Here is a 144179-nt window from a genome sequence, read left to right on the forward strand (position 1 = left end):
AGCATACGAAGGGACAGATCTGATATGTGAAGATCAGATTCAAGCTAAGTATTGTACTTATGATTTAGAGGAGAATATATAATCTGACCCGTGGGTCTTTCATGCTGGGTTTTTCCTCCTTGGAGGTTTTCCCAGGGTATGCTTGTTTGTCTACTGTTTTATTTCTAATTTTACTGAATGTTGGCTTATTAAAATACTGCAAATCTGATTACAATCTAGGGCATAATCAATTATATAAATCTAATTAACATACCTAGGGTATAAAATTACAGTCCCAAGTGGAGTTTGTGGATGACTTGGTGTTTTGACCTATTGATGGGTCTTTGATATTTGGTACGTTGTATTTTGGGGAGGTGGTTCCCTGGTTGTAGCCCCATATGGTTTAGGCCAGGTTTGAAACCCGATCTTTTCTAAATAAAATAACATTTACCGACCCAAAAAAAGGAAGGCAAGTAACGAGAGGCTCTATATAGTGGTTGAAGGCAGTGGCTATGAGGGGGATTATTTGCACCTCCCCCAATTCCCATGTCGGTCCTTCTATCGGGTACAACAATCAGTAGCACTGTCAAAAGCTCATCTGCTTCGCATAGAACGTGTGTATTTGCCCTACAGCTTCATGCCTATATCAAAGTTGTTAAATTTATTTTTTATTTATTTTTAATAATTATTTATTTATTATATATGTTTTTTTAAAACTAAGTTATGTTAAATTTTTGTAATTAAGTCAGGTTAAATTTAAAATTTTTAAATAAGTTACAATTTTAACATAAATTATAATTTTTATAAAATTTAAATTAATGTATATATATGTTAAATTATGTAATTAAGTTATATTTTAATTTTTTGTAACTAAATTATGTTATATATAATGTGTTTAAAAAATATTATGTTAAAATCACTTATGTATGTTAAATTATATGTGCATGTGTGTAAAATATATAAATAACGTAGTTACAATTATGATTTTGATATATGTGATTTTAACATATATATATAAAAAAAAAAAAAAGCAAAAATATATATATAAATTTTAAAGTAAAAATGTAATATATAAATTTATATATGTTTAAAATTTTAGAACATTTTTTTCTTTTTATAAATATAATTTTTATTTATTATATTTTTATGTTACTTTATATAATTTTGACATATAATTTATTTACTATAGCATATATAAATAAATTATTCTATATATAATTTTAACATAAATAAGATTACATATTTACTTTAGCACATATAAGTAAATTATTTTATATAATTTCAACATATATAAAGTAAAATATTTTACTAATGTAACTTAAAATGAATTATATAAAGAAAAATAATATATGTTAAAATCATTATATAAATAATAATATTTTTTTTTTATATAATTCATTTTAAGTTACATTAGTAAAATATTTTACTTTATATATCACATTGTGTATGAGTTTTTTGCATCAACTTTTCTGATCACACTCATCTTGATGATGGATCATAGAGTGTGATCCGAAAAGTTGATGCTAAAAAGTCATACACAATCTAATCTGAAACAATCAAGATAACTTTATATATGATAAAATTATCTATAAAATAATTTATTTATATATGTTATAGTAAATTAATTATATGTTAAAATTATATAAAATAACATAAAAATATAATAAATAAAAAATTAAAACAAATTATTTAATGCCCTAAAAACTTTAATTTATAATTTTCATATATATATAATTATCTTATGTTAAAATTGTAACTTATTTCAAATTTAAAAAATTTAAATTTAACCTAACTTAATTACAAAAATTTTAACATAACATAGTTTTAAAAAATAACATATATAATGAATAAAAAATTATAAAATAAATAAATAAATTTAACATAACTATGCGGTAGGCAGGTAGCCGTAGGGCAAATACACACGTTCTGCGGAAAGTGGACGAGCTTTTGACAGTGCTGCTGACTGGCGTACCCGTTAGAAGGACCAGCATGGGAATGTGGGGAGGTGCAAATAATCCCCTCCATGGCTAGCGCCATGGTTGAAGGTTAACATTAATAGCAGGTAAGAAGGTAGGAAGCGTGAATACAAATATTGCCGGCTATAAATCAAGTTGCCAATTCACTTCGGTAGCTCTTTGGTTGTTGCATGCTCTTCTAGTTGGCTACCTGTAGGTCTCATAAGTTGTTTGGATGTTATTAAAATTAAAGCATTCATTTCATTTCATGTAATGGCGGATGTTCATGATATCAGCCATGTGATATGGTGACGTGGTAGCCAATGCCCACGTTAAATGACCCTATTGATAGCGATAATTGATGATAAAAAATTATAACCCATTTTTAGGTTTCCATTAGGTTAATTAGTGGGGCCACATGTAAGTCAAATTGTCAAGACAGCAGTAGACAAGCTAGCTAATATGCTATGGACAAATAGATTGAGCCACTTCTATGAGAAACATGACACAAAAAACTAATCCAACGTCACTGGAATTTGGGAATAACAATTTAGAGCAAGCTACCACTAGCTCATAAACAAGTAAAAATGAGAATGGATGCTTCTATAGCACTTTTAGATTTGTCAAAGTTGTAAAAAGTGCAAGAATGTTTGAGGGCTAAGAATGAGTGAAATCACTTGTTATGATGTTATTATTTGTATAAGCTGACATCGCGTTGGGATAACATACCACTAACTCATAAACGAGTAAAAAAGAGTGTGGATGTTTCCATAGCACTTTTAGATTTGTCAAAGTTGTAAAAAGTGCAAGAATGTTTGAGGGCTAAGAATGAGTGAAATCACACTTGTTATGATGTTATTATTTGTATAAGCTAACAAACAAAATAGCAACTAAAATTATCAATTGAAGAAACCATATATGGTGGTTGACCACTTTTCTGGTTCTCATGGCCCTCGAGCTTTTGCCTGGTCCAAGCCTCTTTACCCTTCTCGGCTCCATGCTCTAAATCACAACTCTCTTGAAGGTCGTCTTCACCCTTCTCGGCCTCATGCTTTTGAAGGTCATCCTCACCGCTCTCTTTCCAAGTTACAAAGAATTTTGAAGTTTCCCCACTTAAATCAGATAAATGAGGGTAATCTTGCTTCTTGGGCGAACAAGGTTGCAACTATAGCGAATCGAATCCCTCTCCAGTATCCTCGTAACATCTAACTACATAAACGGCTTGTTGGAGCAAATAGGGCATCTCAGTTCAATATTCGAACTCGCTCAAGTGATCATCGAGGGAATGCAGAGCTTCCGGGCTTTGCCTCTTTAGCAAAGATTGGCTATTCTTTTTCTTCGACAGATAGAGGCCCAACTAAAAACTCTTTCAATGTCCCTAAAGGAAACCAAGGTTTGGGAAGCCTCAGAATGAACGGTAAGAGCTTTTCATTTTCTTCTAATGCCAAAGACTCCTCATATTCCTCCTTAAATAGGCCTAATGGGAAACAAGATCTGGGAGGTTTCAGAAAGAATGGCAAGAAGGTGGGCTGGAAGGACCTTCCCCTTCCATCAACATCAGCTTTAAAGCCAACTCAGCCAAGGCTGACTGGAAGAAGAAAGGTCCTGCCAGTAAGCTCTTTGTGTTGCCTTCAGATGCTATGAATCGTAATTTAGGACGTCTAAAGGAGAATGCTCTTTTTGCAACATGGTGTGGGCTCGAAGGGGAACACCAGGACATCATAAATTAGTGGCTCTCTTCGTTTCCTGGTATGATTTCGGTTCACCCTTTGCGAAATGATTATTTCCTAATTGAATGCATAGACTCCTCGCTTAGAGACACAATCTTGAATGGTAGTCCCTTGTTATATTGTGGTTCGACCTTTCACCTCTTTGAATGGAAGCCCTGCTTTGATCCTATGAATAATAGGATAAAAAAATCTTCGGTTTGGCTATCCCTAGTTGGTCTCCCCTTCGAATTTGGTGCGTTGAAGCCCTTCTAAAGATTGGTGATGCCTTGGGCTACTTAATAGGCATTGAAGAGGATTTCCTCAACAAAAAAACAGGGGATATTGCCAACATATATGTCGAAATAAACCTTGAGCTGGGTTTTTATGGAGAACTGGATATTGTCTCAAACGTGGGCAGATGGAAACAGAAAGACAGTAGGCGTTCAGAATTTATCTTGGGCAAATGTATTCTCAGAAACCAACTTTTAAATGGTAACTCTACGCAAGGATCAAGGGGTTCGGTCCTTCGGTTAGCTGATCATTCTCGTCCTTCAACTCTGCAACACAATCACCATCAAGATCAAACTGCTCCAGTTGTTTCCCCTCTACTGACCAGGTTGTTGTGAACCAGACTCTGCACTAGCACCTTAATAAGGACCTTCAGGCTCCCACAAGTCCATTGTTAGATGGTTCTCCTCATCTGGAGCCTACTAGAGAAATCCCAAAAGATGTTCATCCTCTACGCTCCCTGGTCAACATCTCGTCCTTTCCCCAAAGGCAAAATTGAAGGATAGAAACCTTTCCAAGAAATGTTATACCTCAAGGATTCCCCCTTTAAACCGGGGTGCATTTAATGTTTTTATTTCCAGGTCGAGGAAAGCATCCAAAAAAAGGAATCGAGCGAGAAGGTTTCAGGTGGGAGAGAATTCTTCTTTGGTCATCTCTTCCAAGGATAAGGATGTAACTTTATCTAATCTTATTTTTGAAGAAGAAACTCTAAAGAAAGATATTATTCAGAAGATGAATGAAGCTAATGATCCGTTTTCTGATGACTTCATGGATTCCAAGGAATCGCCTATTCCTTCCCCTAGCAAGTCTTAGAACCCCTTTTCAGTTCCCTCCTTTTGTGATTCCCAGCTGAAGAGAAATGTTATTTGTTGAAAAATGGTGTCTCAACCTTGCATTTCTATGAGGTTACTATTTATAGTAAGTTTTCATTTGAGCATGAAATGGTGCAAAATTCTCCCTGAAGCTTCTGTTTGGCTAGATATGCATTCTGGTAAAGTTACGTCGCAAGCTCGCAACTAGTTTTAAAGATATTAATTTTTTTCGTTTTGGAGGGGTCCAATGAAAGGTTTAAATTTGATTTTGAGGACTTTAGAGGCCCCAAAATGCCTACAATGTGGACGTAAATGGCGTAGAATTTTACAAGGCAATAGAGCACTTCACGAGCCTTCTGGCCCTTAAACGGTTCGTCAATAGGACACACAATTCTCAAGTTATGGTCTCCGAAAGTTTGTACTCTGAAATAGGAAATATAAAACACACCGGACACATAAATGAGCTGTAAAAAGGGAGGTACACGTCATAGGGCATCTAGAAGGGAGATAAGGTCAGCTACACCTTATTGGGTGGTTTTAGCCAATGATTTTGTAATACCGTTTGACGGTTTCTTGTATTGTATCTCCTATATATGAGGTGCGTGAGATAGAGGTTGTGCAAGAGTCTTATAGCTATTGAGTTGCCTCTGAATCTCTGATTAGTGGTACTCCTACGAAGAGCTTGTTCTGCAAGTATATTGTAACCTGTTTTGATTGTGAAATAATATATTGGGCAGCTTTTGGAGTGTGGGGTTTTTCTCCCGAAAGGGTTTTCCCCACATAAATCATTGTGTTATGATTTGAATGTTATTATATCTATTTATGTTTTATGTAATAGTTGTTACAATCTATAAAAAAAATTGCATTACCCACATCTCAAGATTAGTGTAGGAAGTTGTTCTGCTACTTAACTTCCTTACACTATTAATCTCTCCTCAGAGTCTCCAACTCTATTGTTGGATTCTCCTCATTTGCATATTCCCTGCCTTGGATCAAACTTAGATACAAATCCTCAGAAGTTTTTTGCAGAATATCTTAATGAGGATGAGGACTCGAACCAAGTGATGGAGACTCCTCTTGCAACCTTATACTCAAAAATTAAAGAAAATAGAAAGTTGGGCATCAAACAATTGGTGGACGATAAACTATTGCCTGAGTACGGGTTTCTTTCCCCTAAAAGAGGTGGGAAGACTTGCACAGAGAAACTTCTAAGGGACGGAGAATCAGAGGGTCAAGTAAAAATTACTGATCTATGGAAAGTAGGGAAGGGATCCCCCCTTCCTGAACATCAATGAAAATGATTTTGTGGAATGTCAGGGGTCTTAATGCCCCTAACAAGAGACACTTTGTAAGAGGAAGAGTCCTTTTGACCAATGCTGAAATCTTCATGCTACAGGTAACTAAACTAGATTGTCTCCAAGCAGAATCCTTTGGAGCGGAAATTGGCCACCATTTCTCCGCCAGCCAACAAGTGGCAGTATCTGCAGAAGGCTTGTCGAGGGGTTTGTTGATAATCTGGGAACCGTCAGCTGTCCAAATTGAGGGAATTGCTTCTAACAGAAATTGGCTACTCATGAGAATTCTCCATCTTCTCTCCAATACTTCTTTCCTACTGATTAATGTTTACGGACCAGCATCTCTTGCCTTCAGACGTGCTTAATGGTTAGATCTGAATGGTCTGTTATCCCTTATCCATGGCCATTTCATTATTATCGGAGGGGATTTCAATGCTATCAGAAGTTCTAAGGACAAAAGAGGAGGCATCGTTAGACTTGGCAGATCTCAGCAGGATTCTAATAGTTGGATTGATAGAAATGGTCTTATTGAGATAGAGTCTGGGGATAATGTCTTCACTTGTAACAATAGAAGACGAGGTTTTAGCAACATTGCAGAAAAAATAGACATATTTTTCTGAATGGGAGACCTTTCCTCCTTTTCCTTCGTCCTTGATTGCTCTCTTCTCCCCTGTTCAGGCTCAAATCATTTTCCTCTTCTCCTCTCCTTGCAGGGTGCTCCAAATCTCTCTAAACTGCCATTTAGATTTGAAAACATGTGGATGAAGGATGCTAGATTTTTAAGTCTTATTGAAAAATGGTGGAATGAAGTAAGCTTTGAAGGTTCCAAGCTTTTTTGTCTTTGTGTCCAAGCTTAAATATGTCAAAAGACAGTTGTTATAATGGAATGCAATGCATTATAAGAATATCTTTGTTGTCAAAAAGAAGATAGAGGATCAGCTGGAGATTCTGAATGATAGAGTAATAAACGAGGGTATGACTCAAGTCCTTTTCCAAGAAAAAAAACATTTGTTGGCTGAATATGAAGATATTTTATCTACAGAGGATATCTTATGGAAACAAAAATCTAGAGAAAAATAGCTCCAGGCTGGTGATAGGAACATAAAATTCTTTCATAATGTCACCCGCATCCGTAGAGGCTTAAATAGAATTTCAAGGTTGGACAGCCAAGGAAATGATTCCACTGATGATCCAAAGATCATTAAAACTGAGATCGTCAACTTCTTTTCCAAGTTGCTTAACAATGAAGAAGGTTCAAATCTTATAGAGCAAAGGAAGTTGTTATCTTTCATTCCTAAAGTGATCTCAGAGCATCAAAATAAAATTCTCAATCAGAGTTTCTCTCTGGAAGCAATGAGTATAGTCCTAAATCAACTCCCCTCTGATAGCTTTAGGCCCATATGGCTTTCCAACAGGTTTATTCAAAAAGTGCTAGGAGATCCTTGGTTCAGATTTAGTGGAAGCATTAGAATTTTCTAGGAAATAGGGCAATCTTTTAAAAGAGATCGATAATACCTTCATAGTTCTTATTCCCAAGAAAGAAAAAGCTTTCAGATTAGAGGACTTCAAACCTATTTCCCTTTGCAATTCCATCTACAAAATTCTTTCTAAAGTGATGACGAATAGGTTGAAACCTTTAGTGAAATCTATTATTTCAGAGGAGCAAACAGGCTTTGTCCTGGGTCGCTCAATCTTAAATGGGGTTATTGTGGCCCAAGAGACAATTCATACTCTCGAAAACACGAAGAAGCCAGGTATGATAGTGCAATTAGACATTTTTAAGGCTTATGATAATGTGGATTGATTTTTTTATGTAAAATTATGCAAGCTTTCGGGTTCAATAGACAATGGATTAATTGGATCTTTGAATGCATATCCACACCAAGATTTTATATCCTTGTTAATGGGAAACCAGAGGGATTGTTTTCATCCTCTAAGGGTATTCGCCCAGGGGACCCATTTTCTCATTTTCTCTTCATTACTATGGTAGAAGCTCTTGGAAGAGCAATAAAATCAAGGCATACCGGCAAAAATTTGGAAGTTATCAAGATAACCACAAATTTTGTTGATGCGCATCAACAATTTGTTGATGACAACCTCCTACTTGGCGCAACAAGATCCAAGGAAGTTGCCTAGTTTTAAGAACTACTTGAGTCGTATGGGAAAGCTTCAGGTTAGGTGGTTAACAAGGCAAAATCAGAAATTTATTTCTTCTCTACTCCAGTATTTGTGGAAAACAGGATCTTAAAAATCTTTAATTGCAAAAAGGGATCTCTACCTTGCATATACCTTGGGATCCCAATAGATAAGGGTTTGAGGAGCTCCAAACTTTGGGACCCCCTTAAGCTTAAACTAGATAAGAAAGCCAATTCATGGAAAGGAAAATGGCTATCTTGGGCGAGTAGATTGATTATGCTCCAAGTTGTCTTCTCTGCTCTCCCCATCTACCTTATGTCCCTTCGAGCCCTTTCAAAGGGCATGAATTCTTTCATCATTCAGAAGATGAGAAATTTTTTTTGGCAGAACTCGAATGAAAGGCACAAAATTGCTTTGATAGCATGGGACAAAATTTGTAAACCTAAGTCTTCAGGGGGCTTGGGAGTTCATAGTCTTCAGTTTCAGAATAAGGCCTTAGGAGCAAAACTAGCCTAGAAGATGCTTACCGATCCAAGCAATAGATGGGTAAGAATGATGCTTACTAAATATGTTGTAGCAAGAGACCCCATTAACTTCTTGAGAGCTTCTAGTCACCCGAAAGGTTCTCAGACCTGGAATTTTATTCTCAAATGCAGGTATCTTATAGCAGATTATGTTTCTTGGGATGTTTGAGATGGCTTATCTTGTCTCTTCTGGGAGGATTCTTGGGGTGGATTTTTTAGCATAGATAACTCAATAACAATTCCAACAACAAGGGAATGGTTAAGACTTCATTGGGGGCTTCATATCAAGGATTATGTAGAATTTTCAAGGGATAACTCCTTTCTGGGATGGGGTTAGAAAAAATTGGAAGGTCTTCCCCTTCCCTTAAATGAGCTAAACCTTCTCTATGGCCTCCTTAAGGAAAGGCATTTGGTTTTCAGAAATGGAATCGACACTTTGATTTGGTCTGCTGCTAAATCTGGCCAATACTTTGTTAAAATAGGATATAATGTTCTCGCAAACCAAGTGAATTCTGAAGACCAACAAATGCCTCACAAGCTTTTTCTGGAATAACAGAACTATCCCTAAGACTGGTATTTTTGCTTGGCTGGCAGTCAAGAAAAAGATCCTCACGACAGAGAGATTCAAGAAAATGGGTTTTGAGGGCCCCTCTAGGTGCATTCTCTATAAAGCACGTGAGGAATATGTAGACCATCTCCTCCTTGCTTGTCCCTTTTCTACAAAATATTAGAGGTGGCTATGTGCTAAGCTAGGTTGGATAACAGCTCTACCAAATGACATTGTTTCCCTATTCTCAAGCTGGCCAATCAGACCAAAAGATGGCATTTTAAGTTTGCTCCCTCTTCTCTAGTATGGGAGGTATGGAAGGAGCGGAACAGGGGAATAATTGATGGCAAAGCAAGGAGTGTTGACTCAGTCTTGTCCTCTCTTGAAGCAGCCATTGTTGAAAACATTAATAACAGACTTGCCCTTTCAACCAACTTGGACAAGAACTTTACATCATGGGACGTCACAATGAGGTTTTCATGGAATGGAATCGAAATTCCCCCCTTCTTGAGGAAGAAATCAGGCGACAAAGCAAATGCAGTTTAGGCTCCTCCCCAGTATGGTTGGTTCAAACTGAATTTTGGTGGAGCTTCTAAAGGTAATACAGGAGCTTTTGGTATTGGATGTGTAGTCAGAGATCATAGTGGAAAAGTGGTGGGAAAGATGGTTGAAACTATCCCTTCGGATACAAACAATGTAGCAAAATTTAAAGCTCTTCTCTATGGCATGTCAGTGTTCTAACAGTGACATCAGAAATTTTGCAATTGAGGGGGACTCTGCCATTGTTATAAATGCAATTAAAACGGCTCATTCTACTGATTGAAAGTTGCAAGCTCTTCTAGAAAGAATCCTAGCGCTGCTACCTTCTTTTAACAACTACACCTGCAATCACATATTCAGATAGCCAAACACGTACACACATGATTTGTCCAAGTTGGCTTCGACTGGTACTTCCTTAAGTTGGTGGGCGCCTGAATTCAGCATCAATTCCCTAAGGAATCAAGAAGAGGGTGGTCAAATTTAGGCAATTTGTATTTCTAAAATAGTCGTTCTAAATCTAGGGTTTTTGCCTAGTAGGGCCACATTTGAATTCAAATGAAAAGATGCGTTTAATTGTCAACAGTCTTCTTTTCTCTCACCAAGCAAGTTTGATAAGTAATTGTGATTTTGAGTTTGTGGGCCCTTCATCCTACTATATGTTGAATAGGACTAGATAACTATGGCCTCCACTAAGGCAGCTGTTTTGGAAACCTTCAATCTTCAAGTCATGCCACGTCATAAATGACCATTTCTTGATCGGGGAGTAGTAGATGAGTAATAATTTTCTCTTTTTTGGTGACATGCTTAGAAATGCAAATGAGGTCAACAAATGCGTCAAATCTTCAAGGAGGTGGAAAAGTGCATTGCATTCGCTGGCCGAGCCCAATGGTGATGTGTTGGCAACGTTCTGAAAGCCCGAATAATTAATGCTATAATGTTGGAAGCTATCCCTTTCGCCACCTCTTCTCTGGGCTTAACAACTCTAGGCACTTTGCATTAATGACCCTGGAAAAGCACAAGAATGTCAGAAGAATTTTAAAAGAAAGTAAAACTAAGTCTTGTCCTTGCATTTGCGCTTGTACGTCTTGAAGGTGAAGGTTTTCTGCTCAAATTGCAAAGAAGACTTTCATGGGTTAGCCTTAATATGGAGGAAGCCCTGTTCGATTTCATTATTAGAAAGCATCCCGAGCCAATTTTCTGTTTTGGGGTGGTTACGCCCATCTCTCTCTCCTGCAACTGTCGTCGAGTCTCTTTCCATGAGATTTCCAACCTAAGGCTCAAAAGGCTTCTTTGGAATTCTAAATTTTCAATCATTTTGGCGATTGAGCTAATCCTAGGCTCTGGTTTTCTGAGCAAGGTAGAGTATCCTAAGAATAATTCCAATATATCCTCAAGATTTGTTGCTAGACTGCCAATATTCCAAGGAGAAATTGCAAGCTCTAAACACAAATCTTTTTGACCAAAATGTTTTTGTGGGATTGGATATTGTCCTTAATCATGCCATTATTGGCACAAGAATGCCTCGCCCAGGTGACCTGATATTATTTTTGATCTCGGGTGAGACCATTAACTATTACCCCTTTTTATTGGGCTTAAAAAGCCCTGCTCTCGGGCGTCATAGGGTGTATATGACAATGGCAACTAAGTTTTTAAAATGGAGATTTTTGGGGGATGAAGTGGACAATGCAGAGAAAGAAGATGAATTCCTTGACTTTGCCTGGCTAAACAGCCTTATCCCTCCAATATTGGAATGGAATGTGAGGGTTGCTGATGGTCGAAGAGCTGTGAATGTAAAGGGTCGTGGCCGTGGAAATCATCCAATGCATAACAAGGGTCGTGGCTGTCCAAGAGGCAAGGGTCGTGCTCGGGCAAAGGTTCTGGTTTAGGGCTGCTTGAATTCCAAGCAATACAGATATGATTTTTGTTAAAAATTTGTCTCTATTTATGTTTGTAGATACATCTAGACTCTAATTTTTTGCTCTATTGGAATCAGTTCTAGACTTTGAAGGCTGAATGTCAGTTTTTTTCAGTTTAAAACTTTACAATTCTTCACTAATGGAAGAATTTGGATAACTAGGGTTACAGGCCCAATTTTTTTGAATTATGTTCAAACAATATATATAAATGATTATAAATATTAATATAATCCAATGGCTTTGCCATTTACCATTAAAATAAAATAAAATAAATAAAATAAAATAAAAAATAAATAAAGAAAAAGAGAAAGAAAAGAAATGGATTGAAACACATTAGCAAAATAAAAGGATCAATGATTAAAAGTAAGGACATGTTTAAAATCTGCATGTGCATGAGTTTGCGAGTGAAACAAAAAGGTTCCGACTAAAAAAAAGCACAAGGATTAAAATAACGATAAAGTGACAACACTAATCATTGAAAGATAGTCATGAAGCAAGCAAACATGTGCATAAAAAAATGATGGCATAATGTACAAGTGTCCATTGATTATATGGATATGTATTCATTATAACTAGTGCAAACAACTTACCTCAAATTAAAGGACTAATTACTAGGAGTTATAGGTGAAATGCAAGTTCTTAAATATATGGAAAACAAAACTTCCAAAATGTCAACACACAAATACTTATGTTGGAAACACCATATCTTGAAGAAAAAGATCTAAAAAAATGTCATAATTTGAAAGTTGGCCGAGTAGATTTGTAGGCTTGCCCCTGAATACAATTAATCTTTGAAACACAAAAAAAATGAAAATATGCCTTTTTTTGTAGGTGAAAAGCAAGTTAATATATGCATGGAAAAAAATCTCTAGAAATGTCAACGCAGACAAGACAGCTTCTTTCCACAAATACTTGTATTAAAAACACACTAATTATCAAGGAGAGAACTAAAAGACATCATACTCTACATTCTAATTCCCGAAGTGCCTACAGTGATTGGTAGGCTTGTCTCTTGGCACAATTGGAAAAAAAACTAAAAACTTCATGACTTCCCCTTTGCTGATTATGAAAATGGAAGCTCCCGCACGTGACCTTCATAAATGATAGCATTACACATTTTTAATTATCCAATTCAATCAATATAAATATCAAGGTCTATAAAAAAATGTTTATCTAAATCAAACTTGACTATCTCCCCTGTTATGGCTTTGTGAGATCACAATAGCTGAAGTACGAACATTATTCTCACACACATTGCATGTTATTTACTTCCCACTTGGATGTGCTGAGTCTGCATCGAGTTCAACTCTACAAATCTCTTGTAAACAAAACTCTATCATATTCAAATAAGCTCGATTTTTTTAGCAATGTCATCACAGAATCCCAATAGTTTTACTGTGGCATCACCTTTGTATGCATCTTGAATTACTTCTCTAGAAAATGTAAACCTGGTGATTTATTATATTTATAACTTAATTTGATATAAAGGTTACAATTTGGAACCATCACAATCAGTGGTCAACAAACTGGTAAGCAAGCAAGCCCCATTTTCATACTTCACTCTTTTGATTGGTAACTATTTTATTTTCATACTTCACTCTTTTGATTGGTAACTATTTTTCCTTACCCTTATCATGTAGTTATTATATGGTTCAGTCCAGCTCACATTCTACGTAACTCTAAAACAAAGATGCATCATGTCGAATAAATCATTTATAGAATAGACATGAACTCATATACATGAATCAATGCAGATGATGCTCCATCAAGGGCAAATCTTGAATTAAAACAATGGAAAAGAATAACCAATAGAGATGTAAATAATTCGGCTGAAATTCCTTTCCCGCTATGAGAAACTCAATTGGTACTTGAATAAGGGGCTGTTCTCTGATTCTTTCGAAAACAATCACCAGTAAACTAATGCTAATCCTTCATTGTGGACCAAGAATGCTATATGGACAACTTAATCCATGTTTATAAGGATATTGGCCATTTAATTTTGTTATTTGGTCTACATCTTTGATTTTGATTTTGGGCATTATCAGTTGGACGATACAGAAGGCAACGCCAAGCCATTCCAATAATCACCCAGGCTTTGCCTGTGTTTTTAAAATCAATATACCCCCTCTTCAAATTTTTATATGCCTCATATCAGGTTCCAATTAAACCTTTGTAACGAGCATAACTCATTATCAATGAGAACATTGCGGCACAAAAAATCCCTGTAAGAAGAACCACCTGTTTGGACAAGCATATCAAACATAGTACCAATTGGTTAATGGTTATTTAACATAAAACAAGCTGTCTCGGGCCATAAATGTGGCAATGGCTTTTGAAAAAAAAAAGCTCAAGACAAAAAAGTTTCAGGTCTCCTTACCCATTTGAACATATATCCATGATTGTTGTTCCATGGATATGGAATATTCACTCCAAAAATTCCAGCCACCAACGAGTAAATAGAAACCACAACTGTTGCTGAACTTAGCACCAATTCTAGCTGGAAAATAAAATTCAGAAAGAATAAAAAGGAGCACAATTCTCTCTGTAAATGAAAATCAAAACAATTTAAGTAGCCAATAAGCTAGTCCTCATATAGTAGTACTACATGTATTTCATTAAACTGTGTCACTCACAATCATTTAGTCTTTAGTAAAATCTAGAGATATTTGCTCATTAGGAAAATTCATCCTTCAAACATTTCATGACAAACATGATCTTACTGAGCGATTGGAAAACATAAAATTAGCCAGCAATTGTCAGTGTTAAGCAGAAGGTAATGATGCGAACAAAAGAGAGAATAAGAAAATTTAATGTTTACTTAAAGAAAAGAAAAGAACAAAAATATGGAAGAAATCAAATCAAAATACACACATGCAAATATTAATTTATTATTATGTGAAAATATGAAATAAATTTTCAAGAAAATAGTATCAAATGTAAGGGATAAAGAGAACCTTCTTTTACCAATCTTGTATCGACTATAATTTAAAGTTGCCCATAGTTATGCATACAACTTGGAGAACAAGTATTTATCCTTCAAATTTAAAATCCAAATGTTGCCTTGACATGATAATTAATACAAGACTGATAAAATAAGAAGGCATGTCAACTAAAGATAAGGAAAACCCACTTATTGAGTTTGAAGTTTGAACTATTCAGCAGGGAAGCAAAAAGAAAGTATGATCAATAGCGCCAACATGAAATTAACAAAATAGTATTGTCAAGATCTCGAGAACTACCTGGATGAGCTGATTACGATGATTGTCAAGCTGCAAAACAAGAATAGAATGCACTGGTCACTATCATCTTCTAAACTCTATAGCTTGTAAATATGACTTATCTATGGTTATCAACGAAAATTATTCCCAAAATCAGATAAATACCTGAATATTGATGTAGTCTTCTGTGTCATCTATATACTCACGGAGCTGCAAATGACAGAGCCATTTAGTTTTCAGGTCATATACAATACATAAAATAATTACATGTGCCCTTGCATACAAATATGTTGATAAATGATATACAATTGTACTTGATTAAGCCTTCTCCTTAGGATCCTGGAATAACTTGAGGAAATATTAAATAGGTTTCAGTATCCATCTTTAAGGTTTTCTCATTGCATAGTTTCAAGTCACACAGGTGTAGGAGTTCTCCATTGCTTGCATTCCTCTTCACTGTTACAACCCAGTCACTACTCTCAACACTATAGAGCCTTTCATCCAAAAAGTCAGGACACACTGAATACTGTAGATATTTCACAAATACTAAGGAAAAAGAAAGGTTTTATAAAGAAAAGGTATGTATCAATGAGAAAGAACAAATTGAAATAAATAATGGAAGCGAAGGAAACTAGAACAGAGTAAAGAAAACAAAATGGTAAAATTGGGCATTAAAATGATGAAGAAATAACTGATTATGAAAAAAAACCAATTGAACCTTTCTACATAAGGAGATTCCAAAGAGATACAAGATTTTCATCCAAGGTGGAACTTTCAACAAAGAAAGAGTGGAGCCAGGTACACAACATCAGCAGGCGCAAAAGGACAAACTTTTTCAGTGAAAGGAACAAAGAAACTTCCATTGGTGGCAAGGTTTCAAACAAACGCCACATTAATAACCAAAGAAAAGTGCCAGGATACCTAAACACTAATGGTGGCCATGGAGAGGTTATATGAGACAACCTCAATCTACAACCTATGTAAAAGACCCTTCTATTAATATGAAGTCTGTTGACAAAATCAAGAAATGTATAAACTGGAGAATTACATTATGTTCCTCTCGAAAAGTCAACTATAGATAGCATGTTCTTGAAAATTTGAAATCCTTTCATAATCAACGTGTTATTTTCATCATAACCATGGCCATGATCATATTTATTGAATCATCTGCAAAAAATAAATTCTACTCATACCTAGTCAGATTATATTCTTCCCATCTTGACAACAGCCTACCAGTGCATCTATATGCTGCACAATTGAAGCGCAAAACACAATTTCTAGTTGAGATTACTACAAACACATCCTAACTCACAAAGCTACTGTCAAGAAATCCAGAAGTAGTTGTCTTAAAGGCAATTATTCCTTTTGGACTGTCTTTTGCCAGAGTTCCCAAAAACCATTCCATGAGTGCAAGCCTATGGACCACTGTCACAAAAGCATTGTAGCTTTATGACATGGAAAGAGTAATTTAGTCCTGAATGGGGTGTTATGCTTCATCAAAATTTTCACACAGATTAACTAGAATACCTCTTAGATATCTACAAAGAAAGGTAACAATTACATCTTACATCATTCCACACAAAAAGTTTTCCTATTCGGCTCTTTTATACCCTCTGAATTGGAAGCTAAGCTCTCCCCTCTGAGAGTTAAAATGGCCACATTGGTAATAAAATATTAAATGTCGGGTATTGTCCAGATGAAGGGAGAGTGCATGACCCTATTACCAAAATTAAGCAGTTGGTGAGCCAAAACTGTTTTAATTCTTCAGTTGTGAATCTGATCAATGTTGAGCAATGGAAAGGTGAGGCAGAAGGAAAAAAGAAGGAAACTAAAGAGCAAAATCAGCTAAGCTCATTGAAGTCGGTTAAATTCAGCTTAAGGATAACAGCATTTTAACTATGCAGCATGACACGGCTCCATAGAAACTGCATAGAAACAGTTGACAAATATAACAGGGACGGTGAGGAAATTTAAAAGAGATTCCTTCACTAATGGATTTGGAAATCGTACACTTGACTTTGCTTGCAATGTTTTCCTATTCCTATTACTATATCAAGTTTATGGGATAGGGACATGATGACACATTTCTAGGACAGATTGTTTGGGAGGCCATTTTTTGGGGGACGGCAGGAACAACTATTAAAAAATTGTGAAGTTTTAAAAATAAAATAAATTTCAAATATTTATATGATATAATAGATAAGGCATTCACCATATACATTATAGAACCTTATTACATAAAATTTGTGATGTCCCCAATTTTTAAGGTGACAAATTAATTAAATTGATTTTTATTAAGTTGTCAAAAATAAATAAATGTTCAAACGACAACTTAATATTAATTAACTTAATTAAATAACAATAAAATATTATTATAAGGTCACTTCAAAATTAAGTTCTCCATCAGCCTAATCTTCTAGATATCCCCTGGAGGACTTTATAAGGAGGTCATAGGGTTGTCGCAAGGGCATGCTTATGAAATTGATTGACGCCTTATGATTTCTAGAGACAGAAACCTTTAGGAGTTGATAGGAGAGCTAGATGAAAACCTGGTTCTTCAAGGGGGGCGGATCCATGACAGAGTCTACATCTGTGCCAAATTTGTGAAGTCTCCAATGGAGACAAATTTGTTTCTTCAATAGAAAATGTTAATGCTGTGGAGATTCCAAATTTAATATTTGATGCAGACCCTTAGTAATGGCTGCTATGTATTGGTAAATAATCAATATTCCACGGGGTCCCCCCCCCCCTTTTTGGGCACGTCTTGGAGACAGGGATGTCTTCGGGACGTGGGGACGGGGAAACGTCTCCCCGTCTCTCGAGAAATGTGCAAACGTCTCTCAAGGGACGGGGAGACGCCCAGACGTCTCCTGTCACGCCCACGTAAATGTAGTCTTTAAAAATTTTGGGCGGTTAAGGGGTAACCCTAATTGGACGCGGGCCCCACCCTTTCCCCCAAAACAACACAAAATGATGTTTTTTGTTGATTTCACTCTCATTTTCAAAGACTGATTTTTTTTCCAGCAAGCTGAAGAGGAAAAACTTGTAGAAGACTGATTGAAGGAGTGAGAAAAGTGATTGCAAGTGTGATAGGAGCGAGAAGAAGCAAGAAGAAGAGGAGGAAGAAGATTCTACTGCATTTTGGAGAGATTTTTCAAGCACAAGGTAGTGTTTTTCTTGTTTTTTTTGGTTTTATTTTCTGATTTTCAATGTCATTTTTGGTTCTTTGTTTGTTTAGCTTTAAATTTTAATTTTTTTTTCTATTCATCTCAAAATGAGATTTGATGTTGAATCTTGAGGGCAAAATGATGAAAGATTTGATGTTGAATCTAGAGGGTCATTCATCATTTCGCCCTCAAGATTCGACATCAAATCTCATTTTGAGATGAATAGGAAAAAAAAAACAAATTGTTAAACTAGGCTGATTTTATTTTTCTTTTGTGAAATGCGGTGTCAATTTCACAATGAGCTCCCAAGGCATGAGTGAGGATGAGATGGAAATCCATTCTCATAGTGAGAATGATTCAGAATTTGAACCTGAAAATGAGGGGGGTGACCATGGGGCTGATCCTGGAGCCCAATCTAGTTCTATGGCGAGTGCACCAGCTAGTACAGGTTGCCCTTCAGAGTTGTTGGCACCGTATGCTTAGGGTCCTTTTGATCCTAAGTCTCCTCACAAACAATTTGCTTCAAGTATATCAATACAAGGCACATCACATTCAAGTGGGGGAACAAAGAAGTGGTAGTGCAACATTTGTGACACTGAATGGTCTGGTAGCATTAGTTGGGTGAATGCACACTTTCTCTTTTGGAGAGGAAAAGGTGTGAGACATTGTAAGTTTTTGGAGGAGGCTAAAAATATACAGTACAGAATTGGGTTTAACAAGCTTTGGGGGGTTCCATATGACACAAATATTTCAATGCCTACTACTTTGTCTGCTAGGGCAGCCCTTCAACACAGCCAGAATCCGCCACATACTTCTCATGCTTCGCAGACATGAGGAATGATGTTTGGATCTGTTGATATTAATTAGGGAAGGGCGGATTCATATTGCCTTGGGCAACATTGGAATCCACCCAAAAAGGGGCTGGCCCCTTTTCCCTCCAACGTGGCCCTATCCCCCACGCTTCATCAAATAAACATTCAACGTGTTGTCCAATAGGGCCGACCCTATTAACAAAGGTAGTTAAAAGGAAATAATTAAAAGATTAATTATTTGGGAATTAATTATTTGGGAAGCCGACCTAGTTAAGGGGTTCGCTCCATATAAATAAAGATTAAGATTCATTTGTTATTCAATCAAGCAATCATTAGCTCTCTCATCCTATGCAAAATTTCATATGTCTACATAGTGCGAACTTCAGTCAACTTCAAGCAGCAACCTCATTCACCATTTGAAGATGCGAAATTCACCTTAGGGTACTTGGCAACATTCAGGGTATGCACAGCAAACTGATTGGAGGTTGCACATCAAACTGATTGGAGGTCTACCAGCCATTCATATCCAGCGAACTACTAATTGAAGGACTGTCAACTTAAGGTCATACACAACATAATTCTTAGAAACCTACAATCTGGAGAAGGGAGTAGCAGTATCTATTCTGCATATGACAGCAAGTGAATGTGAATGTTGAAGACACCTCCTGGACAGCAACATCTGAATCTGCAAATACAAGAGATAAGTGTTGTAATGATTACATAACTATAATCCATAATCAGATCTAAGGATCTTTTCTAGCTGGGTTTTTCCTCCTAGGAGGTTTTCCCAAGGTAATTGTGTCTTGCTCTCAATTTGTTCATTTCTATATTGTCATTTTCTTTTAGTTAAACTAACTAATTAGAAACTAAGTCTAAATTCTAAGTTATATCAATCTGAAAGTGTTAAAAATAACAGGATCTGCATCCACTTCCACTTCTAGTGCCACCAGAGCAGGGAAACGTAGGTTGCAGACACCACAGAGTAACCCCATTGCTGATATGTTTACTGTGCAGCTAAGAGATGAGATAGATGAATCCATTGGCAAGTTCTTTGCCAATGGCATTCCATTTCATTTTACACGGTCTCCTTATTATAGGGAGATGATGGCTATGGTGGCGAAGGGAGGACCATCTTATGTGCCACCAGGGGAGACGAAAATGAGGACCTTGATCTTGGATAAATGCTATTCCAAGATAAATATTTTGATGGAGAAGATGAAGGCATGTTGTGTGGCATTGGGGTGCAGCATAGTTATGGATGGGTGGACGGACCAAAGAAACAAGACTCGAGACTCGGCACGAACTCGACAACGCTAACCCGACTCAGGACTCGGCAAAAAATCGACAGGACTTAGCAAAAACTCGGGACAACTTGGCAAAAAAAACCAATTTCTAGTGATTTTTGCCTAGAGCGAGCCCTGGAGAGTCATGAGTCCTTGAGACTCGGCTAGGGTCACTCGGCTCGGGACTCGTCCTGGAACTATGGGACGGACATTAGCCATCATCCACTCATCAACATCATAGTCACATGTGTAGAGGGCCCATACTTCCTTAGAGCAATTGATTATACAGGGCATCGTAAAGATGTTGATTCCCAATTTCAGGTCCTCAGAGAGGCTACTGAGGAGGTTGGGCCACAAAATGTGGTCCAAGTAGTGACAGATGCAGCCCATGTGTGTAGAGCAGCAGGGAGACTCATTGAGGCAGCCTATAGACACATTTGGTGGACCCCATGTTGTGCGCATGCCATGAACAATGCACTCAAGGACATGGGGAAGATTGACTGGATTAGAGGAGTGGTCACCGATGCGAGAGATGTGCAAATGTTTATCTGCAACCACCACACTTCACATGCATTCTTCAGGACCATCGCGAAGGAGTTCTTGAAACCAGTTGAGACCAGATATGCATCCTATTTCATTCTCTTGGAGAGAATGATTGAGGCATTGCAACTCATGGTTATGACTAATGAGTGGAATCGGTGGGCTAAGGCCAAGACAGAGCAAGGGAGAAGGGTGAAGGAGATAGTGAAGAGTGATGTGTTTTGGACTGATGCGAAATACATTGTCTCCATCATTTCTCCAGTATTCCAGGTGATCAGATATGGGGATGGGGATGCACCTAACCTTGGAGAGGTGTATGAGTGCATTGACTCTATGCTTGACCGGATGAGGGTTGTTGTGCGAGTGAAGGACCCCTCTCTAGCATTCTACAATGAGCAAATTTGGCCTATCATTCAGCGTAGATGGGACAAGTTGAACACTCCTTCGCATATGGCTGCCTTTGCCTTGAATCCTAAGTGGTACAAGGCTAGACAGGGTAGAGTGATACCGATTCAGGATGATGAGGTGAAGGCAGGTTTCTTTAGGTGTAGAGAAGATGTTTGATTCCAGAGATGCCGGCACAATTCGCACTGAGTGGGAAAGACTTGCCACTCTTAGAGGTTATTCAGATGCGGCAAAGATGGATATAGAAACTATGGCACAGGAGGACCCACTTTTGTGGTGGAATTGTCATGGCCCGAAATCTTTGACCACCACTCTAGCCATCAATCTGCTATCCCAGGTTTCCAGTTCTTCAGCTGCTAAGAGGAACTGGTCTACATATAGCTTCATCCACTCTCTTAAGAGGAACAAACTTACCTCTAAGAGAGCAGAGAAGCTTGTGGCTGTACACAGTGCTTTGTGTCTCATGGACCGCAAGACACTTATGTACAAGGAGAGTCCAGTGGCACGATGGGATGTAGAGTCAGAGGAGCCTTCACAGATTGATGAGGATGATCCTACCACTTCAGAGCCAGGGCTAGTTGGTGTGAGCTTGAGGGATCTTGATCTTCAGGAGTCCAGCAATTCTAGTGAGGAGGAGTTCGCAGATGATTAGAGGCCTCCATTAGCTACATTTTGAGTTTTGTCATTTTGTCTTTGACTCTAGTCTCTTTTGTAATGCTATTGCTATTAGTATTTGTATTTGGCTACTCATTGTAATGATGAATCATGTAATCATCTTTATTATTATAGACTTTGCAATGGCATCAAATATTCATATTTTCCTTTTTCGATATAATAGAAATCTCCAATTTGACAATTTCATTTGTCAAATTTTATTTAGCAATTAGCAATTAGCATTGAAGAAATCTTGGTATTTAGATTTAATATTTCAAATTTCCTATAGTTTCATTTGAAATGTAATTCTTATACTGGTATATTGTCATACATCTTTTCAAAACTAGTTTTTCAAGTACTATATGTATATGCATAACTATGTGCATGAATGAGTATGTGCTCTAATTCCTCTCAGATGCAAATGAACTAGCAACTTATTAAGACAAAATAAGAGTTGGAAGTTACAAATTTTTAAAATTAAAATATATATAGAACTTAGAAGATTAAAAAAATTATTAAACTTGCGATAAAATTTTGATCGCAAGAAGTTGTAGGTGTGTGAATGTTTGTTCGTGAAAGTACCACCAACTATGAGCATCAAACCTTATACTTGTCCCAAAGAGCATCAAGACTGATGTCACTAGAGGATGCAAAATCCTTGAACTCAACCCTCACTACATCTTGTATGTCACAATCAATGAAGCATCTGCAAAGTGTTGCCTTGTACCCTTGGATAACTTCAAAATTCCTAAAAGGCACAACTCTAGTTGTCAAAGACAGGAGCTCAGCACTATAATATTTGGGACTCTATGCAAAGGCAATATGGAGCCAAGTAGCCATTTTCTTCCATCTCTCCTCAATGATTTTGTGTAGTTGTTTGAAGAAATTTTCTTCAGAATCTCACTCTTTCACATTTATTTAGACTTTCATCTTCTAAAACATCAAGTCGATGCCATCATATATCTCACCCAAACAAAGCCTATCCATGTCAATAAAACGAATCATGCTCAATATGGGCTCAATGAAACTAAGGAGATACTCACACAATCCCATCAAAAGTCATCTAGGATCATTTGCTGCCCTTGTATTCCTAAATCGCCTCAATATGGACCAATTTGGGTTGATGATCATGTTAGAAAGTGCCTCACGAACCTTCACAAGTCATCTCAACAGAATTGTATTGGGGACAATATGAACCTTAGTAATCTGTTTAAAAATCAAAATTAAAAAAAATCCAAAAATTAAAATTAAAAAGTTTACTAAAGTGAAACATATTTATTATTTAACTTATCTTCAATAGCTCCAATTTCAAGAATGTTCTAAATATGCCTTGTGACATATGGTGGTTGGTGACAAACATTTGGATCTCTTCGGCCTCAACATACACCTATTTAATCCAATCAATTTTAGTGCTAATTTTTTTGTAGCATAAGATTGAGAAAGTGGGCAGCACCAAGTGTCCAAAAATGTGTGAATAACACTTCTTAGCCAATAACCCAACCACTCACAATTTTTGGCATCATCTATTATAACTTGCACAACAATTTGAGTGCCCATTTCCTCAATGGATTGACAAAATATGTTAGAAAATAATTACACAATCCATCACCTCCCCTTCACAATCCACTACTCTCAAAACATTGCCCCTTAAGGGGACATTACAATAACATTGATCAATGATCGATTCTTTGCATCTTTCCATCCATCAACAACAATGGACACTCCTATTTCAACCCACGAATCACTTATGAGCTTGAAAGACTTCTCCACAGATTTCAACTCTTTTTCCAATAAGGTGCTATGCACTTTCTCATAACCTAGGCCCTTGTACCCTTCTGTCATTAATTACTTTCATAAATTTGATACCAATAATGGTGAGTAAACTACATTAAATGCCAATCCATTTTCAAATCGACGCATCTCACTATGTGTTGATCAGCAATTTCTTGAGAATCGTTATGAAATGTCATTTCCAATTGTCCCTTTGATCTCTTATGTGTATAGGCCACAGGTTGTTCTTCAAGTGTGGACAAAAATTGGTGGCTCTCTATAGGTTGAAAATGAGAAAGCAATGGAGGGGGCTTCATCCCTCGAGATTCTTTCTTTAGCAAAGGATGATTTGATTTACCGCCTATTACTTGATCTATATTTTCTTGCTCTTCAATATATGTCAAGACTTGTGGTTTAGGAATGTGTAAGCTCAAATATCTAACTTTAAATTCACCACAAATCCAAACATAACTGGAAACCGCTATACCATTTGAAAATATTTCCAAGGGGGAGAGTTTGGATCCGTTTTGAAGCAAGGTCATCTCACGAAGCTAGAACCAATTGCCATTGTAATAGCTAATTCAAGTTCAATAAACAACACATTCAAAGAATTGAACAAATGAAAACAAAAATATATAAAATAAAACTTAATAGTTAATTCATTTTTTAAAATTTAGCATGTGTTATACATAACTAGAATAATGAAAATAAAACAAAGACTTCAAATCAAAACAAAAGAGTTCATTTGTTAAAAAAATGTGTTAAAAATTTTTTTTTTTTAAAAACTTAAAAAGTGTTAATGCATTAGTAGCTTCTACAAGATAAGACTCTCCTAACTCATTAATCTCCTCTATTTTGTTATTAGTTTACTCATTCATGCTTTATGTTTATCAGACTATAACATTGGTCATAATGATGATATTGATATTGGATAATGATAGATTAGATTGACGACCTGCTTAACTATGTTAAGCGTCAATCTAAATGCTATCGGGCTATTAACCCGATAGCATATTAATGTCGATTCATATCAGCATTAATATGCTATCGGGGTATTAACCCGATGGCATATAATGCTAACAGCTATTGTTATTGTTTACGTTATATCAATCCATTATTATATGCTTTGATACCGATTCATTATCGGGTATGTTTTATATCTGTAACAATTAGCAAATGATACCGATTCATGATCGGATATGTTCATAAGCACTGTTACCATTAACAATGATACCGATTCATTATCAGGCATGTTTATAAGCATTGTTATCATTAAATGATACTGATTCATTATCGGGTATGTTTATAGCACCGATTAGTTATGGATCGGTTGATGTTAGTAAGGGTCACGACCAAGTGACATCAAGGTGCCACTTGATCGTGGCCATCCTACTATTTATACATCATTCCAATCAAAGGAGCTGACATTGAAATCGATACATGTTCATCCTCCTTACCTGCAATAAAAGAAAGATAGCAATATTAGTGTCATAGGCATAATATCAAAATTAAAATACACCATCCTGCATATAACTTGTCCATTAAATTGGAAATTACAATACATTTACAAAAAGCCTATCTCTTTTGAAGAAATCTTCCTCTCAGATCTCCTTGACAAGAAATGAGCTCTTGCAAATGTGTAGGAATAGCAAAACAACCAGCTTGAAACATTGAACGATTAATCTTCAACCCTATTTGTGCAGTGGAAAGCAAAAAAAAATTCAACATTAAAAGATAATATTTTTTGTTTTCATTTACAATATGAAAAATGATTGCTTTTGCCTTCATTTTACCCAAGAGAGACTTGCAAGCATTTAGCAAGACCTTGCTTGGACTTGCAAGCATGCCAAATCCAGACCAAACGAGACCAGGACCCTCATTCTACAGGGACCAAACTAGTAACATAGCCAAAAACCTATATTACAATTTGCATCACGAATAGACAATGATGAGGGAAAAAATCAACAGGGAATAAAGTATGGTTGTCATTGTGAATCAAAAGACTATATGGACAAATATACTAGAATTTATTCTCATCTTTTGTGAATAAGTCGATAAGGCGTAAAAGGTTGTGAGGCTATAGCTCCAGCTAAGAATGCTGAGGTAACTAGATTGCATATCGAGGGGGAAGCAAGAAAGAAGGGAATTCCATTGGAGAGTATGTAGCCTAGTGTGTCATTGCCTATAAGAACCCTAGATGTTGGAATTCAAAGAGAAGAAAGAAGGGAATTCCATTTAAGAGTATGTATCCTAGTGTGTCATTGCCTATAAGAACCCTAAATGTTGGTATTCAAAGAGGAGTACTTCTACCAAGGGAAAGAAAATTTACCAAGTCTTCTATTGCTAAGTTTATTTATTCTCATAGCATACCATTTCATGTGGTACATTCTCCTTATTTTAAACAAATGTTCAAAGCTATGATAGTTGATGGGGTCCCTCACCTATTCCACCAAGAGAACATAAACTATGCATCACCCTCTTTGGTAGAAAATATTCTAAGTTGAGTGTGTTAATAAAAGAAATAAGACAAACTATCTTCGGACATGTAATGCTGCCGTTAAAACACTTCGTTGATGAAGCGGCCACCAAGGTTCAAATCCTTGCTTGGCCTTTGTGCTCGCAAGGCCTTGTGCCTTTGTTGAGCCATTGTGCTCGCGGATTTGAACAAGTGAAGTGTGGGGATGAGGTCCCCCGTTTGTGGCCTCACTGGTTCATAGCTCCAAGTCAAAAGCGTTTACCCCTTAAATAAATAAATAAAAAGAAATAAGACAAACTTGGATAAGGGATGGTTGCTCCATCATCATTGATTGTGTGGACCAATATCAACATTGGCTGCTCATCAATATTATTGTCACAAGTTCAATTGGCTCTTATTTTCTTAAAGCTATTTATTGTTCAAGGAAGAGGAAGGATGCAAACTTCTAATTTCAAATTTTGAAATATGTCATAGAAATGGGTTGGAGCCTCTAATGTTATAAAAGTGATGACCAATTCAGCTTGTGTGTATAGGTTAGTTAGCTTGATCATGGAGAATGCTTACAAGCACATCTATTGGATCCCATGTTGTGTTCATGCATTAAACAATGCATTGAAGGACACTAGGAAGGAGTGAAGACAATGGTGTTAAAGGCTAGAGATTTACAAATGTTCATTTGCAACATTCACACTTCACTTGCTTTGTTTAGGATTTCTTCGAAAAAGAAAATCCTCGAGCTCATGGATATATGTCAACTACCTCATTTTGTTAGAGAGGATAGTTGAGGTCCATGAGGCTTTACAATTAATGGTGGTTAATTTGACCATACCTAAAGGAAAAAAAGTGGAACAAAAATTTTCTAATGATGATTGATGTTCCACAATGAGGTAAGAAATGGTTGGTTTCATTATTGATTTTTTTAAAAGTTAATTTATTAATGTTTCTAACTAGTAAATTATTTTAATTCTTTATAACAGCATTCACTCTATCACTAGGGTCTTAAATTCTTAATCTTTTTTGAAATTTTAAGTTTTATAACTTGTTTGCATTTGCAAATATGTTTGCTCCTTCATTGAGCCTATTGTGCAAATCATAAAATGCTAATATAGACTCTCCTAGCCTTGGAGAGATTTTCATGAGACCTTTGATAGCATGCTTAAGCAGATGAAGCAAGCCATTTATATCACGGATCTTACTTTGGGATTTTATGAAGAGCATCTTAGGCCCATTACGATGTGACAGTCGAACACTATGAACACCCCACTTCATATGGCAGTCTATGCTCTAAATCCAAAATGGTATGCAGCTATGCTTGGAATGGTGCCTCAAAATCATGATGAAGAAGAGGTGTAAGATGGGATAATGTAGGCCCTTTGAAAAAAATTTAATAATGAAAAATCTTCTTTACTTCACACATAGTGACTTGCATTTGTCAATCTTTTTGGTCCAAACTTCAACAAACCAGAGGTGAGGATGGATAGAGCTTATAGCTCAAACCATGTGTCATGGCAGGGATGCACCAAAGTTGAGGATACTTGCCACTCGCCACTCACCACAGGTTGCCAATTCCTTTGCATTGGTCCACATATAGCTTCATCCAATCAATGAAAAGAAGCAACCTTACCGCTAGATGATCAGAGAAAATGGTGGCCGTAAATAGTGCCTTGTGGCTACAAAATTGACAAACCCTCGAGTATCGTCAAAGTCCAACCACATGTTGGGATGTTGATCTCGAAGATGCTATATAAATTATAAGGAGGCACAAGAATCGGTTGAAGTTCCATTGCTTGAGATGGCCTCTTATAGTGTTAGTGACTCAAAATCGAACTCCAATTTTGATGCAAACCCACCAAATGCAAATGTTGATTAGGGATAGCTATATATTTTTTATATTATTGTCATTTTGTAGTTGAAACTTTGCAGCCTTTGAGAATTTTGCTGCAATTCTTATATAGTATATATGCACGTTGACAATGAAAGAATTTAAATTTTGTTAATTTATTGGATTCTATAATGTCTATGATAAATGCTTTATCAATGTTATCATATGAATATTTGAAATTTCTTTATATTTTTTAGAATTTTCTTCTTTTTTAGTAGCAACTCTCTATCGTCCCCTAAAAAATGGCAAAAAAATTCCCACACCAAACACACATCCCCTCATCCCTTACCATCTTTCACTTTGAAACTTGGGGGAGCATAGACATGCAATTTTTTCATGATTTCATTGCTTTTATAGTTTGAAATATAAAGTTTGGAGCATGGTAACCCTTCCTTTAGGTCTTTTGTATTGTATTCAAAATTACTATCATACTATAATAGTATGGCCAATATAAGCAAAATTCAAAATTGTTTATGAGCTTCCACTACAGCCTAGAATAATAACTAATTAGACCCTATAGCATCAGTAGTGCATTCTTTCAATTCACAATTTAAAATGTATCCAAATGAAATGTCCGAATCCATTTTTAGGGCATACCCTTGACTAGAGAGATCATGGAATCTTCCAAGCTCTTTATGACATATCCTTTACAAATATCTCATGAAAAAGTAGAGATGTAGCGTTGGCATCCATCTAGAATTTATGTTCTAAAGCCACCTCATAGCATATAAAAAACCCTTGAATACCAATCTTGACCTACTAATCTAAATTCCTAAGCATTCTTTGTTGTATTATATATTTATTCCAAGTGTTCTTTAGATTTCTGGCTATTTTTGAGTGGGGATGACTGGCCATCCCTAGGATGGTTAGGGGCATTGTTGACATCCCTGGCTCTCCTAGAGACAGCCAAATATCCTCAAATCTATGTTACCAGGTTCATTTGTTTTGGTCCACACACCCAACTGGGTTCACCAGGGGTTTGCCTGGGTACGCCCTGGGTACATACCCAGGCATTTAGGTTCGCCAAGTACGAACCAGGGCGTATCCAAAGGTGCTGAGTGCCAAAACATAATAAAAACAGACAGTTTTAACCTTTTTTTGCATCCAAAAACCCTAAAATGTCCCTAAAAGCACCCCTTCTATCGATGGAAATTCCTCACGCATTGATCAATGATGAAGTAGCATACTATTTAATGTATTAAGTTTTATAATTCTGTATATTTCTTTAAATTTTTGCATATAATATATATTACATACATATATAATGATATATATGTGTGTGTGTGTAACACATATTATATGCACACACACACACATATATAGATGTGCAAACGAACCCGACCTGTGAACCCAAAGGGCAAAACATTTTACACAAACCTGCGAACTGGGTTTGCATGCCTGAACCCGAACTGGTAACTTAGTCTCAAATTGCTGCAGCATTCCCAAGACATTTATGAGTAGAGATGAGGGTTAGGGGTTGAAAAGGGGACGTTTATGAGGTTTCTTGGTGCAGGTATGCCTGCAAAAGGGTAGGGGATGTGTCCCAGGTAAAATAGGTTATAACAACAAAAGGGAGAGCATATCATCAGAATGATTAATTATGGAGGGTGTTGAGTTGATTTTTGACTTGACATGGTATGATTGTACATTAGCTAGATACTCTAAAATAGGAAATCAGATAAGAATATCAAATCATGATTCTCATTGGAAAAATTTGCACTAAATAGCAGAATTGTAGATCAATAATATTTATAATTTATTTATTAATTATGCTTCCTAATAGCAAAACTCGAGTAATCAAGACAAAAATGTCTTATTCTTCATGAATGCATTGTTAATTTCTCCATATGTTCAGGAATGCCACTGATTCAAAAATTAGGTCTATTTGAGGATTCCAAGTTAAGAGTAGTCGTCTAGCTTTGTTTGCTATGCTAGGTAATTAATTATATGCATTTATATTTCAAATAGTTCTTACACTTGGGTTGTCATGAAGATTAATTTGAGCACTTTATCAAACTACTACACTGATATAGCTACTGTTAACTTGTTTAGTGGTCTACAGCATTATAGCTTGTTTCAACAAGTCAACAATTCTTGAAGGTGCTTGCCTCTTTGTAAAGAAATGCATGTCTACACTGATCTTTTTAATGATAAATCAAATGTGGTGCGGAAGTTTTTTTTATTATGTTAAAAAGGGTTTTTGAAAGGGCCTGACCCTTTGACACCCAGACAACAAAATGACAGCAAAACATTAGAAAAAAAACCCAAGGAAAGAGATCTAGAACAGTATCAACAGTGTATATACAATGCTGTAACAGAGCACCAGTGAGTCAACAAGACGAGAGGAACCAAAGATAACAATAAATTCAAAGCCACGGCAGTCTATCACTTGTCCCTAAGGAACTCAAGGTGTTTCTCCACAAATTCCATGTCATGGGCCACAGGTGCCCTCTTCTCCTTCATTCTGCGACTGCATGTCCTCAAAATAGGATCCACCTGCTCCATAGAGGCTTGCAACTTGAGACCATCTTGAAGCATTTTGATGATTGTTTCACAGTTTTGAATGGTTGACCTGCTCAGCTCAGCCACTTTTTTCAGATTGAGCTTGAAGGTGTTGCAGAGATTAATTTGAAAGCTCTTTCAAACATTTAGATCAGTTTTGAGCCGACACTTGGCTTTCTGATGTTTTCAACGTGATTAGTGATCTATAGTATCCAACTTGTTTTGGATTTATGGATATGCTTTCCTCTTCTGAGGAATGTATACATAGTATGTTGCTTGTTTTCTTCCAAGTTCAAGAAAATTGTTTTGTCTCAAGTTGTACTATCTAGATATGCTGGGAGATGTTTCCATGATTGATTGTTTGGGTGGTAGAAATTTAATCCATACAATATGAGTGTTGATAGGATTTATGAGATTTCTATCAAACCCTCCCAATGAGAAGTAGAGTATGGCCAATCAATAAACCTTGACAAAACCTGCTGTTTTTCAATACCCATTGCTCACATTTCAACAGAAATGCTTCTCCCTCAATCAGCTTAGGACTGATTGAATCAAGGGGTAGTCCTCACACTTATCCTTGATATCTCAACTCAAAATTTTCACACGAAGTGTTACAAACCTAGCCAAATCTGCAAAGAGGAACTTTATCGTTTCATCCACTCCTATCCTCAAAGGATCATGAAGCTCCACTTCCCCAAAAACAAAGAAAATGATTGCTAACTTAAGAAGAAAACTCCTCAAAAGGTGTCTTTCTCCATGGATAAAATGGAGACCGTGATTTGACTTCTAAAGGATTAGGACCAGATCTACAAATTCATGGAAACTCATTTGGGACCAAAAATGCCAAAATTATGGGTATAAGAAATCAGCAGCCTTCAAGATCTGTGTCGATCTTAATGATGCTTAAGGGCTACATGGCTAGTTTCCCCTCCAAACAAGAAAGTATAATGTCAAAAACTGCATGCCCTGCGATTTCGACATTACAAATTGAACCTATTTTATCACATGTCCTGTGTTTCTCATGTTTTAGACCATTTTGTAGTATTTTTTTCTAGACCAAATGCCAACATTATTATGTCACTGTGTCTTCTATCCATTTAGTATTTTTGTGTCCTATTTCTTGTGGAAATTAGCACCAGGGTGCTAACATCTGCATGGTGCACTAGAGTCCCCTGACCATACAATCACACAAGCTCCATTTGGCACTCAAGATAGAGGTGTTTCTGATTTTTTTGTTCATAACCAACACCAAACCTAATTCTGTACACCTCCAACGGTAATCCTTGTGATACTCTTTCCAAGTTTAGCATTTTACGCATGTGAGTTTGAATCAGTCTTGGCTCTCACACCATCCATGAATGATTATTGATGCAAAAAGCTTCCATCTCCTTGCAACTTCCAACATCTTCTTGCAATTCGCAGCTTCTCTTGCAAAATGTACAGCATTTCATGATCTTTCTATTGATCTTCAGACCATTGACATAGAGAAATATGTATTCTATTTCTTTATTTTGTGGCATTCTCCTCTAAAAATTTGTAGGATTTTCATTGGCAAAGCTTCCTTGCTTATTGCTAAAGTTTCTAAATTAGAGGATCTCTACGTACATATATTGCAACTCCTACTCACTAGGCTAAGACGCATTCTTTCAAATGTCTTTTTTAGCCAGGTGATATTAACCTTCATCCTCTTGTTGTTTTCCGGCCTTCATCCTCTACAACTTAATAACATACTATCTTAAATATTGTGATAAACATTATTCTCAAGTTCTATCCATACCTACTTTCCCTCTTGTGATAGTTTTTACTTTTACTTTTACTATCACTCTTGATTTGTATACATTTCAAGAGACATATTTATATGTATATCTCTATCTATATTCATATGTATCAGTTTTCATCTTCAGAATCCAGCCTTGTAATTAACAATATGATACTCTCTCTCTTTCTTGTCATTTACATCATTTAATATTGATTTTGCATCTATTAAATGATTACATGGCTATTACAATATACTAAAAAAATTGTTGTAGACTCTTTCCCTATGCAAGTTCTAACAAATAGATTCACTTTCTAACAACTCTAGGCACCAACACAACTTTTGGACTACAACACAAATGCGCTAATGTCTACTATCCATGATTTTGTTGAGCTAACAAACAATATCAATGTCAATTCCCACAACTCTTGTAATAACCCCAATGGATTATATGGACAAGTAACTTTCAGATTTATAGATTTAAACCAGCACTTATAGAACTTGAATTTCCTCACAAATTTTTCAATGATAAAAGGTAACAAGAATTCTCAGAATTTATAAATTTATTTCCTCTTTCCAATGAGGACTGGAATACAACAAAATATGCTGCAACAGTAATCATAAACAGAAGCATGCACGGCAACAATAATAAACTGAAAATACTATATTAAACCACTACAAATACTGAATACAGATTACACAAACTTAACAGCTAGAACCTGCAAAACCATGAAGCACATTCACAACCTCTGGATGAGATTGTCACACAAAACCAAAGGGGTTTCGACTTCCAATCATTTGAAGTGAAAGGGATTTCATCCTTTGATCTTCTACAAATCCTAGAGTTTTTGTCCTCGAATCTGATTGTTTAAACCATAGTTGAATGACTCGGACTTGGCAAAAACTAAACAAGGCCCGAAAATGCAACTCAGCAAAAATTGGGCAAAAACTCGACAACTTAAAAAATTGCTTAAATATCATTAGAAACGCATTTTTTTGCAAAATTCAATGAGGAGGTGCATCCAATGAGTCAATAAATGAGTACATAAAAGAAACAAGATAAATCTAGTTACATTTGATTGATTTAAATGCAAAAATTGGGTACAAGATGGCATCTTCATGTGAAATGCTGATGGCTGATAGTCTAAAACAAAATGAAAATAGCAAATTATTTTTTGTAAAACTAAAAATAATTACTACATCAAAACTAGGAGAGAAGTAGAACTAGAGGGTCTAGTCCTAGAAGTTCATTGTGGCTCCTCCACCTCACCAAAATGAGGTTGAGGATAGCACCCCTCGTAGGGGTCTGAGGGTGAGACAGAGAGAGATGTAGAACTAGAGGGTCTAATCCTAGAAGTTCGTTGTGGCTCCTCCACCTCGCCAAAATGAGGTTGAGGGTAGCACCCCTCATAGGGGTCTGAGGGTGAGATAGAGAGTGAAGTAGAGTGATAGGTCTAGATCTTGGGGGAGAGAAGAGAGAGTGAGATAGACAGTGATAGAAATAGTGGGTAGAGGATGTGTGATAGGGAGAGAGATACGTCTAGAATTCAAAGCAGTTGAAATGAGTGAGATAGAGAGAGTGAGAGAATGTTGATAGGAGCCAACTGATTACTGAAATTTGACAAGTATGAAAATTTATAAGATCTTCTAAAACCTATAATTTGCATTATAACTCTTAGAGATCTGAAACCACTCTCAAACACCAATATATACATGAAATATAACTTAAAGATATACTTAAATGTTATATTTCATTTATATTTTTTATAAAGATAATTATATAATTTTTCATGCATCTGGGGCTCTTTTTTTATGCAGCCGAGTTTTTGTGAAAAAACTTTCCAAAAACTCGGCGAGTTTTTGGAAAAAACTTGGAGAACTTTCCACAAAAAACTCGGCAAGTTTTTTTGCTTAAAAACTCACGGAATACTCTGCAAGTCTTGCATCCATGATTTAAACACATTTCTCAAAACAACGTAAACAAGGGTTTTTGAGAGTAGATTGAATGAATCCTTAAAGGATGCATTTGCTTCTTTAAATAGCTAAGATCAGTGGCTGGAAATAGACACCACACAAAAGAATGGCTCAGATTTGTATCCACTAACCGCATTAATTGTTCACTCCAATCACTACTCAGATTTTAAACTTGAATTTATCTCCGCACATAGGTTGGAGATTCTAAACTTGACTTGTTGCATTTTTCCATAGTTCACAAACCTGCAAACTTTAGAACATTCATAACAATAAATGGACTTTATTTCAAAATTTGTATTGTTACTTCTCATTATCAAAAGTTGCAAAAAAAACTAGGGTGGTTGTTACAGGCCATCCACTATCCCTCGGAGCCAACTGGAAGCATCTAGAGATGTCTCAACTGGAAATCACCTAATTATAAATTAAAAAATAAGAGGGGTGGGGAGCCCACAAAGCTCCCATACTTTCAAAACCCTCAAAATATCTCTTTTATTTAAAACAAGAAAAAACAACAGCAAAATATATTGCAGCAACAGGCAGCCTTGAGATTTAAAAATAATCGGGCCTTTGGTTTGTCATTTGCAAGCTAAAAACCTGAGGTTTCATGAGTGGCAGAGCAGCAGCAGTGAAGGTAGTGAAAATAAAAATATTAACAGGGCCAAACAAAAGTCGGGGTTAATTATGGTGTGGGACTGTTATGGGTGACATGAGACAGCCACATAACCCATTTGAATGCCTATCCATCCTTCTAAGCTCTTATGCAAAGGGCCCATTGTAACTCCCTAAACTTCTTTTGGAATTTGCAACAACTTTAAAAAAAAAGAAAAAAAAAATTCAGGGAAGTAGAGTTTGGTTGTGTTATTTGTGTAACGAATGGTTTTGGAAGACACTACATTCAGCTATCTAGTCACATTTTGGGCATTATGGTACAGTAGGTTAGATTTTGTTAAAAGATAACCATAGCTAAGAAGGTAGAGATATATAGATTGTTTATGGAGGCTGAAGCAAGATCTAAGGGTATGCCAGTAGAGTCCACAAAATCCCCTATGCCATCCATTGTTGCTAATAGTGAGATTTATACAAGAGGAAATAGGACAACTAGTGTGAAGTCAAAGCCAACTGCAAGGATGTTAAATATGCAATCATGGTTAGTGGTAGACTTTTTGATTGCCAGTTTCTATTTGACCATGCCATCCCATTTCATGTGGCACAATCTCCCTATTTCAAATAAATGTTGAAAGTACAAATGTCAATGGTCCCTCATATGCCCCTTGGACAGAATAAACTATGGAGCAGATCCTTGATAAAGAGTTGACTTGTTAAATGAGGATATGAGGAAAACTTCACTAAGAATGGGTGGACCAATATTAGACATTGGCCACTCGTCAATATCACAATCACCTGTGCAACTGGCTCTTATTTTCTCTTAAGCTTATCAATTGTTTAAGCACAAGGATGCCAGCTTTCAGTTTCAGATTTTGGAGGATGAAATAGCAAAGGTTGGGGCTTCAAATGTTGTACAGGTAGTCACCAATTCAGCATGTGTTTGTAAGTTCCCAGCATGAGGGTGGAAGGTACTTACAGACACAATTTTTTGGCCTTGTACCGTGATCATGTGTTGAATAACACATTGAAAGGCATGGCGAAGATAGATTGGGTGAAGAGAGTGGTAACAAAAACAAGATATATGGATATTCATTTGCAACCACCACACCTCGCTCTCTTAAGGACTTTTTCAAAAAAAGGAATTCCTCAAACTTGCATAAACTAGCTATGTCAACTATTTTATTTTGATAAGGGATGCTTGAGATGCAAGAACCTCTCTAGCTAATGATGGTTTATCTAGGGTGAGAAAGATGGCCAAAGGCAAACACAACCAAAGAAAAAAGTGCAAATCAAAAGATTCTTGATGATTATTGGTCCATTGAGACTTAAGAGATTTCTAAATTTATAATTAATTTATTAATGTTTGTAACTTATAAAATATTTTCATTTTTTGCATTAGCATTCACTCTTGTTAATTTGAGTCTTATTCAGTTTTTAATTTATTTTTTGCAAATAAAGTTGCTCCTTTATCTCACCTGATGTGCAGCTTATGCTCTAAATCTCAAATGATATGCACTAGGAGCTAGTATGGTACCTCCTTGTGAGGACAACGAGGTGAAAAAGGATTAATGAAAGCCCTTCCAAAAGATGTATAGCATTGTGGAGGTACTTTGAGCATAGTGGATTGCCTTTGTCAATATTTGGGATCCATTCAACTAACCAAAGGGGAGGACAATTGAGCTACATTAGCTCAATCCAACCCTATTGGATGGTGGACGTGGCATGGTTAGTGTCATGTCCCCTTTTCAAAATTAAATTCTCCAAAGGACTCATGGTCTATTTCTTATTTCGAGATAAAGTTAGGGAAATAATTTAATATGAATTTCGAGTTGTTCAATAACATTATTTATAATTTTGTTAAATAATAACTTATGTACTATTATTATTTTATAAATGTGGGCCTAATGAAATATCTTATTAAAAGAGTTTTCAAACACCTTTTGTAGATAATTCGACAGAAAAAGAAAACTCAAAATTAAAAGGTGCATATAAAACAAGAATTTGGCACTGAAAAAGGCATACATTGTTATTGTTATCAAACCCCTTTTTCAAAGCTTGAGTATTTTGTTCATCTTCAGACTTGAAGTGTAATGTCCCCTATTGGAGTATACCTGATTTTTGCCCAAAAGTAACCATTCCAAAAATACAATTTGTTTACAAATAGTAATCTACAACTAAATCATATAATAGCTATTGAACAAGTAAATGAACAATTAACATTAATGAAATGATGAATAACATCGCCTATTTCGATCTGTTCTATAGTTTCACTTCCAACAATCAACCATACTAGGGATTGGAGGAAAAAGCATGAGAGGGTGCCCGGAAACTGTTCGCCACAACTAAGCTCAAGGGTGTGGAACATCCAACCAAGACAATTTGACCCCTTGGCCCACAAGTGGCAGGATCTCCAGTCCATCCAACTTGGGGTGGTCTACTTGCATCGTGGGAACCAGTCTGCTGCCTCTCCCTAATGTTCCCTAACCAATCTCATGTATGATTGCTTGTGGGAAGATAAATCGATTAGTTTGTTCCCTTATATACTGCTGTGTTGTGACGTTTTCACACATCACCCCATTGCAAATGGGGACCCATGTTTTTTGCTTTTTAGGGTTTGTTTTCTAGGTCTTTTAGGGTTTTGTCAGTTGGCCTTTGCATTATTTCAAGTGCGATTTGAGGACCAAGGCAAAAGCACTCATGTCCCTCTCCAAGGGACCAGGGCGAAAAGGCTTATTTGAGTCATTCTTGGCCTTGTTTGGTCAAATTGAAACATCAAAGGCATGGTGAAGGACGAAATGAACATGATAGAGCATCCAGACTTGATTGAAAACAATGAAATGATGAAGTTTTTGCCTAGAAGGTCAAAAGCGCTCCTGTCCCTCTCTGAAGGACCAGAGCGATTTTCTTTATATGCACAATTTTAGACCTTTCTTGGACATTAACTCTTATTCGTAGCGTGAAGTAAGATGAAATCCTCCCTAGCAAAGGAATTTCGAGATGAAAGTGAGACAATTTGGCTTAGAAGGCAAAAAGTGCTCCTGTCCCTCACTGAAGGACCGGAGCTTGAATTTCAAATTTGCACTGCCTTTGCAAGATTAAAGTGATTTTATGATTTGAAGAGGTTAAGGGAAGCATGTTTTGTCCATTGAATATAATTTAAGTGGTTCACAAAGGAGTAAATCAACCCAAATGACAAAAAGTGCTCCAGTCCCTCACTGAAGGACCATGACGCTTTTTCAAGTTTCTCCTCTTTGTTTGATATTTTATGGCAAAACTTGACTTGGATGGGAAGGACGAATGATGTTTTATGCCTTAGATGCGATTGAAGGTTTAAAAGACAAGGAAATATACCATGAAGGCAAAAAAGTGCTCCTGTCCCTCTCCAAGGGACCAGAGCGATTTTCCAAAAGTGCTCCCATCCCTCTCCAAGGGACCAAAGCGATTTTCCAAAAAGTGTAAATTTCCTGCAAGGCCAAGGCAAGTTTGTGATTGAAATGAATGGAAGAGGACATGATTAGCCCATTGAAGATAATTTGGAAAGCTAGCAAAGGACGGATAGGCTTGAAATTGCAAAAGTGCTCCCGTCCCTCACCAAGGGACCAGGGCGAAAAACATGTTATCTAGCCTTTCTCACCAATTTTGGACAAATTGAGGCCAAGGCGCAAGTTTGAAAAAGTGTTTAAAATGCCTTGAAGTGAAATTGAGATGCGAGAGTTGCAAATTTTGACGACAACTGGCAAAAGTGCTCCCGTCCCTCACCAAGGGACCAGGGCGCAATTTCCAAGTATGCCCATTTACCTTGCATTTTGAAATGATATTTTTATTACCAAGACTCAAGAAGTAGTGAAATGTGATATTCTACGCCTTAAGGGTAATTTGAAGATTAATGTGATCAAGAATTTGCACAAGGACTCAAAAGTGCTCCTGTCCCTCACTGAAGGACCAGGGCGATTTTTATGAAACAACAAATTCCCTCCGAGATTATGCTAAGGCAAAGTTGTGTGAGATGGGAAGGATCTTCTAAAGCATGGTGAACAAAGGTTTGACTTCAAAAAATTAAGAATCCTAGCCTAAAAATGAAAAAGTGCTCCTGTCCCTCTCCAAGGGACCAGAGCGAAGTTATTGGCATTCTTTATTTTTGCCATATCCCAACGTTGACATCCTCCAAATCGCATGAAATGCCAAAATCATCAACTTCGAAATAAAATAAAAAAGAATTAATTAAATTGGCATTTAATAAAGGCCCATAGCATTTAATAAATTAATTTTGAGCCTCAAAAATCGAATTTTTTATTGTTAAGGCATTTAAAATTAATTTTTGTGAAATTAAAATTAAAAATGGAGCACTTAGAGGCTTATTTTTATTTATTTTATCAAGTCGGCCTCTTGTTTTTGCAATTTTATTTATTTTTTGGCCTATTTTTGCCAAGTCGGCCTATGGGGGTAAGGTGGTGAGTGCTCTATATATTGAAGGGGTTTGTTTCACAATTCAAATCATTCATTCATCCCTTCTAAAGTGCAAAAAGGTGGAGATTAAGGAGTGCAAAATTCATTTTGAAGGCTATTGGAGAGGCGTATTTCTTGCTAGTTTGGAAGAAAATTTCCAGATTTTTTTGAAGGTATTTGAAGGCGAATTTCCAGATTTTGGAGAAGCTAATGGAAGGTGGAATTCTTTTCCAAGCTAGAGGAGGCACAATTTGTTCAAGAGATGGCTTTGATCTACATTTTTGCCTAGCGAATTCTCCTATTTTTGCATCATTTCTTAGAGTTAATTTTCAAGGGGAGGTATGGCGAAATCATCTTGACACCATTATTGAAGATTTGAATTTTGAACTTTTATTTTGAAAATTCTAAGTTTGGCATAGTTAATTAGGAAATGATAACTCAAGATTTATTATGAAGTTTCCTAATTAAAATCCTAAATCTTCCTTTTGAATCCTAATTTCTACACTTCAAGATATATTATTAATTGTGAAATGTTGTGTAGGTATCAAGATGGCGACTCCCAAGCTCGAAAGATCTACAAGTCGGAAGGCTCTCCTCAAGGAAAATCAAGCCAGATCAAGGAGGTTCTCATCAAGGACGATCAAGCAAGGACAAGGGCGACCTCTTCCAATCCAGCATTCCAAGGCGAGGTACATCATCATCCTGCAAATAAAGGACACAAGAAGTCAGAGCAAAGGGTTCGTTGAAGAAGCAGATAGTTCCGGATGAATTAATTAAAGCTAACTTCTCAACGTTACCAAATTGAGTATCAACCAAGTGTCAGACGAGTTGGCATCCTAATCATCACTTCTCCAGTCGTAATCATCACTTCTCCAGTCGGATTGGTCCACCTCGGCATGTCCAGATTCAATGTACCTAACTCATGGAAGGTGGCACAAACTCCGATGTACCTACCCCGGCTATCCATTGGTCGATTTTTCCAGAGAGGACATGTGTCCAAGCAATACAATTATTTCATCGGTCAAGCATTAAATGTTATGTAATGGTTGTAACAAACCCTAATTAGGGTTTTCATTGTAAAATCTTGGCCATTGATCTCAAATTGATCTTAGCCATCGAATTGTATTGTGGGCACTATATAAGCCCCGACTCTTCATTTTGTAAAGGCAATAGATAGAATTAAATAGAAGCAGTTAATAGAAGACAGATAGAGAGTAGTTAGAAGGTGATTAGCTAGTTGATAGAATAGCAATTAGAGTAGAGTAGAGAGAGAAGGCAAAGATTGTTGCCAAGATGTTGTTGTAAAAGACTTGTAACTTCATTGAAGAAATGGTGAAATTTATGGGTCGATTCGACAATTTGCATGGTCTCTATACTTCTCATATTTGATTTCATGTTATTAGATGAGTGGAAGAAATGTGCTTGATTGATGGTGAAATTCGTATGTCCATACTACTAGCGGTTTGTTGATTGCAGACTTGCCTTGTGTAGTCAACTGGAATCATTCAGCTTAAGCTTAACTTCAATTGCCGCTTCTTCATTGATATGCATCAACCTGATGGTGTCTATGCCTGCAGTGATGATTTGAACATCATAAAGCTTTCCTTCGAAGATCGCACTAACCTTGTGGAGATGGTCCTACGATGTCAAAACAAGACTTAGTTAGAATTTCATCTAAGATCATTCATTGCTCCTACATTCTTAGTATTAGGATTAGTACCTTTCCTCGCCCTCATCTTTTTTCCTTTTTTCAAGTCTAAGGAGGTAAAATCCTGTGTTCCAGCAATATTCAAAGCAAATCAGACGTTCAGGTCATCAAGTGTAAGTCCCCTTGTGATTCCAGCAAATCACATCATACCACAAAGAGCTTATCAACACGTAGAGATCCTACAACGAAGAACCTTGAAGTCATCCTGATTGATCCTTTTCGCGATATCTTCAGCATTCAGAGGCTTTACTCAAGAGAGGATAAGGTACCCTTGGGTATTTTATTCTGTGTTTGATAGTGTACAAAATACTTTCTGAATTTTTTTCTAATTCTGACCTAACTATTTTGATTTCCTTATTGATATTTGTTCTTATTTCTGCCTTTTATTTTCTATTTTTCTGATTTCCAATCAGATGTTCCTTCTATTTGATTTGATCCTTTCTTGGATCCAATTCAGATCTCAGAATGCTACTTCTCTTCCATTTAATTAATCCTTCATGGGTGGAGTTCCTCATAATTGAGTTCCATCTCCCCTTTTATACCTTTATTCTTGAAGGAGACGCACCCCTTCAACATTGCTACCCTTTGCAAGAGTTACACCTTTTCTTTACTAATTGCTGTCAATAATTTAATTTTAATTTTAATTAATTCGAATGCCTTTATTATCTTGGCACCTTTATATTAATATTGCTGATGATATACTTTAAGGGGCTGCGATCCAAATAAGGTTTGACATGCATATTTTCTCTTGAGGAAATATACGGTGGTTAGAAGAAACTCACCAGGCCTGATAAGATATTATTGCTGATGATATACTTTAAGGGGCTGCGATCCAAATAAGGTTTGACATACATATTTTCTATTGAGAAAATATACGGTGGTTAGAAGAAACTCACCAGGCCTAATAAGATATAATAAAGTCAGACAAAACAGGTTCTTGTGTCAGAAATTGTCTCCTCTAGTATGGGGGTTCCCTTATGAAAGTGTACGGCTGGCAACTCAAGGAAATAATGCACCAATCAATATCAATCTTTCATTTATTATTATTATTATAATTATAACATTTATTTATTTATTTATAATATTTTAATTTATTATTAAATCTCAAAAGAAAGGGACATTACATGAGAACAAAAACTGTTTGGTGCAGAAATCTACAGTATGAAAACCCTCTCAATTTCCAGTTTAAGTGATTGCATTTAGGAGTCACATTTGTGCAGAAAATTGAAGGTTTTCCAGTTTCAATCTGGTGATCAAATAGTTTAGTGATTTTGAAAATCTTACTGAAGATCAAAAGAAAGAGACATTACATGAGGACAAAAACCGTTTGGTGCAGAAATCTAGAGTATGAAAACCCTCTCAATTTCCAGTTCAAGTGATTGCATTTAGGGGTCATGTTTGTGCAGAAGATTGCAGGTTTTCCAGTTTCAATCTGGTGATCAAGTTTAGTGATTTTGAAAATCTTACTGAAGATCAAAAGAAAGAGCTATTATATGAGGACAAAAACCGTTTGGTGCAGAAATCTAGAGTATGATAACCCTCTCAATTTCCAGTTTAAGTGATTGCATTTAGGAGTCACATTTGTGCAGAAGATTGCAGGTTTTCCAGTTTCAATCTGGTGATCAAATAGTTTAGCAATTTTGAAAATCTTACTGAAGATCAGTTTTAGATAATTAGAATATCAATTTGTTTGGTATTGAGTGCTAAATCTTTATTGATATTAAACAGCAAATATTATTTTCAATATTACTCTTGTTTGTACCCTTGCTGTCAGTGACTTTGGGAGCTGCCGATTATAATTGCATTTGATAATTCAGCAACATACCTAGTTGGTGAGGCCATGATATTTGTAGAGAATTGTTTACTCATTCATTTATTCAATTGTTTATTCTAAGTTGGTATTATAGCCTTTTTATGAATGTAATTTCAGCTGATAAAGTATCCGGATTGTGTGATTTTGCTGTTGGCATCAATATTTAATTTAGATGTTTTAAAAAATATATATCAAGGGAATTTCCAATGACTTCTTGTATCAATATTATCAATTTCGAGATGGCCTCAATAAAAGAATGTCATGTGAAGTGTTAATGTAAATGTTATTGTTGTGAATTTTCCGGTGTTCCACAGCCATTGGGGATGGGCAGACAGGGGGACAAAGGGCCTAAGTTTGGGGACGGCAGAGGGGGGGTGGTGCTGATACACGTATAGTACTTGAAAAACTAGTTGTTAAAAGATGTATAATAATTTCATTTCAAATGAAACTATGGCTAATTAGTAAAATTATTAAATAGCAAAATTGCAAATACTAAATACAAAGATTTCTGGGTTTTCTCTCCTCTTCACCTAGGTGGTAAAAAAAATCAGAAAAACAAATGTAACTAAAATCAGTCATTTTAGGGGGTTTTGTAATGCATAGCGGGCATGGATGGGGCCCACATCCAATTAGGGTTCACCACAAACGCTAAAAAAGCATTAAAAATAAGATTTATTTATTTTTTTGCACTTTTTCATGACTTTCGATGGAAAACACCAAGGCATCTCCGAGACACTCGAGAGACACCTGGGCGTCTCAAAGACACCTGGACATTTTGCTCTCTTTGACATTTCCAGTGGTGGCGAGACAGCAGGAAACGTGTCATCGTCCCCACGTCTCTGAGACGTCCCCGCGTCTCTGAGACGTCCCCGTCTTGAAACACGGGGCTCGAGAGGCAGAACGTGTCCCCATGGTTCACTGGAATATTCTTGCTGTCATAAATATTTGGACATTACATACTATGAGAAAATATAAAAAAATATTGCATATTTATCATAAAAAATTTTAAAGGGGGTCATCACAATAAGAATGTAGTATTATTGAATATGCTTGCCACTCACCTCCTTTCATACCTTACCATCTTCTTTATTGCAAAGCAGAACTGATCCACATACAGCTTCATTCAGTTAGTCAAGAGAAATAGGCTTACCTCTTGACAGGCAAAGATATTGGTGGTCATGTAAAGTGCCTTGCAACTTCAGGGTTGACAAGTCCCCAAGTATAAACAAAAATTAGCTTTACAGCGGGAACTTGATCCTAAATATGCCACACAATTTGATGAAGAGGCACAAGAGGGATTAATTGGGGTTTCATTGGATGAGGTGGTCTCATATTGGTAGTAACTTAGATTATACTTTGATTTTAATTCAAGCAAAGATGAGCCAAAAGCATAGCAGTAATAGATCTAGATGTCTACATTGTCATTTTCTTGCACATGCACATGGGTAATGAAAACTCAAATAATTAGACGTTGAAGTTTTGTTAATTTGTAACTCATGAATTCTTAATTCAGCTCTAACGTTTCATAATATAGTTATATAATGAATATGGTGAATGTCTCATATAAATATTTTAAATTTGCTATATTTTAAAATTTTCCCTTTTTTTTGAATTTTCATCTACAATGGTCACCTTAAAAAAGGTCTCTCATTCCTTGCCATCCCAGAACCATTCCCATCCAAAAAATGCAACGCATAGCTTATTTTGGAAAGACTGCTAACATGCAGAGAATCCCCTACAGATGACACTGAATTCCCAGGAAAAATGTCAACAAGTCTTCGTCTGGAAAAAAGCACAAATTCAAAACCCTGTAGCAAACGTTCAGCAAATTGTTGACTGACAAGTTACCAAGAAAAACTGAAAATCAAATGTTGGTTTGTGGATAGGGACAGAAGAAGAATATCTGACAGTTAACCTAGCGAAATGTTGAATTGCGCTATGGGAAAAAGAATACTAACAAATAATATCTCAAGATGTGGCCATATTCTTGCCAAAGAGATGGTGTTCATGTTTGAAACAAAGCCAAATTATAAAATGCAAAGCAACTTGTTTCCTTTTAAAAAAATTTAAAAACTTTCAGTTTTTCCTGGTTTTAAAAAACACAATTCGTGATTTTTTTATGCAATGATGTTTCCGTGATAAACTCAAGAGCTCAGGGTGTATGTTGTGGCTTGACTAATGTTTCCCTTTAGAATTTATGACAGAAAACCTTAATGATATTATCTGAAATATTGATCGAGATTCAACTTATCTGTCCTTTACTTCATTGAAATCTACACGATGCGGGTGAATGACATTCATAGTCACTAATAATTTTAACTTTTAACATGGAAGTGATGATTTCTCAACAGGAAAATATCTATATTATGGGAAATCAAAAATATGTGCATGGTTATACAGCTAAATGGATTGGGAAAGAAACATAAATATTCTTACTTGAATGTTTTAAGAAATTACCAAATTAATTAGGGCATTTTCACATATGTAGCAAATAAAATTAGTTTTTAATGATAAACGATATTCTCAGGATTAGAAACTAAAAGAGTGGTTGTACAAGAAAAATATTTATATACACTTAACTGTGGTCAGCTTGTTCAGTGTGCCATCAACTTGCATGAAATAAGCCTACAATTTAAGATTTATAACACAATTAATTAATCTGACATTTAGATTTTCCTGAAGGTACTGTGAGAAATAATTCAAATGAGAGAATTTAGAAAAACCTCCAACAACATCTCAAGCTCTTCAACGTCATTCTCGTTCCCGTGGATTGTTGTAGCACTTGTCCTGCTAGCTCGGCCAATCCTTGAAGCTATAGTAGGAGAAACTGGAGCCCAGTTGGGAGCAATAGACCCACCAACTGGTGAAGATGACCCAACTAACTTTCTTGATAAGTAAAGGTCAGCCATGTCATCATCATCATCCAAAAGTTGTTCAAGTTCATCTCTTACCTGCAAGAGGAACATCTAATCAATGTTCCCACTAAGAAAAATGGAAACCATTTACCAGAACTCATTTAAATTGTACAAACAACTAAAGTGTAATCACAAGAGAAAATGGAAAAATAAGAGGAAGATGATACAATCAACAAATTAACAAAAGTTACCTATGTCCAATGTGATATTCTCATATTTAGTAAATGACAAACTAATCCCTGCCCTCATAAAAGTAAGGTATAAGATTTCAAGCCAGGATAAGCACAAAATGCACACATCACCAATACATGTACCCCTAGATGAGACCATTCAAAGTGTCTTCCGTTCCTCGACATTCCTTGTCTGATCATTATGTGTCTTCAAAAAGTTTCCATGAATAATGTTATTTTTTAATAAAACACCTTATCTTCACATCTAACTCATCGCTATAAACAAAATAAACAAGAATTCTAAATTGTAAATTGATTAAAAAGACATGTTTTTCTTACTAGACTTTGGGTTTGGGCGATGTAGCATCTGCATCACATCCGAAGTATCTAAATTTTAAACGCAATATATTTGTCCTCAATTTTTCTCAGATTTTCATCATCAATGAAGATTCCCAGATATTTATAAAGTAATACTAGATGTTGCTTCCTCTATTTATCTGACTATTAAATGTTTAAATTTGTCATTTGCAAATACTCTACTAGCATTTCAGGTATTTCCTCCTAGCCAACTCCAGAGAAAAAGATGGTTAGCTATACCACTCTTAAATGGGCTCCAGTACAATTTGGATAACAATCCTTATTCTCTAATCATTTACCTGCTTTTTCAAATATTTTGTCTTAGCCACACCTGCATTAGTTCTTCACATAGTGTGATAAATTGGCCTATTGTGGTGTTCATGTTGGCAATATTAATATGATTGCTTTAGAACTAAGAATATTTTAGCTTCACTTAATTAACAGAGAACTAAAGGATATGCACATCTGTCAAGATTCTGGAAATTTGCGTAAAACAAATGGCAGAAATGGAAATTTCAAAGAAAACATATAAGTTGAAAGCTTCAGCCCTAGAATCTTTTGCACATGATTTATATTCAATAATACATTCAAAGAATGGTAAGAAAGCAAACATAATTGCAGTGGCTGAGACCTTTTGAACACGTGCTGTCAACCTTGTCATAGCACTCTTAAGTTTACGAACACGGTCCAAATTACGACTACTAATCTGCATGTCATGGTGAAAATTTGTATAAGTAAGAATATCCAAGCTTTGCAGAAATAAAGAGAACAATGATACAAATACAGAATTTAGTAATTATAATGTCGGTAAAATACAAGCCGCAACTAACGCTATGCATTCTCCTAAGTCCAAATCAACACAAGTTGTTCCAAATTAATTTAAAGCCACTTTTCAACTGCAGTTAGTACTTAAATACACTTACTAAGAATCAAGGATAGTTTCTAGCAGTTAAGAATAACTCCTATTTTTTATTTTGCATCCAAATGAAATGCACAGATACGACTGTTAGGCTAAGTTGCTGATTCGGGCATGGGTACGGATACAGATATGGATTCAGGTATGGCAAAAACAGATTCCTTGGGTACAGGTACGAGTATGGGTACGTAATAAATTTGAATGACTAATAAAATCATATTAATATACTAATATGTTTGAACATTTAATAAAGTTAACAACTAAACAAAATAAATAATAAAATGTTTTAAAATTTAATTTAAAATATTAGTAATATATAATAATATAAATAATAAATATATTATAAGTTTAATTTAAATATTTTAAAATATTAAATTTTAAAATTGAATAAAAACAAAAGTAAATACCAAATGACTGATTTAGAACATATAGTATTGTTGGTTAACAGATTTATCACCTAACTCTACATTCTCACGCCCACAAAGGTAACAAATGTAACAACAGTTGAACCAGTCTCAAACAACTATCTACTAACAAATTCTCTACTTATTTTACAAGGTAGCAGCTACCTTCATAAGATTTTCGACAAATAATAAACCATTCATAATGATAAAGTTAGAACCAGAAACATAAAACACAGAAATCTGAAACTTAGCAAATCTCACAAGAACAAGATACACAGAATTCTATCCTGGGAAAACCCTCCAACTGAGGGTGAAAAACCCAGCCACACCAAAAATCAACCTTTACTGAAGGAACAAAATTTGAATACAATGCTCTCAAGCAAGATTGTTAACACTTAACAATCAATGGTAGAAGCAGACAATATATCAGAACTGAAAGCTTCTACAAAATATACAGAATAGCAGAAGAAGATACAAAACTCTCATCTTAAGTGATCACATATAATAGACTCTCTCTTGTGAACTTCATACACCAACACAAACAGCAACACACCATTTTAAAGGCAAGGCTTGAAACATCTCTAAGATGGAGGAAAACGAAGGGCCAACACTTCATACATGCAAAACCCAAAGCGGCAGTTACATTGAATGCCGTTACATATTCTGCCACCAACAGGAGCCGAATACACCATCACATTGAACGCTGTTACATTGAATGTCGTTACGTACTCCACCACCGACAGGAAAGCAACAGCAAGGAGATTTTACATCATCGCAGGTATAATGAACTCTGCTGAAGCTATTAACATTAACACATATTTGCTTTTAACCATAAAGCAAACTAAGGAAATGCTTTTAACCAAAAAGCTTCAGAAAGGCATACGTACAGCATGAATCGTACTCTTATTTGAATTTTTCGATCCTAAATAAACCAAAAATCACTACAGAAGTATCATTCACAGATAATGCTTCTGCAGTAACAGAGGTACTTAATCATTCACTTTCCAATATAGATCATTCATCAATAAACCATCCAACACAAACAAAAGGAATTCATACACCACGACTCAAAGATCATGGATATCTGAAACCGCCAGTGTCTTTCTATATTGAAATTAACTGAAAAACAGAAATATAGATAATGCTTCTGCAGTAACAAAGGTACTTAATCATTCACTTTCCAATATAGATCATTCATCAATAAACCATCCAACACAAACAAAAGGAATTCATACACCACGACTCAAAGATCATGGATATCTGAAACCGCCAATGTCTTTCTATATTGAAATTACCTGAAAAACAGAAATATACTTAGTAAAACAGAAGTTTTTGCTCTAATGAGAAAATCAAAGTTTGCCCAAAAGATCCTCAATTAAGTTCAAGTCCAACTATTTAAAGCTTAAAAAGTAACGGTTTCTTGAAGACAACCGTTATTTAAAACTAAGTCTTTTAAAAAAGGCATATGAGCCAATATCAAGAAAAGCAATAAAAACTATAAAATCACAACCCCCCTCCACCTTCAGAATTCACATGCTGCCTCTTGAGCTTTAATTCTCTGCCTGTATTCTCGGTATCTGTTGATGACTCTAGTAATGCTTCTATCCCCCGGTGTGGCTGTGACTTACAACCTTGTCTTCCACTTAGAAAGTGATTTGTCTGTATCAGCCAAGCTTCTGTGTATGCCATCAATTTCAGCTTCAAAGGCTACTGTGTAAGTTTGCAGATGGCTCAGACTCTTGAACACCTTTGGGGAAATGGTTTGAGGATCTTTGATTTCTTTCTGATAAGTCTCTTTGAACTGATCTAGCATTTGATTAAGCTCACGTACATTCTCCTCAAATCCATCCATCAGATCAACCTCCAAAGCATTAAAATTATCTTTGATCTTAACCAGGTCTTCGAAGTACTGCCCCAGTGCTTTATTAATGTCACCTATGTAATCATCATAAATTTTTACTTTCCAATCCAAAGCCTCAAGCCAGGTAGGGTCGATTTCTTTAGGATGCTCCAATTTTTCAATCACCAGCGTAGCATGGCCCATTGAAAGGAGCTCTGCGACCTCTCTTGCAAGCACAAATATACTGCCATGCTCCTTCCGGACTGGTTGTAACTCAACTACCAATTCTTTCCTCTTATTTAGCACAATTACATACAATCTCCTAAACTTGGTGACATAAATGACACCACCTTGATACAATTCATCCATCCACTCGGTGACAGCCTTTGCACAATATCGGGGGCAATCCTACACACTTGAACTTGAGGCTTCCCCTGTGATAGGATTTATAATAGATGAAATGAAATCCTTCAATGACTACACCTGAGCCTATAACTCCAAATTTTCTTTCTTTTGCTCCTTTGCTCTTTTAATTAGTGCATTCATTGAAAAATCAGCATCAAAAACATCTCCTTCCAGGGTAGAAGGTCCCATATCCACATGACTGATTTTGTAATCATTCTCTGTTATTTCACCTTCGTTCATATCCTTTATGGGGTCAGCGATTTCTAACAGTTGATGACCAGACACAGAATCAGAGATGATTCGAGACATCCTCTTCGCCTTCTTGGGCTTGCGGGAACTCTGCAGCAACAAGTCGACTGTATCAACTTCACCAGTGGCAAATGTGGCGGTTTTTCTCTTCTTCTCCACCTCTGTTTTCAGCCAAGATGGAGAAGTTGTTTCAAGTCTTGGGTCTCTATTAGCAGTACTCACAGAAGTATTTTGAACTAGAGAGGAAGGAATTTTCAATAAATCAGAAAAAGGATTATCATTAATTATCTGTTCGTAAATGCCCTCAGGATTATCAGTTTCCTTGGGTCTTTCCCCATCACCACCAAACTGTGATCCTTGGCTGGGCAATTTAGTAGCAAGTTTGTTTGTTGACACCTGGACAAAAGTACCCGAGACAACCACTTGATCTCTGCGAGATGATGACTTCTGACCTTGTGAGGGGTTAACATGTTGCCTCCACTTTTCATTCAACCAATCAGATGTTCTTCTTAACACGGAAGCTATACAGACCATCAAATCCGAGAGCTCACCTTTTGACCAATCAATCCAAGGTGGAGCCTTGTCAACAAGAGTGTGATATTCCAGGTCAAGGATGACCTCACCTTCCACCGCACTATCAGGGATATTAAAAGAAATGCCAAAAGCATGAATTTGTTGCGAAGTGAGTCTCATGAAACTTCTTCTAAACACCTCGGCATCGTTAGAACAGTCTTCCCAAAAATCTTCAATATCTGGCCGGTGCACATATTTCTTGGCTCCATACAAGAAAAGCTTTACTTAGCCTTTGTTGTCAAAACTATCCCTGGTTGGCAAGGAATGAAAGTGAAATTCCTCCAGGGTTTTCTCGACTCCTTTTTGCAGCACTATTTGTTTTACAAGAAAAGTGAGACATTGACAATGGGAAAGGATATCCTTTTTTCCCATATTCAAATATTTGACATTAACCACGGCTATCTACCAACAAACCTCCAAGAATACAATAAAGTCAGCAAGAAAACGGGGCGGCTTTAACAAAGTTTTTTCAAAACCCCCAATTCTGAGATATGTGAATCTATCAAATTGGGTGTAGAAACTTCCAAATTCCATCACAAAGGCAGCGGCCTCATGGGAAATTCGCAGTCCGGGATTTCCTTCTAGTTCCTTAACAAGTCCCATTAGGAAGACATCATTTACTCGAGAAAAGGTTTGCATGCCCACCTACATGGTGAGCTGGGGAAATTTTCTGAAAAATAGGCATACATGCAGAAGGAGGGCATTGCAATTCCAACCCAAGCCAAACAGATTCTCGACTAGCTAGAACATATGCTAAGTATGAACACGTCCTAAAGGCCAGAGACTGCTAAAAACTCCTCAATTGTTCATTTAAGTGGGTAACTAATTATAGAGGCCCAATTGATGGAATTTTGTGGACTGCAAATTACTAGAATGAAATGGCACATCCAAATTTCAAAAGAGTCGGCACGAGCATTTCCCACTACACGATGCAATAAGGCAATAATTTCTGAAATCCCATCCCTAAAATGTATTCTTTTTAGTCTGGAGGGCAATTGAGACTTACCTCCTTTTACGGATTTCAGCCAAGACTTGGCAATGCAGTTTTTGCACCAATCTCCATGAGCTCGGAAATATTATTCACCGGCAAGAATAGACATGTCTTCAGAGGCTTCTTTCTCAGGTTGGCACAGAGCACAGGAAACACTTTCAGAGTCAATGACCTTTCCATCCTCTTTTTGAATTTCTTGTGTCGTTGGGTCATATCTTTTAGAACACGCAACAATTAAGTCAACACAAGGCACGACAGGTGGAAAACCAGCTGCATAGGCTAAACCACTCTGAAAGATTTTATCCCGTAACGGGGTCCTTTCTTTCTGTTCGAGATCTCGCAAGAACTCTCCTAGGTTCAAGTGCTCAATCTCTGTGTCCTTCACTCCCGCCTAATGGTTTGGATCCCGCTCTGCATGGGCTCGAACTAGATAGCTCACTTCATGAAAGCACAAGTGAACAATGAAAGTTGGTTCAAAAAACATTTGCCACCCCGTCGTTGTACCCATATGATGTGACATGCCTTTAATGTTGTATTTATTTTGCCACTTTGAAAACGGTTCCTTCATCCGCGTGTTCCTGCTTACAAGGCATATCAAGGTTAGTTCGTACAACTGACCCAACACGATGGGGGCGCCCCGAAATCTGAGCAAGGCTTCACACGTCGCTCAGTCACGGAGAACGCAAACTTCAAAACTCATAGTCAGGGTTTTCAAGCTTTTGACAACATTCGCACGAGTGACTAAAACACAAGACAAAGAGAAAGGTCGAGCGATCGGGGACTTTTGAAAATCTACAACTTCACGACCACGGTTAGAGAAAGTGAACGATGCTCAACTAACTTCAGAATTACACAAGGACCGCGACTTAACACTTAACTTATTGAGGCGAACAAAGAGAACCTTAGGAAACGGACATGTAGGGAATTAACTAAGTCATGATTTGAATTTTTTAAAAGGGTAACAAGTATAAATAAATAAAAAACAAGACTTCAAAAAATTATTTTTTTTGATAAGCATAAGTTTTTGCAAGCAGAGGCAAGACAGACGACGGAGGCATAGGTGAGAAAATTGATTAAATTAATTTTATTTTTTTAAATTGTGCACACAATCCGCCAAATCCAAGTCAAACCCAGGGCCATACTAGGCTCGGACCCAAACCTGGCCCCACACCTGAGCTCCCAGACCCGTACCTAGTAACAAAGTTGTTACGAGTAGAAAAGAATTGATGTGGAACTCATGCAAATAGCATGCAATGGCATGAATAAGCATTAATAGATGTATATCTTTCATAAATTCATTTGAAAAGGTGTTTTGAAGGAACTAGATGTTGTACTCAGCAAGGGGACTCAAAAAAATATACATAAGACAATCAAGTGTGTATATTGTTGGCACCACATTCAACTACACCCAAATTTGCCCAAGTCCAACTTACTTTTGTGCATCTTGTCTTGTCTAGCGCATTATTGATAACCAATTTGAAAACTTCTCTAGGGGTTCCCTTGGTTGAAATCACATGTTTGTTGTTCCTTGCCATCCTCTATGACATTAAATGTATTGTAGGATGCAAAAAATCCTAAGTCTGGGGTATTCTTGGTCATTTTCTAGCGGTTATGGACTTTTACTCAATGTCCAAGTATTTCCTGTTCATCTAATTTCCACATCTGTTTCCTTTCCAGTATGAAAGATCTGTAGAGTCCTTTTATTTAACATTGTACTCCAAAATGCAAAATGGTTATGTCCACTTCTCCATTGGGTTTTCCATAAGAAATCAACAACAATGTTATTTGGCCTCAAGCATGACTCAAAAAGCCATCAAAGACCTCGAGGATGAATGCAACAAGAGAAAGAGTGAAGTCCACATGCTTCCAGGTACAAGGCTATGTGATGGTGATGCGGGCAACCTTTGTAATTATGGGCAGCTGTGATTTCCTCTTAAGGAAGCTTGAATGCATTGAATAACATATATTAGGATATTTTCATTATTCAAAGGCTGAAAAATATGTTACAAAGCAATAACAAGAGAATAACTATTGTAGATCACTAGCATTTCAATTTCCAGCGAAGTGCTAGGATATTTTGTGTTGTAATGATTTGGGTTTCATCCCAAATGTTTAATGAGATATTGTAATCCCTGAACAACAAGTCAAAAGCGCCAATTTAGCAGTATTTGAATGTCTCCATTTATAGTGTGCATTTCTGGATGTTATTTCTGATTAGTTAGCCAATATGACTATAGAATACTTGCAAAGCTTTTGTAAAGTATCTTTTCAAACTGATTTAAGAAATGTATGAGTTTATTTGTAGATTAAAGTTAGATTCTTTTAATATTCTGCAATTTCATTCATCTTCTCATTTGTATCATTGTATGCATAGAGCCTAGCTTATGCGTAGGATATGAAGGTATAATCTTCAGTGACAGCTTCATTAGGGTGTTACCAAGTGGATTCAATTCATTGCATCCTTTTGTTTTTTAAATCTGAGACTCTATTGCCAAACTAGATATATACACCCATCTACTTTGAGCTCAACATCCCATTAAACCAACACACAAAACAAATCAAATTCAACTTCATTATATTGTGTTGTAATTAGTTTTTATCTACATGTGTGTAACAACATTAGGGGCTATCAAGAACACATCCTTCGACGCTTTGTGTGGTAGTTCATTTGCTATATAAAGGTGCAGAACCTTGCATGTTTCAAACCAGCATACAAATTACAAAATAACCACCTGAATAGAAGTATGCTACATGCTGGGTATGGTTTGTGGCAAGGTATATGTTCATTACATATTACATTTAAAGCAGCACCTTAAGGAAGCCCCCCTTGGTTTAGCAAAGTCAAAAGTCAAAGGTCTTACCCAGCATAGTAAATTGGTCCATTGTTGACAAACTTGATTATATGTTCAAGATCTTTGTCCCAAGTTTGACGCAGCTAGCACTTGAAAATCTGACTTTAAGGATTTGGGACTTCAACTTTGCGCACCAACATATGTAATGAATCAATCATTATGAAGAATGACCTTCTCACCTGAACATAGCTTTTGAAGAGAGGATATGTGCTATTTCTTGCATTTAAGCAAAAGATATCACTTTCTAAACTTTTTACATCTTTAGCAAAAGAAAACAGAATTACCAAAGGCCAAAGTTAAAGGAATCACTTAACAACCTCTACGCACTGGTTTAGCAAGAGCTGAGACCATGTAGAGACATTCACTTCCACAAACACACTACCAATAAAATTATGAATGTCTGATATTGTTACTTATCCGTTAAAGCTTCAGATCACATAACTGTGGATTGCATAGGACATGGTAACTAATTAACTGTTGCATAATATACTGCCCTTAAATACAGCAGTAGTCACAACTAGAGCATTGAATTACATAGAATACTATGCTCAGAGCTTAGAGGCACTAGAACAGCACCTCACTATTAAAACTCACAATAGCTCATAGTTTTCAGATTGCCTCTTAATTTCCATAGATTCATTCATTAAAAATCTTTACTTCAATCAATATGGACCTGTATGATTAACCAAACTCCTCATAATTATGCTGCCACGTTGTCAGGGTTTCCTTATGTATAAGGAACTTCATTGTATTAGTCAATTAACCTTCCAACTTCAAGAAGGTATCCTGTTGGCTGTTGTTGAAGTTCTTAACTGCAAGTTATCGCTGTTCAACAATTAAATTCTCTATTTGATTCAAGGCCTTTTAAGGACTACAACTGGAGCTGCTGAAGCCATTACATTACTTCTTTATGACAAGTATGTTTAATAAGAACCTGTAATAGTATGAGACTGAAAATAAAAGTCTTTCTGGAATGATTTTTAGAAGAGTTATTAATCGCCTGGATCAGATAGTTGCCTTTGGATATCCTTTCTGTACACAAATCTGTTGGCAACAAAATTAACCTTTGTTTTATCATTTTTTGGATTTATCCATATCTGTAGCATATGATTATTATTTAGATAAAAAGGATGATGAACAGTAACTATCATCAACTGAAGGTTGTCAATAGTTATTGCCAGTCCTAAGTGAAATAGTCTGAGATTTGGGTTGTTCCCGCAGTGCAATGGCAATGTTGCAAGCCATGTGGATACGGCGTCTCTTGTTCGAATCTCTTGCAGATCATGTTTGGTTATGGTGATTGTTCGTGTGCCCGGTGAGCTGGTGTTGCGGCAGTTTGTGGTTCCCCTTGCCATGCTTCTTCCCGGTGGAGGTGTTCATGCCATGCTGGTGACATTTGTGATGCACTGATTGTGGCTCCCGCTGGCTCCATCACATGAACCAAAGTCGACCAAGGTGGCCACAGAGATGATGTGGGTAGCGGTAGGCAGTTGGAGTGACAAGGAGGCAGAGCCGAGGAAGGAGGAAAGGAGGTTGATGGTTGGTGGTGGTAGGTGGAGTAATGTGGAGAAATAAGGAGAGAAGTATGGAGTGATAAGGAGTTGTATCTGGAGAGATAAGGTGGCAAGGAGTTCGGAGTGATAAGGTTTCTGGAGAGATAAGGTGCCCCCAGCTGGAGTGATGACAAGGAGCATGGAGTGATAAGTAGATTAAAGAGATAAGTAGATCATGTCATGGAGGTGTTAATACCTCAGAATTGAAATGTAACCACGGGGAGGGGGTCCCCCTTAATGTGGCCCCCACTGGTTCGTAGCTCCAGGCAAAAGCGACTACCGATCAAAAAAAGAAAGTGTGAGATTTACTTGCAACAATAATTGTATTCTGCAGAAGTTGAATATCATTCTTTGCCTTGATTGATTTTTGCAGATTTCATTTCAAATATTTTCCTTACCCTCTTTTAATATTTTACCCACAGCAAAATACAAGGAAAAAAACTTCTAGATATTAAACTATAGATGACTCTCAATACTATCAGAAAAGTGAACTGTTCTCTGGATGAAATTTGGTCACAAATAAAAATCCTGGTGCAAATGGGGTATTTCTGGAAGATCCGGCAATAACTAGACTGGAATGACTGACCTTCTAGGAAGGTTCTAGTTGACCTAGAGGTGCATTACCACATACATAACTCATTAGAGTATGAAAGATGCCAACTAGAATTTGGCACAAATCTGATGTTTTGTTTTCAACTTGAATCTTTGACCAATGAATGCATTGAATTGGTTTTTTTTTAAGAGTTCTGATGATTTTTGCGTTTTAGGGTTTTTGGTTGCTTGATTGACAATGCAGGATGAAATTCAAATGCAAAACATAAACTAATAATTGACTGAAGGTAAATATAAGAATTCTGATTTTTATTGCAGCAAATACTAAACTCAAGAGTTGAACAATTTATAGCATTCAGAGCCAAGACCGGCATACCAAGTGTCCTGAGCTTGCCTGAAAAGGCTTATTTTATTGCCTGAACTGATGAATAGGATGAAACCAGAGCTTCCACAATGTGACAACAGCTCCAATATGTTTTATAGTCCCTAATATGAATTATCAAAAACAAATAATGAAGTTTAATGCACACATAAACTGAATTCCAATTCCTTGCCAGGAGAGACCCTCTAGAAATGGTGAATTTCCCTGAATAATTGCTGGTGTAGCTCCTATCTGCAAAGGAATCTCTGAAAGAATCATCAAACTGCCCTTTTATTTCCTTGACAATGAATTTCCAAGAAACAGCTGATCAAAACCCCTCTAATTTATTTTTTTGAATCTCCACGCTAGCTGAAATGGTACGATCTATCCTAGAATGGTACAGCTTGCATAAATGACCCCCAAATTTGTAAATTTGAACCTCCAACTTGCTCAGATCTGATTTCTCTATATGTCCCTTGTTGTTTCAGTCGTTAACTTCAATAATTTGACCCTCAATGGCCTGATATGAAGCTTCCAAATTGGCACCAAGTGGCTGTAAGTGAATGAGGCTACGTCCAAACACTAAAACATTGAGAGTTTCTGTTCCCAATGGTGATTCCAAGCTGCTATCTGCTGGTTGCAGGCTGCTGTAGAGATAATTTCCAAAAAAAATCACACAATGTCAAAATGAGCCTCCAAGATGCCTTTTTAACATGCCTCAAACCCTAATTCGAATTTGGAGTTAAGGTTGTACTTTTGGTATTATAAAACATGTTAAAATGTTTCTTTTTATTAAAAAAATAACTTCTCCTAAGTGGTTTGACCCATTGAGGGTCTAATTCCTCATTAAAAGTGACCATATTATTAAGTTATAACTTCTAGGAAAATGTGCCAAGGGGCCACTTTATTAATATAAAGTGATTATATTATTTCATTTTATTATTATTTATTTTAGGAAATATTAAATATTTCCCAAATAATCCAAAAGTTGTTCATCTCGACTCCGAATCGAATTCTAACTGAAGCCACCTATCCATGGATGAACTCTGAGTGTTGCAAGCTAACTGGCAGTGATCCCCCTAAAAAGTAGGAAACCTCCTAGAAAGTAGAAAACTATCTCCAAACATCTGGGAATGCTCAAAAGCGAACCAGCTCTACTCCACAGCCCTCCGAGTGGTCAACCAGTCAATTGGTAGTCCTCCCTAAAAAATAGGACCCCTCCCTAAAATTTAGGAGATGGTCTCAAATGATCCAGAATGGTTCCTAGGCACCCCTAAACCAACTCTCAGTCATTCCCTAAAAAATAGGGATCCCTCCTCAAAACTAGGAATTGTCGTTTGAATGTCTGAATTGGCTCACAAAGCCCCCTACAAGGCTCCATGACTCCTGAATGGGTTCCCTCTTCATTCCACTGGCCTACAGGAACCAGATGATAGGCCAATCCTTTCTCAACTGCTTGGCCTAAGGTTTTGTTAGCTTTAGCTTTCATCGAATGTGGTTAGGACAATAGTAAAGACTCATTTCTTAGCTCTCGTTCCTAAGGAGAGGACCCGATGGGCTTAGTAGGATGATGCACTAGCAAGTGATTACGTGGAAATGAAAAGTGGGCTCACGATATTAGCATTTATAAGGATAGCTAGCAGCTAATTATGAATTCATAAAGCAGTCGTTTAATCATCCACTTAAAGTCCTTCCGCACATGCCAAGGTACTCCTTAACGATTGTGCATGCAATCGGATTATTCGCAATCATTAAAGGATATCGATTGCTACTTTATTAGAACAATGTAGAAGCTCATTCTAGCATTCTCAATCCAAACTTTGAGAGCCTGTGAGTCTGTTTAGCTAGTGTAAAATATGGAGTCATCTATTGTTCTACTTCTAGATAACAGTAGGATGATGGCTTTCAGGGGTAGGGTCGAGCATGAAAGGTGGTGTAGGATTTTGAATGAGCTAGATGATTTAGCAAATCGTGTTGTTCAAGAGATAATGGGGGAAGAGTTTATCAATTACGATTATAAATTCAAGGTTAATTGTGACATTTGCCGCAATTCTCTTGGTGATGAAGATTCCTAAAATGGAAGTAGTCCAACTCTGCAAAGAAATCTTTAAAGGAGATTTGTTGAAAGGTCTAGAAATAGCGGTCCAGAATGTTGATGAGAATTTGATGATTCCCTTTCCAGAAGATTATAAGGAAGCTGATCTTGAGGAAGCATGTTGTCAAGAGGAAGTACCGATTAAGCACCCTATTTTGGTGATAAAAGGACAAACAAACCTTTGAGGAGAGGAAGCCTGTCATTGCCCGCAACATAGACTTTCTCCAAAAATGGTTGAGTTTGAAGCCAGCCGTGGGCACTAAGTGGTGCGTGGACTACATGAAGGGAGAAGGATTTGAACCTCCCCAGGAATTCCCAGATATAGAATTTAAAAGGTTTCAACTATTGTCGTTGCCTTGCTACTTTGAAACATGTTTCTAACTTTCTAGCATTATAATTCCTACGTTTCCAACTTCTAACATCAATGAGATGGAACCCAAAGGGAAAAGAAAGACCATGACTTCAACTTCAAACCTAATTATAGACCTGCATAATATGTATGCTCAAGAAGATGAAGATAATGACACCAGAAAATTCTTCGTTGCCAGTGGTAGTCCACTTCATGTTGCTCAATCTCCTTATTACAAGAAGGCATTCACCAAGGAATGCAATGTAGATTGATGCTATATGTCGCCTCTTAGAAAAAACAAATTGAGAACCATCATCCTGAAAAAAGACATTCCAAAATTAATTTGTTAATGGAAAAGAAGGTTTGATGACTGAGCCATAGGTATTCAACCATCATGAATAGGTGGACAAACATTAGCCGCTGCCCCCTAATCAATGTCATTACAACATGTAAAGAGAGCCTTTATTACAGCTTTTGATTGTCCTAGAGAGCAAAACAATACCGAAAACAGTGTCATATTTTGAGGGATGCTATTGAGGATATTGGACCTTCAAATGTAGTGCAAGTGGTTACAAATAAAGCTTTTTTTGTGTATAGCAACAAAGAAGCTGGTTATGCTACTTATAAGCTCATCTACGAGAGCCAATTTGTGCATGTAATAAGCAATGCATTAAAGTACATTAGGAGAAATTGAGTGGATCGAAGAGGTCATGACAAATTCCAAATAGATACAAATGTTTATTTACAAAAATTACACCTCATTAGCATTATTTTGATCCTTTTTGTGGGAATAATTCAACAAACTAGTTGAGACTTGATTTGAATTATACTTCATTATGACACAATGAGTGGACTAGGTCAGCAAAGTCCAAGACAAAACAGAGAGCCAGAGTGAACAAGATCAGAGATTGTTCTTGGTCAGATGTGGACTAGACCCCATCCGTGCATGTAATGAACAATGCACTAAAGGACATTAGGAAAATTGGATTGGTTAAAGAGGTCATGGCAAGTGCCAAGCATGTAGGTGCAAAAGTCTATACACAAAAACCACACTTCATTGGCATTATTTTGACCTTTTTTGAGGAAAGAATTCCTCATACTAGTTGAGACCTGATTTACATCATATTTCATTTTATTGAAGAGAATTATTGAGTAGTAAAAGCCTTTGCAACTGATGATTATGACACAAGAGTGGACTGGATAAGGAGAGTCCAAGATAGAAAAGGGGAAATGGGTGAGCAATATGGTGGTTAGAGATTCTTTTTAGTCAGATGTGACATAATATATCCATTACATCTCATTTTTTAACTGTCATAAGATATAAGGACACTGACACTCCTAACTTTGGGAGATCTATGAGTGTAATGATAGTATGCTTGACCTAATGAAGGCCACAGTTCATGATAGAGACCCCACCTTAACATTTTATCACAACCATGTATTCACTCGATCATCCTTTAAAAATGGCCACATATGAAACATAACCCAAGTGGCTTATAGAGAGGCCTAGGGCAAAGGTGAGGTGGAATGGGTCATTCCTGTCAATGATGAGGAGCTGAAGAAGGCCTTCACGAAGGCCCTCAAGAAATGTATGATGTGGAGAAAGTTGCAATAATTAGAAACATGTGGACCAAATTTGCATAACATAAAAACTACAAAACTTCAGCTAACAGACCCAATATGCTGCAAGAAAAGCTAATACACTGATAGAAATAATTCATAATTGCCATTCGCCTCCTTTAAATTTTTTTAGCTCCTTTCTTGCCAAGGGGATCTTGTAAACATATAGTTGTATCCATCTGGCAAGAGGAGCAAACTTGCCTCTAGAAAAGTGAAAAGGCTTGTTGTACATATTGCAAAACAGATATGTACAAAGAGGTCAAGTGACACAGTGGGATGTAGAGCCCAAGGAGCCAAGGCAAGTTGATGAGGCCAAAGTTGGGTTGGGATTCCATATAGGAGCTAGATGAGTCCGAAAATTTCTCATGGCAAGGATCAATCATGGCATCTCAATCTAATGACGACTTTGATTATCGAATTTGTTGCTATGCATTATTACTTTAGCAGATTGATCTTCGGTGTTCAGTTTGTAACTTCAAACTTGCTGCTAATTATTAATGATTAATGATTTTATGGCAATTCAATTTCAATGTCATGGATCGTCATTGACATAACTAAATTATTATATTGGTTTATTCAATGTTCAATCATGGATGTCACTAAATTTCATATTTCTTTCACTTTTACTATAGTTATTATTTTTAAGTATCTTTTACAATTTATTTTTCAAACATAATTTTTGTTACTTGTATATAATTCTAGTGGCCACCCCACTACCATCCTTAAATTTGGAATATCTTTTGTCATCCTTAAAAATGCAATCCAAAAACTTAGTGAAACATTGATATATGCATGAATGTTCGATACTCTTTGTTTGTGTTTGTCCTATCATTGTACTCTATATACATTGCCTAGAATTATAGGGATGAAGAAAACCAAATGCCAGTCACCCGGAATGTGGCCAGGTCCGGGTGAAAGTGGGGAAGACATCATAACTAGTTACTCAAATGTTAGTTAGATATCCATGGTCATTGAATGTGAACTGCATATAAGTTAGAGTTTTAAACTTAATCATGCTGATAATTAGTTTCTACCAAGAATGCGTAGTGTCTGTCATAGAATTTTTGTATCTACTAACTAAGACCCAAACCTAGGACCTCTCATGAGTATGCTGTGGTGCTTTACCACTAAGCTATCAGCCCCTAAGGAATTTCCTCAGCAGTTTATTAACCTTCTAAAAACTCCCTCAGGCCACCTGGCATAGGTTCACCAAGTCTGGCTTTGATACCATTTTGAAAGTCATGGAACAACTAGGACTTAAACCTTGGTTCCCCCCATCAGCATAACTGGATGTCCTATCACTAAGCTACTAGCCACTTAAAGGTTCTATTTCAACTTAAGTGTGGATTGGTCTGCAAACTCTAATTTCTTTGGATGGCTACCTGTAAACTAAGTATTAAAGTTCACATTGGAACAGCACGTAAAATGAATCTCAAGCTTAAACCCAGTGATAATTTGTTCCCAGCATGAACTCATAGTGTATGTCAGATTTTTTTGTTCTTGGGACTCAAACCTGAGACATCCCATCAGCATGTTCAAGCACTCTACAACTGAGATATCAACCTCTCACATGTTCTATTTTTCCTTAATGTAGATAAGCCTTCTAACCACACCCCTCAAGAAACAGTAACTAAGCTAACTTAGCCTTGATTTGATACTGTTGGACAAGCATAAGGTCAAAACAGGACCCCCCATTATTATACTTAGGGGCTCTATAACTGTACTATTAGTCTATTTGCTGTTGAAAATAATAGCTAGCTCGGATACCTGATTATTGCATTATACATACAAATGTATTATCTCTTATGTAAATCGAATTATCTTGGGCTGGACCCAATCATGTAACGTGGAGGCAATCAATTGTAACTTTGGGCTGGACCCAAACGTGTAACGTGGAGACACTTAATTGTAGCTTTGGGCTGGACCCAAATTTGTAACGTGAAAGGCAATAAATGAAAAAAAATCAATAAATTAGATGCAAGCCGACTTGAGGGTTGGCGCCAAAGATGGGATATAAATATAACAGCAAACAAAGTCATTAAACAATCACATTATCTCATGCAAATGTTATCTGCTCTCCAAGCAGCGATCTCAACTTCACTCAAGCGAACTCATACAAGTCTATTGTGCGAAATCTTTAAGGTTGATTGTGGCGAAGTAGTCAAAGACCCTCATATGAACTTGAGAAGGACTTCTATTGTGCAGATCTGACCTTATACATCTGCTGCTGATCCTCCTATCCATCCGCTGTTGATAAGGGCTGCAAGCTTCATTGATATATTGAACAGCAATCTGAGATAAGTGTATTGCCATGTAATTGCCTACATTTGAGATAATACATATTGTATTTGAGACTGGGTTTTTCACCTCCAAGAGGGAGATTTTCCCAGGGTATTGGTGTCTTTTGTCTTGTGTTTTATTGCTGTTACTGTTCATTCACAGTCTCATTATAATCTAATTGCTTAAATCAACAACTGATTGCTTAAAATTAATATGTCAGATTTTTTTGTTCTTAGGACTCAAACCTGAGACATCCCATCAGCATGTTCAAGCACTCTACAACTGAGATATCAACCTCTCACATGTTCTATTTTTCCTTAATGTGGATAAGCCTTCTAACTAGACCCCTCAAGAAACAGTAACTAACCTAACTTAGCCTGGATTTGATACTGTTGGACAAGCATAAGGTCAAAACAAGACCCCCCATTATTATACTTAGGGGCTCTATAACTGTACTATTGGTCTATTTGCCACTTGGAGGTCCTATTTTAACTTCAAAGCAGATTGACCTTACACCTGTAATTTCTTTGGATGGTAAGTACGTAACTGCACACTGAGAATTACAATTTTCATTGGAACTATTGCAGCTTGTTTGTAATGGAGAAATTGTGAGGTATGTGTTATATGTAGTACAATTATTATCTTCCCTCTCTCCTCAATTGATACCACTCAATTTTGTAAACTATTTGTAATTGATCATTATTCCAAACCTCAAATTGTCCATAAACTTGTCGATAGCAAAGAACTTGATTTATTATCTTATATATGCAATGATTGCATTCCTTCTACTCTTTGTGGACCCTATTTCGTAGTTCCATTTTCAATCAGTTTTTTCCACTCACAATATAAAAAAGGTGAAATAGAATGTTAATATTATATGCTTTGTAGGAAATTCAAGGGACAGAGTGTGAACTGCTTTTCACAACCCTTACATTAATCATGAGTTGTTATTTGTCTCGTCGCCTGAATTTGTTATGGGATGTATAATGTACAATGCATCCATAAAGTATCTTATATCTATAGTCTAATGTATCATCATATATATGATTATAATTTACAAGAACTGTGTCATATATATCAAACTAAAAACTTAAATACAAATACCTGAATGAGATAAAGATGAATTTTAGCATCATTTATCTACATCTTGTTCTCCTGGCTTAAAATTGAATGAACTAGGTTACGATTGAAGATATCTATGTGATTGTTCCTCAAATCAGTATATAGCAAGCATCTTAGAAGAAAAATTGCTTCATTATCTACAACATTATTTAATCTTTATATGTGGGAGGATTCACATGCTAATTTCAGTGTGTAATATAGGCGAAGAAGTTTCAAGTTTTGCAGTCATGATTTTATTGCCCAGTCAGGTAACCTTGTGTAGGTAGGTTAGATGTTTTAGTTTGGATAACTATTCAAAAAACAAAGATAAATAGCTACAAATTAAAAGCTAAATAGGATTTAAGTGATAGTCAAGAATAATCAGACTTTACCAAGATGGCTAAATAGGATTGAACTTTTCAAAAAGACAGATAGTAATATGGACTGTAGAATTATAGAGCTGGAGAAATCTCATTGAAGAATGACGAAGAACCTAAAAATATCTCACGTTTATTAAGACTGTCACTTAAATCCATGTCTTTGTAAACAACTTCATGAATTGAACCACTTTCTTCCTTACTCGTGGCCTCAGTAAATTCTTTAAGCTCCAATGATCACTTTCTCTAATCTGCTTGATAAAGCTAAACAGATTCTGAGAAAGAGAGGTTTCCCATCATAAGCTTCCCATAAGCCCAAATATGAATCAAAAAGGACTAACTGACTCTTTCTTGTCTAAAAACACCTACAATTACTAGGACTTCATCAATATTACCAAGAAAATGGGTCTGAACAACTATTGGTAACCCAATTTAGAACCTGCTATAGCTGATTTAATAGTTAGAATATTAAAGCTGAAAAGAAACAGAAATCTGGAAAATGGCAGGTAATCTGAGACAAATGTATAAATCCAGAGTTGCAATACTGTAAAGTTAGAGCTAATGTAATGCATAAAAACACTGCTATATAAGTGAAGCCTGAAACGGGTGGAGCTACAAGCTGAAGCTTCTGAAAAACTGTTGAAAATAAGGAAATAGAAGGAAACAATAACAGAACAGAAAAGTATTTGCTCTTGTAAGGGGGTGCAAATGCAAAGTCAGATACAATCTAAGGTACTGCCTTGATCTAAAGAGAGTCTTCAAACTTGTGCAAAAGAGCTTTCTTCCGAAACAATTCACTCGTCTGCTAAGGTTTTATTTATGTTGTTTTTCAGTTCAAGCTCTTTTGCCTATTGGACGTGAGATAATTTCTTACAGGCCCATAAAATGGCCCAAATGGATCCGCAGAATTGTTCTCAATGGGCTCACATGGCAGAAATCCTAATGCACCCCACTAACTAAAATATACAATTTTAAATATCATAAACGACACTGAATAAGGTTCATAACAGTTGCAAAGCTTTTCAAGAGAAAGAGAAGTAAGGAAAGTAAGAACCCATTAAAGAATACTACTAGTAGATGTGTAAACATTAGCTTACCTTAGATGTGAGTTCGTCTAAAGCTGGATATGCAGCAGTCTCTAATTCTGTGGTGCGAGCATCCAAAAAACTACAGATAGCCTCTAAAGCCACCTCAAGAGCACGAAATTCAAATGGTGACTCTACAAAACATAATCAGAAACATCTCAGAAATCAGAATGGAAATTAACATGGTATAAAGCCGCGTCAATCAAAACATTGCAAGGCAAAGCCAACAAAGAGATGTTTTACGTTTTATGTATTTGTTGTTTCTGCAATGCATCATTATATGATGGGAATAAAAAATGACCCATAAGCTCAATACAGTTTTCTACAGAATGGAAAAAGTTGAAGAAACAGTACTCATGCCCACCGTCTTCCCCGGCATCTGCGCATTCCTGCTGTACATTTGATTGCTGTCTTCCATCTCCCAGAAGGTCTTCCCTGTGACCGTTGCTTACCTTGGGTAAACGTCTGCACATCTCTTCAAATATTGGAATGACGTACTCATCCCCAGGGTTGCGCAGAAGGACCTGCTTGCACCCATCATCATATTCAACGTGTCATCCTCATTACAACCTAAAACTTACAAAATGCAACAAATGATCCGATTTTGATTCATGCTGGCAACAACTTCAGTAGACACGGTGAAAGCGGCTCGATAACCAAAGCCCAACTAAAATTAAAGCTGCCACCACCATAGCAGGTGATGGAGCTGAGTAAAGAAATGGAATAACTAAAATAGGTCAAAAGGAATGGCATAAGCCTGCACAGTCGTCACAGTCGTAACTCTAGCAACTGAAATATAGAAATGAAATAGCAAAAAGATATGAGGATTAAAAAAGGGCTAGCTCTACAAGCCAACTAAAACTATACAGCATAATATAAGCAGAAAAGGGGTAAATCAAAGGCATACCTCTTCTGCGGTGATAATTGCCTTGATATGCTGCATACCAAGTGAAATTTCAATACATCCATGTCAGAATTAAATATACCCACATCAAAATTCTATAAAACTACAAAAAAAATCAACAAATTCATTCCCAAAATATTAAACAAATCAAAAAGATCATTTTAATTGACCATAAGTACAACGCAAATTGAATAAGATAAGGGTGTTGAGTGACCTCTAAATTGAGAACAATGGCCCGCTCGCGGCCGAGAATAGTAGAGGGGTATGACAAAAGAGGATCGAGAATGCGGAGATCTCTTGCATGGATACGAAGGCGGTGCATTATGGAATACTTGTCCGCATCCAGCAATTTGGTCTCCCCATTGCAGTCCAGAAGAGCCCAGCTTCTCGATGCCACCTTCTTCTTCGCCGCCTGCTGCACATCGCTGGAGACTGAGCCTGAGCCTGCTCCTGCTCCTGCTCCTGCTCCCCTCCCCTTCGCCATTACCATTACACCATATGCCCCGATTCCCACTATTTCTTCCCGCTCTTCACATGTCAATATCTTCACAGATCATGGCAGGACCAAGCAGCTTCTATCAATCAAAAAGAACAATTTGAAGAAGACCCCTCCACTGGAACCCGCAGAAAAACAAGAATTGCAGGAGCAAATTAAAAAAAGGTTTATAATTTCCACCATATCCGTCCCAACCGCAGTTGCTATTAGAAAAGCATATCAATAATAATCATGGTAATTATAAGGGGAGTGGGGGAACTGTTTCTTCGCCGTCTCCGCTTTTCTCCCCACTCTTCCTCCGCTCGCTGTCCTTCACACACTTTTTTATTCGACTAAAAATTGTTTCCAATATTATTATTATATCTTTCTCGTTATCACTCGTATCTCGAACTTATCAAAAGGCTCCGTGTTAAAAGGATGTTTTGGTTGTGTGCTCAGGGGCGGTACCAATGAAAGTTCATAAAGCGACAAACTTAGAAGTTGACACTCTTTTATTACTACTAATTTGACTCTCTTTTTAAATTTCACGCTTAAAATGGACCTTCTAAAGAAAGGATTTTATGTGGGAATTTTAATCATATTAGTTAGAACTTGATTTCTTAATTGATTTAGTACTAATTTGACTTTCTTTTAAAATTTCACGCCTTCTAAAGAAAAGATTTTAAGTGGGAATTTTAATCATGGACTTTATTGTTAATTGATTTTAATTTTTTTATTTTTAAGAATTTTATTTCTATTTCAGTCATTTTTTCATGTTAAATTGTACATTTTTTTAAGTTTAAATTTGTGGATAGTATTTTTTTTCCAAATATCAAATTTCAATAAAGTTTCAATTGATTTTCTTCTAATTAATTGCTATTTGTTATTTCTCACATCAAATCATTCAAATTATGTATCTAGGACAATTTTAGAAGGACACCCTCTCTAAGTCATTTGCATCCAATATCCATCAATCATCTAAGAGATCCATGAATAATTTTTAACAATTTCTATCATCTCGACATGTCACCACATCTATTTATCACAAGGCATCAATCGACCTATGCTTTCTACATCAACACATGGCAAAATCTTAGTTTTTGAAATAATCGTTTCAATGTATGTTGCATTTAATTCCATTTGACACCTATTGTCATTGTAGCCACATCAATGTCATTTTTTTTTATAGGTAATGGGTCGAAGCCAATAAGGTGTACATACCCTACCTCCTTGTGGGATTTGAACTTGTGATCTCTCTTTCAATAGCATAAGTTCTCCACCACTAGGCCAACTCAGGTTGTACCACATCAATGTCATTTTTATTGATGATTGTTGTCTTCCAACTATTTTCAAAATCGTTGAATTAATAATTGGGGCTTGTTCAAGGCTAAGATCCTTGAATAGTAAGCTTCAAGCTATGTTCATCAACACCACTAGGAGTTTCCATTATAAGCAAAGACAACAAGCGGGTCCCTTTGAAAGTACATAGGATTTAAAGCCACACAAGAAGGATGAGTCAACATGTTATGATTGAATTCATAGTTGCAAGAATAAGTTTTACACCCACATTTTTGCATAGTTTCAAAATTCACATAGTTCAATCAAATTCCCCATATTTATTCTTTTTGTTTTGGGTAATAATTGCCTATCATGGTTTTTTTCTATCTCCATTTCCAAGGTCGCATTTTTTTTACGATTTGATTTGTATTTCAAGTTTAGTCAAGTACGTGTTTTTTCACCCAACTCTTTATCTATGATAATTTGGTTATTATTGTTTTACTTTCATTTATTTGCCCCTATATATTTATATAAGGATGTTTTACTTCTTCACATAAAATGTTAAACCTAACATTTTAACCCCTCCAGGATTTTTCCTTAGTTTTTTACCTTTAAATCTATGATTTTTTCCCAAACTAATATTTTTATTTCATTAAGTCATATTTGATTAGGATTTGGATCCACACTCATTTGTGTGAATTAAATAGGGTTTAGGCTTTCATTATGTGTTACCTCTATAATCCTTATCTATCCACCCACAGTTATGCACGTTCATTGATATATCTTTATCAAGGATATCATTTCATCCTTCCTAAGTAAGCTCACTTCCTATATTACCATGCTTTGTAATGATACATATTTTGTGACCTGTGATGGTGAGTTGGTTTATACTTCAACCTTAATGTATATGATATAGACAAGGATCTTAACTCATGTGATATTATAATTAGTGAGTATACTCCATCTCCTGATAGTATATTTTTTTAATATTTATATATTATCATCTACATCAATCTCTTCCATCATCCTATCCTGAGAATCTTAGTGATGTCAATGCATATGTTTCATCTTTAGAAGAGGTTGTTAGTCCTTTTTCTATATATTTGTGTTAATGGCATGTTGATGATATATTAACTGAGGAGCATAACACTAGTTGTTTAACTTCTCATGATGAGGTTGATGGTCTGATGATTTGATTTGTGATGCATGTCCTTTTAGAGAACTAAGGGAAAGGTGTTTAGTGGAAATTAAGATGTTATGTTACATGATAAAACACTTTTATTTTCATATTATGTTTATATCATGATGATAGAATTTTGTGTAAGGTCAAAAATTACCTAATTTGTAACGTTTTCCTTATGTTTATACACTTGATTTAGTGGCCACTCCCTTAGGTGTGTTTAAGATTCATTTGCAACATTGTTATCAGCTCCTTAGAAATGGACTAATTTCCCCCACTAACTTCTTGTTCATTATTACTTTCATCAAATCTAGGATTAAAACCACTAATGTAGGCTTCTTAAATATCATCCAAATAGAAATGGATATTTATCATCATTATAAACATCTTCTTAATGTATTATAACATGGTGTACACCTTGGCCTATTTCCACCCTTATAGAAGGTATTTTCACAAATTGAAATCATGATGCTCTAGTGTAAATTGCATCGCTATCAATACTTTGTTTACATGCAGCTCACAATTCACAAAGGAATCAAGTCTTGACAATAATTCAAATTTAGAAGACTCACACCAAGGAATATTCTATCCAATAACTCAATATGTAAAGATTTTATTGCAAGCGTCATCTTTAGAGATGCAAAATGTCAAGTATAATTACTATGAACACTAAAATATGAGGGAGGACAATAGGAAATAGCATATACAGGAATATTATCCCATGTCAAGCATGCACCTCTAATAGAGTAAAAAGAATGCAAATAATAACAAAAAATAATGAGCTTATTACTACACAAACCTTTCGTGACCTACATGTTGTGCTCCAAGAGATTGGTTGAAGTTTAAATTCAATTGACCAACTATGTAGCATAACCTTGATGCATACAAATGTTCTTCTTGAAAATGACTTGTGAATGAATCAATTTATACATTTTTGATAGGTTGGATGTGGATGAGATTATATATTATGAGATGGATGGATGAGGTTGATCCTCGTGTACGAGAGAATGAAAAGATGACAAGTGTAATCATGTGATCAATGCATATGATTAGGAAAGGGATAAAGAAGGGATAAAGGGTGGAGATTTAATCAAATCTTGGTGAAGGGTGGAAATTGAAAAGGATATTGTGGAGCCTCGTGCACTTGGAGCCATGTGTAAGATTGACCTTATTTATTTTGATCAAAGTGGTGGAGGAAAGTGTAACTAATTAATTAGTTGACTAAATTATTCATTTATTCAACCAATGATGAGGAGGATTTTAGAGGAATTAAATATATTTGATGCATTTAGTTAATTTATGGGAGAATATTATGGAAATCATTGGCTTGATTAAATAAATGATTTATTCAACTAAGTTTGGAAATTTAGAAGAGATTCTAAATAAGTTTAATTAATTAAATAAATAGAGGTAATATATTAAATAAACTTCTTTTTTTTGGTCAGTAATCGCTTTTGACTGGAGCTATGAACCAATGAGACCATATTTTTTAGGGGCCTCATCCTCATTTGTTATGGCGTTCTTACACCCTTGTTTCTCTATGATTCCTTCCTCAACCTTATATCTCTGAGACCAACAATGCATAACCGCGAGCAAGGTAGCCCAATAGGGACCACAAACTAGTAGAGGTGAAAGACCCGCAAGGGCCCGATACAGCACTGCTAGGCATGAAAGACCTGTGTGGGTCTGACAGAAGTCCACAGGCAACACACGCCAATGAGAAACTCAATCCGCGAGCAACACACACCTATGAGGAACAAGGCCTGCGAGCACACTAGCCCAGCAGGGGTCGAGCACGGTCAGTTAGTCCACGTGTTTGCCAAGATCACCTGTACGTCCTCCAAGATCAGTCACCATTAATATCTCCTACCAAGGTGGGATCAAACTAGTATATTAACATACCGCTTTGGTCCAGGTGGGGATTTGGTTGCACCACAAACAATGAAACCATTTCACTATTACACTAACAGGTGATCCCCATATATTAAATCAACTTTAAAAGAAAGGTTAGATTGGTTAATTAAATAGTTGGAAATAATTAATGATAGATTAATGATCAAAAAGATTAATTAGATAAATTATTTAATTAATGTTAGAATATTGATCAAATAGACTAGTTAGATTATATTTATTTGTTAATTAAACAATGGAAGTAGATATATGGGATAAAACTAGTGCGGTCTCAATATAAATCTAAAAATGCATTTTGGGTGTCTACATATTTCCCCTATTTGAGATGATGTTGTATGACATCATTTCAAAGAAAAAAATATATTAATTTTGAAAGGGATGCCCCAACCACTAGGAAGAGGATTAATAGGTATGAGTTATGGATGCTCCCTCGAGAGGGAAGACAAGGTCATAAGTCCTAGATGGGCTCTAGATAGGAGAAAGGGGATTAAAGGGGTGAAAAATGAGGTTGGGAGGGTAACATTAGGACAAATAAATGAATATTTTGGAAAGGAAAACATTTAAATAGGACTTACAATGGGGGAAAAGTCACTTTGAATTTGGAGAGTAGAATAATTAGACCTTTGGATTATGCAAGAATAAGTTGAGTAGGATACAATGTGGGAGCACGTATGCATTAGTCAATTAGAGGGAATGCGTGCAGTGTGAGCAGCACACAGTCCTACTATCTAGGATGGGTGATGGCACGGGGTCATCAATAGAGACACTTGAGGTAATTTGACTAATATAGGCATGCAATTGATTATTTGGTAGCCATAGACATTGTTTGAAGGTCTTTTAGAGATAAATATATATTGAGGGTAGAGGATACATTTTATTTAAGATCTATATGGATGCCATATTATATTTTTTAGTGGTGGGATTATATTATTAAGAGGTGTAGGTTGGATAGAGTGCTACATTAGTGTAGACATGAGTAGGATGTCCCCAACTACCACATGTTTAGATGCAAGTGATGAGGGAGATCAATTAGAAGTGGCCACAAGTAGACATGCAAGAGGAACAAGACATTTGGATTGTGCTAATGAAGTTAAAATGGAATACATGAATGGATGTGGTAGATACAATGACCATGCCGTGGCATATGGATTGGTGAGAAAGCATTAAGACTATTTGATTGGTAATAATACAACACATCGTGGTTACAAATATGGGTTTTACTCAAAAACTAGTATTAAGATCATGACACTGATGATTTGTGAGAATTTGCCAAGATCTAGAGTCTAATTGATAGCACAATAAGAGAGACAAATAGGTTGGTAAGAATAAATTGTATTCTAATCAAGATGCAAAATATTGATCAACTAGATCATCAAAAGTTAAATACAATGTAGACGAGTTTGCTTATAAAGGCAAGGCAATATGGATACATGAGCACACAATGATGACATGTGGCTCAATGAGAAACAAGGGTAGGTAGGATAAATAATAAAATATTCCACAAAAGGTGGATCACCCACCGAAGGTGGAACGTAATAACAAGACAAAACCACAAAAGGTGGAATTTCTCCTACATACATCATCCCTATGTGCACACTTCCCTAAGTGTCTCGTATCCAAACTACTATGAGATTCATTATCCTAAGTCAACTTAAGTAAGGTGTAATTATAACCTATATGAATAAATAATTACACCAACACCCCCCCTCAAGGGCAACTTAGGGGAATACACTTAAGCTAACAATGCAAGATGGGTCCCGGCTATGAGGCCATGTCAGGTACCCATGTACAAATGAAATGCAATCAAACCAATGCAAATAAATCTCTCACAAATAGAGAAAGAGAGAAAATCCCAATGGGTAAAAAATCCCCCCAAAAGAGAGATGAAAGCACACAATGTGCTCAATGATGTATGAGAAGAACAAAACCTCGCGTGAGGAAAAAGTCCCCCCATAAGAGAGAAGAAGAGAGACCAAGTAGCCTCCCCTCAATGTAGAATCTCTTGCAAGGATGGTCCAATGATGTTGACCAAAATACATCCTCATTAGGAAGAAAGAGAGCTAATGATGCGCCAATAATGTCAGTGTAACAAAACCAAGTACCAATGTCGATGATGATGAATCACTCACTGCAACATGATAAAGATCAGGCATGGATAAAACCTGCTTTGAGCATCACCTAGATACTCATAAATGGCAAAAATACTAGTACAATAAAAGTCTCATGGGAGTCATGCACAAATGTGTACAATCTAAGTCTCAACGAGAACCATGCACCAAGTCTCACAAGGAGACAGATGGATAAGCACCAATGAAAGATGTAATCAATCCAAATACTTTCTCAACAAGAAAATAAAGGTCTCACATGAATATTCCTAATCTACGTGTACAAGAGGATTACATCAAATAAGTCAAGAATGACAAGATACAAAGAGGTGTGGCACTTTATTTTAGTGTGAGTACAACATTGCTCATGCAAGAGAATACAACATGATATACTCCAAATCTAGAAACATGAAGACGATGCCACCAAAAAGGCCTTGTAGAATATTGTAGATGAAGATGCCTCTGATTGCGATAGTGCCAAGAGATATGAAGGAGTAAAATGACCCCCCCCTCCCCTTGACTACTGGTTGGAAGCGCTGCAAAACAGGTATGAAGGTGTGCAACAAATATGTTCCCAATTTTGCTTATTATATGAAAATTTTATTTTTAAAAGATTTAAAAACATTATTAAATGCCCCAAAATAAAAAAACTTTATTAAAAATTATTTTAAAAAATATTATTAAAAAGAAGTAAGTTTTTTTTTTTAATATATTTGAAAAACCTACTAAAAGATTATTTAAAATAAATTAAAAAAAAACATATATTAAAAACTTTTATTTAAAAAAACAAAATTAAAAAAATGTTTGTTTTTTTAAAAGAGCCTTTGTGCACGACTCATGCACAGAGCCGTGGTAGTGCCCGTGGAGGGTACTCTGCACACAGAATGTCATTGCAGGGGCCCCCACGGGGTACCCTGTTACGAGTAGTCGTGGCAAAGCACGAGGCCTGTCACAGATGGGTTGCAATAAAAACGCCCCCAAAAAAATTTAAAAAGAATATCGATTTTTTTTTAAATCAAAACAAATAAAATACTCCCCCCCCCACCCACTTTTTTAAGTCGTTTTTTTAAATAATTTTTTTAATTTCTGAAAAAACAAAAACAAAAAAATTTAAAAAATAAAAATTCAAAACCTATACCTGCAAATCTGTATAGCGGCCAAGGAGGGAAAAATTTTCAACTTGGAATTATGAAGGCCAATTTGGATGCATAGATAGGTGATCTCGGGGATTTTGGGCATTTTGAGTGCAACAAGGATAAAAGATTTGGCCAAAAATGCTCCAAAATTGCAGATCGTTCCTGGGACAAGCCACCACCCTCCACCTTCAAACGACTCTAGATTTGGCCTCGAATGTCGAATTTGGATGAAACAAAAGGCGATTTTGCCATTCTCAAACCTCCTCAATCTATTGGTTACCTCAGATTTGACCCAAGAATCTCCAATAATAACCTGCAATAGAAAGTTCCAAAATGCAAAACCCCAAATTACATTAAAATTTCTCTCAATTGGCAAACCAATGGTACTCCAATGGCTCTGATACCATTGGAGAATTTGCCAAGATCTAGAGTCCAATTGATAGCACAATAAAAGAGACAAATAGTTTGACAAGAATAAATTGTATTCTAATCAAGATGCAAAATACTAATCAACTGGATCATCAAAAGTTACATACAATGTAGACGAGCCTGCTTATAAAGGCAAGGCAATATGGATATGTGAGCACACAATCATGACATGTGAATCAATGAGAAATAAGGGTATGTAGGGGTAGGTAGGAGAAATAATAAAATATTCCACAAGAGGTGGATCACCCACTGAAGGTGGAATGTAAAAACAAGATAAGACCACAAAAGGTGGAATTTCTCCTACGTACATCATCCCTATGTGCACACTTCCCTAAGTGTCTCATATCCAAACTACTATGAGATGCATTATCCCAAGTCAACTTAAGTAAAATGTAATTATAAACTATATGAATAAACAATTACACCAACAAATTTTAATGGAGAGGCAAGATAGTGGAGGTATAGGTGGTGTTGGTGATTGTAGAGGGAGTAGTGGTAGTAGAGAGAGGTCGGAAAAGAGATGAAAGAGGGAAAGGAAAAGATAGGTTCATGTAAAATGTGTTTAATTAGGTAGATGTTATAAAGGCAGAGGCATGGTTTGTATGATGATCAAAGGTAAGCAATATTGTAGAGAGATTATAGGTAGAGCTAGCATGAGTGTGGGAATAGCGGGATTATCTAAAGATAAAGCAATATTATTAGTAGGGAAAGACACATGGGCTATACACCTAGTTGGGTACAACACACATATATATATATCTAAATACATGTGTATATGTGTGTATATATATTTATGTATATTTGTATGTATATGTATGTATATATACACATACACATGCATATATACATATACACGTGCGTACACACACACACACACACACACACACACACACACACACACACACACACACACACACACACACACATATGCAAGCACACACGCGCGCACACACACACATATGTATGTGTGTGTGTGTGTGTGTGTTGGAGTGATTCATGGACTATTTTATGTATGATGTATTAATGGAGATTTTATGTTTCATGGATACACATTTTATGATTTATGATTGTTTATGTATGATGAATGTAGGCATGCATTAATATATGGGTTATGAATGTATGTTTTTTTTTATGATTTTGATGTTGGAACATGTCGATGAAAATAAATGGTAGAAGATATATGTTGGGTAGAAAATTATGACAGTAAATAATTAAAGTTTGAGAATTAGGAGGGACTTTATGGAAAGTGCATTTGGAATCACATGCAAGAATATATCAACATGGGGTGAGCAACTTAAATTTGTTATAACACTTGACATTATACACCAAGATAAAATGAAAATATTTATTGTGTGTCATTTGCATAAAGGATCAACTCAAAACCATGTAATAAATAATAGGATTCCCCAACATACCATGAAGGTGTCTAATGACCTTTGTGAGATATGTTAGGGACACTTAAAAGGAAAATAAATCAAGTCATAAAAAGGTTGTCTCGTGTTGGAAATTAGTTAATATCAACAATTACGAATTGATAGCTTTCCACAAGTGAAAAAAGATGAGCACAATATCATGTCTGTCATATACAAATGAAGAGTGTATAATACTGTAAGGAAGGAAAATTTAGGCTTTTACAACTTAAGCTTTGTAAACTAGAAAATGACCTAACTTTCACATACATCACATTAAAAGGAAAGTGAACTTAATAAATCCAACCTCAATTATTTTAGAAATCGGCTTGAATACTAATTAGATTCTATTCATTTTGTTTGAGTTGAAGATGCAATTGAAAAATATTGAATGCCAGATCTGGGGTAAGAAGGTACATGAATGAACTAGCAACTTCAACTAAATATGCTTCCTAATACTGAAATGGAAACTTTAGAACATGCATGAGAATTAAAAGGAAATATAAAAGTGCACCTTTTTCTAATAATTGAGTTTAAATTGATGTGATGATGGTGTTCAATACATATCCATATCCAAACAGTTGAATATTTTAACATGAGTTTGAAACTAGGTCTCTGAGACAATATAAATGCTTTCAGTCAAATCTAGACCTATTATGGGAGGAACATGGCACCCAAAATGCCCTAGTTTAGGACCATGGCACCACCAGCACCTTGTTCTAGACACTTTCTAATAAAATTTGGTTAGGTGCTTTGGTTATGGGTTTTGGTTGCTTACTGATCTTCTTGGCTCCACCAAGTACCTATAGTCATACACGAGAGGAAAGAAAAGGGTGTTGTGGATAGGGGTTTGCCTAGGTTAAACCCTAGGTTTGAAATTAACCCTAATTGAAATAGAAATCAAATTAGAAATGAATTTGGAAAGCTTGCCTTTTGAGAGAAAGGCTAGATTTAAACTTGAATGTAAGTGATTATACCTTCAATAGGTGATGTAATGCTCTTAGAATAAGTCCTCCATGTGTTGATGCAATAAAATGATAAATCACATAAAATTAATCATGAAATCATAGATAAAACATAAATGGAAGATGCCTTGATGTAGATTGTTCCTTCTCGAATCAAATTTGCTCTTGAAGAAGAAGAAGAATTACTCTTGAATTGGAGTGATGGGATGCAATAATAATAGATGTCTAAATGAATTGAGATAGATGCATTGTATAGGGATTTCATAATTAAAATATCATTTAGGCTAACTTAGATTTAGTATAATTTTGTATAGAGCTACATTTGAATAGAGTAATACCACCCAATTATCCTCTTGGTCTTGACAACTTTTTCCTAACTTTTTAGGAATGCAAGATAACAAGGTTCTAATGCTAATACCAACTTGGTGGCTCAAAATATGATATATAGATATACAAAATATTTTTTGGAAGTTGAAACTGGGGTAGGATTAAGGATAAATCAGGATAAAAATATAAAGGGCACACCTAGATTTAAGGGCGCAAATAATGGAGTGTTGATATAATAAAGTGGAATAAGACTCATAATATTAAATTAAATATTAATTAATTGCAATAAAGGCCCTATAATGCATAAAGGAATGGTAAAATACTAAAATGAGTGTTAGGAGACTGTGAAATTGGAAACACTAATAAAGGTGTACAATTTACGACACTACATTTAGCCCCTTCTTTGGTAGAGTATGATCTTATGACCATACTCTCGATAAATTAGAATGAAAAGGTAGAGCATTTGAGAGAAAGACAAACCAAGGATAAGATGATACTGAGGGATGGTCTAGCCCTCAAGCATAAAATCCTACCGATCCATGCAAGTAATCTTCACAAAGCAAACAACATTAGTACTAAAACACAAAGTTTCAAGTCAACTAGTTGAAGAGAGCTTGATAGTCAAAATGTATCAACCACTAATATCATTCTTGGCATGTTATTGCAAGAGCATAGCTGGACGTATAGAAAGAACAAATATGTACACCGATTGAAAGGAGAAAAGATCATGATCCAATGCTAGCAAAGTGTGTTATGTTATGGGTTCACGTGAGATAGAGAAAGGAAAGAACATGGACTCCATGGGATATCAAATTGTGTTATGTTGGGTGATCCATGTGGAAAAAGACAGTTGAAAGGTCCAACAAATTGTGTTATGATAGTCAACTCATCTCGCAAAGGAAAAGGAAGAATCAAAAGGTCTATCAAATTATGTTATGATAGTCAAATCATTCTGCTATGATTTTGTCTAGTTTTAGGAATGAAGCACCTCGCCTAAGACTTTGGTCTAGTTTCAAGTATGCAACAACCTGTATAAGATACATGGTGCATAAAATGAGGATGAAGCACGAGGATACAATAATTTGAATTGATAGATGAAATAGGGATGAAACATGAGTATGAAACAATCCTAAATTGACTAGATGAAAATAGGGATGAAACATAAGTATACAACAATCCCATAAATGGTAGATAAAATGAGGATTAAGCTTGAGGATGCAATAATCCCATAAACATGATAGATGAGATAGAGTATGAAACAATCCCAATTTGATATTTGATAGTTGAAAATGCAATTAGGAGGCTGCATATATGCACCCCCCTTAAGATGTCAACATAGTCCTATGTTAATGTCTTAAGGTAGAAAATAATAAGGATGAACACCTTCATCACTGAGGAGATTTCCTTTTGGCAACAATATTCATGTCATCCAATCCAAAGAGGGCATAGCTCTTTTGAGGAAAAGAAGAGATAGTTGCAAAAGAGACATCTTGCAACAAGTGTGAAGGCATCCTTTTAAGGGATGTATGATTTACAAAGGAGGAAGCGATATTTTCATAAAGATATCTAACTCCAAGGGTAGAGGGAATCTTTAATAAAGATGACATATTTTAAAGGATAAGGAAACTAAGAATACACACCTTCTTCAATGCTTAGGAAAAAGTGGATTCTTAGTGAAGAATTGCACAATTTCACTAAGGAGAGATTATTCATAAAAGACAAGTCATTTCAAGGAGGAACAGGTCCACAAGAAGGAACATGCATGTACTTGCATGAAGGCTAATTATTTGCAAGAAACAACATCAAATTATGAAAATATGCAACTCAACAAAGGAAAAAAAAGAACCTTAGAAAGAAAAAAATGATCAAAAGGCTATTTTTTTCCCCCCAAGCATGGAGACAAGAATAACAATGCTATTACATTCATACCTGAGTATGATTGCACTTGAAATTGTACCACCACGAATGAAAATGAGCCCCCAATAAGTAAGATAGAAATGTCACATAGTGCGGAGCAACATGATAGAAACTTTAAATGTTATGTAAAAGGAATAAGATGGGAGTCCAACTCATTGTCATCTAGTATTTGAATGGTACCAATTACAATAAGTTAAATTTTATCCACCAAGTGATGGAATTCATTGGGGGAATGGCCATGGATGTGATGATATTTGCAAAAAGAAGGATTGTGCTATTTTTTATACAATTCTTTATTTGATCTTTCAAAGAGAGAGTCAAGTTGGCGTTAAGAAGTTCATACAAAACTCTATTGTGGTGATGAGAAGTTGTAAGAAGACAAACATATTGACAATGGGGGAGGGAATGTCGACAAAGGAGTAGTTTGGAAACCTAAACCTTCTTTGGAAAAGTATGATGGAGATTTCTCACGACCTTCAAAAAATTTGTGTACACATCCTAAACCATGTCCATCATATCCATGTGTATAATCGGACATAGGTGTTGAAATGTCTAGAGGAGAGGGTTCACTCTTAGTTTCAAGGTCTAAAGAGCCCCCGTCATTGTCAAGACATGTGTTGGAAGAAGAGGTTGGAATAGAATAAGCTTGGATAAATGACACACAAGCCTCCCTCAAGGCTTCATACCTATATTTAGGGATTGTATATCTATTAGAGGAAGATGTACCCCAATTCTTTGTTAAAGAAGCATCATTGATAGGAGACTGTGTTGTTGAAGGAATCATAGTGTGAAAGGGAGATATGCATCATATTTCATCATGAAAAATATCATAAGGATTAGGACCAACCTTGATTGTCTAGAGTTCATTGTTATGTATAAATTTGATTTTGCGATGAAGAGTAGAAGGAACCACTTTCATAGCATGAATCCATAGTCTACCTAGAAGAAGGTTATAACTAAGATCATTGGGCATGACATGAAAAGGAATCAGTAAAGTCACGAGTACTAATTTGATAGGTAATATGACTATACTAGGTGACTCTCTAAGAACATTATCAAATCCACAAGCACAAAGATGATCTAGTTGAATTGAAGAATAATCCCAATTTTTCTTTTCTAATGAGTCAACATGAAATGTTAAGTGTTGACCCATTATCAATTAAAGAAACTCTTATGTTTTATTCATAAATGTGAGTAGTAATCATAAGGGGATCATCTCTATTTTTAACCTCTATAAAAGACAATTCATCTTGAGAGAAAGTAATATCATTTGGCTTGGAAGAAGGATGAGGAACCACCTTTTGTAAGGCTTCTTAGATAAACTTATTGTATGAAGGTGAACTTTGAATCAATCCCAAAAGGGAAATCTTAGCTAATATATCATGGATTTTCTCAACAAGATTAAGTCCCTTATCAACATTTTTCTCAGGAAGAGGGAGGGGGGGATGGAAGTGAGAAGAATATTGGGATCTTGCTTGTTGTTTATAAAGTTAGGAACTTCAATACCATATTTTTGTGATAGTTGCCTTTCCATATTAATTATTTCACATATGTATTTTACAAATCTTAAGATATATCCAGGAGGTCTCTTTGATTTCTTAGCATAAATGATAAATCGGTTTTGAGGTTAAGTATCACATTGAAGAAAGACGGGCTTGTCATAACTAGAAACATCAATGGTGTTGACTTGATTAAGCTCTTTGTTCTCCAAGGATTCATCTTTAAAAGTGAGAGAACTAAGGAAATTGATAATTATTTCACCCTATTTCTCAAAGGTATTCTTATGGGAAGGACAAACTTTGGGAGAACGATCCATACTATTCATCAATGCTTTGTCTCTAAGAGAAATACCATGTATGGAAGGTAAAGTGACATTAAGGAATTTTTTTATGATATCATCCTATTGATATAAGATAATCTCATGGGAGAGGCACATTTTATGAGAAAGGTGAACATCATTCATCAAAACTTCATCCTTATAAGGGAGAGTTTTGAAAGAAGAGTTAATAGCCTCTTTTTGCACCAAAATGTCTTTGTAGGTAGGAGGATCCTTAAGAGATGGATAGAGTGAAACAAGAGAGGCTAAGCCAACATCACATCTATTAATTAAATGCATCATGTAAATAACTAAATAGAAACAAAACAACAACAATTTTCTTTTCTAAATGATAACATGTGCAAAATGCACGATAAAAAGAGATAACAATGTGCAATTTTATGATTTTTTCACTAATGCAAGTACATAAATCATGAATAGGTGCGTCTAAATATGAAAATTTCATGTAAATATTACATATAAAACTAAAAATAAGAAACATGCAAGTGTAAGAAGAGTCAGGTTCACCAAAATGTAAGGTAGGGAATCTTAGTTTTTTATAGGTTAAGCTTTGTAAACTAGGAAATGATCTAACTTTAACATACATCACATTAAAAGGAAAGTAAATTCAATAGATTAAACCTCAATTATATTAGAAATAGGATTGAATACTAACTTGATTATGTTCATTTTTTTTAGTTGAAGATGCAATTGAAAATATTGAATGCCAAATCTAGGGTAACAAGGTACATGCATGAACTAGCAACTTGGACTGATTATGCTACCTAATACTAAAATGAAAACTTTAGAAAATGTATGGGAATGAAAAGGAAATCCAAAATTGCACCTTTTCCTAATAATTGAGTTGAAACTGATGTAATGATGGTGCTTGGGGCATATTCCTATCCAAATAGTTGAATTTCTAAACACAGGTCTAAAACTAGGTCTCAAAGACACTGTAAACTCTCCTAGTCAAATATAGACCTATTTAGGGAGGACCATGGTGCCTAAAATACCCAATCCTAGTAACATGGCACCCCAAGTGCCATAGTCCAAACACTTTCAAATGAAATTTGACCGAGTGCTTTGCTTCTGGGTCCTGGTTGCTTTTGGATCTTATTGGCTTCACTAGGTACCTGTAGTTGCACACTAGAGGAAAGAAAGGGTGTTGTGGATAGGGGTTTGCATAGGTAAAACCCCAGGTTTTGAATCAAACCTAATTGAAATAGAAATTGAACTGGAAATGAATCAGAAAGCTTGCCTTTTGAGGGCAAGGCTAGATCTTAACTTGAATATAAGTTATTATACCTTCAACAAGTGATGTAATGCTCTTAGAATAAGTCCTCCATGTGTTGGTGAAATAACATGATAAATCACATAAAATCCATCATGAAATCATAGATAAAACATAAATAGAAGATGCCTTTATGTAATTTGTTTCTCCTTGAATCAAATTTGTGCTCGAAGAAGAAGAATTGCTCTTGGATTGGAGTGATGGGGTGCAATAAGAATAGATGTTGAAATGAATTGAGAGAGATGCCATGTATAGGAATTTCATTATTAAAATCTCCTTTAAGCTGACACAAATTTAGTATATTTTTACACAAAGTCAGAATTCAATATGGTAGGACTACCCAATTATCCTCCCAAAATTCAAGGCAAAAAGTGCAAGATGAAGAGGGGTGGGTCGTCCTGGTCCCAACAACTTTTTCTTGACTTTTTAGGAATTCAAGAAAATGAAGTTCTAATGCTATTTTAATCGTAATGGCTCAAAATATGGTGTATGTATATGCAAAATATGTTTTGGAAGTTGAAATTGGGGTGGGATTAAGGATAAATTAGGATAAAAGATAAAGGACACACCTAGATTTAAGGGCCCAAATAGTGGAGTGTTGATGTAATAAAGTGAAATAAGACTTATAACATTGAATTAAATATTAATTAATTATAAGAAAGGTCCTATAATGCATAGAGGAATGGGAAAATACTAAAATGAGTGCTAGGAGAGTGTGAAATTAGAAACACTAATAAAGATGTACAATTTATGAAACTACAAATACAATGATCAAAATTACACATATAGGAAATGATGAGGAGGTGAGAAGGTAGGAGTGAAACTCTTACTACCCCTCCAAAGTATGCAACAAGAGTAGGACTCTATGGATAAGTGTTAAGACACTTGGTGAGTCTACATGAGGTGAGATGAAACTACAGATAACATCTAAGTGATCTTAAGTGTAGTTTGAATAGGACTTAAATATGTAGACTAAAAGAAAACTAATTATACAAAAACAATTTCACACTTACACCCTTGCTTAAGTGATACTTGGGGAGTAGGCTAATCATTGAAAACAATGAATCCTTACAATATGGGTTAATAAGGTACTCATGTACAAATGATGATTTATAATAAATAAAGAAAGGGAGTGTTGATAGGAAAACAAACTATAAACACATGATGATTTATAATAAATAGAGAAAGGGAGTGTTGATTGGAAAACAAACTATAAACACTGGTCTAGAGAGATAGGGTTGTAATTTGGAAATAGTGGTACCATATTGAATTAGAAAGATATTCTAAAAGGGATGTGGCCCTAGAAGGAGATATAAGTAGAAGAAGAGACTAAGATCAAGAAGGATAATAACAAAGGATGATAGGTAAAGAGATATACTTGCTAAAGGAGATATAAGGAATGTATTTGTCTTGTTAATATATTAATACAAAGAATTTATTTTGTTGCTCCCATGTTGTGTGTATAATATTTTCTTTTGAACTAAATAGTTAACCTAGTCCAAAATTTCTTTAATTAATCACCTCAATAGGACCTCCTTAGGGGTTTGAAGACTACAACTAGCAAAAATCCTTAGGAAGAGAACTCCAGTTTATCTCCTTTAAATTTCTTGCTAACATTAGTTTTGTTACTAGGACCCTAGTTGGGCTCTGTTGGGGTATTGTCGAGAACAAATTTTCAATTCAGTCAATACTAGATTAGAAGAAGAATAGAGAATGAGAATAAACTAGTAAAAATCTATCTTCTTGACGTCCATCCTATGAGAGGAGGTAAGGTATCAAAGGGATGGGAGATGAAAAGGGGGAAAAGAGTCTATAACAAAATGAAGAGACATGACTATTGAGAAAAAACCAATCAAATAATCACCATGGGATGCAATATAGCCATAATGGAAGACCAAATCACAAACACCCATGGCAAAAGGAGACACTAAGAATTCAAGATAAAACAAGGAGAAAACAAGGAAAAGGAGAGTAGATATCATGGCTATCCCAAATAGAGAAGAAAGAAGACTAAGGCAAACAATGGAAAGAGAAGAGAGATGGAGAAAAAGAGAAGAGTATACCAATAAGCGTGTCACTAAGAGCACCAAGATGGGTGCAACCAGAATATAAAGAAAGAAAGAGAAGAGACATCTAGAGAGACTGGAAGAAGGAACTCTGAAATATCTAAACCTAAAATTTGATGAGATGCAAGAAATGGCGATTGAACTACAAACAAAACTTGATAAATTTGATCAAAGGAGGATGTTAATAGGGTCTAGTAGTAGAAATAGAGCTCCAACCCTACCAAATCTCCTAAAATATTTAAGTGATGTCACAGTTTGTTTGGATGACAAGCTCAAGGAAATTTTACAAATGCCAGGAAGAACCTTAGTCTAGACTAATGAACGTTTAGAATAATAGGTTAATCTAAGCATGAGACATTAAGAGAAGACATGAAAGATAAAGGAATAATTAATCAAAAGTTGAACGAAACGATGTGGCCATAAATAATATCTTTTACAAAACATAAGATGAAGATAAGTCTTGAAGAGACACTATCCTCAAACCAAAACCCATCCCTAACTAGCAATAAAAGTTAAAGAATTGAGTTAGAGGAAACACCAAAGCAAGAAAAGAAAGAAGAAAATCAATAGCAAGAAGAAGTAAAGAGAGAACAATACGTTCTTTGGAATGAGATCCTAGGAGAAGCATAATTTTGACATTAAGTTAGAAGGCCCCAGAGTAATCAAATCAATAAGGAGAAACCAACACCAATGAAGAAAACGGAAAAGAACTTTGTAATCGATTAGCAGTCATTAAACAATCTTGAGACAAAATCTAGAAATATAGATACAACAATTAGGATCCTTGTGTTCAAACTAGTCACCACTAATTCCAAGCAACATTGCTTTATGTTGGAATCAATTTGAGAGAAATGGAAAATTCATTGATAAAGACAGACTCTTAGACTTTGTCAAGTCAATAAGAGATGACAAATCATAATGGCATGTAAGAATTACCCAAAACATTATAGAACATGGGATAAGGTGAAATTAGAATTTTTATTAAATTTTGGGACACCTAAAGTCCCTACTGAGAGTGTAACAAGAATGTGAAGCCTAACACAAGGGTCATTATCTATAAAAGAATATGATAGAATGTTCAAGGAGGTATATGTAGGAAATTGGAGGAACCCCTAATAGAATAATAATAGATCAAATGGTTCATCGTCATATTGGATAGAGACATAAGAACTGGCCTAGATGACACATACTTTCAAAAATATATAGACCCGATATAAATGACATAGCATATCAAGGCCCGAGCATGGTAGAAATTAGAAAAGGATGAGAACAATAAACAATTAGTAAGTTGGTAGGAACAAATTAGAAAAGTGACCAGGCTATAGCAAGAGACCAGGTCATCTAAAACACAAAGAATATAGTACACATATTGTAACAAAGAGGGACACCTTTAGAATGACTGCACTAAAGATAGGACAAAGAAGATGCTTGCTACAACAACAGCAGTTAGATAAACCATTATGTATTGTGCAATCTGTAGACACCTAAAAATGTCTCATTGATCATGTACTAATTATTCCTCTAATTGATTAAATGATTCTTTAATTATTTAATTAAGTTAATTAACTATTTCTTCTAATTTCATATTTCCTCATCATTTCACTAATTATTCTATTCTTTCATCATTTAATCATTTAATCATTTCCTAAATATTAATTAAATATTTATTATTTAATTAATTCTGATTAATTCCCCAATTTAAATAATCTTCATTATTTAAATAAATTACTAATTAATTCTCAATTTATATCTCCAATCATCTAATCATTCAACCATCTTCTAAATATTAATTAAATATTTATTATTTAATTAATTGTGATTTAATTCCTTTAAATTAAATAATCTTTATTATTTAATTAAATTTTATTTCTAAATAATTAAATAGTTTCTTTAAATTATGTTAATTAACTAATTGATTCTTCTAGTTCCCCAAATTCTAATTTCATTTTATTTCATATCCTTCTAATTTCTTCCAAATTCAATTACATGTGCATGATTTCAAAAACCCAATTGAAAATCAAAGTCAAGTTCTAAATATATTCAAATGCTAAATTGAATTAATAAATTCAATTATTTGAATAATATCTCATGCAAAGATTAAATTAATAATCTAAATCTAAATGCAAGCACATGCTAAATTAATTAATTCAATCAATTAATTAATTAAATCATTTATCTCTTCAACTTCTATTTCTATCTTTCAGTTAACTTTTTCTAATTAAAAATCCGCACAATCTGCAAAAATCACACAGAACACAGAAAAAAGGTTAAATTGCTGTTAGCTCACGTCAGGTTCACCAAAATGTAACGCATGAAATTCATTTTTCAAATAAACAAAGCTATCAATTAGAAGCTCTGGGGAAATCACGAATCCCTATCTAATCAACAGATCTAACAAGCTAGACAATGAAATAATGCAAGATCAAATAAAATAGGAATTATAAATCAATTCAAATAAAACTCCCTATTTGCATATTGCTTCCATTTGATAAGAGTACTTTGTCTCAAAGAGGGGCAAATGTAGACACCTAAAAATGTCACATGATCATGTACTAATTATTCCTCTAATTGATTAAACGATTCTTTAATTCTTTAATTAAGTTAATTAACTATTTCTTCTAATTTCATATTTCCTCATCATTTCACTAATTATTCTATTCTTTCATCATTTAATCATTTAATCATTTCCTAAATATTAATTAAATATTTATTATTTAATTAATTCTGATTAATTCCCCAATTTAAATAATCTTCATTATTTAAATAAATTACTAATTAATTCTCAATTTCTATCTCCAATCATCTAATCATTCAACCATCTTCTAAATATTAATTAAATATTTATTATTTAATTAATTGTGATTTAATTCCTTTAAATTAAATAATCTTTATTATTTAAGTAAATTTTATTTCTAAATAATTAAATAGTTTCTTTAAATTATGTTAATTAACTAATTGATTCTTCTAGTTCCCCAAATTCTAATTTCATTTTATTTCATATCCTTCTAATTTCTTCCAAATTCAATTACATGTGCATGATTTCAAAAACCCAATTGAAAATCAAAGTCAAGTTCTAAATATATTCAAATGCTAAATTGAATTAATAAATTCAATTATTTGAATAATATCTCATGCAAAGAATAAATTAATAATCTAAATCTAAATGCAAGCACATACTAAATTAATTAATTCAATCATTTATCTCTTCAACTTCTATTTCCATCTTTCAGTTAGCTTTTTCTAATTAAAAATTCGCACAATCTGCAAAAAACACACAGAACACAGAAAAAGGTTAAATTGCTGTTAGCTCACGTCAGGTTCACCAAAATGTAACGCATGTTAGAAATTCATTCTTTAAATAAACAAAGCTATCAATTAGAAGCTCTGGGGAAATCACGAATCCCTATCTAATCAACAGATCTAACAAGCTAGACAATGAAATAATGCAAGATCAAATAAAATAGGAATTATAAATCAATTCAAATAAAACTCCCTATTTGCATATTGCTTCCATTTGATAAGAGTACTTTGTCTCAAAGAGGGGCAAATGTAGACACCTAAAAATGTCTCATCGATCATGTACTAATTATTCCTCTAATTGATTAAATGATTCTTTAAAATGTTTAATTAAGTTAATTAACTATTTCTTCTAATTTCATATTTCCTCATCATTTCACTAATTATTCTATTCTTTCATCATTTAATCATTTCCTAAATATTAATTAAATATTTATTATTTAATTAATTCTGATTAATTCCCCAATTTAAATAATCTTCATTATTTAAATAAATTACTAATTAATTCTCAATTTCTATCTCCAATCATCTAATCATTCAACCATCTTCTAAATATTAATTAAATATTTATTATTTAATTAATCGTGATTTAATTCCTTTAAATTAAATAATCTTTATTATTTAATTAAATTTTATTTCTAAAATAATTAAATAGTTTCTTTAAATTATGTTAATTAACTAATTGATTCTTCTAGTTCCCCAAATTCTAATTTCATTTTATTTCATATCCTTCTAATTTCTTCCAAATTCAATTACATGTGCATGATTTCAAAAACCCAATTGAAAATCAAAGTCAAGTTCTAAATATATTCAAATGCTAAATTGAATTAATAAATTCAATTATTTGAATAATATCTCATGCAAAGATTAAATTAATAATCTAAATCTAAATGCAATCACATGCTAAATTAATTAATTCAATCAATTAATTAATTAAATCATTTATCTCTTCAACTTCTATTTCCATCTTTCAGTTAGCTTTTTCTAAATTAAGCTCTCTGTGTCATCCTCTTTATTTCCACCAATCATTCTTTTTCTTCCTTCAGTCAGCTTTTTCTCAATCAGTTGACTCAGTTAATCTATTCAATCTATTGAGTTTCACTCCTACAATCAATAGTTCAACTATCAATTTTCATTTGAGCTCACCTCTTGATCATTTTGTTCCACCTTTCAATCAATCTTCTCCAATTTTCTATAAATTGAGCATCCAATCTCCATTTTCAACAATCACGAACTTTGAATCTTTGTGTCACTTGTAGGTTACCAGGGCAATATCTGAGAGCCATCATACCACGAAGAGGAGAAGAGCAATGGAAGCAATATGCAAATCTTGGAATAGGGAGTTTTATTTGAATTGATTTATAATTCCTATTTTATTTGATCTTGCATTATTTCATTGTCTAGCTTGTTAGATCTATTAATTAGATAGGGATTCGTGATTTCCCCAGAGCTTCTCATTGATAGTTTTGTTTATTTGAAGAATGAATTTCTAGCATGCCTTACATTTTGGTGAACCTGACGTGAACTAACAATAATTTAACCTTTTTTCTGTGTTCTATGTGATTTTTGCAGATTGTGCGGATTTTTTTTTTGTTTGCAGGTTGCACGAATTTTGAGAAAAGATTTTTCGTCACACAATCGAGCTTACATCGTCACGCAATCGCATAGACAGAATCACGCATTCAACCCTTCGGGGTCACGCATTCGTCCAGACAGGGTCATGCAATCGACCTGTCTGAATCAAGCAATCGCCCTTTCTGGGTCACGCATCCGCAGGGTTCATTGCTGTTTTATTTTTCTTCCGTCTATTATTAATTCTGTATAATTCTATCCTAAATTTGGTTAATCCGGGATCAAAATTTCTTTTTACTTCAGGATTTGATTAACAAAGTTTATGGCAAGAAATGTTTAGTTCAAAATTTCAGGTGCGAGAAGGACGAAACAACAAAGGAGGGAAGCTAAACGATATCAAAAATTTCTGCAAGTAGAAAAATTGATATAGGATTCAGAAGAACAACTAGCCTTAGACAGATATAATAGCCTATTTATTTCTTATACAGTTAAATATGATATAGTCAATATTGAATGGATGATGAGGGATTTGGCTAGGGCTTCACAATTGGTTTCGTAGGTTCCTAATCGGGTTTAGTTTTATTGTATTTTTCTAATTCTTTTTTTTTGTTGCCTGCATTCTATCACGCAATCCTCCTGTTAGTGCTACGCAATCGAGCAGATAAAGTCACGCATTCGCTTTGTCAGATTTACGCATTCGCTCTGTCAGATTCACGCATTCGCTCAGTAAGTATCACGCAATCGCTCAGGTAGTATTACGCAATCGCCTTTGTCAGGTTCTCAATTTCTGTTTTCTGTTGGTTTATTTTGGCTACTAATCTTCTGTTTACAGCCTATGGCGGATTCACAGATAGGATTATATTAGTAATTTTGCATGCACATCTCATACTTCAATTTTTAGTGCTTAAAATCAACAACAATTAAAATGGACATGCATGGATAATCTCACACTTCAATTTTTAGTGCTTAAAATCAACAACAGTTAAAATTGACATGCATGGATAATCTCACACTTCATTGTTGGTGCTTAAAATGAACATGGGCTAAAATTGACATGCATGGATAATCTCACACTTCATTGTTGGTGCTTAAAATGAACATGGGCTAAAATTGACATGCGTGTATCTCACACTTGGTTTTTGGTGCTGAAAAATCAAACAAATGGTTAAAATTGACATGTATGCCTTCATTCTTGGGTTTGGTGTTTAAAATTGACATGCACATGCGGATCTAACACCTAAATTTGGGCTATAAAAAGAACGTGAATCAATCTGCATTAGATTAAATCATTTTTCATTTTCTTAAAGGAAAAGAACTTTTCATTATGTCTTGGATGGACCTACTGTTGCACTAATTGACTTTCTACCTGCCATCGGGCCTAAGGGAGAAAGAAGGAAGGTGAAAACAACATCCAAATTTTCTTTTATTCTACGTAGTGAGGGGTATCTTTGACTGGGGACTTCATCACCCCACAGAGGTACTTCGAATTGGGATGCGTTGGGGATATCATCTCTCCCAGCGTACTCTCAAGTGGGTTTTTTGAGCCGCTATATAAATATACTGGTCAGGCGGCTAGAGTGTTGAGTGAATTTGACGTATGTGGGGGCCTTCCTTGCACCGATAAGCTCAACTAAAGCCTTAAGTGGCTTGCTCTGAGAATCCGTCATTGGATCGAGACCCCTCGAAACCTAATACTAAGAACCAAATTAGTTGCCAAAAATCCTACGTTCAGTGGTTCCGGGAGTGCGGATCGTACCCCATAGATACCCCTCATGTACCTTACATTATGAGACAAAAATCCCTCGATGATAAGATCTTTAGATCTTCGGGGTAAGAGAGACTGGCATGCCCGAGAAGTGTGTGTCGTGGAGTGGAGCCAGTGCTACTAGACTCTCTATCTGTCCATCTTGTTTCGGTATTTTGCTGCGGGGGCCTCACTGAATGGTGTCCAATATCCAGCCTAAGAGTGTTTTCTGTGCTTTTTTATGTATCGTTGTACTAGACCAGTATTGAGTCAGTCCCTTGGGCTATTTCAGGCCCTATCCCACGTATCTCTGAATTTTCTGAGATTATATGAAATTTGAGTCAGTCAGCTATACATACCTGCCAACCATTGTTCTCAGATTTGGAAAACTGCAAAACATTATCCTACACACGAAGTTACCAAAAACAAAGTCCATTTTGAAACTGATTCTCAAAACATCCTTACATACTTGTGACCTTAGGCATAGTCCTACTTACGTCCTCATTATCGTCCATAGTCTTTTGCATAGTCCTATCTTACATCCTCATTGTCATCCTAAGTCTTTTGCATTATCATCCATATTAGTTGCATAGTCCACCATTTATCATATACGTCTTCACCTAGACCTCATATACGTCTAAGTCCATTATCAGTTATAGGTCCATAACATGTGCCTTCATGGGTCTCCCAGGTGATGGCTTGCTCCCCTTTGAGAAACCTAATATAGTTCCAAATGGCGGTCAACGAGAAATCATTGATGGTCTAGCTAACTTAGCTTGGGATTTAAGAAGAAGTGCACCCCAGTATATGGGAGTTATATACGAGATAGATATTGAGTCTAGGATTGCCCGTAAGATTGATAGAGAGATTGAGGCCGAACAACTTCGTCAACAAATGGAAAGACTTGCATTAGAGAAATCTAGAAAGGCTAAAAAGGTCTCACATCAAAATCCTCAATAGAGAGTCTAGTATAGTATTGCATACCTCATATTTACGTCTACTGTCTAGTGTTAGGTCATCATCTAGCATAGAACCATCATCATATAGGAAATTTTAGATGCTCATCACAAGGTCCCAGAAAGCAAAAGGAATAATGGATCCGAACAACACACAGTCTATAAACCCTACTTGGAACGTGGACATGTCAACAGGTCAACACTCAGGTACACAGACAATGTCCACCATAAACGAAATACAACAACTTTTGACAAAGGAATAAATTGAGTCCACACAACAAGACTCGCATGTCCTCATGATCCTAGATGCACTTATACATAGTGATAGGGACAAGTATCTTTCGCTATTAATACAAAATGGGGCAAAATTACTTGAGGATTTTGATGTCACAAAGATTTTACCACCAAGAAAAACTTTAGGTCAAGATAACAATCAAACACTACCCTTGCCGCAAATACAAGCAACGACCTCTAGTCTTCCTCAAAATGTACCTCTTCCAACAAATGTCAACACAAGTGCAAACTTTCAAACAAGCGTGTCATCTTCAGTGATCAATGCTAGTATACCATCACAGAGCATACCGATAATGTCAAGTATCTCAACACCTATTCAAATGCAAGCAACAAGTGTAAACCAACCTCCAGTTTCCTATTCTATGGGATCCACATATGGTTATCAAAATCCAAATCTAGGTATTACTAATACAACAGGTACAAGTCAACCAAACATGGGTTCACATGTCGCCTATTTTACAGTACCTACGGGAACCCACAACACACAAGGTTATAATCTTGGTACATTTCAACAACCTCCTAGTTATGCAACTACGAATCCTTTTGTGGGACATACACACACACAAGGTATACCTTTGACATCAACATATATTTTGACACAACAAGTACGGAGTTTGCAACAACAGATGATGACCATGCAAACTAGTAACGATAAAAAGAGCTACACAATACAGGACTTACATCCTTATCCATTTGATCACACATTATACATGCCACCCTTCCCACAATATTTTGAAATACCCAAATTTGATAGATATCGAGGGAAGGGTGATCCTAGAGATCATATCAGAGAATTTTTTACGACATGTATAGAAGTTGCCTCGGAAGATACTTACCTAATGAGACTATTCCCTAAAAGTCTGGGAGGTTCGGCTTTAGAGTGGTTTTCACATCTACACCAACCATCACCTCATGGGGAGAATTAGCGGAACAATTTATTGCAAACTTCTCACACAACATTGACACCCCGGTTACTTTGATGGATTTATGTGCCGCTAAGCAATACGAGAATGAAACATTTTTATCCTTCATACAATGATGGAGGGCTCTCTACAGGAGATGCAAGACAGTTATCCCAGAAACAGAGCAAGTGGATATGTTTACAAAAAATTTGATTCCTAAGATAAAATATCCCATACAAATGCAGTGTCTTACCACATTCAAACAAATCACAGAAAAGGCTCTCAAATGTGAGAAGGGCTTGGTAGAACAAGGTCTTATTAAGTATGGCAATACCAACAACAATGACAAATCTAAGTTTTGGTCAAAAAACAAAAATGTGACCAATGATGGTATTGTAGACGCCAGAACAATAAACAGAACTCAACCCATTTTATCACTTGGAACGAGTCAATCAACAAATCCACATACCTGGAATAACACAACCTCAACCAATGTAAATGCTACGCAAAATACAAACACAAGATACCCCAGGGTGAACACTCCAAGAAGAAATTACACACCTTTAAGAGAACCTATTGAGTCAGCACTCAAAAAGTTAATACAGACAAACATGATCACTCTACCTGAAGTAAGAGTATATGATCCAGGTCCTTTCAAACCCACATGGTGGAATGACAATGATTTCAGCGATTATCATAGGACTAAAGGTCACAAAACGACAAGTTGCTACAAGTTGAAAAACTTGGTCCAAGATATGATAGACCAAGGGGATATCACAATTGATATGGATAAGACCTCAACAAACATGAATCATACGATTTTTAAAGATCCGTTTGTTAAGCATGACAAGGGAAAAGCTACCACATCAGGTACCCAAGACAACACGGCTAATTACACGAAAGTCTCATACGACTACACTATTCATGCCATTAGCTCAGGAGAGATAACAAATGATGATTCACAAGAAACACCTGATCAGGAGGACCAATATCAAGACACTCATAAAGATAAAAACCAAATTTGCATGATATCTGAAGGACCAAAGTACGATGATGATACAAATCTTTGCCTCCAAGACTGGGGGCAAGATCAACCATCTCACTTAGATTAGTTTGAGGATGAACTCATTGAACATATTATGAATGTCAAACATACACATTGGGACTATGAAGAAGGATTTAATATAAATCTAGATAAGACAACCTACGATACAAATGATACAATTGCTACAATCATAATTACTCCCAGAGATAGGGACTGTGCAGTGGTTACTCGCAGGTCAAAGGTAACCTTGCAAGGGATACCACAAAATCAACCACTAGCAGTAGAGACTTACAATGTAGTTGAGCAACTTAAGAAAACTCCGTCACAGATATCCTTATTCGAACTACTACGTATTTCACCCAATCATAGAGCTATATTGGACAAAGCACTTCAAGATTCAGTAGTGGACAGAGATATAGATGAATGTGCCTTCCAGTCTATGGTAGGAAATCTGACACAAGGTGCACATATTGCATTTACAAAACAAGATATTCCTAGTGATAAATTGCTTCATAATGACCCACTACATCTGGAAGCTTACATTCACAAGAAAAGAATCAGAAGAGTACTTATAGATGGGGGAGTCGGTCTGAACATTTGTACCTTATAGCTGGTCAAAGCACTGGGATATTCTAAACTTCACATTGATTCTTCCAAAAGGATAAACATCAAGGCTTATGATGATGAAGAACGTCCATCTAAAGGCATTGTAACATTACCTGTATAAGTAGGCCCAATAACGATAGAGGTAGCTTTTCAAGTCTTGGACAGAGAGCTGGAATATAACATGTTATTGGGCTGCCCATGGATCCACACTATGCAAGTAGTACCATCTACATTTCATCAGTGTGTCAAATTCCCATACAATGGTATTGAAATCACCATAAAGGGCGATCCAAATCCATTTCAACATTGTAATTATCTAAAAGATAGTGTCGATAATCAGGTACCTATCAATCAGGCTACACCTCTCACTACACAGTTGGAAACATTGAAAATCACAGAAATACAACAAGATATGCCTACGACATCCTCCTTACAAATAAAGGATATGGGTTGTGGAGAGTACTTTATTGCAAATATTTTAAATGGGAAACCGTTATCTCTTTCTCCTAAGTCCTTTGGGAAACCTCACACTACAGTACAAAAGAAAGACAAAGGAAAAGAAATTGTCAGATACTCAGACTCATGCTCTTTCATTAGATGGGGAGACTTAGAGGAAGAATCCTTGAATGAAGATGTTAACCATTGGATATATAGAGAAGAAGATTATATGACAACACCCAGAATACACACAGATCAGTATGGCAATGGATTCAAAATACTCCAAAGACACGGATATGATGGTACCACAGGCCTAGGGTTACAAAAATAAGGAAGACTGGAACTTGTTGTTCCTAATGATAATCCAGGAAATCAAGGATTGGGATACAAGCATGTACAACATATCACACAAGCTAGACAACGTACCCTTGATATACTAAATCGACCAAGCAAACCATCAGATTACATATCACAAAGGAATTGGTCCACACAGGCTCTTCCATCTTCAACTCAAACAAGCAATCAGGTACCTACATCACCAAGCGCAGAATCAGATGGGGAAGACATGAGACAAATCTTGTAAGAACCCACCGCAGAGTTACAAAATGATGCAGTTATTGACACAACAATACAGGCTAATGTGGCAATAGATGCAGGATTACCCCCACCACCTGATTCCCACCCATGGTTATTGTCACTACTTTTACCACGAGAAGCAACTTAGGCTCAACCAGACGAAACATATGAAGAAAGATTGCAAAGGCTTATACCTGGCTTAAGAAGGGTCACTAATGCACAAAAGAAGACCAGTCAATCTACAAAGGAATCAGGGACAGGAACAAGAAGAAATAAGTGATGATAGCCCATATGATGAAACATATATTGATAGTGAGACAGATTCTCATGACTATGAATTCTTATCACTCCATGATTCTAGCCCACCAGAAAGTGTAATATTAAGGAATCAAATAAGACTTATACAAGATGAAGATACACAAAGCCAGTCAAACAATCAAGTCTTCATGTTATCCAAGTCTACTAAAGAAGGGAGTAATGATTTACCCCTAGTAGATTCACACTTGATTGATTGGGGGTAAGAAGGAAAACCAACGCTGGATTGGTTTGAAAATGACGAAGCAATTTTAGAATTTTTAGGAGTCAGAAAGGGATTTCCGCAAGGTGATCATAAAGTAGGGTTTGCTATAGACCTAAATAGAACGACATACTTTGGAGAAGAAAGTACTTCTCAAACAGAAGATAAGGATCAAACTACCCCTAATGACTTGGGAAATCTTCCTATGGAAAGAGAAAGTTCAACATTACTTACAGAGGAAACAAAAGAAGTAAATATAGCAGAAGGGGAAGTTGTACATAACATCCATCTGGCAAAATCACTGAGCAAAGAAGAAAAAGATAGATTCATTAATTTTTTCAAGCAACGACCTATCAACTTTGCTTGGTCCTATTCAGACATGCCAGGCTTAGATTCTGAATTAGTGTTGCATCACTTACCATTGATACCAGGAGTTAAACCTTACAAGCAAAAATTAATAAAGATGCATCCAAGTATTGCATTGCTGGTTAAAATAGAATTACAAAAGTTGTTGGATGTAGGTTTTATCAGACCTATTGACTATGTGGAATGGATATCCAACCTGGTACCTATGACTAAGCCCACGGGAGGCATCATAATCTATACGGATTTTCAAGATCTAAATAAAGCTTGCCCTAAGGATGACTTCCCGCTACCTAACATCGACATGATAGTTGACCTCACAACTGGAAATGAGATGCTATCCTTAATGGATGGTTTTTCAGGATACAACCAGATTAAAATTGCACCAGAAGATCAACATAAAACAGCCTTTACATGCCCATGGGGAACGTATTGCTAGAATGTGATGCCATTTGGTCTTAAAAATGTCGGGGCAACATACCAAAGAGCCATGACAACATTATTTCATGATATGATCCATAACATAATGGAAGATTACGTGGATGACATATTGGCTAAATCACAAACCAGAGAAAGTCACCTTGCAGTTCTTACATAGATATTTGATTAGTTGGAACAATATAATGTCAGATTAAATCCAAAGAAATGTGTGTTTGGAGTAACAACAGGTAAATTATTAGGGTTTATAGTATCAAACAGAGGAATCAAAATAGACCTTGCCAAGGTCAAGGCAATCATTGATATGCAACCTCCATCAATACTTAAACAACTCAGAGGGTTACAAGGAAGATTGCAATCCATAAGGAGATTCATAGCACAGTTAGCAGATAAGTGTCACCCATTCCAGCATTTACTCAGGAAAGGAGTTACTTTTAAATGGACAGGAAAAATGCCAGGAAGCTTTCCAAGCTCTAAAAGATTATCTTTTGAACACACCAGTGTTAATATCTCCTACTCCGGGACAACCTCCATTGTTATACATATCAGCAACGAACTCAGCTCTGGGAGCTCTATTGGCACAACATGACAAAAATGGAAAAGAAAGAGCCATTTATTATATAAGTAGGACTCTTATCGGCTATGAGCTTAATTATACCCCCATAGAGAGAGCATGCTTAGCAGTAATCTTTGCATCCCAAAAGCTCAGACACTACATGTTGAGTCATAAGGTACAACTCATTGCATGGTTTGACCCACTCATAAATCCTATTGAGCAAAGTGACATTGACCAGACGATTGGCTAAGTGGGTTATGATCTTGAGCGAGTTTGATATAGAATACATAGACAGAAAAGCTATCAAAGGACAAATCATAGCAGATCAATTAGCAGAGGCTCCTATACAAGACAATCACCCATTGCTGATAGACTTTCTAGATGAATCCATGTTTACACTAACTGCCTCAGTAATGTGGAAGTTATACTTTGATGGGTCATATACAAATCACGGATCTGGAGCAGGTATTCTCTTCATTACTCCTCAAGGGGATGTTATACCCAAGTCATTTAGGATTAATTTCCCATGCACCAACAATATGGCAGAATATGAAGCTCTCCTCATAGGGCTTCGTACAACGATGCAATGGAAAATACAAGAGTTACAGGTCTATGGTGATTTGCAGTTAATTGTAAACCAGGTCAATGATGATTACAATACGAAGAATGACAAACTCATGCCTTATAAAAAGTTGGTCGAAGATTACAAAGAGCATTTTAGCAAAATTACCTTCGAACAAATCCCCAGAATACAAAACATGGCAGCAGATGCAATGACGACCATAGGATCTCTTCTGAATATGCCTGCTAATGAAACTCAGTTTGAGTTTATCACAAAACAATTAATGCTACCTACATATGAGACTCCCTTATCAGACTATGTATGTGCAATTATGGGTCCAGAATCACCTTGGTACAATGAAATATATACTTATTTGCATACACAATACATGTCACCAGATCTGTCCAGAAATCAAAGGAAGACCTTTATTCGTCAAGCATCTAGATACACCATTATAGCTGATACTTTGTATAGAAAGGGTTTCGATGGTACTCTTCTTCGATGTCTGGATGAGAATGAAGCACAACTTGCTTTAAAAGAAGTCCACGATGGAATCTGTGGGGCTCACAAAAGCGGTCCACCATTATCAAAGAAACTACTGAGAATAGGGTATTACTGGCCAACCGTGGAAAAAGATGCTTACAAGTATGTACAAAAGTGTAAACAATGCCAAATGCATGGAGACCTTATTCATGAACTAGCACAAGATCTTCAACCCATCACATCACCATGGCCATTTTCATAATGGGGATTAGATCTAGTAGGTAAAATCAACCCTAGTTCGTCCAACAGGCACAAGTTTATCTTAACAGCCATTGAATACTTTACAAAATGGGTTGAGGCGATTCCTTTAACATACACCACTGGAAAGCAGATAGCAAAATTCATGCTCAACTACATTATATGTAGATACAAAATTCCAATGTGCTTTGTTATAGATAACGGGCGTCCATTTAAAAACTAGGAAGTGAAAGAGTTGTGTGACAAATTCCACATACAACAGAGATTTGCCACGCCATATTATCCACAAAGTAATGGGCAAGCAGAGGCTACAAATAAAACAATATTGAAAATTCTTAAGAAAGTAGTTACTGACACAGGACGAGACTCGCATCTCTAGTTGAAGCCTACTCTTTGGGCCTACAAAATAGGAGTACGCACACCTACATGAGCAACACCATATTCCTTGGTCTATGGTACAAAAGCGATACACCCCATTGAAATAGAAATACCGTCTCTAAGAGTATCCTTACAGGACATTATATCAGAAGAAGACTATAGGGTAGCAAGGTTGCAAGAACTAGAGACCCTTGATGAAAAATGACAAACAACATTCAATCATTTACAAGGATATCAAAATAGACTGAGATGAAGTTACAATAAAAGGGTCCGCCCATGAACCTTTAAAGTGGGAGATCTAGTACTTAAAGAGAATCAAAGGAACTTAGCAGAACGAGAAAGGCTAGGGAAATTCAAACCTAATTGGCTAGGTCCTTTCATTATAACAAGGGTCATAGGCAATGGTGCCTATCATTTGGCTACCATGGAGGGAGATCCAATCTCTGACCCTATGAATAGCATGCACCTTAAGCGATATTATACCTAAGGGCTGTGTAGTTTAGGTTTTGCTTTCCGCATTGCATATCATATCATTTAAAACACTGCATAACATGTAGTTTCCTTTTTAGACGCATTGCATTCTTAAAGTTCTACATTCTTATATAGAAGCATCAAATAAAACAAGGCAACTGTTCGAATTTATCATTCGTCGGCATCTAAAGAAAACAAGGGTCATCGCCTTTCTTAGACATTCGGACATGAAGTTTTTGGGGTTCTAAAGTCATTCATTCTCAACATTACCCTGTGACGACGCTTTACTTATAGTTGGGTAGTGGTTTCACTATTTGAGACTTGTTAACCTACAATCTATCAATTGCTATAACTCAAACACAATAAATCTCTAATTCATTCTAGACACCTAGTTGATCATATAACTAGTGAAAAATCTAAGATTCTACTTCAGTGCCGCTGTAATTGTCACACCCAAGTAGGTTTCATTACTTACAAGTCAAGGCAAGAAAATAAAAATAAAAAGAGCTATGCCAAATATCCATCTCAAGGCAAAAGAGAAATGATATATAACTGGAATATCATGTATAGAAATGCGATAAAAATCTTGACTATGGGAAAATGCAATTAACTCCATCAGGGATATGAACGCCTACCGGCAATGGAGCAATATTTGAGAAATTACAGTCTATAACCTCATCAGAGCTCTCAAGGCTTGCTGGCAGCGAGGCTCTATTTGGGATGCTTTTGAAATTAGAATAATCCATGTAGCTAGTCGTATAGGATGCTAAGGATCTTTAGTGAACATAAGAGCGGGAATTAACGCATTTTGCACACACATGGGCAAAAGAAGATCAAAGTTTCAAGAACCAATGGGGAAGTTTTCCACGTCTCCATTTGTAAAACCTAGTCACTAAGTGTGTTGAGATGAATGTTCTGAAGGGCCTTAGAGATCGATTGACCGCTTATCTATGAAATGTTTTGCACCTCCATTTCAATTGGTGTATTCAAATGCAAAAACAAATACAGTCAACCTTGTTTGAATAGGAAATACATCTTCATCCTGCACGTTGCATTCACATAGGTCATGTCAAAAATTTATTTGTCTCCATATGCATTCTATAGATCATCATGTCATACAGGTTTGCACACTGGGGGCATAACTGAAAAAATCCTAAAAATTAGATAAAGTCCTGAAAAATTCCTAAAAATTAGATAAAGTCCTGAAAAAATCCTAAAAAATCGTATAAAGTCCTGAAAAAATCCTAAAACATGAAAAAACTCAAAATCCAAAAAAAAACATTGAAAAACTCAAAATTCAAAAACAATTGAAAAACTCAAAATCCAAAAACATTGGAAAACTCGAAACCCAAAAACATTGAAAATCATGAAATACCAAAAACATCCATATAAAGCCCTGAAAAAATCATCCAAAAACAGTCAAATACAATCCTGAGAAAATCAAACAAAAACATTCAAATATCGATCTACATAATCCAAAAACATAAAAAAAGCTCTTGGAAAAGAACTAAAAATCAAAAATCAATCAATAAAAAAACTTGCAATAAGATGTCTTGTGAGAAACAAATACCCTAGCAGATATCCAATAAACACTTCGCACGAATTTAACAAAGGATATGACTGTCCAGTCAAACATCTGCAATCAACTGATCAAACTGTCTTATCAATCGTATCATATCCATATCAATGTGATCATTATCTTGTCTTAAACAGAAGAGGATACACTCGAAATCAAACAGGTCAGTCTTAAATGGGGTCCACAACTTTCTGAGATCAGACATTATCAACCATCACATCAAACAACTGAGAACGAAAGCACGAGGTCAGTATAGCTTTGAATTTTGTCCTGGTCAGTCTTTATCATTTTATCATTTGGCGATAGATATTGTTTCTATGCTACTCAAGGATGTCCACAAGTGACTAGAGGAGCTATGATGAGCATTATTTTTTCTTTGTTTGCTTTTTGTGGTGTGAACCGATGAAATTCTAGGGAAATTGCTCTAGTGGGTGTCTGTGATAAGAGCCTTCACATCAAGGTGAAATCGCCACACATACCATAATCCCTAACGCAAATACCAGAATGGAGGGTTCACTCCCTGTATGCTACGTGTTTGTTTCTACAATGAGATATCTTTGCATCTTGGTTCCTTATACCCGATGTGCTAAAGTTTCATTGCTCAAATAATAAGGCTCAGTGATGAATATATATTGATGCAATAAAATATGTGACACAGGTTCGTGATTCATTCAATTTCATTATCATATTCATCTCATTTGCTTATTGATAGTTTGTTGGTTTCTCATCTCCCGTCTAAATCACATTATTTCTAACATTCTTTCTATCATCAATTTTTCTCTCTACCATCTGACTAATATTTCTTCAAGGAGTATCTGAGTTAAAATTGATTCGACTATTATCATACGAAAATACATCCATTATAGGTTCATTTGCAATCATTATAGGTTCAAATACATTCATTATAGGTTCATTTGCATTCATTATAGGTTCATTTGCATTCATTATTGCATTCATTTGCATCATCATTACTACATACATGTATTACCATTGCATTTAGAATCATATAGAATTCAAATAGATATGCATCATAGAACTCTTAAGCATACATAGAAAGCAAAACAATACATAGGTCATTACCAAAACCCGCATGCTATATATATAACTCAAAAATGATAATGTGTGTGAATACAATAAATAAGCCCGAAGGCTCAAATAACATGATCAACCAACACTGCCTCTATCAGCAGGTGGATCCTGTCCACTAGATCTTGCCCCAGGATGTCGAGGTGGTCCCATAACACCACCACTGCTAGTCTGTCGTGAAGTAGATCTACTCGATCTCCTCCCCATGAATGCACTGAAGCTAGGTTCTCTCTGACCCTCGGGGATGACTCTCTCATATGCCTGTCTATAATAAATAGCTTCCTGTGCAGCAATGAAATATCTCTCTCCCTGGTCATGTGCATCTGTACCTGCTCTAAAAAGTTGATCGAAGGCATCCATAGTGATTTGACATCGTCGCACTGCCTCATCTCTCTCTCGCTGAAGATGCACTCGCTCCGCCTCTAGGGCACCATAATCTGCACGGTAGGTCTCTCGCTCAATATCTCGTCTAGCGACCTCATCCTCCAAGCTCTGCACCGGCGCTCTAAGAGTCTGCGGCTCATCCTCATCACCGACTTCTCCTATCCCACCCTCTGCAGCAGGCACATCCTCCAACTTTGGCATATCCTCATCATCATCCCCACCATCGCTGCTCGATGACTCTGAAGAATCATCGTTGTCCTCACTGCTAATAGACTCAGTGTCTCCACCAATATTTATATCCTCATCTCCACCACCTCCTCCCCCATCTCCACCATCTCCTCCACCTCCCCCATCTCCACCACCTCCTCCCCCATCCCCACCATGTCCACCGGCTCTCTCCCCTGCGTCTATCCTCAACCGCTGTCTCAGATGGCAAATCTGCTGTGCTGTAATAGGAACAACATGATTGGTCAAAGGCACTGGCCCGTGCCTAGCAAACCACGTATCATACTCCGCTATCATCCCCAGATCCGCTCCACCCCTACCCCAACCCTAGAGTAATGGCTGCAACAAATCAAACTCAGCAGAGGCAACATGTGGCTGAATACACACACCCCAATCAGATACCTCTCGCGAAACACAAGCAAAATATGTAGTAACCATAGGTGTCACCTATACCTCACTGAATTGTCTAAGAACCCTCCCAGGAAGATACATCTCTATGATCCGCTGAGTCTCAAAGGTCCTCCCAATGAGATATCTCTATTGTCGGCAGAAAGACAAGTGCACTACATCATCAAGCCAATCGAGGCAATCTAAGTAAGGTCTCCAAATAAAATGCTGCAATATATCAAGTTGATGTCTCCAATACAAGGTGTTCCCCGAACCCCTATGTCTGATACCTGTTGTATACCTGAAAGAATAAGGCTCACCCGACTGCAAGTCTACTTGATTGACATGCCTGGATATAGAAATGTGTTCCCATGCCCATGTTTGAAGCAAAGTAACACCACAACTGATAGAATAGTATCCCAGATACATAATACCATGCATCTAATAATACAACATGGCAAGTAGACAAGGACCCCAAGAATACAATCGACGATGCACAATCATATCATGAAGCACTCTGCCCCATCCAACGGGAAAGCCATGACCTCGTTTGTCAGGTATCAGTAAACCACCGACAATACCACATAATACAATGGTCAGGTCATCGTAATCTAATCGGGCCCAAGGGATCTCATAACGACCACTGATTTGCAAATCCTGAATCTCACACTCAAAAAGTGCACATAGTCCAGCAATGCCATCATCATGGTCATATACAACTCTCTCACCATGAATGGGAATACGTAATATACACCATACATCCTCTAAGGTAATGGATGCCTCACCAGTCGGAAGATGAAACAAACAAGTCTTAGAGTGCCACCGCTCTATCAAAGCTGTAATCATGGCCCTGTTGGCCGTAATCTCTGGCAAATGCAAAACATGGTATAGACCAAGCTGACGGATATGCTCGATCTCATCATCTGGTAAGTCAGCTCGAAGATCAAGACCATTGGGTCTGCTCTGGCGATAGTATAACACTCCAATGTTCTCCTGCAACGAGAAAATGATCACAATATCAGATGTCGGATCTAGATAAACTTAAAATATTTTCAAACGCATGACAAAAACTTACATTTATAATGAATGCCTAACAGTTATGACTTATGTGGTACAAATATGGCTCTTGCGTGACGATTGAAGCTAATGCGTGACACATTGAGCGCATGCGTGACAAATAACACTTATGCGTAATGATATACACGAATGCGACATGATACAGCTAATGTGTGACACTTACGATGCATGCGTAACATTACATCGAATGCGGTACACTAAGCACTAATGCGTAAAAATCGACAAGCGATTGCGTAATGTAGAGCAAAAAGTGATCATGGAATTTTTTTGGAAAAAAGGCATAAAAACAGGAAAAAATCAGGGAAAAGCAATGAAAAATACCATGTCGCTAGTCCCAGGAGGTCTCTGAAATGAATGTACTCGGTCCGACAAGTGTAATCGAGCTCTATAACTAGACATGATGACCGAAAACACTCATAAATAGGCACAAAAATTGCAAATAAATCAATTACCAAATCACAAATGAGCAAATAAAAACTTAGAATTATCTATTTATAGCTCAAAATTAGGGTTTTAAGACACCTTGTGGTCCCCGCCAGCTTCAAACAACTTGTAGCCTACTCAAACGATCTCGAAATGACACGAAATTTCATACGCTTGTTCTTTACACTGGTATCGAAAACATGGTCTCAAATTTTGAATTTTTCGACCACCTTTTCCGAGGGGGCAGAATTTTTCGTTTTCTTTGAAACAATGTCGTTCCGACTTTGTCTCAAAGAGGGGCAAATGTAGACAACTAAAAATGTCTCATTGATCATGTACTAATTATTCCTCTAAATGATTAAATGATTCTTTAAAATATTTAATTAAGTTAATTAACTATTTCTTCTAATTTCATATTTCCTCATCATTTCACTAATTATTCTATTCTTTCATCATTTAATCATTTAATCATTTCCTAAATATTAATTAAATATTTATTATTTAATTAATTCTGATTAATTCCCCAATTTAAATAATCTTCATTATTTAAACAAATTACTAATTAATTCTCAATTTCTATCTCCAATCATCTAATCATTCAATCATCTTGTAAATATTAATTAAATATTTATTATTTAATTAATTGTGATTTAATTCCTTTAAATTAAATAATCTTTATTATTTAATTAAATTTTATTTCTAAAATAATTAAATAGTTTCTTTAAATTATGTTAATTAACTAATTGATTCTTCTAGTTCCCCAAATTCTAATTTCATTTTATTTCATATCCTTCTAATTTCTTCCAAATTCAATTACATGTGCATGATTTCAAAAACCAAATTGAAAATCAAAGTCAAGTTCTAAATATATTCAAATGCTAAATTGAATTAATAAATTCAATTATTTGAATAATATCTCATGCAAAGATTAAATTAATAATCTAAATCTAAATGCAAGCACATGCTAAATTAATTAATTCAATCAATTAATTAAATAAATCATTTATCTCTTCAACTTCTATTTCCATCTTTCAGTTAGCTTTTTCTAAATTAAGCTCTCTGTGTCATCCTCTTTATTTCCACCAATCATTCTTTTTCTTCCTTCAGTCAGCTTTTTCTCAATCAGTTGACTCAGTTAATCTATTCAATCTATTGAGTTTCACTCCTACAATCAATAGTTCAACTATCAATTTTCATTTGAGCTCACCTCTTGATCATTCTGTTCCACCTTTGAATCAATCTTCTCTCCAATTTTCTATAAATTGAGCATCCAATCTCCATTTTCAACAATCACGAACTTTGAATCTTTGTGTCACTTGCAGGTTACCAGGGCAATATCTGAGAGCCATCATACCACGAAGAGGAGAAGAGCAATGGAAGCAATATGCAAATCTTGGAATAGGGAGTTTTATTTGAATTGATTTATAATTCCTATTTTATTTGATCTTGCATTATTTCATTGTCTAGCTTGTTAGATCTATTAATTAGATAGGGATTCGTGATTTCCCCAGAGCTTCTCATTGATAGTTTTGTTTATTTGAAGAATGAATTTCTAGCATGCGTTACACAATCTATTAGGAATGGGACTTGCACTCATAGAATGATGTCCTAGGAATAGATCTCTAATCCAAAATGTAGGAAATGGGTGTTATTTTAATCATAGTTGTAGCTAGTAGGATAAAGAGGATGTTGGATATTAGATCCCATCATGAAGATATAATCAAAATGTCTACGTGACACAGGGCTATCTGGATGACAACAAAGCCTTGAACTATAGAGGAGGCTGAGGTAGAGGCTGGGGAAATAGAAGAAGAAATGACGCCAATATTTCAATAATGAAAAAATAGGGAATTATATTATAGAGTGTTGGGTGGAAAAGAAGGTCAAATGCCACTATGTGGGGGAGAAGATCACACCAGGGTTAATAGTGAAAAATCTAACAAATTTTACAGAGATGTAGAGAAACCTTCCCGAAGTGACAAACTAAAAAGGAGAGCTAGAGTAATCCAAAGGGTACCACCTTAGGGGATCCAAGAGATGCCATAGGATGGACGTGTGGACCTCTCATACCTTGCAAAAAGACAATTTTGGAGAAGAATTGGTGAGAAGAAAGAAGAAGACATACAAATAAGAAGAGACCAAATATAGTAACTGATGCTCTACAAAAGAGGGTTAGAAAATCTGTTCGAAGACAACACACACACAAGAGCAAAAACGTTAGTGTTAGCAACAAAAGATTATTCTAAACAGGCATATCAAAAGAGATACTAAAAGCATGAGAGAATATCTAACTAGGAAAGTAAATATGATGAGGCATCTCCAGATGCCTCCTAACATGCTCTTAGCTCCTTCTCCTTTGTTCCTCTCCTCTCCAAGTTCCAAACTAGTGTAGCTCTCAACAACTTTTTGCACTATGGATGCTTATGGAGGTTCGAGATTGAAGTATTTGCTCTAAATGTGAATAAAAAGCTAATACTAGATGCTATGATGCTAAAATGATTTATTTTAAACCACAATGACAAGATATTAGTGATTTATGCTAAATGCTCTCTAAAATTCTCTATAACTTAGATGCATACAAGTTTTCAGGATCTGGATTATGAAGAAATAGGCTCTATTTATAGGAAAAATGGAGCAATGGATGGTTGAGATTGAGTAATCTCAACAAGGGTCAGGATTGAATGATATTCAATCCATGTGATGGCTTTCAACCCAATCTCAAGATGACAAGTGTTCATATGAGATAGGTTGAGAGGGGATGGAATAAGCATTAAATGCTTGACATGACCTGAGAGTTAACTTGGGAGTTAAGGTCAAGGTTAGGTTGAGTGAATAAATTCTTTATTCAAAGAATAAAACTTTTATTCAATGGATAAACTCTTGTGCAAAGGCAAAAGGGATAACCATGGTCAAAGCAATAAATGTTTGAGGAGACACATGAGTGCAAGTTGAAATAACCATAAATGGTTATGTAAGAGCCATAAATGGTCATGTAAGAGCCATTAGTGGTTTTGGAAGACTTTGGAGGTTAAATTATTGAACACACAAAAGCATTTAATGCTTTTCAAAGACTTTGAAGTCTTTGAGAAGTGACTCCAAGTTGCTTAGGATTGTGACAATAATTAGGGGATGGATTAGGCTAATTAGGAAGGGGTTAGAAGAATCTAGAAGGGGGTTTAGGAGTGCAAGTGGATTTGGTGGGTGAGGGAAAATATGATTTTTATTTAAAATAAATTAATTTATTTCAATAAATGTGTGTAAGTTGCATTTGTAGGAAAATGCAAGTGGGGGGATAAATGATTTAAATAAATGTTTAATTTAATTTATTTAAAAGAGGAAAAGGGGATTAAATAAAATAAATATGATTTATTCATTTAATTGATTGTGAATTTGGTTTAATGAATTAATTAAAATAAGTTGAATAATTTATTTAATTATATAGGAGAATGTTTGAAGATGAATTAATTAAATATTAATTTAATTAACTGATGGCTAGTGGATTTTTAATCAAATAAATATATTTATTTAATTAAACTGAACAGATTTATGAGACTACATTTGCCTCTCTTTGAGACGGTGCGATTTATCGCGTCGTTTCAAAGAAAGAAACATAGGTGTGAAGAAATGCTCCATAAAATTTTAATTTAATGGGTGGTATGCCCCCTCGAGAGATGAGCCAATTTTTTTTGAAAAATCGGGCGATCTCTCGAAAAAGAATGAAAATTGGCAGGGTGATAGAAGAGAAGAATTGAGCAATACGTGTGAAAAATAGAAGAAATCAAAGATAAAATGGAGAAATGGGAGAGGCTCGGGAAGTTCATGGGGACCACGACAGTGAGTGGGGGAAAATTTGGGGTACGATGAAGGGTTTATATGGGGAGAAGGGTGAAAACAGGGTCATTTGTTACCACAACCATAGTGAATTTAGAGCTCTAATAGTGACATTTTGGAGGAGCGAGCAGCAGTCAGGATGTCGGTACCCATTGTAGAGCATCGATTTCAGCGAGTTCGTCGATTCTAGCGGCCAGAGGACTATGGACCAGCGGTACGCAAATTTGAAATTTTGAATTTTATGCATTTTTAACATGTTTTTTGCTGAGTCCAAGTTGAGTTAGGACAATAGCACTGAAACTATGTTTTGGCGCTGTTGTCCAATTAATTAATGCTTTTGTGCCGCAATGGTGCTATTGTGCTATTGTTTGAGCGCTTGTGCAAATATGAGCGCTATTTTATGCATGTTTGAGCACTATTGTTTTTGTAGCGCTATTGAGGGGTCAATTGAGCGCTTGTGATGTTAAGTAGCATTATCGCATAGGCGTTGTAGCGCATTTGCAATTTGAGCGCTTTTGTATGGTTGATTAAATGCTTTTGTTAGGGTATTAGCGCTATTGTTTAGAAAGTAGCACTATTGTTTGCAAGATAGCGCTTTTGTTTAGGAAAATAGATGCCCCAGTTTGTGTGAACAAAAATCTCCCGATGCCAATGATGGATGGATAGGGATGTGAAGTGAGAGTTGTTTTGAACCATAGTAGCCCTGATGAGACTTAGGTTATTAGGATAAATGCCTGTTGAAGTCTAAGTGTGCCATGATTGCTTACCTATTGAGACCCGAAGATACTTGATCAAAGTATCTGTTGATAGTCTAGGTTTAAACTTAATAAAGGTTGAAATAAAACAATCGATGATAATGGTTGATTGCACTTGTGCAGGAGGATCTACGTGTCTTACAGTTGCACAAGAGACATCCGACTACACAGGGGCTACGTGATCAGCTGATAGAGGCCGAGATTGATTGCATTGCAATGACTGGGCTGTATGATGTGATGTATATGCCCGTGATTTAAATGACTCACGGTTTGATGACAGCCTTGGCAGAGTGCTGGCACAGTGAGACTTGCATGTTTCACTTAGCGTAGGGGGAGATGACGGTGACACTGGAGGATGTGTGGCCATCCTGCATATTCCCATTCGGGGTGAGCTAGTCACTTATGATAGATCATTGGGGACTCTAGCAGTGCAGAGATTCTTCGATGAGGACATGTACATTGATGACGGTTCGATAGCCTGGGAGGATATCGCGGCTTTGTACGAGCCATTACCAGCAGTTTTGTCTGGGATCGTGGGAGGGCTATTGTGTTCGGATAGATGATCACATGGTCTGGCTGTTGGTTGGGGGCAGGTGATAGAGCAGATGATGACAGAGGGGACCCGATTTGCTTGGGGACTGTGCGTGTTAGTGCACATGTATCAGGAGCTGCATGAGGTAGTGTACTGTGGGAGAGGCTCCTTGGCAGTGGGAGTGACGTTGTTGCATATATGGGCATGGGAGCACTTACTAGTTACACGACCAGTGAGTCTTAGATTTCGGGCAGTTGACCAGCCCTATATGTTCATGTACATCAGTATGATGAGTCAGCCCCACATGGGGAAGTTAGAGTGGTGACGGCAGGCGCTAGATGACATGGATGTAGTGATTTGGAGACCCTACATTGAGTGCGAGCCCTGGGAGGATGATGCAAAGGCATTGCCATATGTATTCATGACCCGATTCCTCATTGGGAGGACATGTTATGATGTAGAGAGATAGGTGCCAGGCAGAGTGATGAGACAGTTTGGGTGGCAACAGGGATTACCGAGGGGATCAGGAGAGTACGCCAGAGTGGTCCGAGAGAGATATGCATGGGGGCCAGTACTTCCTTATGATCAGGCATTGGCGGAGTTCCGAATGTTACAGGCGAGACCATGGGACATACGACCGAGGGTGGTAGATGCAGGAGTATCAGAGAAGTATACGCAGTATATGGCGGCTCATCTGATTCCGCGGATATCAGATCTGGCAGAGCCGATTCCCAATTTTGAGGAGGAGAGGGGATGAAGATTGAGGAGGGGAGGAGGTCAAGGACCGATGATAGGTGGATGAGGGAGGGGGGATGGTGGAGGCGAAGGAGGAGGAGGAGGAGATGGGGATGGTGGACGTGGAGGAGGAGGAGGAGATGGGGATGGTGGAGGTGGAGGAGGAGGTGGCTTAGGTGGTTGGGTCCAACAGAGAGGGAGAGATAGATTGCCACTATGGATATCACAGGGACCATTGATGCCGGGAGGAGTCAGATTAGGTGGCCGAGGTATGGAGAGGGAGATACTGATGGATAGAGGGGAGGGAGCCATTGGAGAGGGAGCTATAGGTGAGGTACCTATGGATACAGGGGAGGGAGCGACAGGGGGTGGTGATCTGCGGGATCATATGCTAGCATATTTACAGACTCGACTGACAACAGCCGAGACACGGGTGGAGGATTTGGAGGTGGAGGTTGCAGTGAGAGATGTGCAACTATTTGCACGAGATTCGAAGCTGACTGTAGTGCTACGTGAGAGGGATAGTGTGGTGGAGAGATTAGCGGAGCTGTAGGAGAGAGTTCGGGTTGGAGTAGGAGCACAGGGTCCTACTGGGGAGGTGATGAGATAGTTTGGACGGGCATAGGCTGAGATAGAGTATTGGCGGGGATTATATGAGCAGGTGGTGCCAGCTAGTCAGCGAGCACTGACCTATTCACAAATGCGGCAGACCAGGTCGGAGCAGTCTCAGAGGATGCCAAGCAGTGGGGGTGTGATGGGTCCACGACGGAGAGAGGTGTCAGGGGGTGCCAAAGCTAGTGGGGGTTTGATGGGGCCTCCACGGAGAGATAGGTCGGATGGTGCAGGGACTAATGGGGGAGCAGGTGGTGATGGTGGTGAAACATCTGGTTAGAGTGGCATCTGAGAGAGAATTTTGCATGCATGTATTTATATGATCATTTTGGACTATGTCTTGGATGGCTCTGGGTAGCCAATTTTATAGACTTCATTGTACTTTGATACATGAGATGATATATATGAGGAGATCCCATAGTTTTGATGATATGCATTTTGATATGTATGGATGTTTATGCTTAGATGGATATTTGTACTTTGCTATATGTATGCGTTTATGAGATGATTCCTATATGCTATTTTTATGATGATTTATGCTTACATGATGTCTATATGCATGTTGGATACTAATATGTGGATGCAGGTTAATGTATGTGTGCTTTTGATGGCTTTTGGGATAGAATGCCTGATGAAGATGTATGCATAATAAAATGATGATTATGATAGTATCTTGTACGTTATATTAATACAAGGATGAGATAATGATATGCAATGATGTTAATGCAATGATTTGAATGAATGATTCTTTTATGGATATGCATCTGTATGGTTAAAAAATGAATGTAACATGGATAAACAAATGTAAAGTACAAATGTTTAAATGATGATTTCTAAATGAATGCATATGTTTATAATGTATGAACCAATGTTGGAAACAAATGGTTTTATGATTCTAAATGCCTAAAATATGATTAAGTAAAATGATAATGTGATGATAGTGCAACCTATGGTTAATAACTGCACCTTAATGCAATTAAAAAGGGATAATGAATGCAATTTAAATGAATCCTAAAATGAGTATAATAAGACACTTAATAATGGATGAATGAATGCACTTTTTAACTAATGAAGAGATAAATGAATGTATGTAATTATGGAAACTTAAACAAATGTATGATACATAAGTGTGGAAATGATGATAAATGATGATCACTAACGGATGTTTGAATGAATGTATAGTAAGGAGTAATCATGGTAAGAAATGCAAAATGAGGATAATTATCTATGCGAGTGAATCTAAATGTGATGAGTGTAATAATGAAATGATATAATGATATTAATGGAAGTAAATGAGAATGAACTATATGTGGTAAGTGCAACTAAATGATATTAAATGTACGCTAATGAATGGCTAAAGAATAATGCAAACACAACTAAAAATGTAATGAAATGATGATGGGATGATGATAGATGAATGCAAGGTGTTTTGTACTTTACATGATGCATGTGATGATGTATCAGAGTACTCTGTCATGATTGTATCCAAAAAACTAGCTCAATTGTCGCAGAACTGCTCATTTTAACTTTGTTCACACTTTCATGCAAAATTATGAAAATAAATGAGTAAATGGATGGACGATATGCTACAGAATGCAATATAAACAGATGAGATGAAATGACGATCCATAGTGCCTTATTTTTCATCATCAAGCTTTTAAAATGTTGTAAGAAAATACAAGTAACTTGACATAATGATTCAAGATGACCAGAGTATTTCTTACATGGATTTGATATAGCAAGTTAATACAAACAACTTGATATAATGGGTCAAGTTGACTTGAGTATTGCTTGCGGAACTGACAAGGATTATCCCCTTTCATGCATGACTTGGATCGTCCTCCTTGATCTTGGGTTGATCATATCCCGAGACAAGTTCATACCGTAATAAGAGACAAACACCTTTATCTAATTTGGATGAGGTAGGAGGAACCAAAGAAAGAGCATTGTGCCTGTAAGCAGATAGTATATACATAAAGAATAAATAATATGGATCCTTGGTAAAGGTTCATGCTCATATGGTCGAGGTATACGCTTTAGTCAGCAAGCCGTAGTGATCTATGATTGCATTTTGTATAAGATCATGTAGCTTAGTGAACTTCCCACATAGACACCATTAGTACATGCCCCAGAACCTGATATGAATAAATAACCCACAAGTTAACCAAGTATTTGATAGCTTAAACATAATTTTCTTGTCAAAGAAAACGGTATCATGTCTTTGTTTTGGTAAGGAAGGATGCATCCTTGTTGAAGACAGTTTTGTGTGTTTGATGTTGATTGTTTGGTTGATTTGATAAGTGGTCATCGTGCGAGTATTTTTCAATGCTTGTTTGGTACCTGCTCGGATGAGTATGTACAATGTGTTGCCATGTTTTTGTGTGATTTTCGATGTTTTATGATGTTTTTGGATTTTGTGAGACATTTTGAATGTTTTTGATATTTTTGCGAGATAGTTTTGAATGTTTTTGGTATTTTGCGAGATAGTTTTGAATGTTTTTGGTATTTTTGTGAGATAGTTTTGAATGTTTAACTTAATGAATCACAAAACAATGTAGAATCCACTTCCATCAATAGGTTAAGGGCATTGCCCCCAGTTTAGACATGACAATGAAAAAGCGGGATGCAAGACGCATGAAGTACTTTCTTGATTGCAGATTAATAACAAGCCATGGTTTGGACGGATGGATGTGTGTATGTAGTGGATGTGATCGCAACAAGTCTGAAAGACAATGGAGCCATAGCCTTTACGAGTGGTGCCTTTTTGCTAGGTTTTCACCATCGCACTTACCCAAGGTGCCACCAGAGTGGTTGTTCACCGTTTGGATGTATGATTTTTCTTTACTATTTTTGATGTTTTTATATGTTTCCTTAGGACATTTATCTGGATATTTTTGGTATTTTTGCCAGTATATATGGGAGCATGATGCTCTGTGTAGCTCATGTATAAAACTGTTTGAGGTGCATGCTGTTGATCGGATCTGCTAGCGGTTCTCCTTCTGAAGTAGCCAACTGATATGCCCCGGACCCAAATATAGTAGTGATAACATATGGACCCAGCCAGTTTGATTCAAACTTTCCCTGATGTTTGCGGTTGGGTTGGTTACATAGATTTTCTCGAAGAACAAGATCACCTACCTCGAATGTACGAGGTCTAACTCGATGATTATAGCTTATGCTCATGCGCTGCTGATAGGCCTTGAGGTGATTGTATGCAGCTTGTCATTTTTCATCAAGTAACTCTAAATCTTGGAGACGTGATACTCTGTATGCTTCATCATCGATGAGATTGTGCAAAGAAACCCATAGTGATGGTATCTCAACCTCAACAGGTAAGATAGCTTCTACACCATAGACCAATGAGTAGGGAGTTGCGCCTGTAGGGGTTCGAATGCTAGTTCGATACGCCCATAGTGTTGGATTCAATTAAACATGCCAATCACGACCGACATCATTGACTGTCTTCTTTAGGATTCTCAATATGTTCTTGTTGGATGCTTCGACCTGACCATTGCCTTGTGGGTAATAGGGAGTGGAAAAGCGGTGTTGGATGTGAAACTTCTCACAGAGTTCACGTACATCCTGATTCTTGAATGGAAGTCCGTTATCTGTGATGATGGACATGGGTACACCATATCGGCAGATGATGTAATTGAGGATGAATGAGGCTATCTGCTTGTCGGTAACTTGGGTAAGTGGATCAACTTCGATCCACTTTGTGAAGTATTCGGTGGCGGTAATAATGAATTTATGGCCGTTGGATGAAGATGGATGAATTTTACCCACAAGGTCAAGACCCCATTGACAAAAGGGCCATGGTGTTGTGAGTGGTTGTAATTCTTGTGCTGGTGCATGTATTAGGTCTCCATGAACTTGGCATTTCTTGCACTTTCTGACAAAGTAGTAGGAGTCTTTTTCCATAAATGGCCAATAGTATCCAGTGCCCAGAAGTTTCTTGGCGAGTGACGGACCGCTTGCATGGGTTCCACAAATTCCTTCATGTACCTCTTCGAAGGCCTTTGTTATCTCATCCTGTTCTAGACATCAAAGGAGAGTACCATCAAGACTGCGTCGGTATAGGGTTTTGGCAATAATGGTATATCGAGCGGTTTGGCGAATGAAGGTTTTACGTTGGTTATTCGATTGGTTAGGAGGAAGCGTGTGATCGTGGAGGTAGGTATAGAATTCATCGTACCATGGGGATTTATAACCCATAAGGTGACATATCATCTCAGATTCAGGGATATCATAAGCGGGAATCCAAAGCTGTTCTACCAAGAACTCGTAGCGTGTTGAATTCTGTGGAAGATCTAGGAGAGATGCGATGGTAGCCATAGCGTCAGCAACTTGATTCTAATCTCTTGGTATTTTCTCAAAGGTGATAGTAGTAAATGATGCCTTTAATTTGTCCACCATTTGTTTGTATGGCATGAGTTTGTCATCTTTAGTCTGATATTCATCAGTTGCTTGTCGAATGATCAGTTGGGAGTCGCCATATACTTGTAGTTCTTGTAACTTCCATTGTATGGCTAGATTGAGTCCTGTGATCAAGGCCTCATACTCTGCTATGTTGTTTGTGCATGGAAATGTGAGCCTGTAAGACTTCAGGATGCTGTCACCTTGAGGTGTAATAAACAGAATGCCTGCCCCCGAGCCATGCCTAGTGTACGAACCATCAAAGTATAGTTTCCATGGTTGTGCTGTTGTGATCATGAATATCTCTTCATCTGGAAAATTGGAAATGAGAGGATGATCGCCTATGAGTGGTGCGTCGACCAATTGATCTGCAATAACTTGACCTTTGATAGCTTTACGGTCCACATACTCGATGTCAAATTCACCGAGAATCATCACCCATTTGGCAAAGCGACCTGTCAATGCTGCTTTACTGAGTAAGTATTTGAGTGGATCAATCTTCACAATGAGATGCACCTTGTGTTTTAATAGACAATGCCTCAGTTTAGTGGCTACCAAGATTACTGCTAGGCAAGCTCGCTCAATAGGTGTGTAGTTGAGTTCATAGCCAACTAGTGTGCGAGAGATGTAGTAAACAACACACTCTTTCCCTTCTGCATTATGTTGTGCCAATAGTACACCCAATGTCATATTTGTTGCTAATATATAGAGTAACAGAGGTCTGCTTGGATCTGGTGGGATCAACAATGGTGTATTCATGAGATAGTCTTTAAGCATCTGGAATGCTTGCTGGCATCTGGTATCCCACTGAAAGCGTGTAGTAGATGTGTAAAGGGGTGACACTTATCTGCCAGTTGTGCAATGAATCTTCAAATGGATTGTAGCCGTCCTTGTAATGTCCTTAGCTGACTGATGTTCTTTGGAGGTGGCATGTCCATGATTGCTTTGACCTTTGCTGGATCGACCTCAATACCTTTGCTTGAGACAATGTATCCTAGAAGCTTCCCCGAGGTTACTCCAAAGACACATTTCTTTGGGTTGAGTCGAACATGATATTGTTCCAATCTATCAAAGATTTTATCTAATATGTCTAGATGACCTTCTGTGGTGAGTGATTTTGCTAGTAAGTCATCAACATAATCTTCCATTATGGTATGCATCATGTCATGGAAGATGGTGGTCATTTCTCATTGATAGGTTGCTCTTGCATTCTTGAGACCGAAAGGCATTACATTCTAATAGTATGTGCCCCATGGACATGTGAAGGCTGTCATATGTTGATCCTCTGGTGTGATCTTTATTTGATTGTATCCTGAAAAGTCATCCATGAGTGAAAGCATGACATGTCCTGCTGTTAGGTCCACTATGATGTCGATGTTTGGTAGGGGGAAGTCATCCTTAGGACATGCCTTATTTAGATCTCCGAAGTCAGTACAAATATGGATGCCCCCATTTGGTTTGCCGACAGACACAATATTGGATATCCAATCTGCATAATCAATTGGTCTAATGAAACCAACATCCAGGAGTTTCTTAAGTTCTTCTTTGACTAGTACTGCGATCTGGGGATGCATCTTGCGAAGTTTCTGTTTAACAGACTTGGCTCCTTCTACTACGATGAGGTGATGCATGACTAAATCAGGATCAAGCCCAGGCATGTCTGCATATGACCATGCAAATTCGATCTGACGCTTTTGAAAGAACTCTACAAATTTAGGTTGTTCCTCTGGAGTTAGAAGAGATGCCAGATGTATGTGGTGAGGAGTTTCAAGAGTCCCCACGTTGTATTCTTTTGTTTCCTTGATGAGAATCGTTGATCGTTCCTGTTATGTACTAGTAGGGAGAATGTCAAACCTTTCATCCCCCAACGCCTCAGAGAGGTTTTCACCATTGGATATACTCTTTCTTTTTACTTTTATTGGATCAAACAGTGCCACGGTGTGGTTTTCACTAGAAGATCCATGTTTTATTGTTATATTTTTACAATTGAAAGGTTTGGCATCCGCCCCAAAGTATGTTGTGCTATTAAGTTCTATGGAGAATCTAGCTTTGTGATCCCCGCTTGGTATGTTATCCCGTAGTTCCAAAAAGTCAATGATTGCCTCATCATTTTGGAAATGGTCAAGACATGGGGGATTAGGTTGGTTCCATTCGATGAGTTCAGGATAGATAATGGGCATTACCTCATCGATTAGGTTAAGTTCGTTAGATGTGTCAATGAGGGTTAAGACGTTGTTGTGAAGGTTGTTGATGGTACTCTCCCTATCAGAATCAGGCGTAGGATGTGACGTAGGGTCCATGGACGATGTGTCCAGTTCAGGAACTGAAGAGGTCTTTATCTGTGCTTCTCTGTAAATAGGGATGTCTTTGTGAGGTGGAGGTAGTGATGTGTCTTCCTCATCTGAAGTATTTAGCTGGATGGAATCAAATTTCCATTCATGTGAGTCGGTCTCTGAGTCACTTTCCAGTATCCGATTACTATACCATACTGGGATGTCCTTTGAGTTAAACACTACAGGTGTGATTGGTTGATGTACCTGTGTAGATGAAATAAGTGGTACTGCAGGAAGGATGATGGGGATCAACGAATCCGATACGGGGAGTATTGGTAGTGTTGACTCTGTTGCTTCTGCTAGAATTGTCGGTGTCGTAGATACTGCTATGGGTTCTGATACAGTTGCTGTTGCTAATGGTGTTATTGATGTTATTGCTGCTACTGATGGGATCGTTGGTTTGATTGGTGGGATGAAGGGTGTTGTAGGTGGTTGTGCTGGGATTTTTAGCCTCATTGGTATAGTTGCGATGGTGTTTGATGTTGCTTTTATAATAAAAGGTGTCCTCTTTGTAGTAGGTTGATATAGCGGTTTGTTGGGTTTTCCTTTGAATATGAGCTTAGGAAGGATCTCCTTTTGAAAGCCTAAGCTTGTATTATCCTTGGGCTTTAATTCTAGCTGTAGTGGTTCATGTCTTCCTTGTTTGCAAGGTCCCAAAGCACTCTGACCATCATAACCCACTCTTTGCATAATGAGAAGGCCTTTGCCATACTGATATGTGGGAAGCTTAGCTTGCGGTATATCGGTGGTGATGGGATCTTTATAGATCCATTCTGTTAAGTCCTCATCTTTGGTTTCTTCTTCTTGACTCTTCCCCAGGATGAAAGTCGTCAAAGGACATGCTGGCTTGATCAGTGGTTGTTGAAGTAACCGCTGAGGTTTACCATGTGTCCTAGGAGAAGTGGGCATTTATCCCACACAAAAGAGTTGACTCAAATTGTATTCCCTAGGACCTTCCTTTGCTATCTTCATCTTAAGATTTTCTTGCTTGGGTATAGTGGTGTTTGAACTAGCAAGAGAGGTTGGAATTATGTATGATGTGGAGGAGATGGCTTCTCTATTGTTAGGAATGGTAATCTCTGGTTGATGACTTATATTATGACAATATGCAAAGGGATTTGCATCACCCAAGATTGTGATCTCTACACCATTATGTGGGAACTTGATACACCGATGGTAGGTGGATGGAACGACTTGCATGACGTGTATCCAAGGTCTTCCTAACAATAGATTGTATGGTAGAGGAAGGTCCAGAATTTGACAGATGATGTGTTTCACCACCAGGCCTACTCAGATTGGTAGTACCACAGCTCCTTTGGATGAACGCTCTGCATCGTCATAGGCTTTGATTGTGATCTTCTTGCGGGGATCCACTGATTCTATTACATATCCCAAGGCTGTGACTAATTGTAGAGTACGGATATTCAGGCCTGCTCCATTGTTGATCAAGACTCGCTTGATCCTATGCTGGTTGATAAATCCTTCAATGTGTAGTGAGGTGTTATGAGGTTGCTAGAAGGAAGAGTTGTCAAAGTGAGACAAGGGGATGATTTTAGACTTCCAACCATGGCTTGGAATTGATCCGTATTCAAGTTTGCAGGGACTGAAGCCTCTTGGAGAGTGTGATCCAAGATGTTTTTATGAGACAGAGATAGGCACAATAGCTCTAAGATAGATATTAGTGCGGGCATTTTGTCTAACTATTCCACAAGGTTATACTGCTTTGGGATAGATGAGGTGCCTTGTGGAGCTTCTTTTATAGTAATCTTGTTGCGACGTGTAACAACATTGCAAGTGGAGCTGGTATTTTTGATGGTTATAGTTGCAATTTGTTCACTAGCATCGTATAGGTGATTCGCAGTATAATTATACGCGGCTTGCATATAATTGGTGGTATTTGTGTTTCTCCTTGAAGTGGAAGGACCCCTTTGATCATGTGATGGAAGTGGATTTTTGAACATTAGATGATCATTGTTTGTTGTCTTTGGGTCATATGCTTCAATTTTGATTTCACCTCGGTCAATAAGATCTTTCAATCTGTGACAATTGCTTGTCTTATGTCCTCTCCCTTGGTGGAAATCACAATGTTCAGTATCCCTCCATTGTGAAGGTTTGACTTGAGGTTCATAGTTTGATGTTTTGGGTAGGGTTACCAGATTTTGAGAAACCAGTTGTCGTAATACTGTTTGGATGGGTTCCCCTAAGGGAGTGTATGTTTGCTTTGGTTTTTGTTGACGCGGTCTGGGTTCATCGTGAGATGTGATGCGGCCTTGATTTGGAGGAGCAACTGTGTTAGTCTGAGGTGGGGGATTCTATCCTGCAAATCGAACTACAGGTTGTGCACTTTTGATAGTTCTTGCATCCACAACCCCGTCGTTGAAAATATTTTTGTTTTTGTTCCAGAAGCTTGATTTGTCACTATTGAAGCGTAGACGAGGGCCATCCTTTGGTTCATTATAGATTTTGATAAGTCCTTTCTTGATGAGAGCCCAGTCACATTTTAAGCCTTTGGTGATCATGTCATTGAAAGAGTCTGTGTCTTTGACATCCAGGTGAAACTCCATTTCTTCGTTTAAGTTGGAAATAAATATTTCCACTAGTTCTTGTTTAGGCAACTAAAGAGAACGTCTGCTAGACATTTGACGCCATCGTTGCAGGAAGACTGAGAATAGTTCACCTGGTTTTTGTTTAGTGTTACATAGATCAGCCATGGTGATATCATGTTCAATGTTACGTGAGTAATGTGCCAAGAACTTCTGAACTAGCTCTTCAAATGTCCTAATGCCACCTGGTAGTCATGAAAACCATGATGTGGTTGTTCCTCCCAAGCTTTGGGGAAAAAGGCGCATGAGGTACGTATCTTTCGTATGCCACTTCGAAGAAAGCTGAATGGAATTCTCTGACATGATCATGAGGATCTCCTTTTTCTCTATACTTTTCAAACTTGGGTGTTTCAAACCCTCGTGGAAAAGGTGGCATATAAATATTCCTATCAAAGGGATAGGGACAAATGTCATTGAGTGAAAATTGATTAGTCTTTACACCACTACAAAGTTGTTGGGCGAGATTTTCAACTTATTGCCACAACATCTCTATGTCATTTGGAGGAGGAGGAGGAGGAGGAGGTGGTGGGTTACCTTGAGGAATGTTATACCTGATGTGATCTCTACCTCTTTCTTCCTCATTGTGACTTTGTCGTTCTGATGCTTGTCTTAATTGTGCAAGATCAAAGTCAGAGGGGAGTTTGGCTCCTTCTTGAGCAAGTTTTAAAAAGTGAGCATCCACATTGCTCCCAAGTATTTCATCAAAAAGTCTATTAAAGAGAGGGTTGTGTTGAGCCCTTTCTATTGTTGCAGGAGTAGGAGTACTTGGGTTTTCGTCATTCGCATTCCCTCCAAGGGCTTCTTGGAACTCATTGATATTTTCTTCCTCTTCTTCTTCAATTTCTATTTCTCGTTGCCTTGACCGTGATCGGGTATGAGCCATTTTGTTTATAAGTTTTTGTTGAAGTTGGGTGAAAATGATGATGAGTTGTTGATGAAATGAAAGATTGATGTTTGGTGAATTATTTTGCTTGTGGATCTCTAGCACTTAAAGGTAGATGTGACCAAAATTCTTTCTTTGAATTGATTGTTGTTTTTGATAAGGTTTGATGTGATAAGGTTTAGAGAAATCTGAGATGTGTTACAAACTTAACTACCTAGTAATGAGAGGATTCACTCATAGACTAGTTTTAACCTGTGTAGATATGTCTCTTAGGATGAGCTTATCCTAGATGTAGAAACAATCTAAAAGTGATTTGTTGTGTTTGATTCAAGCAATATCTAAAAGAGAACTTAGGACAAGAACCTCTTAATGTTTTGAGAGTTGAAATGAAATGATGACGTGAAGGTGAGAAATGGATGAAATGTTTAACTTCAATAAAAGCTTTGTGTCACAAATGGAACAAATTCTACCTCTTCTCTTTCGGGCGTTGGTGGCATTTCTCGAGCTACGTTGTATGTGATACAAATGTCTGGGAAGAAGTTGGGATTGATCTTGCCTCCTTGGTTTTTGTGATAACTCAGAGCTCTATATTGCATAAAAGCTATGCGGTTCAATGACTCTGGATCAAATTCGTTTGATTTGCCTTGAAGGTATAGACACATGTGACGTAGAAAAGCTCTATGAGAGACAAAGATTTGTCTATTTAGAGAGAAGAATTTCCTCCTTTTGATCAAAGCCTTTGAGCTCAATGGTCTTCTTTTCAAGTTGATGTGTTGATGAAGATTCTTCTTTCTCAAGATGTGAAGAATGGTCATATAGTTTGATACTTGTCTCTTTGTTTTTGATCGTTTGGTTGGATGAATACTTGTTCTGATTTTTGGATTTTATGATGTTTCTTTGACAAGAAAACAAATCAAGCACAAAAACACAAGAATGTTGCCTCAAAAGGCACAAATGAGTACGGGTCTAGATCAACCCAATCCTTGGACTTTTTATGACCCTTTCCTTTAAGTGTATTTTAGGTGCTTTTTTTCCAAACCCTGAAGTCGGCTCAATTTGCACTTGGTCTTGACTAAAATGGAAACACTTCAAACACTTTGTATCCCTAAGGTCAAATGGCCAGTTGCGATAAATTCGGCCCACATCTTGATATTTCTTCGACTTTGGTACTACATACCTTATGAATCCCGCCATGGCAGGTAAGGATGTGATATACTAAGTCTTGCATGAGCATAACAAATATATGATCCCTATGATGGGGGAGTCACCACTTTCATCAAACCACAAGTGACTTTTCAAAAAGTTATGTTTCTACTCAAGGAAATATGCATGGTGAGTATCTTGGGAGCAAAACCATCTATGTTCTTGCACTGAATTATATCACAAATATCCTCAATCAATAGAACGGGTGGGCTACTACTTAAAGATGTTTAGTAATTTTTGATGTCTTTGGACATAAGTTCATTCTGCAGTGACTCACTTAAGAGCCTTGTAACTTGTGGTGGGGCCCATTTGTCCTTTCGGCAAGTTACACTGTAGGAACAACTATACCCAAGGCTACAACTTTCGCTCCCACCTGATTTATATAGCGGCTCGAAGGATTTACCACGCGAGGTCATTCCCAAGAGTGATGTGTCTCTTGGTAGACCTCTCTTTAAAATATAAAAAAATAAGTGTTGCTAACATTTTTCTCTTACACCTAGGACCACGAAAGCCAAGGGAGAGGATAGTGTGTGTTAGAAGTAGGACCACTCGACCAACTTTTTGCACAAGTGTGCCAATCATGAAAAGCACTTGTTCTTTTTAGCCGATTTTCATTGCAATGTGATCTAACTATATGGAGATGTTGCTCCAACAATCATGGTTCTTTTTAACTTTCAAAGGCAAAATGTGTTGTAAACTAGGAACTTTGAAATCCTGGTCAACTGAATTGAAAAAAACATGTTTTTGCTTGAAGTAAAATTGTTTTGCAAGGTAAGACAAATTGATTGTGAATTTATTTGCACCAAAATGGAAGTGTTGATTGTGAATTTTTAGTTTTATGCAATAAATAATTTTGCCTTGTTGATTTTAAACACCAAAAGAAAATTTGAGCCTAACTTGCAAGAAAACAAAGTTTGTTTTTGTTCAATTTTATAGCACCAAAAAGAAGTGATCTTAGCTTGCAAGAAATGAAAAATTGCCTGTGTTCATTTTTTAGAGCACCAAAAACAAATTTTTGCTTTTTAAAGGAGTTAGTTTAGACCTGCACAAGAAACAAATAGTTAGAAAAATCCAAACCTAGGGGGGGGGGCTTCCACAAGCCTAAGAAAATCACTTTTTCGGTTACAAGGTCATTTTTACAACGTTCTGTTATAATAGCGCCACTCTGTGTGCAAATAGAAGCGCTATTTAACACAACCGCGCTAAAAGAAAAACTCTGACAACAAATGCAAAAGTGCCAAAACAAGCACAAATGCGCCAAAACAAGCACAAAAACGCTAAATAAAGGTCAATAGCGCCAAACTTGAGACAAAATCGCTATTGTAAAAACAATAGCGATAGAATGTCAAGTTGCAATAGTGATACAACGTGATCAAAAGCACTAAAGCGCGACCTATGTGTCAAGCTCAACATGCAAACAAGTTAGTTGTGTTTTTAAAACTATTTTTGGGTGTTTGGATTCACGTTGGGTTCACCAAATGATGCTCTACAAAAGAGGGTTAGAAAATCTGTTCGAAGACAACACACATACAAGAGCAAAAACTTTAGTGTTAGTAGCAAAAGATTATTCTGAACAGGCATATCAAAAGAGATACTAAAAGCATGAGAGAATATCTAACTAGGAAAGTAAATATGATGAGACATCTCCAAATGCCTCCTAACATGCTCTTAGCTCCTTCTCCTTTGTTCCTCTCCTCTCCAAGTTCCAAACTAGTGTAGCTCTCAACAACTTTTTGCACTATGGATGCTTATGGAGGTTCGAGATTGAAGTATTTGCTCTAAATGTGAATAAAAAGCTAATACTAGATGCTATGATGCTAAAATGATTTATTTTAAACCAAAATGACAAGATATTAGTGATTTATGCTAAATGCTCTCTAAAATTCTCTATAACTTAGATGCATACAAGTTTTCAGGATCTGGATTATGAAGAAATGGGCTCTATTCATAGGAAAAATGGAGCAATGGATGGTTGAGATTGAGTAATCTCAACAAGGGTTAGGATTGAATGATATTCAATCCATGTGATGACTTTCAACCCAATCCCAGGATGACAAGTGTCCATATGAGATAGGTTGAGAGGGGATGGAATAAGCATTAAATGCTTGACATGACCTGAGAGTTAACTTGGGAGTTAAGGTCAAGGTTAGGTTGAGTGAATAAATTCTTTATTCAAAGAATAAAGCTTTTATCCAATGGATAAACTCTTGTGCAAAGGCAAAAGGGATAACCATGGTCAAAGCAATAAATGTTTGAGGAGACACATGAGTGCAAGTTGAAATAACCATAAATGGTTATGTAAGAGCCATAAATGGTCATGTAAGAGCCATTAGTGGTTTTGGAAGACTTTGGAGGTTAAATTATTGAACACACAAAAGCATTTAATGCTTTTCAAAGACTTTGAAGTCTTTGAGAAGTGACTCCAAGTTGCTTAGGATTGTGACAATAATTAGGGGATGGATTAGGCTAATTAGGAAGGGGTTAGAAGAATCTAGAAGGGGGTTTAGGAGTGCAAGTGGATTTGGTGGGTGAGGGAAAATATGATTTTTATTTAAAATAAATTAATTTTTTTCATTAAATGTGTGCAAGTTGCATTTGTAGGAAAATGCAAGTGGGGGGATAAATGATTTAAATAAATGTTTAATTTAATTTATTTAAAAGAGGAAAAGGGGATTACATGAAATAAATATTATTTATTCATTTAATTGATTGTGAATTTGGTTGAATGAATTAATTAAAATAAGTTTAATAATTTATTTAATTAAATAGGAGAATGTTTGAACATGAATTAATTAAATATTAATTTAATTAACTGATGGCTAGTGGATTTTTAATCAAATAAATATGAATTATTTATTTAATTAAACTGGACAGATTTATGTGACTACAGTAACTACACAAGGGACATATACTGAGACAAACAAGAAGAATTCAATAGTATAAGAAGGTTTTGAAAAATACTATAGCTTGGCAAAAGAAGGATACATGAAGAAGAAAACCTTGCGTTGTTTAAGCTGAATAAAAACACACAATAAAGTAGTGGAAGAAGTAAAGAATTTGATTAAAGAATAGCAATAAGATGAGGTAGCCCATTTCACTAAACAAGATGTTCAAAAATTAAGGGAAATAATAACAGTCTTATGACACACTGACATAGTGGTAAAGTTGAAATAATTGGTAAAATATTAGAACAAGACACCCCATGTAAACCGTTTGTCCCAAGCCCGAAATTGGAAGAATGGACCACTACTAATTAATGTGCACTTGAATGACCATACAGTTAAACATTTGATGGTGGATTTAGGAGCATAATTTAATATTATCCCATCTATCACATGGGATAAATTGGGAAAACCTTAATTGGTAAGGAACCCTATGAACATGTGTCTAGTAGATGAGTCTAGAATGACCACATTGGGCACTTGAAAGAATGTCAAAGTGAACGTAAAGGGGATCAAACAATATGTTGAATTTTAAGAAACCAAGATGAAGGAACCATTCAATATATTTTGAGATTTGCTTGCACTTAGTGGTTTGCAAATGTAAACAAGATTGTAGAATCCTAGAAAGAAGAAATATCATTTGTTGATGATAACTGAATTGTGAGAATCCACTTGGTTGACCTGAAGGATATGTTATACATTGAAGAAATAACTCAAGAATATATCAAAGATAATGTGAATAACCTTTATGTTATTTCTCGCCTCCTAGATGGAAAAGAAGAGGAAAATATAAACATGGAAGGGGAATTAGATCTTGACAATAACATTGAGAGTACATATAGTGATGAAGTGTTACAAGAATGGGTAAAGAATAAACTAGAGGTAACAACACAAAGAGTATATTTCTTTCGAAGAGCATTTTTCATGCATCAAAGGCTAGAGTCATTACATTAATCAAATCAAAGAAAATTTATGTGTAAACTAAAAAATAGATAGATTAACCATCATCCCACTAGACCATGGTGAGTCCAAATGACCAACCATCTATACATTAGAACATATAAGAAAATAAAAAAAACTAAAAAAAATAGCAAGCAGAACATCATAGGATATTATGGCATGAAGCCCTAGAAATATTCAATGGGGAATAAGAAAATAATATAAGAAGAATATTTCATTCTTGTGTAACATTATGTAACCATAATGTACATTAAATGCAAGCAGACAATAGGGGATAACAACTAGAAAAATCTAGTTGTAGATGCTAACAAGCAGAAAGGAGATAACAGATAGAAAACATAAACATGACCACCGCCAACACTTATATAAACATCTTACAACTATCCTAGCCATTTCACTTATATCTCTAAGCTCTTATACTTCATGCAATAGCTACCAATCCGGTGCCCTGAACTCTTATAGCTCATCCATCCAAATTCTAAGTGGTCTTATCTTAACTCCTAGTTGCATCCATTTGACATGTATTCATCTGCTACCCCCATCTTAATCGATGCCTTTGATAAGCCTTGACCTATTCTAACCAAATTACCCAACAAGGTCCTCCAAATAGATAAAGAAGGAGCTTCCTCGAAGGTGTCAAGAGATGTAATATATACCAAAGATATATGTAGTTACATACATGCACCACTAGAATAAATTGACCATACCAGATTTGAAACACTATTGGGAGAACTCTTGAAGAGGAATAATGAGTACAAAGAAAAGTATGCAAGAATTACAGAGGAAAAACTCAATGTCTTTAAGCATTTCTCAAACTTCACCCATGAACATGAATGGGTCTAGTTTATTCTGAGTCATCTACATGATGAGTTCCTATATCTGGATAGCCCCCACCAAATTACAAAAGAAGTAATTGAAGAAGTCATCAAGTTGATGGAAGAAGGATACCTACCACCAAAGAAGGGTATAAATAATGCAGAGGTGGGAAAGCTTACCGAAGCCATAGTTGATGGCAGGAGCCCGAACATTATCACTATTATAGACAAATGAATTAATATCTGCACTTTTAAAGTAATTAATTCTTTAGGATTATCTAATAGATGCATTGAATCATAAAAAATAATAACCATAAAGAGCTATGATGATACAAAACAACCTTCCAATTATTACTCTTCCTATCAAATTTGGCGCAATATTTGAGAAGACATTGTGTCAAATCTTGGGCATGGACCTTCCATATATCATCCTCCTTGGTCATATGTGGATTCATGCCATGAAGGATGATCCCTCCACATACCATCAATGCTTAAAGTTTCCTTATAACAAATTTGAAATAACCATATATGGAGATCCTGATCCATTTCAATACTGCACTAATCTTAAATGACCTCAAAAATATAAATTACCTTTCAACTGAGAGGCCTCATCTTCAAATTCATCTTATTATATTGATCCCTTGACATTATTTAAAATCAAGGTCTAGGTTTTAGACAAAGGATGTGTTGTGTATAGCATTGCAAACTCATTTTGCATCAGTAAATTGCCCATTTCACCAAAATCGTATGGTAAACCGTGTCTTACTGAAAAAGAACCAAAAGTCATCATTCAATATCACCCTCCCATTACTCTCACTAAGTGGGGTGAATTGACAAAGAAACCATAGAGGAGGATGTTTCTACCCAACTCTATAAAAATGAATAAGATGTAAAACCTATTTAGTTGTCTGAGAATAGTATGGTAACGACTTTACAATCATGAAATGAAAAGGTTATGATGGTCACAATGGCCTTAGATTACAAAAGTAAGGAATCATATATCCTATTTAGCCTAAAAGCATATCTAAGAAAAGAGAGCTTGGGTATTCACCATTAAAATTGGATGCTCCTACTACCAATTTACTCTCAAATGAAAATTATAGTGCTTCTAACAATGATGAGACATTTGATGACTACCATACTAAAATAGACACTCATCAATGGGAATGGGGCTGAGACAAATCCTCTAATGACTCTAACTTGATTGAAACCTTTTGGGACCCTAATGATTCCTCATTCCTTACCATCATGACCATGTCCTTGGCATTTGATAACACCAATGATAACTTGCCTTTAGTACACCTTGAACTTATAGTTTGAGACCAACAAGAACCACCAAGCTTAGATAATTTCAAAAATGATGAAGCAATTGCTCAGTTTATGGAACTTCAAGAGGGTATACGTTTGGTCAATCAAAAAGTTGGATTAACTATATAACTTGATGATACTACTTACCTTATTGAGTCAACTCCATCTTCTAGTCACAAAAATGAAAAAAGCAAAAAGAATAGGTCTCCTGGTGAAAATCAAAAGGCATCTCTAGACCAAGAAAAAGTAAAAAATAAAGGACTTATCAAAAGGTCAAAACCTCTCTGAGGTTCCTAAGGATGAAATATTGGACATACTCCCTATCAATGAAGAAAAATATCCACTCCTAGTTGAGAAATCATAAGATATCAATCTCAATACAATTGAAAGTCTAAGGATTGTACATTTTGCAGCTTCTTTAGCAAAAATAGAGAAAGTAGATTTCATCAAAATTTTCTTGGAAAGAAAAATCATTTTTTTTGTTCCTATATGGATATGCTTGGACTAGATCCTGAACTAGTCCTTCACCATTTGCCACTTCAACCGGGTGCAAAGCCAGTAAAGCAAAAGTTAAGAAAAATCCATCCTTAGATTGCCTTGTGGCCAAAGTTGAACTAAAGAAATTGTTAGGTGTTGGATTCATTAGACCCTTATATTTATGTGGAATGGATATGCAATATGTTACCTATCATTGAGCCAACTAGGGGCATCACAATATGAAAAAATTTCAAAGACCTAAACAAAGCATGCCTTAAAGATGAGTTCCATCTACCAAAAATTGATATCATACTAGATCTTACAACTAGATACAAAATGTTGTCATTAGTGGATGGGATTTGTGGCTACAATCAAATGAGAATTAATCCCAAGGGTCAACATAAAACATTTTTCACATGTCATTGGGGTACCCATTGCTAGAACGAAATAGCCTTTAGACTTAAATATGTTGAAACAACCTATTAGAGGGCTATGACAATAATTTTTCATGATATAATGCATACCTTGATGGAAGAATATGTGGATGATTTGTTATGCAAGTCACAAGGGATACTCATCTAAACAATTTAAATGTGATCGTTAATAGATTAGATGAATTCAAGGTCATATTAAACCCTAAAAAATGTGTTTTTGGAGTTACGTATAGAAAAATCCTCAGATACATTTTTTCCCACAAAGGCATCAAAGTAGATCCTACAAAAGTCAAAGCCATAATAGATATGCCTCTACCTTCTAGTTTGACTCAGCTACGAAGCTTACAAGGAAATTTATAGTCCATTTGTAGGTTCATTGCACAATTAGCAATAAAATGTCACCCTTTTTAACATTTGCTTCACAAGGGTTTTCCATTCAAATGGATGGATTGATACCAACAACATTTTCAACAAATCAAATATTAGTTGTTATCACCACCAGCCTTGACGCCTCATTTTGAAGGCAAGCCATTGATATTTTATATCTCAGCCATAACAAAAAATTTAGGTTCTCTCCTCAAACAACATAACAAAGAAGGAAAAGAGAGAGGAATATATTACATCAATAGGACACTTATAGAGTATGAGCTTAATTATACTGCCATTGAGCGCACATGTTTAACTATTTTCTTTGCCTCTCAAAAGCTTAGACATTACATGTTGAATCACCAAACAAAGCTCATAGAAAAGATATTTTCTCTATAGCATATCCTTAACAAAGAAACCCTCACAAGGAGAAAATGGGTGATGATCTTGAGTGAATTTGATATAGAATATGTTGATTGGAAGGCAACAAAAGGACAAGTTAGCATGGATCAACTAGCAGATGCTCCCATACCTATAGACCATCCTTTTCTATTTGATTTTCCTGATGAAATAATATTCACAAGGACAACACCCAATAAATGAAAAATATATTTTGATGGGTCCCATACTCAACATGGTTAAGGAGCTGGAATTATTTTCATGATACCACAAGGAGATGCAATTCTTAAGTCCTATAGAGCACAAACAATATCGCTAAATATGAGGCTTTAATTATACGACTTAGGATAGTTTCCCAATGTAAAATAAAAAATATTCATGTCTATGGTGATCCTTAGTTGGTCATCCAACAAGTGTTCATGATGACTATATAACAAAAGATGAAAAGATCATGCCTTACTAGCTTGGATGGTTGAAGATTTCAAGTCCTATTTTAATAACATCATATTTGACCAAGTTCCTAGAATACAAAATAAATCAATTGACATCATGGCTACCATTGAGTCTCTTATTGACATGCCTCATAAAGTACAATAGTGCAAGTTCTTGGTGCAACACCTTTTGGTGGCCACTTTTGATGTTCTTAAGTTTGATCTCATGTGTATAATTGTTGGCCTTGATTCACCCTGGTACAAAGAGATTTACAATCACCTTTATGATCAACTTTTGACTCTTGTTTTATAAAATAATTAATGAAAAAAATTATCTGTCAAGCCTCTAGATATGTTATTATTAGTGACACCCTATACCGCCATAGCCTAGACAATACCCTTCTTAGTGTCTTGACTTAAAAGAGGCACAAGCAAATTTACACAAAGTACATGATAATATATGTGTATACCATTACAATGATCCCACCCTAGCCAAAAATCTCACGAGAACTATATACTTTTGGCCCACTATGAAACAAGATGCATACATATTTATGAAAAAGTGTCAACAATTTCAAATCCATAGAGACCTAATTCGTGCACCAACACAAGAGCTTCAACCTATTACTTTTTCATGCCCATAAGTTTATTATCACTGTCTTTGAGTATTTTACTAAGTGGATTGAGGCTATTCCCATGACCTATATGATTGACAAGCAAATTCCAAAGTTCATCTTTAATTATATCGTATGTGGGTTTGAAATCTCCCTTGCTATTTTTACACATAATGGGCATCCATTCAAGAACCAAGATGTCCACAACCACTATAAAAAAATTGATTTCCAACATCACTTTGCTACCCCTTACTACCCATATAGCAACAATCAAGCTGAGGTGTCTAACAAAACTATCAATAAGATTTTAGAGAAGATTGTCAATGGCATTGGCCATGATTAGCATCTACAACTAAATCCAGCCTTGTGGACTTATCACATAAGTATTTGCACCCATACAAGTGCTACACCCTATTCCCTAGTCTATGGTTCCAAGGCCATACTTCATTTTGGGTTTGAGTTACCATAATTGAGAGTAATTGAGAGTCTCTCTACAATGCTTAATTGATGATAAAGAATATAGAGTATCCAGATTCCATGAGCTAGAGCTACTAGATGAGAGATGTCAAATAGCATTAGTTCATCTTCAAGCTTACCAAAATTATCCCCATCATATTTACAATAAGAGAGTTAGATTTTGACACTTTGACATTAGTGACTTGGTTCTCAAAAAATTTAAAAAATCAAATGGATAGAGAGAAGCCATGCAAATTTTAGGCTAGTTGGCTAGGTCTATCGACACTACAACATATGGATTTGATGCATACCAACTTTCCATTGCTAAAAGTGAACCTCTTCTAGGGCCAATCAATATCATGAACCTCTAGAAGTACTATATATGATCCTTGAAGAATCGCTACTTAAAAAATAAATAATACTAAAAAAAAACAAAAATATAAAAAATGCAAAAAAATAATATTCAAAATGCAAAAAAATCAACACTTTGATGAAAACCTGGAAAATAGGTGCCTTGTGTAACACAAAAAAATTTAAAAATAAAAAAAGGCAAAGAGAAATAATTTGCCCTATAGTGAAAACCACTTAAGTGGTGCTTTGGGTAAGTACCATGGTGAAAACCTAGCAAGAAAGCATCATGTGTGGAAGGTCATTGCTCTACCATCTTGTAATGGTGGAAAAATGGTGAATGATAGATAAAGAGGAAAACTACCCTTTCCCTCAAAGAGAGATGAGAGTTTCACTATTGATTACCCTTCAAACACTTTTCACCATGTTACATTAGGAAGAGGAGAGGATAATTCACTAGATTCAATCTCTCCACATGAAGATGGTAGATTGAATTCTGAATGGATTGGGAATGTTAAGTTGATCCCCTCTTCCTTGTTTGAAATGGAAAGGAAATTGATTGAATTATGTAGTGCAAAAGTGACAAAGAATTGATTATAACTTGAGATCGGAATATGAGATAAAACCGTGCACCTGGATATGGCAGTAAAATGTCAAGACGATGTTGCCCTGCGAATTTGAGGAAAAGTTGTCTAGACCGTGGCAGGAATGTACACGGTCCTCCGAAAAATCTGCGAAACGAAAAGGGTTTTTCTGCCTTTGCAAATGAATCGCGAATCCAAAAGTACAGTTGCGCACCTGCAACCTACACACATAAAAGAGAGGAAAATGGGTTGGGATTGGGGGTTTTCCTTTAGGTCAAACCCCAGTTTTAGAATTTACCAAGTAATGAAAGAAAGTACTTGCAAGTAGATGTAAATGAAAGACTAAATTGTAAATCACCTCAAGGAAGGTTGTGATAGCAATTTTGATAGAAAATATTGTTTGGAATTGAATGTTGAAATCAATCTCATCTTCAATGGTTGAATCCTTGACTTGAATGCAACACCTAGCCTTGAAGGGAAACTTGAGAATGCTCAATGTTGGAAAAGAATGCTTGAATTCTTGAATGCTTGATCTCTTATGCAACTTAAATCTATCCAACTTCGGCCTATCCCACTTATGAAAATGGGAGGAAGAATGCCCCTTAAATACATGTTAGTGGATTTGATTTTCATCATGGGCCAACATCGGGGGAGTTTCCCGCCCGATGCACAACCAACAATGCAACCCTAGGAAGGGTCCTACCCCAAAATAGGGTAGGGACAAGGGCGCCATGCCCCTATCATGGGAGGACAAGGGCACCACGCCCCTATCCAAGGGGGGATAGTGGCACCACGATCCTGTCATACCCCTTTCTCTAGGGTAGAGTGCAGATGGGATGATGCAGAGGTCAAGGAAGAAGTTGTTTCTGCAAGTTGAGCAATCTCCGGTCTTCGAGCAGGCTAGAGGATTTGAACTCGCATTCATGAGGACCCTAATGCAGTCAAAAATTGCTAGGGTCATAATTTTATGACACTACATTTAGCCCCCACTTTAGCGGGAGTATAAGCGTACTCTAATACTATCAGTAAAGTTCAAGGAAACAAGATTGAAAGACTTTTACTATGTCAAGGAGGCAAGATTCGCCAATCCCCCAGTAGAATTAGGATCTTACAACTTTGATTGACAAAGTAAAAGGGAAGGTCAAGAAGGGGAGAACCATGGCTGCAAGTAGCAAAGTTCCCTTCACTAAGAGTCATGAAAGCAAGGATACCAAAGATTACAAAGGAAAACAAAGTTCACTAAGTAATTCTAAGTATCACAAGAAGGAAAGTATTAGTGGAGTGTATGCCCCCATATTAAAGTGATTGCATGTGGCTTATAGGGAGCGATTGCTTTAAGGTAGGATACACCCAAGAGAGAGAAGGAAGAGAGAACACTATCGCAAGGATTTATCCCCCAATCGAGGTATAAACCCAAGAATAATGAACACAAAACACAAGATTGTGTCACTTTCCTCGGGGTCCGTATGTTGTATGATAACTCATGTATATCATGTATGTATATGCATATAATAATTGCCATTCCCCAAAGGACACTACCTTGGAAGAAAGGGAAGAGAGGATGTCTTTTGAGTCAACATGAAAGAGACCAAGAAAAGATCTCAATGCTTTTCATCATCCCCAAGTAGACATTAAGGGAACAATAGAAGAACATGGATACACATAGAAGAGTGGTCACAAAAGAGAAAGAAAGAAGAGAGAGAAAGATCTACAGTGCTAATATTGCTAGTATAGCACGACATCCGCCTCTCGATCTTGCTGATCACTATTTCGGGAAGGTGAGAAACATGCCAGAGGAGAGACATCAAGCACAACAGATGGAGCTATCACAAGATCCAAACAAGGACTATGCTTATGTTGTAAGTCACTTTGTTCGATTCTAGGAGCTAGGATTAGGGTTTGTGAAAACTGATCCGATAAATGCTTGTCCACATCAACATACTCATACTCACTAGCAGAAGCATTAGGATTTGTATTACCATTATGAATAATATTTTCACCCATTTCTTCATCAAATTTTAGAGAAAGAGGAGCAAGAACAAGAATAGGAGTAAAACTATCACATGTTTTATGCAACTTATGATTTGGAGATGTTGGTTGAACATCTTGCTTAGGAGAAAAGGGAATCATGTCAACTGTTGGAGTCTGAGGAGATTGAATATTTTGAGGGATAGCTTCACGAGCTCGAACACAACATCTTTGTCAGTGTTCTCTCACACAACGATTCTGTCAAGTCTTAGTGGAAGGCTGAGAAGGAGGAGGAACATTTGAACAAGTAGGAATGTTTCTCTCCTTGATAGTTGAAGGTTTAGGTTGAGGTCTTTTTGGTTGAAGAATAGGAGAAGCAATCCTCTTCTCTTGATAAGAGGAAGGAGGTGGAACTGCACCATAGAAATGAGGAATATTAGGTGTAGGAAGGAGACCAGGTCCATCATGAGGAGGAGGTATAGGTCTAACCTTAGGAAAAATATTGGTGTTCTCCTTAAGAGAAGGTAAAGTCACATCCATAGGGGTAGGTGGACGATTTTCTTTAAGAGGGAGATTAGTTCTATCCATGAGGGGAAGAACCTCATCATGAAGAATAATAGGAATATCAAGTGTTGGAGATATAGGTTGACTTAAGGATAAGATCATATCATTCTTCCATTTTTGATAAGATTGAAAAAGAGCATCGCTCCTTGATGGAAGAGATTGAAATTGTTTAGGCCAAAATAGATCAATAGGAACACTAGGGCTTCTTTCAGATGGACGAAATAAGCCATGGTTCATGGTTATGATTTCCCCATTGTGAGGAAATTTAAGACACTTGTGGATTGGAGAAGAAATAGCCTTCATGGAAGATAGCCAAGGATAGCCCAATTTCACACGGAATTGCTTAGAAGAAGGTTTGATAACAAAGTCAACATCCTTGGATTTAGTATGAACTTCAACAAGAAGGGTGATAGAACTAATGGTAGGACAAGAGAAGCCATAAAATAACTTCATAACCACATTAGAAGCATCATATATTAGTTTATGCAATCGTAAAGTGAAAAGATAAGCCTCAGTGATGACATTAACCATGCAAGAGGGATCAATAAGGGCACCACGACAAGGTATATCCTTAACCTTTGCAACTATCTATAAAGGGTCGTCAGGTTCTCTAATGGTATCACTAGGGTCAAATGTAATACAAGGATCCTGAGGCGTATCTTGTTTTTCTACTATATTAACCAAGTTTGGAGCCATCGAGGTGAATTCTTCAGAAGAGAAAGAATTAGGCACAATCTCAATAATGTTAGAGGTACGAGAAGGAAAGGGATCAACGAAAATATTAAGATTTTGATTAGGAGGATCTACTGATTTATTCCCTTTATCATTTACACCTGCCACAGATATAGTGTTATTATCAATCAAGTCTTGAACCTTATTTTTCAATTCAAAACATTTCTTAGTATCATGACCAGGTTGACGATGAAATTGACAAAAGGAATTGTTATCGAAATAAGGAGATGCAAGTTTGGAAGGATCAATTTTTTTTGTAGGAGGAAGTTTGATAACATTTATGTGCAACAACTGAGACATAATACTATGTAAAGATTCATTCAAAGGAGTGAATTGTCTTTCTCTTTGGAAGAATTTTGAAATAGAAGGCACACTTGTTGTAGCATTCACATGGTTGTTGTTGATTGGATCATTGAACTTGATGAAGCTTTTTGTTGGCTTGAACTTCGCAAACGGTTGTTGAACACTCTCCCCCTTATCACTCAGAGCCATAGGAGTGGATTTCTCCATTTGAATCACAACCAGTTGATAATTGTGGAGTGTTGCGCACAACTGCAGAAAGGAAGTAAACTCAGACAAAAGAAGCTTTTCCTTGATATCTTTTTGTAAATTAGAAATAAAAATTATTTGAATATTATCAAGTACATGAAAATAAATTTGAGCACACAATATACCAATGAAACGAGTCACTTTTTCTTTAACACCTTGTTTACAATGCATTAAATCAGTCAAAGTGAATTTAGGACCAATATTGTTTTGAAATTGTTGGATGAAATCATTTGCCAATTGTTGAAAGGAAGTGATAGAATAAGAAGGCAGAGAACAATACCATTGTAAGGCCTTATCTCTTAGTGTTATTGTAAACAATTTTGCAAGCAATCGTTGATCATAAGGAAAATTAGTACACAAGGTTTGGAATGTTTTGACATGCATAAGAGGATCACGTTTTCCATTATAGAGTTCTAATTGAGAGATATCAACATGTTTAGGTGGCATGACTTTAACAATATCAAGAGAAAGTGGGCTCACAACATCAAAGGTGGGCATACTAAACTTGGATTGACTCATGGAAGCAATTTGTTGTTGTAAGGATGACATGGTTTGAGCAAGATTGTTGATTGTGTCATTTCAGTGGAAGAATTGATGTTAGACATAGGTGATTAAGAAGGTGGTGTGATGTTTTTGAAAGAAGGCATAGACTGAGAATAAGGTGGTGGGACATTATGAGAAGTAGGCATTAGTGATGATTGGGTAGGAAAAGGGACACTTAAAGGAGGAATAAAGTTGTTGAAGGAATTGCTCCCTTGTGTCACACTGATTGGTTGAGGAATAGTAGGAATATTCATGGAATACATAGGTAATGATGGAGGATTAAATTAAGAAGAAGGATTGCCCCCATGAATTATGGTTGTAGGAATGGCATTTTGAGTTGAAGTAGCCATGATGTTAGATGTGAAAGTAGGAATACTAGTCATAGGATTAGTCAAAGGAATAGAGGAATTGGCTTGTGTTGAAGGTTGTGAGTAACCTAGGGTTTCGACACAACTCTTGATAGGCATGAAATTAGAATCAACAATATGTGCAATGCCACACAATATATCAATTCCATTCTTATCACTTTGAAGCATGCGTTTAAGACCTTCAATTAATGGAAGAGCTTCACCATTAGGGTATTCTTGGGACATCCATTGTTGAAAGTTGTCAAATTGATTGTCCAATGTGGAAAGTTGATATAAAGAAACCCTGGTTAAAGCTTCTTCTTCATGATGGGATCCATCAATAGGGTGAATAGGCACATGATTAGGATGGGAAGAATTAGCATGATCCTCATTAAAGAAGTCACCCAAATTAGGCTCCATCTCCTCAATAATTAAACCTTGGGAAGCCTTAATTCTAATGCTTTGTCTAATGGGGATAGGATAGGTAGGACTAATAGTGGTAAAACTCATGCACTAGAGGGAAAATTTGAATTTTGAATTGTAGAACAAAGCTTACAAAATTGAGTAATGCAAAATTCAAGAAAATAATGATTACACAATTTGAACTTTGTTGGGGGAAGAGGATGACACAATTTCCAAAAATGAAAGGAAAATGGAATTTTAAAATTAGGGCCAAGGGAATACCACTTAATTTTAAAATTAGAATGTTTAAAATTAGGGCAAACTATAGATAACCTCTTAATTTAAAAAAAAATCTGGAAATTTGAAATGTTGAATTTCGAAGGTATTTCTGATTCTAGAGGGATTAAATATCGATAAAATCAGCCAATCTTCCGGATTTAGGCTAGTAAATACAATCATAACAGTCTCCCGAAATTTTGGAAAAAAAAAGCCGAGGTCCATGGCGGGAACGCACATGGTCCGACCAAATTTGTCCGAAATTTTTCAGGGATGGATATTATGATGATTTGAAAGATAACCCCCCAAAATTGGTGACTTTTACAATCTCTAGATGGGGAAAATGAAGGTGCAAATGTGAAAATAGGACCCTATTAGGGTTTTGAAGAAAAAGAGGAATTGAATTGCAATTTTGAAAAGGGTCAAACCTAATGGATAGGGACAACTTGGAAAATGTTTAGAAATTTGAATGTAAATGAAATTAATTTGAAATTCACACAAAATACAATTAATATTAAAAATTAGGGTTTGATGATCTAACCACTTAATTTTAAAATTTGAAATTTGGGGAAAAAGGGGGGAATTGAAAATTTGAATTGTAGGAATGAAGACAAATCTGAGAACAATAAAAAATCTGAAAATTAAATGGAAATCCAGTTTTTGCACAAGTTCAAGATGATTTTTGAAAATTAGGGTTTTAACAAGTAACCTCTTAATTTTGTAAATTTTAATTGCAAATTGAACAAGACAATGGGGAAATTGAATTTGACAAACAAAACAATTTTCAGATCTAAGATAACCACAAGCAATTTTTACAAATCACAAGTTTAATTTTAAATTTAAAACTAGGGTTTTGAATGAATTAACCACTAAATTTGCAAAAAGTTGAAACTTATAAATAAAAAATATGCAATGTTGTTCAAAGGAAAGCATGCAAGATGTCGGGTTCACCAAAATGTAATGGTGAATGATAAATCAAGAAGGAAACTACCCTTTCCCTCAAAGAGAGATGATAGTTTTGCTATCGATTACCATTCAAGAACTTTTCACCATTACATTAGAAAGAGGAGAGGATAATTCACTATATTAAATCTCTCCACACAAAGATGGTAGATTGAATTATGAATAAATGGGGAATGTTAAGTTGATCCCCTCTTTCTTGTTTGAAATGGAAAGGAAATTGATTGAATTATGTAGTGCAAAATTGACAAAGAATCGATTATAACTTAAGATCAGAATACAGGATGAAGATGTGTACATGGATCTAGCAGTAAAATGTCGAGACGAAGTCGTCCTGCGAATTTGAGGAAAAAGTTGCCTGGACCATGGCGGGAATGTACACTGTCCTTTGAAAAATCCGCAAAATGAAAAGGGTTTTTCCATCTCTGCAAATGAAGTCTGAATCTGAAAGTACAGCTGCGCACCTGCAACCAACACATAGAAAAGAGAGGAAAATGGGTTGGGATTGGGGGTTTGCCTTTAGGTCAAACTCCAATTTCAGAATTAACCAAGTAATGAAAGAAAGTACTTGCAAGTAAATGTAAATGAAAGACTGAATTGTAAATCACCTCAAGGGAGTTGTAGTAGCAATGTTGATAGAAGTGCTTGTGTGTAATTGAATGTTGAAATCAATCTCCTCTTCAATTGTTGAATCCTTGACTTGAATGCAACACCTAGCCTTGAAGGGAGACTTGAGAATGCTCAATGCTGGAAAAGAATTCTTGAATGCTCTTGAATGCTTGATCGCTTGTACATACTCCAATCTTGTCCAACCTCCACCTATTGAACTTATCGAATTTCCACTTATGCAAATGAGAGGATGAATGCCCCTTAAATACATGTTAGTGGATTTTAATTTCGTCATGAGCCGACATCGAGGGAGTTTCCTGCCCGAGGCACAACCAACAATGCAACCCTAGGAAGGGTCCTACCCCAAAATAGGGTAGGGACAAGGGTGCCATGCCTCTGTCCTGGGAGGACAAGGGTGACATGCCCCTATCCAAGGGGGGACAATGGTACCATGCTCCTATTCTACCCCTTTCTCTAGGGTAGAGTGCAGATGGGGTGATGCAGAGGCCAAGGAAGAAGATGTTTTTGCAGGCTGAGCAATCTCTAGTCTCCGATCAGGCTAGTGTATTCAAACTCGCATGCGTGAGGACCCTAATGCAGTCAAAAATTGCTAGGGTCATAATTTTATGACACTACACATCTACTATCATTCTATTTAATTCTTTTCCATCTCCATAATAAAAACTTTGCTTATCCATAATAAACTTCTACTCATCCATAATAAAATTCCACTTCCATACATTCATAATAAAACTTGTCACACCTTTCATGGCTTTAGACTAGTTGATGTTTAGTGTCATTTGCCTACCATCTCAACCCACAATAAAGTCAATCCATCAGAACCTTTCTACAAATAAGTGGTTGTGTACTTGACTAGGAGCAATTCCTCTACCTAGGTTTTCAAATTGGATCTTCACAATGCATTAGAGTATAAACCGGTTTTGTAAATTTTAAACCGTATAAATCTAAAAAAAAAAAAAACCTTCAAAATCCAAATAAATTGAAAAACACTCAAATAAAAATAAAATTGAAAGACGCTCAAAATCCAAAAAATTTAAAAAGTAATAAAAAATCAAACAAACTAAAAAATTCAAAAACATAACCATCAATCATCCATAAGAAATTGTCCATTGCAGAGTCTGATACTTTGATTACACACACATAGGAAATCAAATAAAAACCCGAGCTTAACAAATCACACATCAACATATAAACTACCAACCTAGTCTGCAATTAAATTGATCAAATTGGCCAATCAACATCATCTATCTTATCAACCATTATTTATCTTATATAGAATGGTGTATACTTGAATATAGACACATCATTTTATACGAGATACTCGACTCCTAAAACCAGACACCATGATCCTAGCAAAAGCACTTAAAGTTGGCACGAAGATTTATATGGTTGTTGACTCGATTGGTTAAGTGAGTCTTATCATTTGATTGATTTATCTTTTATTATGTTCCTATGCTACTTGAAGATATCTACAAGTGATTAGAGGAGCAAGGATGGTTCATGATATGGTTTTCATTTTCTATCTATGGGACGTTTTCATGATATTTTGGGGCAAGTATGTTCCTTGTATTTGTGTTGGCACATTCATTAAGCATCTTATAAGATCCCATGCAAATAAAAAGACATGGATTATCATTACTTTATAACTATCACACATACCTCAATCTTGAACATTAAAGTTTGATAATGGATGAGAATATTCTTTATCTGTAACATGTCTACCAATTGAAAGGGATAACGTCATCACCTTGGGTTTTACATTCCTTGGTGCAAAGATATCCATTTATAAAATAATAACACTCCATGATGATAAATGTGTACTAATTAAAGCTCAAACCCTAATCTATTATTTTCCATCATAGTAATTATTATTCATTTCTTACTAATTCTTTCTTCTAGCTAACATTTCTTCAGTCAAACCCCATTGCCTATTTTATGTAGTTCTCTAACACTCAAAAATAGATGCATCTTACATCCATACATGTGTTATGTCATTCCCTTTAGATTTGAAAATTTTTGGTTGCATCACCTTGATCTTAATCATATCACCAAGGTTTGGTGGAACATCAATGTGGATGGTTCAATGATGTCTTGCATGACTAAGAAGCTTGCCTTTGTTAATTCTAACATCCAACACTAAAACAAATATACTTTTGGACATTTATTCCAAAGTAAGATGCGGGTCAAATAGGATTTAGATAGGGTTCTGAAGCTGCTTCAACTCAATGGCGTCGACTCTCTTATTATGGATCATAAGTTTTCTCTTCTCTCCCACCTTCATGACATCATTTCTAAAGAAGATAAAATTTTAAAACAGAGGTCCAAGGCTCTTTGGCTTCAAAATGGAGACCACAATAGAAAAGAAAATCATCTGTCTACCTTGAAGCATTATGTATAAAATTGAATCAATTTGGTCTCTCAGAATGGGATCATCTTGGATAACGAGGAAGATATCATGTGAGCTACATCGGATTCATTTTCTAATCTTCTTTTCATGGATCATGGTTTGGACCTTAATTATTAGGAACAATTTATCAATGTCATTCCTAATTTGATTTTTGATGAGATGAATAGGGATCTTGGTTGTATTTTGTTTATGGATGAAGTTTGTAGAGTTGTTTTCTCCTTTAAAGAAAACAAAGCGCTTAGGCTAGATAGTTTCCCAATGTTCTTCTTCCAATCCTTTTGGGATATAGTGATCAAGGACATTTTTTATGCTACCCAAAAAAATTGGGACAAAAAATTTGCTCAAGGAGCTAAACACTACTTTTATTGTCCTTTTTCCTAACAAAGTTGGTGTGCAAACTTTTAGTGACTTTCGATCAATCAACCTTTGCAACTCTATTTACAATATCATTTTGAAGGTGTTGGTCCATAGGCTGAAGGAGGTTCTTCCTTATATTAATTCTAATAAATGGAATGGGTTTATTCGTAGGCATTAGATTCTTGATTCTACCCTGATGATTCATGAAAATATTAATTCTCTCTTGGTGAATAAAAAAATGAGTTTTCTTGTATAGTCAAATATTATGAAGGCCCACGATCGAGTGAACTAGCAATTTCTCCTCAAGGTTCTTAAGGCATTTGGTTTTGGCAACAAAGCGAGTCAAATTATTTGGCAAACGATATCTGCTCCTAAGTTTTATGTTATTGTCAATGACTCTCCTTTTGGTTTCTTTTCTAGCTCTAGAGGCTTGAGGCAAGGGGATTCTATTTCCCCTTTTCAGTTTATTATCATGCTAGAAGCTCTTGGTATGTTCATTTATAAGGCTATTCTGGATGGGAATACAAGGGATCTATGTCCCTCTTCCACCTATTAGGTGTGCTCCCATCAATATTTTTTTAATGACAATATTATCATGGGTGAAGCTTTTATTAGGGAGGCCAAGCTACTAAAGGATATCTTGTTGAGTTATGAGGTTGCCTTGGCATTGGAAATTAGCCTTTGAAAAAGAACCATTTTCTTTCTTAACACTCTTGATCATTATAATCAAAGGATCATTAGGATTCTAGATTGTTCTTCCTTAGAGCTTCCTTCCACTTATTTGGGTTTGCCTTTATGCTTGAATAAGCCACCGAATTATTTT

The 144179-nt window shown here is 36.2% G+C and overlaps 1 protein-coding gene across 2 annotated transcripts; it reads right to left on the reverse strand.

Moving 5' to 3' along the window:
* Positions 1-13396: 13396 nt before the first annotated feature.
* LOC131038502 (magnesium transporter MRS2-I) lies at positions 13397-67492 on the reverse strand. 2 transcript variants are annotated; one of them, XM_057970949.2, is made up of 11 exons: positions 66877-67491; positions 66666-66695; positions 66123-66282; positions 65771-65892; positions 46787-46861; positions 45437-45664; positions 45294-45338; positions 15085-15129; positions 14941-14970; positions 14079-14198; positions 13397-13939 (listed from the first exon to the last, which is right to left on the reverse strand). In XM_057970949.2, exons 1-11 carry the CDS (start codon positions 67150-67152, stop codon positions 13853-13855), a joined length of 1218 nt encoding a protein of 405 aa, XP_057826932.1. In that variant the 5' UTR covers positions 67153-67491; the 3' UTR covers positions 13397-13852. The 2 variants fall into 2 exon arrangements, with proteins under 2 accessions (XP_057826932.1, XP_057826933.1); XM_057970950.2 differs by lacking the exon at positions 45294-45338 and having other exon boundaries at positions 66877-67492.
* Between the last annotated feature and the right edge of the window lie 76687 nt (positions 67493-144179).

This window comes from Cryptomeria japonica, chromosome 10 (assembly GCF_030272615.1).
Source record: "Cryptomeria japonica chromosome 10, Sugi_1.0, whole genome shotgun sequence".
In the NCBI taxonomy this organism is placed as follows: domain Eukaryota; kingdom Viridiplantae; phylum Streptophyta; class Pinopsida; order Cupressales; family Cupressaceae; genus Cryptomeria; species Cryptomeria japonica.

Bases quoted from the DNA above. Each gene is read 5' to 3' on its own strand.
- LOC131038502 (XM_057970949.2), bottom strand. From the start codon at position 67,152: ATGGTAATGGCGAAGGGGAGGGGAGCAGGAGCAGGAGCAGGAGCAGGC. The intron at 66,696-66,876 runs GTCACTCAACAC...CTTGGTATGCAG, and splicing joins CCATTGTTCTCAATTTAGAG to CATATCAAGGCAATTATCAC. The intron at 65,893-66,122 runs GTGGGCATGAGT...TATGTTTTGTAG, and splicing joins CGCAGATGCCGGGGAAGACG to AGTCACCATTTGAATTTCGT.